The sequence below is a fragment of the Paramormyrops kingsleyae genome, chromosome 2, assembly GCF_048594095.1.
Source record: "Paramormyrops kingsleyae isolate MSU_618 chromosome 2, PKINGS_0.4, whole genome shotgun sequence".
NCBI lineage: Eukaryota > Metazoa > Chordata > Actinopteri > Osteoglossiformes > Mormyridae > Paramormyrops > Paramormyrops kingsleyae.
The window spans coordinates 20,345,719-20,486,335 of record NC_132798.1 but is presented as its reverse complement, the minus strand read 5'-3'; the positions used below and the strand labels follow the sequence as shown (position 1 = coordinate 20,486,335).

General features: G+C 47.5%; 7 protein-coding genes across 17 annotated transcripts; 4 read left to right on the top strand and 3 right to left on the bottom strand.

Annotated features, from left to right (window-relative positions):
* Positions 1–8,219: 8,219 nt before the first annotated feature.
* LOC111858751 (alpha-(1,3)-fucosyltransferase 7-like) lies at positions 8,220–11,861 on the bottom strand. Of its 2 annotated transcripts, none has more exons than XM_023840777.2 (2): positions 11,777–11,861; positions 8,220–9,947 (listed from the first exon to the last, which is right to left on the bottom strand). In XM_023840777.2, the coding sequence occupies exon 2, from the start codon at positions 9,868–9,870 to the stop codon at positions 8,836–8,838; it is 1,035 nt and encodes a 344-aa protein (XP_023696545.2). In that variant the 5' UTR covers positions 9,871–9,947; positions 11,777–11,861; the 3' UTR covers positions 8,220–8,835. The 2 variants fall into 2 exon arrangements, with proteins under 2 accessions (XP_023696545.2, XP_023696546.2); XM_023840778.2 differs by having other exon boundaries at positions 10,316–11,848.
* Positions 11,862–34,368: 22,507 nt separating this feature from the next.
* Positions 34,369–99,729, top strand: abca2 (ATP-binding cassette, sub-family A (ABC1), member 2). Of its 2 annotated transcripts, none has more exons than XM_072707828.1 (49): positions 34,369–34,869; positions 61,352–61,445; positions 64,744–64,855; positions 65,766–65,929; positions 67,465–67,586; positions 68,000–68,104; positions 70,169–70,345; positions 70,428–70,649; positions 71,162–71,508; positions 71,789–71,948; positions 72,357–72,485; positions 72,840–73,007; positions 73,442–73,538; positions 73,696–73,869; positions 75,965–76,067; positions 76,336–76,450; positions 78,279–78,469; positions 79,188–79,338; positions 80,048–80,252; positions 80,433–80,591; positions 80,730–80,910; positions 82,365–82,577; positions 83,627–83,823; positions 84,741–84,920; positions 85,039–85,250; positions 85,560–85,680; positions 86,956–87,231; positions 87,413–87,631; positions 87,749–87,851; positions 88,127–88,452; positions 88,624–88,837; positions 88,960–89,065; positions 89,151–89,262; positions 89,660–89,720; positions 90,293–90,467; positions 90,780–90,895; positions 91,097–91,244; positions 92,054–92,177; positions 92,260–92,392; positions 92,992–93,112; positions 93,372–93,550; positions 94,286–94,427; positions 94,921–95,055; positions 95,793–95,896; positions 95,988–96,080; positions 96,214–96,316; positions 96,493–96,630; positions 96,981–97,193; positions 97,322–99,729. In XM_072707828.1, the coding sequence occupies exons 1-49, from the start codon at positions 34,804–34,806 to the stop codon at positions 97,355–97,357; spliced, it is 7,542 nt and encodes a 2,513-aa protein (XP_072563929.1). In that variant the 5' UTR covers positions 34,369–34,803; the 3' UTR covers positions 97,358–99,729. The 2 variants fall into 2 exon arrangements, with proteins under 2 accessions (XP_072563929.1, XP_023696475.2); XM_023840707.2 differs by having other exon boundaries at positions 85,036–85,250.
* Positions 99,730–100,643: 914 nt separating this feature from the next.
* clic3 (chloride intracellular channel 3) lies at positions 100,644–104,320 on the top strand. Its single transcript, XM_023840712.2, has 6 exons — positions 100,644–100,778; positions 101,768–101,877; positions 101,992–102,117; positions 102,412–102,518; positions 102,625–102,800; positions 103,694–104,320. Exons 1-6 carry the CDS (start codon positions 100,743–100,745, stop codon positions 103,856–103,858), a joined length of 720 nt encoding a protein of 239 aa, XP_023696480.1. The 5' UTR covers positions 100,644–100,742; the 3' UTR covers positions 103,859–104,320.
* A 165-nt stretch (positions 104,321–104,485) lies between these two features.
* On the bottom strand, positions 104,486–107,674 carry paxx (PAXX non-homologous end joining factor). The gene is made up of 8 exons (XM_072707833.1): positions 107,541–107,674; positions 106,508–106,568; positions 106,253–106,302; positions 105,753–105,928; positions 105,632–105,673; positions 105,324–105,414; positions 104,732–104,793; positions 104,486–104,665 (listed from the first exon to the last, which is right to left on the bottom strand). The coding sequence occupies exons 1-7, from the start codon at positions 107,642–107,644 to the stop codon at positions 104,757–104,759; spliced, it is 561 nt and encodes a 186-aa protein (XP_072563934.1). The 5' UTR covers positions 107,645–107,674; the 3' UTR covers positions 104,486–104,665; positions 104,732–104,756.
* A 204-nt stretch (positions 107,675–107,878) lies between these two features.
* dph7 (diphthamide biosynthesis 7) lies at positions 107,879–112,336 on the top strand. 3 transcript variants are annotated; one of them, XM_072707832.1, is made up of 10 exons: positions 107,879–108,015; positions 108,369–108,536; positions 108,614–108,747; positions 108,866–108,953; positions 109,083–109,177; positions 109,379–109,536; positions 110,030–110,102; positions 110,435–110,500; positions 110,940–111,112; positions 111,263–112,336. In XM_072707832.1, the coding sequence occupies exons 2-10, from the start codon at positions 108,396–108,398 to the stop codon at positions 111,724–111,726; spliced, it is 1,392 nt and encodes a 463-aa protein (XP_072563933.1). In that variant the 5' UTR covers positions 107,879–108,015; positions 108,369–108,395; the 3' UTR covers positions 111,727–112,336. The 3 variants fall into 3 exon arrangements, with proteins under 3 accessions (XP_072563933.1, XP_072563931.1, XP_072563932.1); XM_072707830.1 differs by having other exon boundaries at positions 109,349–109,536; XM_072707831.1 differs by having other exon boundaries at positions 107,955–108,019; positions 109,349–109,536.
* Positions 112,337–112,525: 189 nt separating this feature from the next.
* Positions 112,526–113,685, bottom strand: mrpl41 (mitochondrial ribosomal protein L41). Its single transcript, XM_023840713.2, has 2 exons — positions 113,600–113,685; positions 112,526–113,171 (listed from the first exon to the last, which is right to left on the bottom strand). The coding sequence occupies exon 2, from the start codon at positions 113,146–113,148 to the stop codon at positions 112,741–112,743; it is 408 nt and encodes a 135-aa protein (XP_023696481.1). The 5' UTR covers positions 113,149–113,171; positions 113,600–113,685; the 3' UTR covers positions 112,526–112,740.
* A 67-nt stretch (positions 113,686–113,752) lies between these two features.
* Positions 113,753–137,262, top strand: pnpla7b (patatin-like phospholipase domain containing 7b). Of its 7 annotated transcripts, none has more exons than XM_072707819.1 (35): positions 113,753–113,823; positions 115,719–115,783; positions 115,912–115,986; positions 116,271–116,358; positions 116,765–116,844; positions 116,983–117,074; positions 117,195–117,335; positions 117,423–117,582; positions 117,668–117,748; positions 118,183–118,311; positions 118,970–119,050; positions 119,498–119,579; positions 119,779–119,861; positions 120,019–120,177; positions 120,283–120,360; positions 121,069–121,274; positions 121,534–121,665; positions 121,745–121,868; positions 122,870–122,983; positions 123,078–123,153; positions 123,571–123,720; positions 124,791–124,854; positions 125,071–125,239; positions 126,105–126,287; positions 127,123–127,241; positions 127,870–128,026; positions 128,141–128,257; positions 129,405–129,474; positions 129,565–129,681; positions 130,063–130,211; positions 130,289–130,441; positions 132,568–132,681; positions 132,982–133,066; positions 134,324–134,436; positions 135,736–137,262. In XM_072707819.1, the coding sequence occupies exons 2-35, from the start codon at positions 115,742–115,744 to the stop codon at positions 135,757–135,759; spliced, it is 3,807 nt and encodes a 1,268-aa protein (XP_072563920.1). In that variant the 5' UTR covers positions 113,753–113,823; positions 115,719–115,741; the 3' UTR covers positions 135,760–137,262. The 7 variants fall into 7 exon arrangements, with proteins under 7 accessions (XP_072563920.1, XP_072563909.1, XP_072563901.1 ...); XM_072707808.1 differs by having other exon boundaries at positions 116,762–116,844; XM_072707794.1 differs by adding an exon at positions 114,516–114,605 and having other exon boundaries at positions 113,785–113,823; positions 116,762–116,844; positions 129,405–129,681.
* Positions 137,263–140,617: the final 3,355 nt, after the last annotated feature.

The window sequence follows — 140,617 nt, the reverse complement described above, 5'->3', positions numbered from 1 at the left end:
GCAGGAGAACGCTGGGCTGCTGGCGGGCACTGGCATTGCAGGAGAACGCTGGCCTGCTGGCGGGCGCTGGCATTGCAGGAGAACGCTGGCCTGCTGGCGGGCGCTGGCATTGCAGGAGAACGCTGGGTTGCTGGCGGGCGCTGGCATTGCAGGAGAACGCTGGGCTGCTGGCGGGCGCTGGCATTGCAGGAGAACGCTGGGCTGCTGGCGGGCGCTGGCATTGCAGGAGAACGCTGGCCTGCTGGCGGGCCCTGGCATTGCAGGAGAACGCTGGGCTGCTGGCGGGCGCTGGCATTGCAGGAGAACGCTGGGCTGCTGGCGGGCACTGGCATTGCAGGAGAACGCTGGGTTGCTGGCGGGCGCTGGCATTGCAGGAGAACGCTGGCCTGCTGGCGGGCGCTGGCATTGCAGGAGAACGCTGGGTTGCTGGCGGGCGCTGGCATTGCAGGAGAACGCTGGGCTGCTGGCGGGCGCTGGCATTGCAGGAGAACGCTGGGCTGCTGGCGGGCGCTGGCATTGCAGGAGAACGCTGGCCTGCTGGCGGGCCCTGGCATTGCAGGAGAACGCTGGGCTGCTGGCGGGCACTGGCATTGCAGGAGAACGCTGGGCTGCTGGCGGGCACTGGCATTGCAGGAGAACGCTGGGTTGCTGGCGGGTGCTGGCATTGCAGGTCCCCCCCCAGGGGCTTTATGCAGCCTAGAGGGAATCTGCTGCCCCTCCTTCTCCCCAGATTGGGTGGCCATAAATGGCCACTCCAGGTCCCAATGGAACTGGCCACGCTGCTCTTCCAGCTTGCGGTGCTCCTCAGCCAGCTGGACCTCCAGAACATGCCATGCTCCCATGTGGCTGAGCAGCGCAGCTTTTGCGGCCTCAGCTCCTGCTCCAGGAGGCCATGCTATAGTCACGTAGCTTCTCCAGGGTATGCTGCTACTTCTCTATGTCCTCCCACAGTTGCCCCTCCTCCAGCTTGTGGTGCTCCTGGGTCAGCTAGGCCTCTAAACTGCAACATGTGAGTGAATGATTCGCCCTGCCACCTCTGTCTGTCGCATTCTTGCTCCCAACTGGCCAACTTGCAATGCAGCTCCTTCAACTAGTGCCACTCCCACACCACAGACTCACGCAGCTGCTCCCGGTCCTGCTCCTACTGCTCCTCCAGCTTGTGGCTTGTGGCCTCCCAACTGCAGTATGCCTTCTCAAGGCCGTGCAGAACAGCCTCAGCCTGCTGCCTCTGAAGATTGCAGCTGGGGTCGTGCTGCAGCTCCTCGCAGCTGACAAGCACGGAACCTTCAATGGCTGGTGAGCGGTCGGACACCCGCCTTCTACAGTATGATCACTGACGTCTTCCTGAACGGGGGTGGCTTGAGGACCCACTGCATGTTTCTAGGGCACTTCGAAGGGACTCTGTGGCACCTCTCACTCTGCTGCTCCCTGCTGGTGGCTTTGGGACAGACACTGTACCCAGTGTTCCCTCTTGCCACAGCTAGGGAAATGTCTTTTCCTGAAGCTTGTGGTGCTGGGCCGTCTTAGCTGCAAAACCACCACCTCTCCCCATTCACCGCTCCATAGCAGCCTGCAGGTCTGCCAGGCTGGAGTGGGCTTGCCAAACGATGGTGTGAAGAGCTTGCTCCAGCAGTGCCAGTAGGACCGCTTCTGGCATCCTACTTCTGACAGCAATGTAGCGCTTGACAGACCGAGGCAATGCAGCAGCAGAAAGGAAACGAGGCGAGACGGCTTCAAACAGGGTGGCTCTTAATGGGGGCCTTAAAGGGACAGTGCACACAACAATAACCACTCTGAACACACAACAGGGAAACGCAGAGAAGTCTGACACCAGACAGCAAGAGACACCTGGTGGGTAGTTCCGAAAAAAACAAAAGTCTCTGTTGAACACATTTTTGGTTCTTGACAAAACAAAGGAGAGAATGTGTGCAAAAGTGTCAGTGTACCGCTAAAGGTCGCATAGTGAACATCTCCCCCGAATTGTGCTGTGAATATTATTGTCCTGCCCGCTCGTCCGCTCCTTCCGTGTGCCACGCCCCCTCATTAACCCCGTGTGGATTGTTCACCAGCCATTTCTGATTGTTGTCATTAGTCCACATGTATTTAAGTCAGTGTTAGGTATGTTTTCCCCAGTCTGGTCATTGAAGTCTTGTGAAGCAATTTGGTTTTTAATGATTTATAGACTTCATTTCATTTATTAAATTTCTATTACTTTATTCTTCTGTTGGTCCTGTATTTTATAATGTGAAGCACTTGCTGGCTGGCTTCAAAAAGACTATACAAATAAAGATGTTATTATTATTATTATTATTAAGGGTCCATAGTAAGTAGAGTTATGGACCATACATTAATACACAATTTTTTCTTACTTCCTCCTTCACCCCTTCTGGGGTTTGCTCCCTGGAGCACAATGTCATTGAAGAATTTATGCCTCTGCTGCCTACAAGACAATTACCTCCACCACCTGCCATCGTGCATCAAGCACCACGTGCCTGCACCGGTCGGCCGCTGCATTGAAACATATATTTCAACCCCTGTATTAGCTTAGTCATTTCATCTTGTTTGTTTGACTCATCTGCCGGCCCCTGGAGGATGGGCTCCCCCTTTGGGTCTGGTTCCTCCCAAGGTTTCTTCCTCTTAGGGAGTTTTTCCTTGCCACCGTTGCCTTTGGCTTACTCAATGGGGGGTCCTTACGAGGCAGAAATGTAAAGCGCATTGAGACAATGTAATGTTGTGATAATGCGCTATATAAATAAAATTGAATTGAATTGAATTACTGTTGTTTTAAGGATTTTGCTCATTATTTCTCACCTAAAACCAAGTGTGCAGTGTAGTACCGCTCTCACCCGAAGATCGCTATTCACATTCTAAATAGCCACATTAGCGTATATTCAAATCGCATTTGCATGGTAATTCGATGGACAGCGCAACGGTGAAACGCGAAATCCAGATACATCCCCATCAGCGCCATAAAAGGCGGGGGGGGGGGGGGGGGGGGGGGCGTGGCCAGGTGTCAATGACTCACACATACACATAAAAGTTGTTACATATTCAATGAAAGATGAAAGGAGCCAGAAATAGTGATGTGAGTTCGGTTTTTCTTATTTATTTATCCAACTGAATGTTGCAACTACACCATTTATTCATCTTCATGTAGCCAAGACTTTGGTGATCAGATATCTGGGATCAAAACAAACTGCCAGCATTGCTTACTATGTACTTTTATAATGTTTCTGCAAATGCTCCAAACTGCATTTTGCATTGTCTATACTTTTATGTCAAATTACAAACTTCACATATATCTGACATATTTACAAAGTACACTAAGATTAAGATGAGTTTTATGCCAAAACAAATATATATGAAATAATTTTATGAATTAAGTTTATGATATTGAATGAAATGTGTGACCATGCCCCAGTCAGGGAAAGCGTCTTCCCTACCCCTAGACTCCAGAGGGTTAACAATCACCAATCCAAACCAAAACTGAATGATTCATTTCTCCACAGACCCTCAGCCCACCCTGTTAAGGGCATCCCAGTCTACTACAGTGACAACTTTTGAATTTCAGCCTATTTCTCCTGGACTTTCAAGCATATACTTGAAATCTGTTGCCAGGCCAATTCAATATGGTATGCGAAATCCAACAACCTATACAACTTGATTCTGTTTCTTTCAATTTTTTGCCAATTTCGTACAAGTCTGAAAACAGGTTTTTTTCTAACTCGTCCTAGGATTCTCACCCAGCCTATATAAATCTGGTATCATTCCAATCAGCAGATAGTCCTTATAAATATTTCTTTAAAAAATCCTAAACTTTCTGTAACTCATGGCCACTAGCCACACCCAGACCATATCTGCACCACGCCCATTTTTATCAAAAGCTATATCAGAATCACAATCAGAATCAGCCTTTATTCGCCAAGTGTGCTGGGGCACACAAGGAATTTGTTCTGGCAGCTTGAGACTCTCTCGTACATAGAGACACTATACAAGCTATACAACAATAAATGACACTATACAACAATAAATGACACTATACAAACAAACAATAAATTACACTGTACAAAAAATTACAAGTGTGAAACATATAAATATTACATACAAGCCCACATGGGTAACATTGTACATTATTAAGGTACGACGTAGAGTGTAGACAGGGAGCAGGTGACAGCTTAGCTGTTTATGAGGGTGATGGCCTGAGGGAAGAAGCTGCTCCTATGTCTGGTGGTTTTTGTGTACCGAGTTCTATAGCACCTGCCAGTGGGGAGGAGCAGGAAGAGATTATGTCCTGGGTGTGACGAATCTGAAATGTTTTTAACTGCTCGTTTCCTAGTCCTTGAGCAGTACAAGTCCTGGATGGAGTGCAGGGGGGCACCGATGATCTTTTCTGCTGTTCGTACAGCCCGCTGCAGTCTGTTCCTATCCTGCTTAGTGGCTGCTCCATACCAGACTGTGATGGAGGAGCAGAGGACAGACTCAATGACTGCAGTGCAGAATTGGATCAGCAGCTCCTGTGGAAGACTGTACTTCCTCAGTTGTCTCAGGAAGTACATCCTCTGCTGGGCCTTTTTGAGGATGGAGGATCTTGTGCATGCTTTGGCCAATCATCACCAATACACAAAATATGTACTGTAGGACTGTACTGGGGAAGGACCCTCCAAATTTGACACCAATCAGTCAATAGGGGGTGCTACAGCAATGTAACATGTGTCTCTAAACCTGCCAAACCAGTGCAACTGACATTTTCCTCATTTCTCTTTGAAAAAAGTTTAATTACTTTACGTTCCATGAGTCATGCCAAATCAAAAAATATGTCGCCACCAGACCTAGCCTATTCTGGAAGCACGTGAATCAGCACACTACCCTCATAAAAAATCTTTGACCTGCATGTACAGTACGGCCACCAACCACACCCAACGCCCATTTCAATCAGACAGCTATATCTCAGGCATACTTCAGCCAGTCCTCACCAAATTTAAGCCTATGCTGTAGCACCTTCAATACCCTCTTGCCTGTGCCTCGATTTTATGGATGTGGAAAAATGTGTGTGTGTTTTCAGTGGTGCACAGGTGAAGTACCTGTACTTTACTGTACTGTCACTATGATAATGCCAAGTCTGGCCAGATGGTCCAAACTGCAGCTGTCTTATTTTTATTTTATAGGCTCCTCATTTCAAGACCTTGGACACGGGGAGCCGGGGTTCTCTGCTCCAGCCAGAGCTGCGGGCCGCTGCAGGTCCGCCCCATTGCTGTTCAAGAGGTTTACATGCACCTCTGGGTCTCATGACCGACTAAGCCCCAATCATAAAAAATCAGTGACATTCTTCCTGCAGTGTTTGCCCTTCATGTTTGAATATGAAATTGTAGCATCTTAAGGACCTGGACATTACACAGTAAGTTGGCTCAGAGGTGAGATGCAGTCTGAAAGTGCTCTTTTTATTAATAGTCCAAAAAGAACTCAGTAGCACGCATGCACAAATTGAACTCACTCACACAAGTCACACCTCCGTGTGGTTTTAGCACTCAACAGGGAAACGGAGGGGGGGTCACTGTAAAAGCAGGGGGAACCGCACATGCTGGGAAATTTAGAACAAATGAAAATGCAGGGATCGAAAACTAAATTAAACAGGATACAAGTACAGGCACAAGCGACAGACAGCACAAGGCACATTATTAGTATAAATGACAAAGACAGGGGCTATTTACACATGCCTTGCCTGGAAACATGCAAATTACAACCACTCAGTGTTTGAATCACTAATGCAAAAAAGCAGGGTTGGCAACTTTGGTCAACTGGCTGGAGTGAGATTTTCAATTTGAGACGAGTCTGCACACACATTTACATGTATGTAAGAGTTTTATTACCTTGTAAATAGCCTGTAGGGCTTTCAAACTGCCCCAATGCTTCTGATGTAGCTAATTTTAGGTTTATAATGGAATAATATAATTTGCATGAGTTAGTCTGCTGCCTTTGTCATATTATTTGTGATTGTTTTATTTCTTTCATCTTTGATTTGTAATTATTAGTTTTTCTTTATTTCCTCCGTGAAGCACCCTTGTGTTGTTGAAAGGTGCTATATAAATTAAAACTTGTTTGTTGTTGTTGTAAGCATCTAGGACAGGGGTGTCAAACTCCAGTCCTGGGGGGCCGGAGCCCTGCACAGTTTTTGGTTCACCTTTATTTAACATGCCTGATTCAACTCCTTGTGCTAATTACCACACAGCTCATAAGCTAAATCATTTGTGGTGGAACAGGAAAAGAGCTAAGCTACACAGGGCTGCAGCCCCCCAGGACTGGAGTTTGACACCCCTGATCTAGGATAAGGGAGTGTGTGCTGAGAAGATTATTGCAGATCCCTTTCATGCTAGCCATTTATGTGACTGTTTTTTCTTGGTTGATTATATGGTTGTGTATACACGTATGTCATCACCTCAAATTTTATGACTTTGACTGTGTGACTTGGCACTTAGCCATCTCTCTGATCTGACTTTTCTTGCCGGCCCCTGGAGGATGGGCTCCCCCTTTGAGTCTGGTCCCTCCCAAGGTTTCTTCCTCCTAGGGAGTTTTTCCTTGCCAGTGTCGCCTCTGACTTACTCACTGGGGGCTTTGGGCAGGGATGGTGTAAAGTGCTTTGAGACCATGTAATGTGAAAATGCGCTATATAAAAATAAATTTGTTGTTGTTGTATATCTGATACAGTTCCTTGATTTTCCTCCCTGTTCTCTGGTTGTAACATTGTCCAGTTACCCTTGTTATCTAGTCTCTCCTGGTGTTTGATTCTTTATGTCACATGTGCTTGCTCCTAGTAATTGTATAGGCCTAACCAGTCCCTTGTCTTACCCTCATTATCTGTGTATATATGTGCCTGCCGTTACCTTTGTTCTTCTTTGTTGCCTTTTGTTTGCTCCCAGTTTGCTGTGTGTATTTGTTACCTGACTGAGTAGTTTGTTCCTGTGTTGCTCCCTGCTTTCATTCATTGTTTTCTACCCACCTGCCTCGTTTTTGACCCCCTTGTGGTCCTTTTGTTTCTTATGTTATTTTTTTGAGTTTAATAAAGTCCCTTTTTGTGAGCCACCAAGCCTGTCCATGACACGTACATTGCATATGTGTAGCAAAAATAAAACTGTGACCAAGTGATGAGTCTGTATAAAATCAAACTTGTAGTAGACGTCTGCTAGTAGACGTGAGTGTGTATCTGGCTAGACCTCAAGTCACCATGCACATGATGCATGTGTTAATTTTTGTGCAGTTGCAGCTCCAGAAATGGGTGGAGAGAGTAACACATTATCACAAAAGTACTGAGTATCTGCAAACCTGTAAGAAGAGATGCATACAACAAACAGCCGCCTGGCCCGGAAAGACTCCTGCTTGCAAAGTCAGTCCTGTGCAATTACTGGATGCTGCACTGGTAAACTAACAAATTAATGAGTCCAATGACTTCTACAGGTATTAATGTGTGGCTCTATGGGTTGGGATTGTGTTGATATCTTGAAGATTGTGGTTAGAATCTTGTGGATGACAGAGTAATCATATCATTGATGGGCCTGTAACCCTGAACACTGCTTTGGAGGTGTCAGATTAATGGCTGAACCTCTGTTCAGACAGCAAGCTTTCCTACATTTTCACTGTATACGTGTTCCCTCTAAGGACAGCAAGATGGCATGTGTGAAACCAGAAGAATTTCTATACACCTGCACTTAAAGAAATGTGTAATCACCACATAAGCATGCAGAAGAGCTGAATAAACATGACAAACAATATGACGCATTTTACTTAAGGCCATAACTGGAGAACTATTTTTACAGTCAACAAAAAAGTGTATGTTTGACTTTCTGTGTATGAATATATGTGTGTGTCTGTATGTAGAACTACAAATGCCACATAACCAGAAAAATTATCGACTGCAGTTTTTTTCTTATTGGATATTCAAAACTAGGATGCTTGCAATCAATAAATTAGGAAAAATCATCATATTAACTTATAACAGGGTGTTCGACCAATTTCCAGATGCTTTGGCTTATGCATTGTGATCACACATGCATTGGGTATGACGTTAAACTGCATCCAGCCCTGCAAGCGGTCCTCCAATTCGCAGGAAAAAAATGTATTTGTGCTAAATACAGTACAGTTCGTATCTGCGCTGGATATCACCGGCAGGCCACGAGCCTTGTAGGCGGAGCCTGCATGTCCGTTATAGCCGAACAAAACTACAGCTAAAAGCGGCCTTGGGGACCAAATTGTTTGTCCATTATAAGCGAGTCCACTATAACGGGATTATACTGTATAGTGAGTGTATATAATATATACTGTACAATATAATGGATAAGGAGAAGGCAAAACAGCAAACTGCTTTTCTTCAAAATTATTTTGATATATAACCTCATGTGTTGGTATAATTACTTATGTTGCTGTAAAACTATTATTATATAAAGTATAATAGCACAATTAAGCATTTCAACACATTCCTGAACAGTCACTCCAGTATTTGCAGCAACCATCAAATATACCCATGTACTTGTTAACTAAGCGACTAGCATGCCTTGTCTGGCTAATCAGTACCTCATCAGGCTATTTAACTAATTAAGTAAATTAAGCTAGCTGGTGGGGGGATTTAACAAAAACATGGAGAGGTTTTGGAAGTGAAGCAATCTTCTTCTAGTCATTCAACAAGGTATCAGTAACTTTTTGGAGAACATAAGAAATAATGTCATTAATGTTCACTAGCATATATACTAATGTTAAAATCTTTTTTTTGCGAGAAAATATATATTTGCTACTCTGATAAATAGTGCTAAACAGCCCAGGTCTCCATCTGGCTATCCTGCGTTAAGGTCACAGTTCATTCCTGGACCAGGAATCTAGGTCATAGTAGATCTTTCTGCCCGGCAGGTGTTCATGTATCTTACATATTCTGCATAGCCTCTCCTGCCAATTGGTGTACATTTTAACATCATAGTCATGGTGCCAACGGAAATATGACCCATATCGCTCTTTGTCTGAGGCCAGCTGGTTCAGGAAATCAGCCAGTTCTTTAATGGAGTTGAAGTCGTCCACATGGATGAAGGAGTCTTTGGGAATGAAGGCCTCGTAGTTAGCTCGGGGTGGGCCCAGCACAACTGGCACACTGCCAGCTTGGAAAGAGTTTCTCCACAGCTTCTCTGTTATGTAGTCTCTATGCACCGAGTTCTCAAAGGCCAGGTAGAAGTAGCACCGAGAAATAGTGGGTAACAGCTGGTCAGAGTCTAGTGGCTTCTTAGCCCAGTGTCCATAAACCTCCACAGGGATCAGCTTCTTCAGACTCAGGTACACTTCAGTTCTCTTGTGGGTCGGCTGGTAGTTGCTGACCACCCAGCAGGCCAGCGTATGCTTAGCGGGGATAATATAATCACCTTCAGTGGTCCTGGGAACCAGCTCCCCATAGGGTGTGAAGATATCTGCATCACGCCGGTATGTCATGGTCCAGTTGAAGAAGCCCCCATAAGGTCTCAGGTCCCCATTATGGGATGGAGACTCCAAGGAGAGCCACACCCACTTTTGGGCTGCTGGACGAGGTTGGTCAAGGGGCAGCCTGGAGAAGCCTGTTTGTAGCTCCTTTTGGTGGAAGACCACCACGTCAGCCTGGTGATACAGACTGTGAATGTCCACCAGGTGGCAGCCAGGGACACCGTAATTCTTCCTACACACGTCCCCCTGCAGTTTGTAGGTGTGCCCAAAGGGCCAGTGCCACAGCAGAATGGTGATGTTGCTACGTCCAGCATCCTGCCTTCTGCTACTGCCCAAGCAGTGGTATATCACACTGGTACTGATGGCAAAGATCAGGAGGAGGACCAAGAAGACAGATGTTGTGTTCCTTCTCATAGGAACCATTGGTCACACCAGGGAACTGCAAGACACAGGAGAAGAACTGCAGCTTGGTCTTTGTAGTCGGCTTCAAAGAACTTATGCTGTAGGCAAGAGCAGTTCACGTTAAAATTGTTGGTCTTTCCTACAAAAAAAGTTAAGATATACAGAAGCTAGCTTCATTTATTAACAGTTTTACAATCATGTGGGTAATTGTAAAAAACAGGACATAAGACTCATCCCTGATAAGTAAACTTCTGGCACATTACTCACTCATATTAAGGGAGTATCTATACAATAAGGAAACAGAATACAATACAACCAGGACAAGTTCTGGTAAAATCCCATGACTGTGAGAGTAACTCTATTGATTGAATTAATAATGTATGCCTTTTCCCCATGACTTTCACTGAATTTTACTTGCATCAGTCCTCTTATCATATACTGTAGGTGGGGTTACTTTCTCGCTCACCTATAGTAGTGTTGCAATAGTATTGCACAAACGCCTCGCACTGCCATCTTGGTGCATGGTCAGTCATGGTACTCCGAGAATTTGAATGCAAGCAAGTGAAGACAAGTAGGGCTTTATTCTCACACCAATCATTTCAGTACACTGCTTACGGTGATGCAAAAATAATGTTATAGAAATGTAAAATAAATTAAACAAAATAAAAGCAAATGATGTAAAGAGAAAATGGATATTACTGGATTATCTCTTTTTTTCAAGCCTTGTGCAAATGAAAAGTGCCTAAAGTCTGCAAGTACAATTTATTTATTTATGGGTGGGTACATGAAATGCAGGGAAAAGTTTGGATGAATTATTTCAGTATATTCACTGGTCACTTGTGCTGATCTGGTTTGATCGCACATTAGTCTTAAATGTGGATTGAATATAGTTGCAATGGAATCCAATCGGGCACTTCTGGATCAAATTCTGAGGTCAGGACCGATTCCCAGCTAAACAAAAGCAGGAACAACCTGTATGCTCCTCAAATAAAATATTCAAATGTACATGTGAGATTTAGACTTGCCAGTTTTTATTTTCAGGTATTCTTTTCAGTCAGAAGTCGTTTTTTTTCTGTTAGAGACAGGTTGGTTTGGTTTTTAAGGAACTATATTATGTTATAATAAGTCCAATAAAAAGATTTTGGTATTCAGGCCTTTGACCTTTTCTTTAGTGATTTTCACAGTTTGTTTCAAGTGACTGCATTTGTAAATTTGTGTTTCATTTAGAGCTTTTTGAACATTTGGAAACATGGAAAGATACTATATATTATTTCATATGTCATTCATGTCGGTTTGATATTGAATGGGATTGAATTGTATTGCTAGCTTGTGAATTGGAATCGAATGGAATCGGGGCATCTGTTCCAATACCGAGCCTTATCAATAAGCATAAATGTAAAGTAAAATAGTGAAATTTTTTTAGGTTAAAATGCAAGCCTTGGTGAAACTATGTTGAAGGTTTTTCTCTGACGGAAAGGCAGCAACAGAATATATTCTTCTTTGTGCTTTTTAACATGTGTGACATGAACTGAATGACAGTGAGTGAAATTCAGTGAGTATCACTGTGCATACATTCTGTGACATTGATAAACCTGTGCTCTTACACTGCTTTCAATTTTGAATATGAGAAAACTTGATCAAAAAGCAGGTATGTCACTTTGCATGCTGTCTGTTTACCTATATTCATTTTTTAAGCAATGATGCCTACATTAAATTAGTTTTTCCAATAATATTTCAACACCAAGTAAGAGGAACACATTTACAAGGTGAAGTATACAGTTACATATACCACTTAAAATGAAGTTATTTGCAAACGTTTAGCAGCAGATTAAATGGTTAAAATTTCAAACAAATGAGTCAAAAGGGGAAAGCAGAGCGAAGGTGACTTGTGACTGACTGACTGCACAATGTGGCGATTCTTACTTGCCTGTGATATCTGTGCTTTCCTGGGTTTAGGGGTGCAAGCAAGCGAGGATGTCTCATCACAGTCCTGTTTCAGTTCGGGGTTCAAGTGTTTTCTGTCAGTGACTTTTCTGTCTCTTTCTCTGTCTCTCTGCTACCCATTTTTTCTCTCTCTCTTACTCTCTCTGCCCTCCCCCTCTCCCCTCAGCCCTCTTTCACACTGTCACACTATACTCATTTGACTATTCTGCCTGCCACCAGGGAAATTAACTTAAACATCATGACTCTATTCTACCGCACATATAGCCTGAACGTTCCCTGATGCAGGTACTGTTGGGCCGCTGTAGGTTAAACTGCAAAATCCGTATCATTCATGGAGAGCAAACGTCTGAATATGACATTGCCATATCTCTCGATGGAGCACAAATCCAGACTAGAAAATTCACAATCCCACTTGAGCTTCTCATAGCCCCTCTCCTCCACCTCTCCATGTGATGGTGGACTTTCCACCCATATTGGCACTTTATTATGCTATTGCACCGTAGCATAGAACCCTGTCAATCTTCGTCACATCCTGTTTTTCCTGTGCCTCAGTCGGTAAGCTCTCCCAGCAAGGAGGTTTATTGTGTCTCCACTTTTCCCACAAACTTACCATTAACATTTGCATAGATTTAATAAGTAAAAGATGTGTTTGATAGCTCAGTGGCCCTGAACTATTAAAGGACTGACACCTGTGGCTGTACCATCAGAACACCAGCCAACCCTCCATGTTGTTGACAATCTGATTCTCCTTCTTTTGACTTGAAAGACATCTTGAGCTTTTTTTGTCGGGCTGGGTCCAGTCATGTGACTGCGGGGGCCCTGGTTCCTCCACAAGCTACCTCAGCTCAGCGGTGGCTAAGATTACTTCCTTCACCGCTGTTCCTGTTTGTCGCATCTGTCGACAAACCAATGTCATGTGGACGGAGCTGATATAGTTGAGCGCTGTGCCCCCACCGGAACACAAAGGAGCCTGCAACTCCCACACAAACACCTGGCACTAACGGGGCCCACAGTGCAGATGATGCAAGGCAGCTTAGGTTGGATCAGCCTTTATCCCCTCATCAGCCAGCCAACCATACTGTTTATACTGCTTCCTCACAATTGGGCCTCTTTGAGGTATGTGAGATATTGCTGAGGCCTCACATAATTTAACTGGGAGGTCAGCAATGATGGCAAAGATGCATGTTGTGAGCTTCCGCTACCATGACGAACATATGGCACCGCTGTCATTTTAGTCTAAGACCACGACAGAATAAACGTGTAACATTTCATACTGAAGTTTGGTCCCAGTGAAATTTGTAAACTCGTAGTGAGTTGTGATTCACTGCCCTTCAGGGTGTTCAATAGGTGAGTGTTCTTGTGTCATCACAGGGAAATATGCTGCTTAGTAAACTATTTAAGGTCTTTCCCAACTGTTCTCTATCCTACTGGGTGGTTCTGGCATGTTGGGCACAGAATATTACAGCTGATCGTGATTCAAAACCAGATTCATAGGATGTGAGACCTCATGTGGTATGGAGAACAAATCCAGTTGGCTATTTTCATCATCGCCAGGTCAATGACATTTACCACTGCCACTCTTTTTTTCACTGCCCCCCCCCCATCCCAGTCAACAGGTTAAAGGTGCCCCACCCCCTTTTTCAAAAGCTTTCCGTTTTCACAAAAACATAGTTTCCCCTATGATTGATTTCACCGCAACTAGGTTTGCAAATATAGAAAAGTATCTCACAATAAACAAGAAACAAACTCCACCCAGAATGAAGCATAAATCTGGCAGACAAGGTTTAACTAACCACATCCAGCAGGGAAGGGTGAGGTCTGCAGGGGGATCACTGGTATATATTTTCTACAGCGGAGGAAGTTTGTGTTTACAGTTTCATGTGGCCTGTCGGGCAGGTCAGGAAACTGTAAGTAAAACTAAAAGTGTTGCTTTTAATTTGATTTGGATTAAACTGAACAGCCTCCATCAGTGTTGAGCTTATTTCAGGCATTTTAATGCATACACTCATTCATTCAGCATGAATCCAGCATAAGGGTGGTTTCTCTGACCCTAAGGTTGCTGTTACACCGTGGAAAACAACCCCATTTTACTTACCATAGGTGAAAAGGACTTACCCAAATGAAAAGATTTTGCAACGCTGAATAAAAATCCATCACCCATATGCTAACTGCTTATCTCAGTTAGGGTACAATTAAAATGTACAACAAAAAGTATTTAAAAAGGTCAATTTATTACAGCATCTGCAATTTATAACTAAGTGAAGGCTTGAAGTATGTACTTTACAGCAACATTTGTCTGCTAATGTAAAAGAAGTCAAGTAAAACAAGCATTTTAAAAACTGTGTGAAATACTAGAAGAAGGAGCTCAAAAAATGAAAGACTATAAATGATGTGACTAAAATAATGTGCAGCCTGCTGAGTTCTGAAATCCTGTGCTTTCTGTACAGGTAAGAAAGACTTCAATGCAGAATGAAGCCAAAGGGCATCCATCATCTGCACACTTCCTGTTAGGCACTTCCTCTGCTGAGCAGCTGCGAAAGCAGCTGTTTCTCTTCACTCGTTCTGCAGTCTGAAGTTCTGCTGATAGCAGTTATTGATTTGTTATTCATTAATTTCTGAGAAAGGGCACAGCCAGAACCCCGGCCAGGAAATTGAGAGAGGAACTGTACACACTATACAGACAAAAGTATAGGGACACCTGGCCTTTGCACCTACAGGAACCTTTATGACATGCCATTCTAAATCCATAGGTATCAAAATGCAGTTTTGATACCACCCTTTCCACAAGATTTTAGAGTGTGTCTGTAGGAATTTTTGCCCATTCATCCATTTGTGAGGTCAGGCACTGATGTTGGGCGTGTAAGCCTGGCTCACAGTCTCTGTTCTAGTTCATCCCAAAGGTGTTTGAGGGGGTTGAGGTCAAGGCTCTCTGAGGGCCAGTTAAGTTCCTCCACACGAAACTCACCCAATGATGTCTTTATGGAGCTTGCTTTGTTCACTAGGGCACAGTCATGCTGGAACAGAAAAGGGCATTCCCCAAACAGCTGGAAGCATAGAATTATCTGAAATGTCTTGGTATGCTAAAGCATTAAGAGTTCCCTTCACTGGAACTAAAGGGCCTAGCGCAACCCCTGAAAATCAACCCCATATCTAATCTTTCTGTCTATTAGACTCATCCAATAGACTGTCAAATAGAGAAGCATTATTAGTCACTCCACAGAACACATTTCCACTGCACCAGGGTCCAGTGTTACGAGCTCCAGTCTAGGTTTGGAGCCCGACAGAAAAGAAAGGGAAAGGGTAAGGGTAGGACAAGACAACCAGGGAGCGAAAAAAGGGAACACAAGTAAACAAACGGGTTATTTTTCTAAATATTTTTAACATTTTATTCACACCACACGGACACTTAACAAATCATCCGGTGCAACAAGACTTTGGGAGTGACTATGGCCAAAATAACAAACAAAAATGCAAGTGGAAACAAAAAAACAATCCCTGCACCTGACTCAGTCACTGGCAGTCACTCACTACACACCAATCCACTTATACACGCAAACATACACAATGTCCGAAATCACAGTGTCCGAGGGGGTGAGCAAAAGAGTAAACCAGTACGACGAAAGATCGAAATGAAGAAAGCAATTAAACCAAAGCAAAAGTACAGAGAGGGGCAAGGCGAAAAATCAGAAATCCAATAACCAAAACTGTCATACACAATAAAGCAAACCAATTAAACCAAATCAAATGAGCAGAGCTGCAAGCGGCCTTTTCAATCCAGGATCCGCTAGTCCGGGGTCTGGGTCATGGGGGTAGCAACTTCAGGAAAGATACCCAGACCTCCCTCTCCAGAGCCACCTCTACCAGCTCTTCGGTGGGGATGCCGAGGCGTTCCCAGGCCAACCGACAGATATAATCCCTCCAGTGTGTCCTGGGTCTGCCCCGGGTCTTCCTCCCTGTAGGACATGCACGGAAAACCTCTCCAGGTAGCCGCCTAGAAGGCATCTGTGCCAGGTGTCCAAATCATCCTCAACTGGCTCCTTTCGACATGGAGAAGCAGCGGTTCTACTCTGAGACTCTCCCAGATATCCGAACTTCTCATCTTATCTCTAAGGGATAGCCCAGACACCCTGCAGAGAAACCTCATTTCTGCCGCTTGTATCTCATTCTTTTGGTCACTACCCACAGCTCATGACCATAGGTGAGGGTAGGGACGAAGCTGGACCAATAGATCGAGAGCTTTGCTTTCTGGCTCAGTTCTTTCTTGGCCACGATGAACCAGTTAAGCACCTGGAGAACTGCAAATGCCGCTCCACTCCGTCTGTCCAGCTCTTGATCTTGTCTACCCTCACTCGTGAACAAGACCCTGACATAGTTAAACTCCTCCATTGGGGCAGTACCTCCTCCCTGACCTGAAGAGGGCAATCCACTCGTTTCCAGCTGAGAACCATGGTCTCTGACTTGGAGGTGTTAATCCTCATCCCTGCTGCTTCGCACTCAGCTGCGAACCGCCCCAGGGCACACTGGAGGTCCCCAGCAGATGAAGCCAACAGGACCAGATCATCTGCAAAAAGCAGCGACACAATCCTTAGGTCACCAAACTGGACATCCTCAACACCCTGGCTGCGCCTAGAAATCCTGTCCATAAATATTATAAACAGGACCAATGACAAAGGGCAGCTCGGGTAGAGCCCAACATGCACTGGGAACACGTCCAACTTATTACCGGCAATGTGGACCAAGCTTCTGCTCTGTTCATACAGGGACCGAATCGCCTGCAGCAGTGGGCCCCGAACCCCATACCCCCAAAGCACCCCCCACAGAGCACCTCGGGGAACCCGGTCGTAAGCCTTGTCCAAGTGCACAAACACATGTAGACTGGATGGACAAACTCCCAGGGTCCCTCCAGTACCCTTGCATGGGAATAAAGCTGGTCCAGTGTTCCACTGCTAGGATGAAAACCGCATTGTTCCTCCTGAATCCGAGATTCGACTATCGATCTCACCCTCATCTCCAGTACCCTGGAATAGACTTTCCCTGGAAGGCTGTTAAGAAGGTCTATTAGCTATGACAGCCCCACAACATCCAAAGCCTTTAGGTACTCCGGTCAAATCTCATCCACCCACAGGGCCCGGCCACCACAGAGCTCTTTAACCATTCTGGTCACCTCAGCCCCAGTGATGGGCAGGTCCGCCCCAGTCCTCTCTGGCCCCATGCCCTCTGATGCCTCGTAGGCGGTGCGCGTAGATATATATGAGGCAGGGTTGAAGACGTCCTCAAAGTAATCCTTCCACTTCTGGATGATGTCCCCAGGTGAGGTCAACAGCACCCCTTCCCACTCTAAACAGTTTTTGCTTCCGCAACCACCCGAGCCGCGTTCCGTCTGGCTTGCCGGTACCTGTCAACTGCCTCTGGAGACCCCTAGGCTAATATTTCCCAGTAGGCCTCCTTCTTCAGCCTGACAGCCCCCTCACCTCTGATGTCCAGCATCGGGTACAGGGGTTTCTGCCAAGACTTGCACCGACCACCCTGCAGCCACAGCTCCGTACGGCCACTTCCACAATGGAGGGTCGGAACAGTGTCCATTCAGACTCAATGTCCCCAACCTCCCCTAGTATGCAGTTGGAGTTCTGCCGGAGGTGTGAGTTGAAGGTCCGGCAAACAGGAGCCTCTGCCAGAAGTTCTCAGCAGATCCTCACTATGCGCTTGGGCATCAGGTGGTGATCAGTTGACAGCTCTGCCCCTCTCTTCACCTGAGTGTCCAAAATGGAAGGCCACAGATCAGATCATATGATTATAAAATCGATCATTGACCTGTAACCCCGGGCATGTTCGTACCATATCCACTTATGGACACCCTTTTGCTGTTTGTTATGGACAAACCATGCCTTGCACAGAAGTCCAACACCAAAACACTTGGGTTCTGATCAGGGAGTCCGTTCCTTCCAATCACCCCCTTCCAGGCCACACTGTCATTGCTCACGTGAGCATTGAAATCCCCCAGCAACACGATGGAATCCACTCGTGGTGCGCTAACCAGCACACCACTCAGGGAGTCCAAGAAGGCTGGGTACTCTGAACTGTCGAAGGCGCAGGGATACAACCCTCTCATTCATCATGGTAAACTCTGATGTTAATACACTGAGCTGTGGGGCCACGAGTACCCCCACCCCAGCCCGGCGTCGCTCACCCACTGCAACTCCAAGGGAGTGTGGTCCTACCCTTTCCATCCATCCATCCATTAGCTTCTGCTTATCCGAGGTCGGGTCGCGGGGGCAGCAGTCTCAGTAGGGAAACCCAGACTTCCCTCTCCCCAGCCACTTCTTCCAGCTCCTCTGGGGGAATCCCGAGGCGTTCCCAGGCCAGCCGAGAGACATAGCCCCTCCAGCGTGTCCTGGGTCTTCCCCGGGGCCTCCTCCCAGTGGGACATGCCCGGAACACCTCACCAGGGAGGCGTCCAGGAGGCATCCTAAGCAGATGCCTGAGCCACCTCATCTGGCTCCTCTCAATGCGGAGGAGCAGCGGCTCTACTCCGAGTCCCACCCGAATGACCGAGCTCCTCACCCTATCTCTAAGGGAGAGCCCAGCCACCCTGCGGAGAAAACTCATTTTGGCCGCTTGCACTCGCAATCTCGTTCTTTCGGTCACTACCCACAGCTCGTGACCATAGGTGAGGGTAGGAACGTAGATCGACTGGTAAATCGAGAGCTTTGCCTTTTGGCTCAGCTCCTTCTTCACCACGACAGACCGATGCAGCGCCCGCATCACTGCTGACGCCGCACCGATCCGCCTGTCGATCTCCCGTTTCCCTACCCTTTCCGTTTTCTGAAATGTCGTTGTGTTTTCTGTAATGTCGTTGTGTTTTTTTAAATGTGTTTTCTGTAATGTCATTGTGTTTTTTGAAATGTCGTGTTTTCTGAAATGTTGTGTTTTCTGTAATGTCGTTGTGTTTTTTGAAATGTTGTTGTGTTTTCTGTAATGTCGTGTTTTTTGAAATGTGTTTTCTGAAATGTTGTTGTGTTTTCTGTAATGTCGTTGTGTTTTCTGAAATGTTGTGTTTTGACCTTCAGGGCCACCGTAAGTTCCTCATGTTTCCACCGCATCCAAATCTTCCGCATACCTGGAAAATTCGGTCCATCACCGATATACACTATATTGCCAAAGGTATTGGAACACCCCTCCAAATCATTGAATTCAGGTGGTCCATTCACTTCCATAGCCACAGGTGTATAAAATCAAGCACCTAGGCATGCAGACTGCAAACATTTGCGAAAGAATGGGTCGCTCTCAGGAGCTCAGTGAATTCAAGCATGGTAACGTCATAGGATGCCATTCGTGAAATTTCTTCGCTACTAAATACAGTGGTCCCTTGTTAATCGCGGGAGTTACGTTCTAAAATCCGCGAAGTCAGATTTGTTATTTATAAATCGAATATTTTCGTACTTAGAGCATTGGAAACTTGTTTACGACCTTCTAAATACGGTTTTTAACATTATTAGAGCCCTCTAGACATGAAATAACACCCTTTAGTCATCATTACTTTATGACTGCTGGACACGGAAGCAGGAACGGGGAGACAAGGAATCAGGACTGAAGGGTTTATTTGGAATCACTCCAAATGCAGGACACAGGAACATGTAACATCAAAACGTCAATGACACCTGGGGTTATAGACACTGACGTGGACTTCAAACTGAATCAAATTGACAAAACAGCTGGTCACAATCGGGGTTGCATATGTGTTTAATAAGGGGGCGTGATACACATGTACAAGAGGATCGGACAGGCAAGTCATGACAATTACACTCGTATTACCCAAAATATTAGAAAAAATAATAGAAAATAAGAAATATTAGACGTTATAAATATCATATTGTTATTATTGTACATTTAATTACGAAGAGCAAAGATGCTTCCGATGCATAGCGATGTATCATTTTCATTGTCTCCATCAACCTTTTAATCAATAGACAAAAAACCGCGATAGACTGAAACCGTGAAAGTCGAAGCGCGAAGTGGCGAGGGACGACTGAATTTCACAGTCAACTGTTAGTTGTATTATAACAAAGTGGAAGAAATTGGGAACAACAGCGACTCAGCCACAAAGTGGTAGGCCACGTAAAATCACAGAGCGGGGATAACGCATGCTGAGGTGAGTGTGCAGAATTCACCAATTGTCTGCAGAGTCAATAGCTACAGACCTTCATGTGGCCTTCAGATTAACTCAAGAAAAGTGCTTAGAGATCTTCATGGAATGGGTTTCCAAGGCCGAGCAGCTGCATCCAAGCCTTACATCACCAACTGCAATGCAAAGCATCGGATGTAGGGGTGTAAAGCACGCCGCCACTGGACTCTAGAGCAGTGGAGATGTGTGGAGATTCATCTGGAGTGATGAATCATGCTTCTCTGTCTGTCTGGCAATCCAATGGATGGGTCTCAGTTTGGCAGTCACCAGGAGAATGGTACTTACCTGACTGCATTGTGCCAAGTGTAAAGTTTGGTGGAGGGGGGATTATGGTGTGGGGTTGTTTTTCAGAGGTTGGGCTTGGCCCCTTAGTTCCAGTGAAAGGAATTCTTAATACTGCAGAATGCAAAGCCATTTTGGACAATTTCATGCTCCCAACTTTGTGGGAACAGTTTGGGGATGGCAACAGATCTGCCCTTGTGCCTATCATGTCTCCCATTCCAACTGGGTCTTCTTCTGTTAGACCTGCCACTTGTCCAAGCAACTCTATTGTGGAAATGAGGGGGTATGGTCAACTAATTCTTAATACTGCATGGTAATAAGCAGTATATGTCAGAGATGGGGACAAGTCGCATATGATCAAGTCCAAGCAAGTTTCAAGTGTTAACCATCAAGTCTCGAGTCAAGTCTCAAGTCACAGTTAAGACAAATCAAGCAAGTCAAGTCAAGTCAAGGGTTCACCCTAAGCAAGTCAAGTCGAGTCCTTATAAGTTTCAAGCCAAGTCAAGTCAAGTTGCAGTACTAAAACAAACAGAGGTTAAATTTTCGATACATGTTTATTTTTGCACAGAAAATTTTTTACAGAAAAGATGAACTTATATACATATATTATGTATCTTATTTAGTGATGAATCTCGTTAATTAAAATGAACGGATCTTTTTCATTTCAGCAGAATATAAATATAATGTATGTTAATATAGCCCAGTGATGAAGTTATGAAGCTTAATCGTCATCTCTGCGGTGGACGGTGAATATACACGTTTCATACATAATATATAATCTGATATATTTGTTTTCTATTTGAACTGGTTTCATTGTTATACAGCACACAACATTTTGTTGTTATTGTGAGTGTACACAAAAAAATTATAGACACTTAACGTAACCGATTCGAACGATGAAATTATTCTTGTCTGTATGACCAAAAAGTTTTAACGAGTTATTTAAGGAGAAGTGATTGCACCGACGCTTTCATCTTAGATTTTCATGCAGTATAACGTTACACGAGCTGCCATTCAACTAACCACACGCAGTCAGTCCATACAAACGCTTGAAAATGCGCACATTTAATATAGACATTATAGTTTACATGTAATATCGAGAAGCCCTTTCATTTCAAGTTGCACTCAACATTAAAATGTGGCTACGCCACTGGTAACGTTATAGCGTTTTATTTATGAGATGATCATCACATTTCTGATAAAAAAAACATGCAACCAAGGCCAAATTATGACAAACAGAAAAGATTAATTTAATTAATTAGTAATCGTTTTATTAAATTGACTATAAAGAATTCGACTTTCTTACCTTTCCTTGTGGTTTTTGAAGTGCCGGATGAAATTTGATGTTGTGGTTGTCGTGTCTGATACTCTCGCGTTGCATTCTCTGCATCTGGCAAATCTTTTTTTGTTAGTACGGTCTAGTTCAAAGTCCTTATAGCCAAACGTGACTATATGAGGAGCTCGACTATTGTCTGCCATGTTTGGCGCGGTTTGAGTTGTGCAGTGTTCTTCTTCTTCTTGGTAACGTTAAGAGTTGTGCAGCGTTAAGGGCGCAGGCGCCAATTATGGTGCTGCTGAGTCATAATTATTTTATTAAATTATTTTATTTTATTAAACGAATTATATTTAAAAGTTCAAGTCATTGTCGAGTCTTCCACTTTAAGTCAAGTCAAGTCTCAAGTCACTTACTCTCAAGTCAAAGTCAAGTTATTTTCTTACTTCAATCAAGCAAGTCTCAAGTCCTGAAAATTGTGACTCGAGTCTGACTCGAGTCAGGTCATGTGACTCGAGTCCCCCATCTCTGGTATATGTATATATCTTAGAGGTGCAACAGCACACAAAATGCACGGTTTGATACAAACCTCTGTTTTGGCTTCATGGTTCAGTGCAATTTCAAAACCAAATTTGTTTTTAAATAATTTATTAATAAAACTGCAAACAAACTCAATTAGTAACAGTAACCCAAAGGCAATGTGTCTGTCAATGTGTCTGAATAACAAAACCTAAGAGATGCTTATTTGCATATTGCAAAAACACTTATGTAAAGTACATAAAAAAAAAAACCCAGAAACTCGTATGAAAACAGTATCCCAGACAAAAGCTCACAAATATGATGATACAAAATCAACCACATTCTTCTAGTAGCACCCACCTGTAGGGCAAAATAAGGCTTTAATCCACTGCTTGACAATTATTTTTACCACGTTTGTTTATCCAAAATGCTAGATAGTGAATTGGATTCACTAACTGACGAGGAGACAAGCCTGTATTGTGCTTCTACAGAATCTCACCTGAGAAGGAAAGCCCAGAAAGACGGAGATTGTGGATTTGTGCTATTAGACGTGCCTCGATCCCTGGGAAGGGCTGATAGCAGCCATCAGAGGGCGCTTTCATAGCAGCTCAGGAACCTAGTTCTTCATTTAAAAAGACATTGTACGAACAAAATAGATGAAAAACATTCGTCTGCACATTTATACAAAGATTTTCAAATTTATAAAGACACAACATAAACAAAACAAACCCTGAAAATCTGAACGTTTAAAAATGGTCTGAAGCCATATGAAACAGAAAAGAACAGCATTTAGGGGTTAGATGGAAATGTACATCTAAGTTGCATTGGTAGTTAGGTTTAGCACTTGGTGAAATGCACATTAATAAATACAGAAACATTTTTATTATATCTGATATGAAACTAGCATTTAGCATTTGTTTCACTTAATGAATGAATTTATACCCACATGTACAGTACTCTATTTCACCAACCATGTAGAGAAGAGAACAGATTTTAAATCTGGTCATTTTTAATTTCTGCATGTCTTCGTCTGGCTGGTTGAACTGACCGCATTAACAGCTGCAGTCACATGCTGCCATTCTGCTTTTTTGTCACACCGGCAGATGCGCTACCAGACACACAGGTTTGGCGTTCCTCTGCTATGGACACTATAAAGTCTGCACTTCACATTCTGAGAAATTCCCTTTTTCCTCTCGTTTGTGGCTCCATTGCCTCTGAAATGGCGTTGTATGTGCATGTTTATATACACACCGTCACGTCCGTAGGTGAGCGAAGGCATATTCACCCCAGTAAGCAGCCATGGCTGGAGAAACCCCGCCAAGGGACTTCATTTATAATATAGGAAGTTGGAGCAACGACAGGGAACAATTACAGAACTGGGGAACACAGGACTGGGAACCGTGCATATACAAGACTAACGAGGGACTGAGGACTGATATGATCCAGGTGTTTGATTCAGCTGTTCTTTGAAGGAAGGGAAGTGTGTGGCTCAGTGGGTCAAGCCTATGTGTCTGTGACCTGAAGGTCACTGGTTCATGCCTGGCCTCAACACATCTACAGGTCCTTGAGTAAGACCCTTAACACCCAGTTCCCTGGGTGTCACAGAGAGTAAGTTGGGTGAGACATAAAGAGAATTTCTGTGGGGTAGTATCAATTATTATTATTTACCATAGCTGGAAAGAAACAGGAGGGTTCCAGAGCACCAGCAGCATCCCCTACTGGCCATAAGGGGGCAAACCAGACAGGTTGTGATACACGTGGCTAATTTGATTGCCATTGTAGAGTAATTAGTGGATGGGAATGGCGCAATTTCTTATGCGTGCACACATGCAAACGGATTTTTAACCTTTACTCAAGGTTTTGTGAACCTGACTTTTACTTTTTGAGTTTTCATACAAACATTTCCACTACCACAAGAATTTAGAAACATTCTTTATAAAGGCTCCTAGCTCCTGGTTGGAGTTTTGTAGCTCCTGGTTCCTAGTTCCTGGGTGGTCTCAAACAGGGAGTTTTGTAGCTCCTGGCCACTTTCTTGTGTTGAGTTCCCACTGCACAACAGGAACTGGGACTTTAATACTAATCAGGGCTGGGTAAGTTACTTTAAAAATATAATCTGGTGCAGTTATTAGCTACCTGTTGAAAAATGTAATCAGTAATATAATCTAGGTATCTCAAAATAAAAGTAATGGTAAATGGACTGCATTTATATAGCGCTTTTTTTACTACTCTTACGAGTACCAAAGCGCTTTACAGTTATGCCTCACTTTCACCCATTCACACACCGGTTGCGGAAGCTGCCATGCAAGGCACCAACCAGCTCACCGGGAGCAATTTGGGGTTTAGTGTCTTGCTCAAGGACACTTCGATGGAGTCAAGAGGACCCGGGGCTTGAACCTGCAACCCTCCGGTTGCCGAACGGTAGCACTACCTCCTGCACCACCATCGCTGTAACGTTTTGGATGACATCAATGCCAACTAAAGACAGGAGTAATGAAATGTCAAAAGGATAGCATTTGATTACGTAACAGAACATGTGTGGTTAAAATTATATATACATACAGATATACACTCACCTAATGGATTATTAGGAACACCATACTAATACGGTGTTTGACCCCCTTTCGCCTTCAGAACTGCCTTAATTCTACGTGGCATTGATTCAACAAGGTGCTGAAAGCATTCTTTAGAAATGTTGGCCCATATTGGTAGGATAGCATCTTGCAGTTGATGGAGATTTGTGGGATGCACATCCAGGGCATTAAGCTCCCATTCCACCACATCCCAAAGATGCTCTACTGCGTTGAGATCTAGTGACTGTGGGGGCCATTTTAGTACAGTGAACTCATTGTCATGTTCAAGAAACCAATTTGAAATGATTCGAGCTTTGTGACATGGTGCATTATCCTGCTGGAAGTAGCCATCAGAGGATGGGTACATGGTGGTCATAAAGGGATGGACATGGTCAGAAACAATGCTCAGGTAGGCCGTGGCATTTAAACGATGCCCAATTGGCACTAAGGGGCCTAAAGTGTGCCAAGAAAACATCCCCCACACCATTACACCACCACCGCCAGCCTGCACAGTGGTAACAAGGCATGATGGATCCATGTTCTCATTCTGTTTACGCCAAATTCTGACTCTACCATTTGAATGTCTCAACAGAAATCGAGACTCATCAGACCAGGATAACATTTTTCCAGTCTTCAACTGTCCAATTTTGGTGAGCTCGTGCAAATTGTAGCCTCTTTTTCCTATTTGTAGTGGAGATGAGTGGTATCTGGTGGGGTCTTCTGCTGTTGTAGCCCATCCGCCTCAAGGTTGTGCGTGTTGTGGCTTCACAAATGCTTTGCTGCATACCTCGGTTGTAACAAGTGGTTATTTCAGTCAAAGTTGCTCTTCTATCAGCTTGAATCAGTCGGCCCATTCTCCTCTGACCTCTAGCATCAATAAGGCATTTTCGCCCACAGGACTGCCGCATACTGGATGTTTTTCCCTTTGCACACCATTCTTTGTAAACCCTAGAAATGGTTGTGCGTGAAAATCCCAGTAACTGAGCAGATTGTGAAATACTCAGACCGGCCCGTCTGGCACCAACAACCATGCCACGCTCAAAATTGCTTAAATCACCTTTCTTTCCCATTCTGACATTCAGTTTGGAGTTCAGGAGATTGTCTTGACCAGGACCACACCCCTAAATGCATTGAAGCAACTGCCATGTGATTGGTCGATTAGATAATTGCATTAATGAGAAATTGAACAGGTGTTCCTAATAATCCTTTAGGTGAGTGTATGTCTACATTACTACGTAATTGCCGGGGTAAGAACTACGAGGCAGAATATGTCTCCACATGCTTCGGTCCCCAGGTTGGGTGTAGGGCCTTTCTCTTTGCTCTTCCCGTATTTGCATGGATTTCTGCCGGGGGCTTTGGTTTCCTTTCACAGTCCAAGAGTAAATGTTAGTTAGTGTGTTGGTTCCTGGGTGTTCCTAAGTTGGTGTGTTGGTCCCTGCCTGTGCCTATTGTTCCTGGGATAGGCTCTGGTCATCACTTCCCTCCCCCCTGCTTTGTATCTCAAATGTTAAGAAAATGTGAATCGGGATTTCTCTCCCTCTGAGTCTGGTTAGGGCTTCCTCTGCTGCCCCCTGTAGGATGGGCTCCCACTTTGGGTCTGTTTAGGGTTAGGGCTTCCTCTGCTGCCCCCTGGAGGATGGGCCCCCCATTTGAGTCTGGTCCCTCCCAAGTTTTCCTTGCCACTGTCGCCCTTGCTTGCTCACTGGGGGATTTGGGCGGGGATTCTGTAAAGCACTTTGAAACAATGTAATGTTGTGCTATACAAATAAAGTTGAATAGAATAAACTTGAATTGTATGGCATTCTTCTTTTTGTAACCCATGATTGAACGGATGCCTTGGTTGGTTTATCCTTCTTAACAACGGCTTTGTGCACTGGGACAAGAAACAGAGTAAAATCATCAGACTGTCCAGGGTGGGGGTGTGGTATGACCTTGTAAGCATCTTTTATGTTTGTATAAACATGATCCAACATGATCCCCTCTGGTTTTGCAGTTCACATGATGGTAAAATCTGGGAAGTACATTCTTACAATTCACTTCATAGAAATATCTACATTAATAATGTTTGGGGCACCAATATTCCAGTTTTTGTAAATCCCCCAAGATACATTTTCACCGAAAGAAAATACTGCGGTATGCTGTGGTGCTGTTATACCGCTCAAACCTAAATAGTAGTTCTATTAATAAATGTATTTTTTATTTGTAAACATGAAAATAATTTCATGTTGTTGTGTATTAACCCTTACAAAGTTGATAAAAAATGTGTGTGTGGGAATCAATATGTGGAACCATCATTCAAATGTCAAATTGATCAAATTCCCAGTTCTTAAAAATCTAGAACCATTTCTAATTTGTACCCAGTTTCCAATACCTGACCATACAAAGTAATCTTCGCTTCCTCCTGGTGTTTAATGTGATGTATGTTAATGGTTTAAAAATAATAATAAAGACAAGTCCCATTGGTGCACCTAATTATAAAATTTAATCGGTCTCCAAAAATGGTCGCAAAATGCAACTAAATGGTTGCAGTCTGGAGCCCTTGTAGAGATGTGGATGATCTCAGACTAGGAAGAATGACCATCAGATTAAATATTTTTACCTCAACTACAGTTTTTTAAATCAAAAAGATGTTGCTGTGACAGAGGTAAGGGTTCTGGCAGCTAAACATAAAGCCTCATAAAACAAAATTACCGACAATGGCTCAGGCCAGCGTCTTCCGTTTTACAGGAAATCAGTTCAGACTCATGCAGGATGGGGGATGACATCATTGTTTATCTGCCCAGGCAGCAGTCATTACATATCACCCTCCCCCCTTCAAATCCAGGGCTGTCCCTGGGCCTCATTAAACATGGGAGGGTATGCAAACACTTTGGCTGAATCCACAAAGGGCTACAATGAAAATTTTAAAAATGCCATAACACCCATTCCAAGCGAGTGTCCTTAAGTCCAACACTCTGTAAATATACAAGCAGCTGTAGGTTTTTCTTTTTTTTTTACAAACATCAAGAACCTAAAGGCCCATAGTCAACTGAGTTAGTGCGTGACGGGACGTTGTGAGGGTGTGTCAGGGAGGCACCCAGCCCACGTTCCCCCAGTTCCATTGCTGCTGATGTTTTACCAAGGCCTGTGGAATGCTCCAGCACTTTCAATGGCTCCACATTTGCCTTGTCCGGGGAGCTAACGCCGAAAAAAGTCAAATCCACCTTCTTCCGCATTCTCACGCAGCAATTCACCAAGATCTGATTCTGCAAGTGTTGGAAGATCCTGTGAAAAATGAGCAACCCCTCCAGAAGTGAAGAAGGGTAGGAGGTTGGATACATGATGAACTCCAGCTTCAGAATTGTTGGAGATGTCAGGCAACTTGTAATTTAAATCCAACATTACTTGAACCACTCTGAAGGAACCCTTGTACAAATGGGCCTCACAAAGTTGACTCGAGTGTACTCCTAAGGGAAAGAGGCTACCACCGATTGCAGAAACCCGTCAGGCTTACGGTTAGTTGGCTAACTGAGCTAACACGTTGTACAAGACAGTACATATCTGTTAACATCACCTCTCGTGCCAGACCAGTACACTCTCTTCTGGAGATGACCCTGCGTCTTAGCGATGGCCAGATGACCTTCCATCAGGTGGTCATGAAAGTATTCCAGCAGGGTGCTACAAAGCATAGTCGGTACATATAGATGGAGATCTTTATAAGGATGTAGGTGACACGAGGATCTTTTATTCCTGAAATAGATAATGTCATCATGAAGACAAATTTTGGTAGAGTCAATTCAGGAGTCACTCGAGATCTTGGTACTGATCTAATGATCTAGTGAACTAATGGTTGAACCAGCATCCTATAGTGCTTCTCATCTGACAGTGTGTCTGGGATAGAGTTTGATGCTTATAGACGATTTCAAATTCAAAGTCTTGGTGCTGAAGGCACCATTAGCCTAGCTCCCCTGACGGGGTCGCCCATGACATCAACCACCAGAGGCTGTTGTAGTCTGTTACTATCACATGGGTTCTCTCAGTGGAGGGCTGGAATAGTTCCAGGGCCCAGATCACACTGAGGCACTCCTGCTGAAGTGTAATACAGCCGTTCCGACTTTGATAGGGTGCAGCTCATGTGCTACTGCTCTCTCATGGCCCCATTCATCAGTCTGGATCAATGCAGGTCAAACCAACATCACATACATCCATTTAAATTGTAAATGATTTCTTAACCTTTTGGAGAACCTTGACTCCGGTGATACACAGCTTGGACATGAGGTCATCCAGGGTCAGTTGGCAATCCTTGGTCCATGTCAATAGGGTCCCCTCCCTTGTCAGCGCAATCAGTGGTTCCACAATCTTTGTACATCCCTGGATGAATCTACGATAATAGCCTAACGTGCCAAGGAACTGTGTGACCTGCTTTAACTCTACGGGGTCTCAGGAAGTCTTTCATGGCTTTGACCTTGTTCTCGTCTGGGCTCAGGCCTTGTTGTGCGAAAATGTAACTCGTGTACCTGAAGGAGGTTTTGCAAAAATTACTTTTGAGAGCTTCAAGGTCAGCCCGACGTCTGCCACCCTGGCCAATACTTTGTTGAGGCCAAATGGCATCACCCTGAATTTGCATAAGCTCGTGTGACAAATGATGGCAGCCTCAGGGCAGGATTCAGGGGCCCTGAATACTTCCCAGTACCACTGAGCAAGGTCCAGGGTTGAGCTATATCTTTCCTGAGCTAAAATGTCCTGTGACTCGTCCACCCTAGGAAGAGGGTATGAATCCTTTACTGTGGCCTAGCTCACTTTTCTGTAGTCCACACAAAAGCGTGGCTCAGTGCTTTCTAGCTTCGACCTGTGGAAAGCAATGTACATGGTCCATTAGCAGGCTCAGTTAGAAACCTGTTCTTCAATTATCCTCCTTTTCTCTGAAGAAGTGTGGTAAGGTGGCAGGCACACTGGTTTAGCTAGGCTCGTGTCCACTGAGCGTTCAGCTAGTGAGGAGCAGTAGTAGTGGAGTATTTGGAACAGTAACTCTCATTCTGTGCAGATACAGGTGATGAAGCTTTCAGACATCTGAACTGCCCCCACCAGGTGTCTAGAACTCTCTACTAATACACAGACAATTCAGTCTTATTTAAAATTTTTACCAAGAATGAGTCTCAAGAACATTTTAATGAAAACCAAGACAACCTAAATATCCATAAAAATTAGCAGTATAATCAGATTCTCGTGCACTTGTTGCCATGTGTTGTGTCAATATCGTTTCTTCGGAATACAAAGTATTTCCATACAGTGACAGACGAATGTCTCCTGACGATCAGTTCTTGTACCCTTGTTCGATTCACTCGTTTTTTTATCTTTCTCACAAACGCACCACACTGTGAGTTGACGAGGCAGAAAATGATCATGATTGGCTCTGAGAGCGCATATAGAACAAAAACAGCGGAGGTAAACTTCTGAAGGAACAAACAGCAAGCTTATTAGACAACGGATAAATCACAACTGAATATATTGCTGTGGATAACATTTTAAAAACTTTTATAAAGCTGTAGCAGCCCAAAGAGAGTCTCGACAGATGCTTAAGTTTTCCTTTTATTTTATAGCAGCATCAACTTTATCTCATCTGTCTCGTCCGTGAAAACTATATCAGGATATACAAACAAACATTTAACAATCCAGTTCCCGCGGATACAGACTTCATTTGTGAATAGATAATAAAACACAAACATTCATATAAATAACCATACGTCTCATACATACATAGATACGAATTACAAATGATGACTAAACAAACGTACCTCGCTGCGCTCACCAAGGAACGCAAAATGTATGATAGGATAATCCTTTCTTCTGTCATTAAAACAGACGTCAAAGTTTACTTTAGTTATGTAAATGAAGTACAAGAAATTGAAGATAAAACTCATGCGGTTTAGGCACAAACAAAGCAACTTCCCTCATTTACACCTGCAGGCTACCTTTTAAAAAGACCTCCCCCTTGTGCAAACTACGGTGTCACCCACAGGACAAAATTCAATAGCACAGGTACACTCAAAATTCATTCACAAATTCACACACAAACCACACTAAAGTACGGAGCCCCTAAGGTGACTACGGAGCCCCTAAGGTGACAAAGGAGCAGAAAAAAAAACGGCAGGAAAAAAAATGTCATGTTTTGCGATATAGCCCAAAACTTTTGCGATATAACCCAAAACCTTTGCGTTATAACCCAAAACCTTTGCGTTATAACCCAAAACTTTTGCGATATAACTCAAAACTTTTCTGTAGTAATGCAACAATAAAATCAGGTGACTAGCGTACTTTTGGTCATTCAAGTGCAACTTCCAAAGCCGCTGTTCGCATTATGTGGTTGATCCCCGCTTCGCTTATTAATCTAATTTAACGGTTATAAAACTTTAGAGTTCAGTGTGGTTAGATTTGATTGTTTAATTCATAATTAGTAATTTGTACAGCAAGCCTTGGTAAAGTTTCAGTAACATTGCTAATTAATGCTTATCTGTTGAGGTTGATTTAAGCCTAAAGAATTGTTCGTTTTTTGTTGTTGTTTCATGTTAATAATAAATTAATATAATTAATATAAATCAAACGCACATCCTCTTTTCTCACATCAAGTCCATTTATTCTGCATTTTGCATACATCCATCGATAACCATGAAGCTGCCCAGAGTGAAAAAGCTGCTCGCGAATAAAGTTAATTACATCACCGAAGTCGGAGTAGTTTTCCCGTTGGAATAATCCCCTTTCACATAAAATTCTCTTAATCTGCATCAGACTTATGTGAACATCATGCCTAGATCCGAGAACAAACTGAATGTTCATATACAGTGGTATGAAAAAGTTTGGGCACCCATGATAATTTTGTGTTCCAATAATTGCTAAAGGTATTCAAATCAATGAAATGACAAGGGTGCCCAAATTTATGCACCTGCCTAATTTTGTTTAAATTATTATTGCACACTTTCTGTAAATCCTATAAACTTCATTTCACTTCTCAAATATCACTGTGTTTGTCTGCTATATGATATTTTTAACTGAAATTGCTGATCCAAACAACCAGTGATTCATAAAGGAAAAGCATGAAGATGATCAGGGGTGCCCAAACTTTTTCATACCACTGTATTGTAGACCAAGATCAAAGTAAAATTCGATTAAACGCTATATGTTTTCCTATCCATTATGTTCTTTACACTGCATGACTACTCATATTTCCAGTTCCAAGTCACAACATTTTTGTCTTATGTCGCAAAAGTTTTGAGTTATAATGCAAAAGTTTTGGGTTATAACGCAAAGGTTTTGGGTTATAACGCAACGGTTTTGGGTTATAACGTAAAACATGACTTCTTTTTTCTCTCTTCTGCCGTTTTTTTTCCTGCTCCTTTGTCACCTTAGGGGCTCCGTACTAAAGCACATACAAAAATAAAAAATATTTGTGAATAAATTAGAAAATAAATTAGACATATTTATATATTGCTTTACCAAAACAAAATGACAAAACATTCAAGGACAATTGCGGTCCTTTACAAAAGCATTTATTATTTAAAATTTTATACACATTCAAAAATATTCGAATACTCAACAATGCTGACTCGCTAAAGATAAAAGCGTCAGATTAATACATTTATATTATAGTGCACTGGAGGCGGCACAGTAATGCAATGGTTCGCACCGTCGCCCCACCCCTCTGGGTTCTGGGTGCAAGTCTCCGCCAGGTTTCCATGTGTGTGGAGTTTGCATGTTCTCCTCGTATCATCGGGGTTTTTTCTCCTGGCACTCCAGTTTTCCCCCACCCAAAAGTCCAAAAACTTGCTAAGGCTAATTGGAGTTACCAAACTGCCCGTAGGTGTGCGTGTGTGAGTGAATGGTTGGTGAGTGGGCCCTGCGATGGGTTGGCGCCCCATCCAGGTACAGGTTGTTCCGTGCCTTGCGCCCTTAACCTCCAGGATAGGCTCCAGACCCCTCACGACCCTTAATAAGTTAAGCGGTTTCAGAAAATGGATGGATGGATTTAGTTCACTGTTACGCTTTTAAAATAAACCTGGGTGTGAGGCAATGTTTTACCACTAGGGGGAGATGATGGAACAGTTATTCAACCCAATGGTTTGCATTTATATGATGTCGTTCTTCAAACCATTACTTGTGTTTTTATTCATTGGCCACTCAAGTGCTTAAAGAATAAGGTGTAACCTCAAAGTATCCAGATCAAACACAGGGAGATACTCTATGATGTTTAAACTTATTGCAAGAAGGGACCTGTATTTAGAATCACTATTAGTTAATTAGTTGTTAATATCTTGATCTTATTACTTGTGTGATGTGAAGTTCAAGGACCATTATTAATGGCAATTCATGTATAGCTCAAAAAAAAAAAAACAGCAAAAAAAGTTCATGGTTGGAGACTCAACAAAGGAAGCTGAAAAAATGAACGGCTTAGGACTGACAGGCTAGGTGACACAGAGTCTTCCAGGATGACAGCTCTCCTGTCTGTGACAGACTAACATAGTGCCTGGTACAAATGTCACATAACCATTGTTATTCTTTAAAAATCACACACGTTTCAGCACAGTTATGGGTTAAAGCTGTTCAACCAAAAGCCAGATCGGCCCGGAACAATGACAGGGTGAGGCGGTGCCTTTCTTTTTTTCCTGACAGTTATCTAATTTTTTTTTCTAAGACTGTAAAATTGAAGAGTGGCCCATCTCTGCAGGGAATGTGCTCAGATGCTGCTTCTGAAGGGGTCCTAATCCAACGAGGTGTGAGACTCAGCGAGTTCGGGTGCTGTGCCTTTGATCTGAAAGTTGCTGGTTCCAATCCCAGACTCGGCAGAGTGATGTCACCATTGGGCCTTTGAGTAAGGACCCTAACCCACAATCACCCCCCAGAGACTGGCTGATGTTCTCAAAAGAAAGTGCTTGAAACATTCCTCAGAGACTTCGGTCCATGTTACCATGATAGCATTATGCGGTTGCTGCAGATCCGTCAGCTGCAATTCACTGCAAGGCTGAAATGAGATATACTTGTTTGCTGTTGCTGCTGCTACATGGAAAGGTTTTTAATTCCAACTGCTCCAGAGACACCGGGCAAATGTTTCACCTGTACTGCATATGTATTTGATGTCTTCACAATGCCAATGGTCTCGCGAGGCAGCTACCTACTGAAATGCATTGCTCAAGGGTTAACTTTAAAAGACCAAGAACAAAAAACGGATTTAACACACACCTACACATTTTCATTGTGCATTATGGATTACTTAAACGTTTTATAAATAAAACCATACGGATGTATGTGAAGATATATCAATGTATCAATGGGACGAATTTGTTTTAATAAAGAAAGGAAGGATACATTATTTGCGCTATAGTCATCTGGATGTTTCCGTTTGTTGTATAAACATTGATTTATCTTGTAGAGGAAGTGCAACTGATGAAAACAAAGTGCAAGACAAAACAATTTAACAGGTTATCGTCCTTCTTAGGGCACTATAATGAAAGTACTAAGAAAAACAGGACTGCTGAAAACTGTGCGTTTCTGGAAGAATAAACATTTACAGTATAGTATAATTCAATTTGTTGATAGCAGCGTCAGCACAGAGTTATTGCACCTACAGCCTGGCTCTATATTTAGCGATGTATGATCGATACATTTATTGGCAGTGACTTAAAAGAAACGTTTTTGGAAGGGGTATTTTGCATATCCCCGCAAATATTCTTAGTTACTACGTTAAAAATACCGTCGGGGGCGGAATTAGATCCAAACAGGCAGTTTGCAACTATGTCTCCGCCCTCTAAGTGCGCTACATCTTCCTGGTCGCTGTCTTGTTGGTGATTTTTTTTTGTTTGTAATATGTAGCCATTTAACTGTAACTCACATACAATCTGTATCTTACCGCTACTCGTAGCAAACCGTAGCCCGGTTTCTAATGGACACCACGGTCCGCCTTATACGTATGCAGCAAAAGGCTGTTGCGTGATGTGGGGCTGGGAGACTTTAGGGATCCGCTTTCTGTTTTTCCGATGGTCGCTGTGTGTGTGCCGGCTCTAGACGTACATTTAGGGACATTGCGCCGTGGCACCATGGATTCGTGCTGCATTAACACCGGACCTTGCAATCACCGTAATGAGTAAAATCCTCATCTGAGCGGAATTGGGGGCAGGAATAAAAACGGACGTAAGCGGACGAAAACAAAAACAAAAATGGGATTCCTCCACCAGCTCCATCTCCTGCTGTGGAAGAATGTGTCCCTGAAGCGAAGAGGGCCGGTAAGCAAACGTTTGGTGTCCCTGTTGGAAAACGGTTTTATCCGCTCGCAGAGATCCGGTTCTCGGCGGTGCCGGGCCTTCGCACGCCGAGCGATTCGGAGGGGATGAGCGACGGCCGGCGGAGCTGAAGGAGAAGGGCGTCGGTGGGGGGCTCCAACAGCTGCATTACATTTTCTCCCAGTGCAGCTGTGTTTATAGATCCCACAACATGATTTCCGTTTTTCTGTGTTTACAACGATTCCCGAAGAGGCAACTTCGACCTATTTATTATAATGTGTGGTGTATACTGTTTGCTCTCCCCGCTCCCACCTTGCCGGCAAAATAACAACACTTTCCGTGAATTAAAATACAGATGGTGACAGCGGTGGCCTAACAGCTGTCAATTTTATATGGAAAAACGCGTGTTTATTATGAACTGTACAACGAACGACTTGTTTAAACACGTAGCGCTCCTTCCGCTGTCAGTTGTGGGTCCGCTGCACTTATTCTCAGTATTATGAAAGGCAAGCGAAAGTGACATTACTGGAAGTGTCAAAATACTAATCCGCATGACTTGGCTTCTGTGGTTGTGTAGCGAGGAAAGTGCCGAAATAGCGAAGTATTTCTTTGATACATCTACAGCACAGATTAGCAGAGATGTCAGGGATCATATATTAACTGAGGTTTCTAAAACAAAATAATAGAAATTATTTACTGTAAAGCCAAATAATGCTCTTGGGTTAACTTTGCAGCGTAATTTAATACGCCGTGAATGCACACGCCGTGAAGGGACACATTTAAATGTGTCCCTTAATTGTCAGTTCCTGCCGTTTTGGACTGAGGTCTTTGGGGACAAGCTGAAGACATTCGTGTGGGGAGTCTGGGTATCTGTAGTTCTGCTCTGATACTCTGTAGGATGGAGGTTTGAGCAACTGCGCGGGGGCTTATTTTTCCTGGTGATTTTCCCTTCATGTTTACATGTCGTTGAGGTTTTTACTTTTAGTATTTAATCCAGATTGTAGTACCACAGTCTCCTGTCCTGCAGGGCTGGGGGTTCGATTCCCGTCACCTGGCCAGTGTGTTTGGGCCTTGCGTGTTTCCTTCCACAGTTAAACTGGTGTCTCCAAAATTGCCGAAAGTATGCGTATACCTATGGTGGCCTGTCAGGCCAGCCATGCCATGCTGTGCTTCCTGGGATGGGCCCTGGGCTCTGGGCTCTGCGTGTCACAGTCCTGGAGAAGCTGTCTGCCAGATGGATGGATGAGTTAAAGAAGCCATGGTATTAATACCCGAGACAGCTCTGTAAAATGCAGCCGGGTTACCCTCTTTCAGCTGGCGTCACTTTTTAAACGAGTTTTTCCTAACTACTAGCTGCTGGTTGGGAAGTGTAGTGGTTAGTGTTCAGGGAGCTGAATGAAGCCCTACTTCACTGCAGGTGGATTGTGACCCTTATGATTTCAGGCCTGCATCATGTGGCTGTAGGTCCTGTCCTGGTGAATAACAGTAGCAATTTTTGCTAGTTTTCAGGTGAAATTTGCTGATGTTCTTATGGAAGACATTTTTTTTTTCTTTTACAATCTCTTTTTTTTTTTTTTTTACATTTCTCTTGTATTGTCTTACTCATTGGAGAATCTCCCAAGCCCCCCACCCACGGTGGGCCCCCTGCACACCGAATATAACACGTCATCTTCCAATGGTGACACGGGGTCCTGTTTCTTATAGTCTAAATATGTCCTTCATTCATAAAGAATAGATCACAGCTCAGCTTTCATTGCAAAGCCAAACTGAGTCTCTGCTTTGAAGGGGGGGGGGGGGGTGTTTATCTCTGGTTGTTTGTCTCGAGTGGTAATGAGTGACGTGGTGTCTGCTGTACAGTCCTGCTTGTCTTGCCTTGGCGAAATGAGCCAGGGTATCAGCCTCTAAACATTTAAAGTGACGTCCGCTTCTTATAACCCGGAGGGGGGGGGACTCACTTTGGCCCTTATTTGCCACAATTGTCTTCTGCCTCCCCTGTTATATTCGGCTCCCTGCCTCCACGCTTGTTTTCCAGTTCCTTCCACGTGCTATTTTTATCAACGCCGACCTCGTAAATCACCCGCACTGTGTTCACTGGGGACCCTGGAGGAGAGGATTGCCGCTCTAAAAATAGTCGCGGCGATCGACCGCGTCATCCATCGGCTCCGTACTGGGGGGCCGATGATTTGTGCGAAGTGAGCGGTCAGCAGATTGCGGCCAGACCCTGCCCCCCACGCGGCTGTGGCGATAAAGCCGGTTAACCTGCCGCTCGAACGCTCCCAGCCTGCGTGCCAGATGTTTGTCTAAGAAACGGGAATAAGCGCAGAGGAAAATGGGACCGGCGTCCTCTCGCTCTGTCCAGGTGAAATGGCAGCACTGCACTGGCAGCAGAAAGCAGCTAATAAAAGTCTGGTTAAAAGCAGTGATGGGCAGCGTGGATAATTTATAAATGTGTGCTGTGGGTATTACGTCAGTGTGAACAGTGAGGCCTTCCCATACACACACGTGCAGCCACAGGAACAGCATCTTAAAGCATAAGCCCTCATCCGGGCGCTGAGCTCATGCAGACGCCCGCCTGGCGCGCTCTGCTGAGTGGGAGGGAGGCCGTGGCACCTCCTGGTGCAATGTGGGGCAGTCTGGGCCTCCACAGTGGGGGCCGTGTTCCTCTCTATCCTCGTCCGCTGAGTGGGAGACTCAAAGGGCATCGCCTGCATGCCCCCAGCCATGGAAAACATCTTCTTTTTTTCCCCCACAGGGACAGGGCCACACGTGTACAGTTGCCGACAGTTGTCATGACAACCTGCGGCTCTCTCTTTTGGTGTAACAGGTCCGCATGTATCGGTGTAGCTCCTTGACCAGTGCCGGGCCACCTGACCGCCTGGGGTGATTTGCTGCGGCTGACCTGGTTCTCCTGGGGCTGCAGGATCTCTGCACGATGGACTCTTGGGCTTAACCATCTGGTTATTGCAGGAAGCATTCTGGGTATTATCTGTCCAGTCATCTGATGGGAAGGAGGGAAGCTGTTGGGTGGGACATCAGGCTTCAGTCACATGGTATGTCCATGCTAGCTGGGCCGACTGTGGCGGGGTCGCTTCTGATCCCCCTCTCTGCTGATCTGGACGTGATGGGAGATTAAGAGGCTTTATAATATCTGATGTCTGCCTGTGGGGAAAGTGGGGAGATGGAACATCCCGTTTGGGAATGGGGTCAACAAAACCCACGGACAATAGGAGCTGTACTGGGGAGCTGAGACCCAGGGTCAGCGTCTGGTCAGCTTTACTGAGATGAGGCTGGGGCCAAAAGAGAGCATGAACCTGAATACAAGACGGACTGGACTCCCTACACTGGATAACCTGTGATGGGAGGATGGGTGGAAATTTAATAGGATTTGCTATTTACACCTTATCACATTAGATAGACAAGATAAACTTAATTCATCCCAGGGGCTAATTTCTGAACGTCTGTAAATGCCTTTCATTTCTAGTGTGATTGCTTGGTTTTAATATCAGTGTTTTTAATCAGTTTAATCATTATATTTTGTCTTGAACCAAGTTAACAAGGAGCTAAACAATGATGAGTATTGTAAGCTGTTCCGTCGGTGCTGCAAAGAGAAGCCTCTGAGGCAAACAGTGCTGATATATCAACCTCCTTCTCATGTGGGAAGCGTGTCTCTTTTACTTAAGAATATATACTCCAGACACGTTGGTATGATTCAAAGTCAGTTTATCAAATGAAGTACACAAGTAACAATTTAATAGGTCATTAAAAATTTTGAATCGAATTGCTACAAATAGAACTATATTGCTCTGTCTATTGCACTGTGTGCAGAATGGTCCTCCAGAAAGAATGTTACTGTTTCTGACTGTTTTTGCTGCCCCCCTGCCCGCTGCCCCCAGCCCGCTGCCCCTGGCTCATGTCACCGCACCTTTATAAACAGACTTCATTCCCGCTTAGGCAATAATGAATATTCACATTAAACATTCCAAACATTTCATACAGTCCATGCAATCCATACTAAACTCCACTATAAATTCAACTTAATTGTAGAATAATAATAATAATAAAAAAAACATCATAATTCTTTTAGGGTTTAAATTTAAGCCAAAATGAATTAATGGCCCCTACTGAAATGATAGAACTTTTTTTAATGAAATGTTTAGATTATAATTATAATTTACTAGGTAAATTCTATTCCGGGAAGGACGTGTGAAGCACGTCAAGTCCAGAAAAAACTGCTTCCAAATTTTGCAAAAGAAGCATTGAGACCAGAAATTGGGGGCAGCGTGTATTCTGGGGAGCAGCGTGTATTCTGGGGAGCAGTGTGTATTCCTGGGGGGCAGCGTGTATTCTGGGGAGCAGTGTGTATTCCTGGGGGGCAGCGTGTATTCCTGGGGGGCAGCGTGTATTCTGGGGAGCAGTGTGTATTCTGGGGAGCAGTGTATATTCTGGGGGGCAGCGTGTATTCCTGGGGGGCAGCGTGTATTCTGGGGAGCAGTGTGTATTCCTGGGGGGCAGCGTGTATTCCTGGGGAGCAGCGTGTATTCCTGGGGGGCAGTGTATATTCCTGGGGAGCAGCGTGTATTCCTGGGGAGCAGCGTGTATTCCTGGGGGGCAGCGTGTATTCCTGGGGAGCAGCGTGTATTCCTGGGGGGCAGCGTGTATTCCTGGGGAGCAGCGTGTATTCCTGGGGGGCAGCGTGTATTCTGGGGAGCAGCGTGTATTCTGGGGAGCAGTGTATATTCTGGGGGGCAGTGTGTATTCCTGGGGGGCAGCGTGTATTCCTGGGGAGCAGCGTGTATTCCTGGGGGGCAGTGTATATTCCTGGGGAGCAGCGTGTATTCCTGGGGGGCAGCGTGTATTCCTGGGGAGCAGCGTGTATTCCTGGGGGGCAGCGTGTATTCCTGGGGGGCAGCGTGTATTCCTGGGGAGCAGCGTGTATTCCTGGGGGGCAGCGTGTATTCCTGGGGAGCAGCGTGTATTCCTGGGGAGCAGCGTGTATTCCTGGGGGGCAGCGTGTATTCCTGGGGAGCAGCGTGTATTCCTGGGGGGCAGCGTGTATTCCTGGGGAGCAGCGTGTATTCCTGGGGGGCAGCGTGTATTCCTGGGGGGCAGTGTGTATTCCTGGGGGGCAGCGTGTATTCTGCATGACATCCGCTGCCTGTGATCAGAAGGTCACTGTTAATGTTCAGATCCTAGAGTTAGCAGATCTCAACATCTCCCTGTTTTGCACCCCCCCCCCCCCCCCCCACCCCCCATTGCTTGTTGTTTGACCCCGTTTTATCAATTGTACGTCACTTTGGATAAAAGTGCTTGATGAATAAAATGTAATATGTAACATTGTGAGAAAAATTAGCTTGTATTAAAACGTATGGAGAGACCTGTTCAGCAGTTAGGTGGCTAATTATCAGGGAGGACACAAGCAATTAGCGGCCTTCTGCCCTTTGGCTCTCTCGCCATTTTTGATAGCGAGGCGTGTTCATCCGGCCGCTGTGATTGCGAGAGGCCGCCATTAGGACAACATGAGAATACGGTACGCATACAGAGGCCGGCTCCTGCTGAGCCAATACGCACCGTTTAGGCCAGACAAGCAATTTGGGGGCTTTATGGGTCATGGGAAATACTGTCAGAAAGAAACTATAATTACAGTAGTTAATTTCCTTATGTGAAGGAGTGAATTAGACAGAAGTACAGGAGTGGGGGGTGTTGTGGCGCGAGCAGGGGTGGGTCTGACTCGCTGGAAATCTCACATTGCACATATTTTTTGCATTTCTTGTGGTTTCGGTAACGGGAATAAGACAAGGAGAAAGAACCCCGCCCCCACCCCTTTGGAGAAAGCCTAGGGAATTTGTTTTGGTCAGCTGGATATAATAAAATTGCATACCATGCAGAGTACAGTGCGTACAGTGCAGTACATTATAATGGAAGGCGATGTACAGAAAGTCCACATGTACAGTAATAACAGTCATTAGTGTCCAGGAGAGTGCAGATCGATAGCAGTTACACATTTGGGCAGAAGCTGTTTGAGTGGCCTGAGTCCTTAAGCTCCAACCCTAACCCTGTCCAGAGAGGAGTTGGAACAGGTGGTGTCCGTGAAGGAAGGTGAGCTGTACGTTTCCCCGCATGCCTCTTGACCCTGGATTCATACAGGTCCCAGACTGAGGCGCTTCTGCAGCTCGCTGGTGATGTTTTCACCCTGCTTCAGCTTCCTGTGCAGCGCGTGGAACCTGCAGAGGTGGCTGTCTCTGTCCATAATCACCTCCTTTGTCTTTGTGCAGTCGAGGTCCCATGACTACACAGGATGACTCTGGCCATGCCACCTGTCGCCTGTGTACGGACTGTTGGGGTGATGTCATCGACAGTTTCTCAGCTTGGTCTCCAGATATGTTGTCATTAGTGCAATAATTACACATTTGTATATTTTCACAACAGTACTGTACCTGTTTTCATGCTCACCCACTTATTTATTACCATCCTCATACGTTTACTTATTTTTGTATAGAAATTGTTGCAGCATTGTGTATTGTATATTTTTGTATTTTATGTAGCGTTGTGCTGTCGTCTGTTAATTATACAAATAATTAATTCCTGGATAATAAAAGTATTCTGATTATGATTCTTTAGAATGATGATGTTAAAGGTGGAGCTTAAGTCCCCAGAGAGGATCTCTGTGTGTCTTGCTGCTGGTACCGCAGATCCACGCCAACTACACCATCCACTGAACAGTCAGCCCCCAGTCGAATCTGCAGGAGCTCGAGAAGAACTTAGGGATCTCCCTTAAGGCTTGATGCAGTGAGGGGCTGACATGTTTTCCTTCACTCTTTTGTAAGTTATCACTCTTCTCTGACCCCGATTAATCGCCTGCAGCTCCAGCAGACACACCTTACTATGTAGGGACCTATTCGGCTCTAAACTTTAATTAAGGACACCGACCGACGCACCAAGTGAGACTTTTCGTTATTTGTTTTTACTTTTTGAAGCCTTGATGGACATTGCTAAATAAGGTCCAAAATAGCTTAACCGAGTTTGCGTCCAAAATATTTTCGTCCCTCCGGCGGATGCCGTGCCGCGGTGTAATTATATACCTCGAGAGGAAGATGGTGAACAGTGCAGAGACCGCGGGGAATATGCAGCGTCCAGCCCGGCGTCCGCCGGCACGCACAGCTTATATGTATATATCCAAAAAAGCTATTTTATTTTCTGCTGCCGAGGTTCCATTATGGAGCGGCCGCTCTTTGGGCGCTATGATCTCCGCGTGTCCCCAGCGCGTCCTCCACACGGTACCGGCGCTGCCCTTGCCGCGATTGCCGCCGTCTGCGCCCTTTCCTAATTTAATTTCAGGTGGACAGCGTGCTAATTTACAAGTTGTCCATGGGTAGTTAACCACCTGGCTCCGTTGGCCTATTTGACTGAATCTTACGCCAGCTTACATAATTCGGTCCGTGTCTCGTTTAGCAACCAAATTATGGAGATTAAAAGTCTTTTTTTAATTAAAAAGAAAATGTTAATAATTAAATGGATACGTCCATCCCTCTTCCGTACCACTGGCAGCATAACCCACCTCAAAAGGTCACGGTGATTAAAATGAATGATTAGTTTGAACAGTCCCAGAGGTGGTGTAATAGCTGAATAGAGACTAAGTTGGAGTCATGTAACTGCACAGGGCTGTTTTATCTGACCCTGCCTACAGGAAAATGGAAATTTCAGCCAGCTGAAGTCCAGCGAGGACAGCATGCTCCTGCGGGGACCAGCCGGCAGCAAAGCAGTCATGTTCCATTTTGTATAAAGTTTACATTTCATTTCCTAGCAGCGACCCCCTGTACTTGGCCATGTGAGACTGCTGATCTGCCGTTTGGGGCATTTCGGAGCACATTTCACACCCTGAGCAGTGACAGTAGGGAATGTTCAGCTGTGTTGCTGTCCGTCGGTGTTGTTGAGACACCCCTCAGGAGGTCTGTGTTTTCACATTCACCCACATCGTCCCCTGGCCTGCTGGTCGGTCCAGGGCGGTTTTTATTTCTTGTCTAAAGTGTGAATTTATAACATTGAATCACTTACAACATAGATGTGATGTAACATAAGGCCTGGGTTTATTTCAATGTGCAGTATATGAAAAATATGGAGATATCATATGTGCTTCAAATGTTTTGAATCTGATGCTGTAGAATAGTCACCTGTAGCTATTTATTTACACAAACCATGCCTTCAGCTGCATGTACTGGCCATTTTACCTGATAAATATTGATATTGTAAAGCATAAAACCTTCTGCTTTGTATGACTCAGTGTTTCTTCCTTCCCTCTGTTACATTTTGGGTAGAGAACCAGCAGGGAGTCGCCCTGTAATAACATGGGTGTCTTACTTGGGTATTTGTTAGTGCCTGTAGAATATTCAAATATTCTCTCCAGCGGATCCTGAATGAGGCCTGTCCTGTTATGTGCCTGCGGGTCCTGAATGAGCAGGCCTGTCCTGTTATGTGCCTGCGGGTCCTGAATGAGCTGGCCTGTCCTGTCGTGTGCCTGCGGGTCCTGGCCTCTCACTAGGACCAAACGAGTTTGAGCTTGTCAGTTACGGACACTTTGATCTTGTGATTCTCCCTGTGACACCGGATCGTTACGCAAGGCGAGCTGGATCTTCTAGGAGGAAAAGATGGCTTGTAAACCCAAGATGTGACAGACCCCGGATGTTCCACGGATAGGCCGGCAGGCTCCCTGGGGCTAACAGCTGGGCTGCCGGGCCATTCCTGTGTGGGGGTGGGCTGTCCCTGAAATGTGCACGCGAGGAGGGGGCTTCTGACTTTGAGGAGTTACAACACTTGAGGAAGGCCAGATGATATTTGCATGAACAATGGGGGGGGGGGGGGTAGACAGGAGCAGAACCAGGGGAATTAATAAAGCAGGTGGGACATGAATGCAAGGGGCTGACCCCCCCCCCCCCCCATGAGTTGTCTGGAGGTGAAGTCAGAAGATGGGGGAGACTAATGGGGGTGTGGATAGGAGTGAGGGGGAAATAACAGAGATGGTGAGAGCGGGAGGAGGTTAGAGGGAGGCAGAGTAGCCCCTGGTGCTGTAATTAGGCTTCGCCACTGGGGGGGAGGGGGGGGGGGTCCATCCAGCCTGCTGGCGTATCTGACTGACGGGCCCCCACATGGCCCCCACATAGCCATCACTCTTAAACAATAATCACTGCGATAGAATGGATCTCATGAAGCCATCCAGTAACCAGGGGGTGGCCACCAGTCTGCCAGGGTTTGGGGGTGGGTTTACGGCATCGCTCCGTGTCCATAATCGCCTCTCACCACCCGCCTCCAAGATCCGGCCTCCATGCTGCCCAGTAATCCCAGTGCAGATTCCGGCCTTGCTGCTTAATGCGGGCGCCTGGTGAACCTTGCCGTAGGGGAACTGGCACATTCAGACCCAGGTGCCTGTGATGAGACTTCCGGACTTTGCGTGGGTGAGATTAATGCACACTGTCAGCCAATGCAGTGCTGGGCTACATCTCATTGGTCACTTTATACTGAGTGACACAGTAACTGGTAGCTTGTGTTACTGCTGCACGTACACCAAGGGTTTAGGAATCCAATTTCACTGATTACCATTAAAAAGGAAAAAAAAATACACAAGGCTTCAATGACTCATGGCTTGAACCGTAGGATAATTTATTGCTGATGTGCACCTCCTACAGGAGAGGCTGTGAACTGCCAGGCGTGTCGCTATTGCTGTGAGTGTGAAGGAAGTGCTTGCAGAGCCCTGGTGTTTGGGACCTGGAGGTCATAGGAGGTGTGTTAAACCAGCGGGATGCCATCTCAGCTCCCAGAATCCTCTGCTGGTTGCCTTTAGTGACAAATGTGTAAAAGTGTGAGCAAATAAATAAATAAAAATGTGACACCTCCTTCAGATCGAAATGCCACTTTTTGGAGTTGTCTGTGTGTGTAGACCAAATGTCCCCCACAATGTGATAAAAACCTGTTATTTTTACTTTACAGGGAGCATTTTTCAGGTCCCAACAAAGATCTGTGAACGCAATCAAAAAATTAAAAAAGACTCGAATTTTGTTTGGATACATATGGTTAATGGTTAAGGTTGGGGCTGGGTAGGGGTTAAGGTTGCATGTTGGGATTAGAGTTTTTCCCATAGAAATGAATGGAGAGTCCCCACAAAGCTATAATTACAAACCTGTGTGTGTGTGTGTCTTTGCGTGCATGTGTGTCTGTGTTTGTGTGTGAGAGAGCACGCAGATGCAGCTGCTGCCTTTCAGTCAATTCTAGGTCCCCCCCCCTCCGCCATGGATGGCACCAGCGTCAGTCCCGCCCCCACTGCGAGAACCACCTGTTAGTCTTGTCAGATCGGCAGCCAGAGCCGCCACCTGCCTGCCATCGCACCCCTGCGCCTATCGTGTGTGTTTTAGTGTGTGTGTGTGCGTGTGTGTGTGAGAGAGCAGGTATACCTATCTTTGTGGGGACACAATGTCCCCATAACATGATAAATATTCATTTTTTTTTCATTATGGGGACCAGTTTCCTGGTCCCCATATGGGAAAGCTCTGTTTTATAAAAATTGGTGACTTATGAAAAAACTAAAAATGCAAAAACTCTTGTATTTTGTTTGGTTACTTATGGTTGTGGTTAGGGCAGGGTGAGGGTTAAAGTTGTCATAGTTAGGGTTAGCATTTTTCCCATAAAAGTGAATGAGTGGTCCCCATAAGGTTAGGTATACCTGACATCCGTGCGTGTGTGTGTGCGCGCGTGACTCAGCGTGCCTGAGCTTTAAGCTCCATGATGAGGCACTGTGTCCCCCTGAGTGTGACAGTGTGTGTGTGTGTGTGTGTGTGCGCCCCTTCACCTCATTTGAAACAACCCAGCTGGCTGAATCTTTTTTTTTCTTTTCTTGTTTATCTCACAGTGTTTCTACTGGTTGAAAGCTGCACCCCCCCCCAGTCCAGCACAGTCATCACATGGCAGTGGCCCTTAAGACCGTCTTCTCGGAAATGTAGAACATAAATGTCACCCACATCTAATTTCCGTAAAAACAACTTGAAATGGAAAAATGTCTTCTTAGTCTTTTTAGCAAATGTACTCATTTATGAAAGGGTCGTTACTTCTTCTATCACTGATGGTTAATATTTCAGAAATTCAAACATGATTTTTTTTAAACAATAATTCAGTTTTTCATTTTTGCCTTTACTTAAGTCTGGCTGTTTTCCAGCATGTGTTCTGTTTGTGTTTTCTCACCTCTCTTGTCATTATTGCCCATGCAGTTTTGTAAATCATTAGCACTATTTACAAATTTTTTATCCTGGTTTTTATCTCAGAACAATTCTGGCTGAGTTCTGTGATACTGAATTTAGTCCTTGTCTTTGGCGGTTACCTTTGCCACACCTGTTCAATATTTGTCTTGCTGTACATAACTTAGTTGTACAGCAGATGTTTCATATCGAAATAAAACTATTTGGATTGTGCAATATCCTGTCTATATACAACTGTAAGCATTAAGATTCCTAAACTGCATAGTTTCCCCCCCAGACTTTAACCATTGCCGGTTGTGATAATGATGCTAATTGGTTGTTGCTAATCGTCACAAATTGTTGGAAAAAATGTCCAAGCCTGAGTATTTCAGACCTCGGCTCCACCTAGAAGGCATGCTGGAGACTCGCTGGGATGACAAATTATTATCCAACCAGTAAATTAGCCAGTAAGAGAAAGCAAGGTGGTGTGAAGCATCATGGGAGAAAACGTCGAAGGAAAGACAAACAAGCCTTTGAGTTGCATCAGTGTTGAGACCAACATCCCAAATGTATTGGTTCAAGCAACATGCGTCCTATTGTGTGGCTGTGGGTTTGCTTGATTATTCATCTGAGGCGAGGAACCTCCCAGTCAGGTGGGTTGGGTCCCCCATGGTGTTCCATAGCGACCCCCACTGGCATTCTGAGGGGACTTTGGATGGAATTTAGTCAGGATCACTGCTCCCCAAAGGATGCGCCACCCAAGGACAAACTGGTAAATATTCTAGATTAAGAGGAAATTGTAGAGAAAATTAATAGTACTGATATTTGGCTGTCGCTGCTACTCAAGAGCTGCTGAATGAAATTGAAGGTTTACCCACAACTCTGCATCAGTGTTTGCATGTCGCAGGCACCTGACTCTTGAGTTTATTTCTAAAGTGTGTTTGCATAGTCATCAAAGCAGTGCCCGCGTTCATTTGCGATTGTTCAGTGAGACTGTCGTGCGTAATTCACATCCTGCAAGCAGAGTGCCTGTTGGGAAACTGTCTTCTATGATTTGTGTGGCACTTAGTCCACAAGAGTTCTTTGGTGGAGAATTGCCAGTGAGATTTTGGGCATTAAAATGAATTCTGGTTCCCAAGTAACATCAAGCTGAGAAGTCTAAATATAGACTGTTTCACGTCAGTGCTATTGATGAAGTACCTTAATTACATGATTTATTTAATAATTTATACATTTACTCAGGAGACACTTTAGATGGGATTTCGACAGCTCATACAGCGGTTTATTAATTTTGAGAAATAGATGTTCTTATTGATGCTGAACAGACTGTTTGTCACTCATAGGTACAGCAGCGGGGTTTTGGGCTGTGACTTGCTGTGTATTTGGAGGATTTGCATAGTCTGTTGCTTTAGCCGTTGGCTGCTCGATGAGCCTGGAAGCCCTGCTCAGCAAGAATCTTATGCAGTCAAACACAGTTGTTCAAATGTTGGTGTTAAGCTATGCTTTTGTCTATCAAGGTGTATCAGTTTTTCCATTTTCAGACCCACTCTTGCAGTCTCCCCAGCCTTTGCACAGATCACGCTGCACAGCCATGTATTTCTTGCCCTTAGCATATAATGCTTCGCTAACCAATACCTCCTCGAGATATTATTAAGTTCATTAAGTAAGGCGGTGGTGAAATGTAACGAATCCATGGAATGGCTGAGGTGCCCCTGAGGAGAGGTTTGTTCATCTAGCCAACCAACAAGGCATCAGTAGCTTTTTGGAGGACAGTGTTGTTGTTTTATTGTGTTATTACTCATTTGCATATATTCCAAACTTAAATTTGGAGTTTGCATGTTCTCCGCATGGAGCTTCCTCTGGGTTCTCTGGTTCAAACCATGCTGAGCTTAACTGCAGTTACTAAATTGCCCATAGGTGTGCATGTGAGTGCAAGGTGAGTGAGTGTGCCCTGTGATGGGTTGGTGCCCCATCCTGGGCACTACCAATACCCCCACCCCCCACCACCACCACGACACTTCTTCCTGGGAACTGGAGCTGGCTGGTTCCATCTTCCCACACAGTCGTGTTGCAGTGATGTTTGTTTTCTTCGGTCCATGGAGTCGCGCTGACTGCGTTTGTCTCTTTCCAAAGGAGAAAAAACCAAGCTTTATGTTTGCATTTTCCAAGGTTATTGGTCAATTTAATTTCTCCTCAGACATGGATGTTTACATCTTTCACAGTTTGCACAGATGAAACCGCCGCATATTGGCTCGGTAAATCTGTACGAATCGTTATTTTTCCTCGTGTGATGAAGCACAGGTCATGAGGTACAGTCATTAATCGTTAGTGTGCCTGCTAACTGACGATAGCGCGTCACCCGATGATGAAACTGCTTTGAAATGTGTTGATACAGTAAAGGTTAAATATAGCTTACAAAAATTAAAGATATGCTGTGACAATGGATTCAGTGTAGTCAGCAGAGGGGGAAGAGTCACTGGTTGAGAAATTAATGCTGCTGAAATTTATGTGCTGGAAACTATGGCAAATATAGGGTGAAACAACGACAATTAAAATTGGTTTAATTTATATGAGCTATACAAGTATCTCTGTATGAGAGTGTACTAATGCTATGATCATCCATCTCTGGGGGGGTGGAGCCTATGCCAGGTGCACCCTGATTGGATGCCAGTCCATCGCAGGCCACAAAGCAGGGTTGGCAACTTTGGTCAGCTGGTTGAAATGAAACTTTCAGTTCTAGACAAGTCTGCACACGCATGCACACTCATTTACATGCATGTAGCAGTTGTATTACCATGTAGGGTTTGCAAACTACCCCGACGCTTTTGATGTAGCTAATTTTAGGTTCATAATGGAATAATATAGATTTGCCATAAGACTTCTTGCGTGAGAGTCTGAGGGCCTGAGTGTCACACCAGATGCGGGACAGTTGGCGAACCCTAAAACATGCAGACATGCTTTCGGTGAATTCGAGACGCCCATTAACCTGAGCACACGCCTGGACCGTGGGAGGAAACCCACATGGCACAAGGTGAACTCGCCAGCTCCAGAAGCGCATGGCGGAGGCAGGTTTAGAGGCGGGAGGTAACGTGCCGCACGCCCAGCTAGCTAAGTGTGCCATCCTCCCGCATTGGACTGATGAGCTCTCCGCTTTTCCCTTGTTAATCCATACAGCTCACAAGGCAGTGCTATGGAACGTTATGTCGCAATAGCTAGCTAGTGGAATGGAGGTTGTAAATCAACTTTAAGTCTGTCGACTGTATCACTGCGTCAAAGAGGTTTTACTATAACAAGTCAGTGTGTGGTCTCACATTGCCTATTTGTGTTGTCTGCAAATAATTCTATGTTCTTTTTTTTTTTTTTTTACTTTTTCCTGGATTTTATGTTCTGTTTTGAAATCCCCAATGACCTACTGGCAAAGCTGCTAATGTTAAGTGGATTTTTAGGATTCAGAAATCAGTCAAATGGACACAGAAGGCACATAACTCAGGCTTTCTAACTGATCTGTGAGCCTGTGGTTTCCCCCCCAACCCACTCCAGCATTTATGGTAAAATCGATTCAGCCTCTGGCCAAATGACTCTGGGAATGTTTAGCTTTAAAAGCTCACTGCATTCCGTATTCTGCCATTGAACTGCAGTGCTTCAGCTGGGAATGTTTAGCTTTAAAAGCTTACTGCATTCCGTATTCTGCCATTGAACTGCAGTGCTTCAGCTGGGAAGGTTTTCGTGAGAGATGGGGCACAGCTGGGGGGCTGGGCACCTCCCCGGCCCCAGGACCCCCGCCAACTCTGGCCCGTTACACCGTTGCCATTTCTTGGGGCCACAATCATTTTATATTCAGTACATTCACTGAAAGCGATGTCCAAAATCGTCTTTGCGGAGTGTTTTTTAGAGATGTAGGTACTGTAGGATAAATCCTTGCTGAGATCTTTACCTCCTTCTTGCAATCTACCAATGACTGTCACATCAGCCTGTGGTGACTGTATGTTGGATATTTCTTGTATTTAAGCCGTTTGCAAACGGTGTGCTGGTTTGTTAAACCTCACATATCGATGTGTTTCTTAGCATGTGATGGAGTGTGACCCCGGGGATCAGTTGTTGAGCTCGGCGGTGCCCCCTGTAGGCCAGCTGTCATCATCAAAGCCGCATGTGGTTTTCCGGTGTCACACAGAGGGAGGGTCTTGAAATTCTCGAAAACAACTCTTTGTGGGTGTTTCTTCTGCTGGGGTTTCAGAGACATACAGTTGTTTCAAATGGTAAGATTTGAGGTTTCACATTGCATAAGTTGCATCAGTGGTGGTTCATGAGCGTATTCGTCTTTGTTGTTTATAGAACAGTGGAGGAGTTAAGTGTTTTCATGTCCTGAGGCTCATGCTTCAGCCAGTGCCACAACCCCCCCCCGCACACACATACATACTGAAGGGCTAGAAAGGAGGTCCGGGGAGGTGCCAGATTTGGTTCCAGGTGTGATGGGCGGCTTTGCATTCAGAGCTGTTTGCTGGGAAGCTGATACTGCCGATGGAGTCCGGTCCCTCGGTCCCACACCCCCAGCGAACATGTGACCATGGGGATTAGGCAGGAAATTGCATCAACCACCACCTGCCCGCTTGAGTCCGTGTGACCACAGTGTCCCCCTGCCCCCCGGTTGTTCTGGTGAAGCTCGCAGGCCGGGGTAGATTTTATATAATTTATTCCTTTTCCATTAGCTGTGTCCCCTCCCTGCCTGGCACTGGTAGTGACCCCTCCCTCTTCCATTAATGTTAGTGCCGCAATGGGTCCTCTGATCACACATATCTTCTCTCTTACTTACGGTCATAGCGTCTAGGACTGTGGCATAGTGTTGTGGAACATGTGCCGGAGGCTGTCACCGTGGGGACCGTCACGGTCGCGGTTTGTAAATGGCCACTCAGCAGCGTCGCCCGTCGTCGTGACTGAGACACCGTGGTGCCTTTGGCAGCTAGAGATCCCGGCTTGGCTCGCCGCCACCGCCGGAGATCCAGGCCGCGACAGAAGGGCCGTGCTACCGCCGGCTTGCTGGGCATCAGCCAGTCGGTGCGCGGCCTGCCTGCTCGTCCCCGCCGGCGCGGGGTGAGGGGCGTGGCTGTCTTTCCCCCACCCGTGCTGCTCTGTGGGGTAATGACCCACTCTCTGTTTGTTACCCTGCTTCCCTCTCTGTCTGTCTCTAGTTACCGTGTCCAGAATTTGCTCAGACAATATGCTGAGTAATACTAGATGGTCTCCACAGAAGGATGTTGTCTAAGTTCTGTCAGATCTTCTCTAACGTCATGTATGATCTTTCCTGATGTATCGCATTTCTTTTAATTTGGTTTTCTCTTTCTCTCTTACCCTTACTTAGCAAATCCCGTTTTCTGCTTTTCTTACTATTGAAGCACCCCCCCCCCCAGCTACCTCAGGACATCTGCTGACATGGGAGTGTGTGTCACGCTTCTCCATGTATGTGTGTGTTCATTTGCCCAAAAGATGCTTATAAACAAAGTGTGTAACAGTCAGCATGTGCAGCAAACGCAACACAGACGGAGGCCATCTATGCAAACTCAGTATCTGTATCCATACAGAACTGCAGCTCTGGAAAAAATCACTCTGTATTATTTTTTTTTAGAAAATCTGCATTTTTAAATCCTGGTTTCATCCTGGTTCTACTGCCTGAAGGAATACACGGCAGGTTCTTTCCAAGCTTAAAATATCTAACACAGCAATACACAAGAACAAGGTGAAGCAGGAGACACTGGGAATGACCAGGAACCAGTCAGGTAGAGGGCGGAAGCAACTTTCTAATGCCAGAGATGACCGTTAACTTATCCGACAGTTTCTTATGAGTCGTAGGATGACATCAAGTGACTGGGAAAAGGAATGGGAAACATTAAGTGCAGGTGTGAATTGTACTGTTCATATCAGGCTCCTAGAAGCAGGACTGAAGTCCCATAAAGCCAGGAAGAAGCCCTTCAGTAATGAGAAACAGAGAAGGGCCAGGCTGGAGTTTACAAAAAAATGTATATTATTCACAGACACACCCATAAATTGTGAAATGAATGAAACTAAAAATTGTGCTGTGGTCTCTTAATTTTTTCTAGAACTGTATGTATGATCACAAAGTAACTTCAAAAGAGACACACAGATATGCAAAGTTTTGTAAGATCTGTAAAATACAGGAAGATGTTCTGATTATTGAAGAATCTCCTCCCAAATGAGATGAGATCTTCTGGAGCCACATATTCTCCTCCACTGTAGACATTTCAGAGTTACAGCCGCTTCTTTTCTTCATTTTGACAGTTGGCAAGGTGACATTATTTTTTTCCAGAACACCACTGTCGTTGCATATGTCTGAAGTATAACAGAGATTTAATCCCTGGATATTTCAGGAGTCTGCAGACAGGTTCTTCCGTGGGATAAAGACTGGGGGGGGGGATTTTGTTAGGTGTGTGTGTTGGTGTGGATTATGTTTGTATTACATTGTGGGGACCAAATGTCCCCTACAGCATAGTAAATTCCTCTTATTTTGACATTGTGGGGACCATTTTTTTGGGGGGGGGGGAGTCCCAGACGAGAAAGGGTGTGCATGCGTCAGTTTGGTTTCAGTTGAATTTTAAGCTTTAAAAATCACCTCCCCCGCTTGCTGCCATCGTGGTAGCGTGACCCCCCCCCCCGCGTTCCACCTACCACCCTGCTGCCTGTGGCTCAGGCCTGGCCTTCCGCATCCCAGCCTCCGAGCCGGCCGTGGCCAGGTGGGCACTCTGCCGTGTGGGCCGGCTAATCGGCTCAGCAGCACTGTTAGCCGTCCCCCGGCACTCATACAGTGACACTCGGCCGGTGATTTAGCAATTGGTGCCAGCAGATATGGTCTGTGCCGGCAGATAACCTGCAGACGTCTCCCGTGAGCAGCTGCTTCGCTCTTTGGCTCTTCAGCGCTGGCGCTGTGGTTACGCTGCTTACAGTTTCGACCAGCAGGTACATAAAAACTGGCCCAGAAGCAGCTCAGATGGTGGCATCAGACAGGCTATAGTGTCATGTCCTCCACGGAGGGCTGACATCACTGAAGCACAGGGGTGTGTGTATTATGTATATATTATGTTGTGGGGACATTTATGTAATAAAAACCTGTTATTTGACTTTGTGGGCAACAATTTCCCTACAAGGGGGAAACTCAGTTTTGTAAAAATCAAAAAACTAAAAAAGTAAAAGTCTTGTATTTTGTTTGGTTACTTATAGTTAAGGTTAGGGCTGGGTAGGGGTTAAGGTCCTCATTTTGGCATTAGAGTTTTTACCATAGCATTGAATGGAGAGTCCCCACAATGTGTGTGTGTGTATGCTTGGATAACAATATACCCCAGAAGCATGTACACACACACACACACACACACACACAGTGTGACGTGGACACCTGACACACTTGCCAGCACGCTCCCTTTCTGACAGTGTATTTTTATAAACCAGCTGCAAGGAGGCCTTTCTGTTCCAGAACATACCAGACTTGCATCACTATCAGCATTTATGGGTTCCGCTTTAACATCGCAAATGCGGCTGGCTAAATCATCTGCTGAGTTGCAGTAACATTATAAAAATAAATCAGAGGGTCACAGCACTCCACTCCGCCTCTATCGCTTGGTGTCTTTGCTCCCAGGCTGTGATGTAATGCATGATCCTCTTTGGAGTCATATAAATTATAAATGGTCCTTTTGGACACCTATAGTATGGAGCCATAGTGTTCGTGAGGCAGAGAAGCAGATGTTGTAGCGGCATGAATGTAAAACACCGCTAGTGCAGCTGTGTAATGAAAGGATGGTGCTGTTTTTTCTGCCATTCCTACAAGTGTGAGGTACATTGGAATACCACCGTGCTGTCCCCCTCAACCCTAACCTAGATCCCCCCATGATCCATTACCGTGGCTCTTTTACACCCCCCCCCTCCCCCCCACCTCAATAATTCAGTTACTGGTAAGTGATCCGACAGACTGTATTGCGGGTAGGGGGCGGCATGCAGGGGGCAGGAGGCGGCTGGCAGGGGGCAGCTGGCAGGGGGCAAGGGGCGGCATGCAAGAGGCAGCGCGCAGGGGGCGGCACGCAGAGGGCAGGAGGCGGCTGGCAGGGGGCAGGGAACAGCGTGCAGGGGGCAGGGGGTGGCATGCAGGGGGCAAGGAACGGAATGCAGGGGGCGGCACGCAAGAGGGCAGGGGGTGGCGTGCAGGGGGCAGGGGGTGGCGTGCAGGGGGCAGCACGCTCGCTAATCGCATGAATTATTCAGCCCCCTTAATTAAGCTCGTTTTCATAGCTCCCCTGTCAATGCAGTCGCCCCATGGGGCTTAGTGATGCTATCGCCATGAAACCTGGTTGACAGCAGTTACTGTGGGGGGGGGGGGGTGGCAGAGGAGAGGAGAGGAGACTCCTGTGTTCAATTTGGAGATGTGGGGGTGGGGGGGTCGTCATTGGAAAGTTAGTGACGGAGACGCTATATGCATTGCTGCTGGTGGGGGGGGGGGGGGGGGGTTACATGGTGCCTCAGCCAACCAACTCCTGGAACATTTATTCTGCCAATAGCAAGCCTATTTCTTTATGTATGTACACAGACTTTATTAAGCCCTAAGGGGGAATCAGCCTGCAACAGCAGCAACATTAAACTTCGGAGTGCAATTACCGGACGGGACGGACGGTCAAAGCGCAAGACCCCAGATGGGGAAGGAGGACCGTGAGCTGCAAGTGACAGATGACAGGTGACAGGTGACAGCACGTCATCTCCCGGCGGCGCAGGACCCTGGATGGGGAAGGAGGGCCATGAGCTGCAGGCAGCAGGTGACAGGTGACAGGTGACAGTTTGCAGCCCCCCTCCCAGTGAGACTCATGGGATTCGTTGCTGTGGTTCTTTTACTTTGGAAGGTCAGCAACCCTTAAAGTCCCCCCCCCCCAGGTACAAGCACATGCTCAGGCTCATATTTTCATAAATACCTGCTATGCTTGAGTAATGGCGGGGGGGGGGGGGGGGGGGGGGGGGGCATTACTCTGGGAAATAACTGGCCTCTGTTGGCGCCTGAGGCGGCCTGCTCTTTCTGACTGGGGGAGGGAAATGCAAAATTGGGGGGAGGTGTGTCCGACTAAGCGGGTCAGGTCTCAGTGCCTGTGTCACTGGTTTTAACCCCAGCCTCAGCAAAATAGTCACACATTCCTTTGGCTTATTGTATTTTGTACAATATATGTACTTTGACATGCAATACAAAGTGCGTAAGTGCATGTAAAGAGCCCAAGTGCACTGGGATTACTTGAGACCACTGAGAAGAGGTAAATAAGTGAGGCACTCCAGCTGTTCTGTCATGGGGAGGGCTGTCAGGGGCTCTCCTGCACTGTAGCCTAGGATATGTAAACATTCGTTATGCAGCTTTGTGTACTTAAGCTGAAACTTCTCCAGGGGCATGTCAGGCTCTGATAAGCCAGCAGACTCCCTCATGTTCCACGTAAACATAGTTGTCACTGATGCAGTGCATTGTGGTCTAAATACTTAGCCAAAAACCGCTTACATGTGATATCTGCCAATGTGTGGATGAAGTGCACATCAAGCATAATGCACTTGGCTTATTTGAGGAACGGGACACCCCTGAATACTTGTGCTAAGCATGTGAACACGCACGGCAATTGTGGTAGTGTGTAAGTGTGGACCAAGTGGTAGGAATGGGACAAAACCCTATATGTCTGTCTCAGTGGAGAGCATCATGGGATACAACCCATTCCTGCATAGTGTGGCTGACTGTTTACTGTGCATATGACAATAAACTTTGAATCTGTGACGTCACTGTGCCTGGCCTTGTCCCCTGCCTTGTGAGGCTGGCTCTCTGGCTCAGTGTGACCCTAGCAGTGGGTACAAGCAGATTTTAAGAACATGGAAACCTCTCTGCACTGCACGTTGACAGTGAAGGGCTTTGTCACGCTGCACGTTTAAGCTCTGACAGATTCCCCGACATGCCATTAAGCAGCAAAGGTCACCCTCCAGCACAACAGACTGAGGAAGCTTCATCAAAAAGGAACATTGTTTAAGGAGTCTGCATCCACAGTGAGCTCCGTTTAGGCCTGCATGCCCTTCATGGGGTTTGTGTGGAAGAGCGCCGTGTTTGTTTGGGTCCTGGTGATAACTTCAGTGTGTATGTCTTTTTTTTGGGGGGGGGGGGGGGGGGGTGCTGTTTATGCTGTTGGGGCTGTAATCGTGGCTTTGTCTACATCAGTGAGGGTTTTGTGCATTGTGAGAGCCGCATGAAAAAGCTGTTTATGTGTCGTGACCTTCAGCATTAGCCCACCAATACGGGACTGTGTGTGTTTGTGTGTGGGGGGGTGGGTGCGGAGAGGGGGAGGTCAGATATACATTACCTTGTAGAGAGCAAATGTCCCCACAATGTGATCAAAAACCTCTTTTTGGTCACCACAAGGGAAATTCAATTTTATAAAAGTCTGTCACTGCAGTCGAAAAACTAAAAATGCCAAAAATCTTGTATTTTGTTTGGTTACTTATGGTTAAGGTTAGGGCTGGGTTGGGGTTAAGGTCCTCATTTTAGGATTAGAGTTTTTCCTGTAGAAATGAATGGGTTGTCCCCACAATGAATGTGTGTGTGTGTGTGTACACACTTCTGTAACCTTGGCGTTGTCTTTTTAGAGCTAGCCTTAAAAAACACACATAAAATGTGCCAACTGTTTGTTTGTTTGTTAACTTGCATATGTATGCGTGAAGTCACCGTGGCAACAGCCATGTTCGTGTATCCCTGTGTCTATGATCCTTCGTTGCTTGGCAGTACCTCGGCACTAGGGGACGGGATGGTGCCTGAAGACGTTTGGAAGGCGTTTCCGCGTAACCCTCACTCATGTTTCGATGATGATCAACCCCAGCACTTCCTCCCTAGCCTGGGTGGGGGGAATTGACTAGCTAGTGATGGGGGTGTTGTGTTAGACCTGGGGAGGGATTCTCTGTATGCCAAGGCCTGAATGCATAGTATGTAAGGCTGCTGTAATTATGATGGGCTTATTTCACAGGAACCCTCATCCTGAGGGATTTACGCAGCCTGCAGCACAGTGCAAAACCGTATTTAACCATCCAATGTGAAATATTAAATACTTAATATAAACTTGGAAAACACCTACAGAAGAGATGGTTGAGACCCCCAGACAATCAGCAGTAAAAATAACTATTGTAACCATGCCCTGCATATGCTAGTAAGATGTGTGGGTCCTGTTTGACTCAAGGACCGCAGGACTCACAGGTGCGTATGTTTGAGGCTGGACTCCGTCGCAGCCCCTTCCCAGATCCGTCAGCTGCTCTGTTTTCTCGTGTGTTTCTCTTGCGTTCACGCAGAGACACCGTCAGGGAGCCAGTAGCCTGGATGTCGTGCCGGAGGCCTTTCTGCCTTTGCCGGGTAATGCGGTCATGATTGCAGAAGAGTGTGAGGCCGGGGCAGCCTGGCGTTTCTGTGTGGATGCCGCCCGCTTTCACTCTGCTCTGGGACTCTCTTCTCGCTTCTGTCTGAAGGGTGGCAGGGGAGCCCTTCTTCATTAAGGGGAGAGCGAGTGTTAATGGTGTTTCCTGGAGGTGGAGGCACTTTGGAGAGGCTGCTGTGCATTATGGGTAGTGTTATGGGCAGGGTGGCAGGGGAGCGCATTACTGTCTCTGCCAGGGGAGGATATTAGCGGCGTCGTCATGTAACATCTGCTACTCTGCTACAGAGAGTCAGGGCTTTGTGTTTGATCCCTGTGACTGTGTGTGTCTGTGTATGTGTGTGTGTTTGTGTGTGTGTTTGTGTATGTCTGTGTTTGTCTGTGTGTGTGTGTGTGTGTGTGTGTATGTCTGTGTTTGTCTGTCTGTGTGTGTGTGTGTGTATGTCTCTCTGTGTGTATGTCTGTGTTTGATCCCTGTGACTGTGTATGTCTCTCTGTGTGTATGTCTGTGTTTGTCTGTGTGTGTGTGTGTGTGTGTGTGTATGTCTGTGTTTGTGTATGTCTCTCTGTGTGTATGTCTGTGTTTGTCTGTCTGTGTGTGTGTGTATGTCTGTGTGTGTATGTCTATGTTTGATCCCTGTGACTGTGTATGTCTCTCTGTGTGTATGTCTGTGTTTGTCTGTGTGTGTGTGTGTGTGTGTGTATGTCTGTGTTTGTGTCTGTATGTGTGGGTGACGGCATTGGGGGTCACTCCTTACGCCACCTCGCCCTGCCTGGGACGCTGAGCACAATCCTGGCTTTGTCAACACCCCCCCCCCCTTATTACTCATGGGCAGCAAAACAGAAGTTCTGAGGTGGATGGGGAGGGGGACCAGGGTGCAAAATGGCAGTGAGGCTGGGGGGAGGGCAGTGAGCAGAGCGGGACTCGGGCGGGGAGGCGTGCCCTCTGTCTGGGTGGTGAAACCCTACCCCGGTTCAGGGCAGCTGAGGTGCCCCAGGTGGGTATAACCAGCCCCCCTTCCCCCACCATGCAGTGTGGTACTTAACATTCAGTCACCCTTTCGAGAATAAAGGAGAGCATAAAGGAGGGACCAGTAATGGGAGTGCAGAGGCCTTGGTTTGGTTCCTTCACTCCTCCGAATGTAAAGTGATATCTAACAAATAATAAGCAGTGAATAACAGCATTATTCTGCCTGTGTGCCCCAGGGCCAGTGGCTCTGAGCGGACATATCTATGTTCATAAAGTCAGATGGCAATGTGACTTCAAACAGCAAAAAGCCGTTAGCACCATTAGCAGCTATCATTACTCAGTTACTCAGTGATGCTTTAAGCGGCTGATTTGAGCTCCCTCTCTCCCCCCCCCCCCCCCCCCCCCCGTGTAAGACATGAGCGCCGATGACAGGTTGATCTGCAGCTTCCAGCAGTGTTTTCTCTGCACTTTACTTTCAATGTATAAAGAAAGTGATGGTGACACCTTACTTAAAGATATAATGTACTATAATGCACTATAGATACCTTCGTAATGCATTATAATGGTAGGTATAAGAATTAAAGATTGTCTGTACTGCATTATGAAGGTTTCTATAGTGCATTATGGAAGAGAGCTTCATAAAGCGTCTGTAATGTATAATAGACATGGTTATAATGTGTTATGCCTTTTTATAAATATGTATAGCCATATTTATAATGATTTCTGAATGCATTATGATGTGTCATAAATATGTTCATAAAAACTTATAGACTCATTCATTCATAGACTCTTATAGACATTGCATTCATAGAATATGACATCAAAGCAAACAGCTTTAGCCATAGATGTAAAGGGATGTCAGGCCTGAGGAGGAAACAGCCAGTGTGAGGAGCAGTTGGGGGGGGGGGGGGCTGAGGAGGAAACAGCCAGGATGAGGAGCAGGTAGGGGGGGGCTGAGGAGGAAACAGCCAGGATGAGGAGCAGTTGGGGGGGGGGGCTGAGGAGGAAACAGTCAGGGTGAGGAGCCGGTGGGCGGGGGGGGGGGGGGAGGTGCTGAGGAGGAAACAGCCAGGATGAGGAGCAGGTGGGGGGGGGGCTTCTTCAGGGTTGTGGTTGGCCTGAAATATGGCAATTGCTGTGCATTTTAAGATCTTTCTCAACCTGGAAGGTGTGACAGTGCTACTGCGTGATTCTCACCACAGATCAAGCTGCGAAGTTTTTCCCTAAAACCATAAACCCAGTTCCCAAAAGATACAGGACATGCATACACGTGATAGAGTTGTGGACAAATTGTAATATTAATAATCATCAATCCATCTTTTTTGTGAAGTACACGGTTACCATGACTCTGCAGCCTATTGCTGGTGTGCGGGACCCAGTGCATCACTGGTATGCATGTTTGAAAACAGAAAAACAGCCTTCACTCCAAGACAAATGTAAATGTTTTCCCAATAGGGCACTTTTACATTAAAGAACATATCAACCATCACAATGGATAATTGGACAGTTTAATTCAGGCAGAGAGAGACAAGGAACGAAGCAGGAAAACCCTGACAGCAGGTGACATCATACGGGATCAGTTCTCCCTGACAGCGGGTGACATCATACGGGATCAGTTCTCCCTGACAGCGGGTGACATCATACAGGATCAGTTCTCCCTGACAGCGGGTGACATCATACGGGATCAGTTCTCCCTGACAGCGGGTGACATCATACGGGATCAGTTCTCCCTGACAGCGGGTGACATCATACGGGATCAGTTCTCCCTGACAGCGGGTGACATCATACGGGATCAGTTCTCCCTGACAGCGGGTGACATCATACGGGATCAGTTCTCCCTGACAGCGGGTGAAATATTATGGGATCAGCATCCCTGACAGCAGATGAGATCTTATGGATTAGGTTTTCCTGAAAATGGGTGAGATCTTACGGGTTCTGCTCATCCTAACAGTGTTTGAGTTCCTAGGGAATCAGCTTTCCCAGGCAGTTGGTGGGATCATACAGGATCAACTTTCTCTGACAGCAGCTGAGATATTAGGGGATTAGGGATCATATGGAATTCGTTTTCTATGAAAGCAGATGAGATCTTATGGGTTCAGTTCAACCTGCGTAAGTTGAAGTCTTACAGAATTGAATTTTCCTGACAGCGAGTGGAATCTTATAGGTTCAGCTTTCCCTGACAGTGGATGAGATCTTTTGGGATCAGGTTTCCATGAAAGCGGGTGAGATCTCACAGGATCAGCTTTCCCTGACAGTGGATGAGATCTTACAGGATGTGGTTTCCTTGAAAGTGGGTTAGATCTTGTGGGATCAGTTCTCCCTGACAGCGAGTGAGATCTTATGGGATCAGGTTTCCTTGGCAGTGGATGCGATCTTATGGGATTAGGTTTCCCTTACAGCAGGTGAGGTCTTATGGGATGAGGTTTATCAGAGTTTGCCAGACTTTTCAGTGTGACTGGGTCAAGCCACATCTACAGTAGCTTGGGGTCATGATGTATTTGTGTGCAGATGCCTGCACCCTCATTAAGGAGAGGCGATAGTGGCCCTTCCTCCCACATTAAAGATGTTCGAGAGGTGAGGTACTGAGCCTGAGTCACCTTCAGGTCAGACATTCATATGAGAGGGTGTCCAACGTAGAAGGAAGCCTAAGATCCATGCATTCCACCATAAAACGTGACTCCAACAATAAAATGGGGCTATTTCAAATGCAGGGAGAATAATAAAAGTTGTACAAACCTCTGATGTTGTTTGTCTGTGTGTGTTATTTCTGAATGTGTTCATTTTTCTGCTTCATAAGATGTTTCATGTGAATATCTTATGTGTGTGTGTATGTTTATTTTTCTTTTTTCCTCAGTCCAGTCTGCTTTTCTTCTCCACAGTGGGTGTTGGCCTTCGAGATCTTCATACCCCTGGTCCTCTTCTTCATTCTGTTGGGCCTGAGGCAGAAGAAGCCAGCCATCCCTGTGAAGGAAGGTAAGACAGGAAGGGTAGGGCAATGGGATCAGACCTGAGAGGAGGAGCAGGGCTGTGGAGGGGTCGGCTGTTTGCAAGTTTGCGGGAGAGACAGCATCTGAAGGAAGGGCTAAGAGGGACTGGAGCCTGCGGAGGCTCCATGGCTTGATGCAATAAGCCTATCAGCTTCGGTATCCCAGGTCCTCTCTAGTGCCACCTAGTGGCTAACAGTGAGCAGTGCATCCACATGATCAAGATGATCTGTCCATATCTGTCTATGGGGCCCTTGAAGAAACAACAAGGACACAAGCACTCTCTCACTTGGGGACAGGGAGTATGATGGCTCCGTGTCTGCTGCCTCGTGTTTCACCGCCATTCCCCTCACGGCAACACTTTGAATGAGAAATGGAATTTGGGAGTTGTGCGCTTTCATGGGTGTCCTGGCAGCTGTCATTACACAGAGCTGTGCGGCTCATAACGCAAAAGCTGCAGCGCAGTCTGTAGGGCTGTCTGCACTTTATATGTCAATCAAATGTTGTTTCTTGTTCTCTTGATAGTTTCCATGGCTGCAATTGTCATTTCCTGTTTGTATGTCATTTGTCATTTAAAAAAAATTTGTTCTTTTTTTGAATGTGCAAATGAATCACCCCATTTGTTTTGTTCTCTCTGTCTCTCTCACTCCCACTCTCTTTCACTCCCACTCTCTTTCACTCTCTCTCTCTCTCGCTCTCTCTCTCTCGCTCTCTCTCTCTCGCTCTCTCTCGCCGCCTCTTTCTCTCTACACTCTGCTGCCACTGCATGCCGGTCCAGTCTGTAAGTTCGCCGAAAGCCTCTCGTCTTTTCGTTCTTTCTTTCCTCCCCATTGTCAGTCTCTCACACAGTTTTCCATCCACCCACTCGGCCGCCCCTCTTGTAGCTGCATTCCCGCACCTCCACTGTGCCCTGTCCCGTGACACCCCGTTGTTGCCCAAACACTCCCAGCCCAAAACACATACCCGACTTCTGAAGGAAACAAGTCCGGCTCATGGCTCAAACCCAAACTGTGTGCTTCTTGGGCCATGGTTAAAAAAAAAACCATAACAAGCACTGAGGCTTTGGAACACAGTGTGACTCAGAGGCTTAGGACACTGTGTCTGTGGTCAGAAGGTTACTAGGTTACTAAGGGTCAGCAGGGTGATGTCACAATCAGGAACTTGAGCAAAGCCCTCATCCCCAATTGCTCATGGGATTGGCTGGCTCTGCTATCAGTTGTACATTGCTTTGGATACCAGTGTCTTATAAAAAAATATGCAGGTTGGGCCCCCTGGTCTGTGCCTCCCCACACTTGAAATGCATTATGGGCTCAGCAAGCAGGATGCTTTCAATAACCCACCAAGCATGGGAGGTTCAGGCAGCCCCACAACCTCCTCTGCCGACGGGAGGCAACTGCCTCTGCAGGTAGGAGGCCACCCCGTAACCGGAGGCACTCTGTAACCTCCTCTGTGGGCAGGAGGCACTCTGTAACCTCCTCTGTGTGCAGGAGGCACTCTGTAACCTCCTCTGTGGGCAGGAGGCACTCTGTAACCGCCTCTTTGGGCAGGAGGCACTCTGAAACCTCCTCTGTGGGCAGGAGGCACTCTGAAACCTCCTCTGTGGGCAGGAGGCACTCTGTAACCGCCTCTTTGGGCAGGAGGCACTCTGAAACCTCCTCTGTGGGCAGGAGGCACTCTGTAACCTCCTCTTTGGGCAGGAGGCACTCTGAAACCTCCTCTGTGGGCAGGAGGCACTCTGTAACCGCCTCTTTGGGCAGGAGGCACTCTGAAACCTCCTCTGTGGGCAGGAGGCACTCTGTAACCTCCTCTTTGGGCAGGAGGCACTCTGAAACCTCCTCTGTGGGCAGGAGGCACTCTGTAACCTACTCTTTGGGCAGGAGGCACTCTGTAACCTCCTCTGTGGGCAGGAGGCACTCTGTAACCTCCTCTGTGGGCAGGAGGCACTCTGTAACCGCCTCTTTGGGCAGGAGGCACTCTGAAGCCTCCTCTGTGGGCAGGAGGCACTCTGTAACCTCCTCTTTGGGCAGGAGGCACTCTGTAACCGCCTCTTCAGGCAGGAGGCACCCTGTAACTGCCTCTGAGGGTGGGAGGCCACCCTGTAACCTCCTCTGCCAACGGGAGGCACCCTGTACACGCCTCTGAGGGTGAGAGGCGACCTATAACTGCCGCTACAGGAGGGAGGCATCATGTAACCGCCACTGGGGGCGGGAGGCTTTCAAAAACAAGGACGCCACTTCCATTTCCTGACTCCTGTTTGCAGGCAACTAACCGTGTGCTGCTCTTGACCCTGACATCTCAACACCCCACCCCACCCCCTCCATCACACAGGTGTGATACTGACAGGATTAACGTTCTGATTTGCCGTCCTCCGGTCAGTTGACCCACTTATCCGTCGTCGGCTCATCCCCTGACCCCTAATGCCGCTTCCACTTCCGGGACTGTGGGTTAACAGATGTCAGACACGGCCACCATGGGACACTCCCATCTGCGTGAAAAGAGCCAACGTCATTCGCAAATTTAGGCTATACCTGCCAGCTGGCACTGAATAATTTATTGTGTTTATTTAGTGTTTGTTTGGTTATTGTAAGGTACAGCAGCACAGAATCCTGGTCCTGCTGTTAGCATTGACACCTGTGCTCAGCTCTGACACATTATAACAAATGATTTCTGTCATATCCAAATCTTTTGAGGTTCTTTTTTTCCCTATCCTGGAATAAAATCACACTTTGGCTGCTCTGGTGACTCATCAAGGATTGGGTAGAAGAAAATGTCAAAATGCAAACGTAATTTCAATAAACACATCTGTTTTTTCTTAAAAAAAAAAAAAACAAAACAGAGACATTCACTGCAGTTACCCGTTTTAATTACTAGCACAAACTCAGGGCCAGTTGGTGACTGGTGCGTCGTTTTGCATTTTTGGAGTGATTCCTTGTTTCCTTTTTTCCCCTGTAACTGCCAAAAAAAGCAGCAGAGAGCTTTTCTGGAGTCTTTCGGCAGCAGAGCAGTCAGCTTATCACTCTCGTGACAGGACAGGAAGTCTCGGCCGCTCTCGCGATCGATTGCCCCTAAATCTCAGTGTCATGATCCGGTTGGAAAATGCTGACATCTGTGACCTTCTCTGCCTCCTTTCTGATTTCTGATGGTTTTCCTTCTTCCTCTTCCTCTTCTCTATCTTTTTTCCCCTTTATCATCTTCTGTTGTCCGTCCTGCCCTGTTTCTCCTTCTCTGTCCTTTCCCTTTTACCTGTATCCCCTCCTCCCACCCGGCCCACCCCTCTTTCTCCCCAGCATTCTATAGTGCTGCCCCACTGACCTCAGCTGGGATCATCCCCATCATGCAGTCACTGTGTCCTGATGGCCAGCGGGACGAGTTCGGCTTTCTGCAGTACAAGAACTCCACGTAAGACATCCTAAACCATGCCCCCCCCCCACCCCAAACCGTCCTGTCCAGTTCACTTTGAAAAGCGTCGCATTGAATCGTCAAATCGAATCACTTTGTCACATCACTTTGTAGAGCACAAGCAAGTGATAGACTTGTATGAAAAGTAACAGCAGTGACTAATAAAAATAATGGTGCAAACAGGAAGTACAGTCATCCGTCGACTTATGTGCTATGGAGTAATATCTGTCTCATAAGACCCGTGATAAATTTACAGAGGAGCTTCAGAAGCAGATGTGCTGGACATCAGTGGATTTATCTCACCACATGTGCGGCATGCAGCAAGAACCAAAACAAACCAATTGCACTGTCAATGTACAGGTTTAGTTAAATGTGTGTTACTGTATATTGTACCTTACAGTATTTGTCCTCTTCCCTGTAATGATTGAGATCCGTCCAGATCGAATTACATCCTCACTTGTTGGATGGAGCCCATATATAAGTCGTCGGATACCTGCATACAAAAACAGTAAATATGCAACATAGCAATAATAGATATTGTGCGATTTAGAAGAACCTAATCTCTGCTCTGGGGGGCACTGTGAGGCTCAGTAGGATTGGACATAGTGTCTGTGATCAGAAGGTCACCAGTTCAGGTCAATAAGCAGAATGACAGTTACACATACACTGTGACCCATGTATTGTGGTAACACTCATGAGTGTGACTGTGGTGTGCAATGGCGGTGTGAATGGGCTTGGAGTTAAGCAGCCCGATGATGGTCTGATGGAAGGACCTGTTCCAGCTTATTTAACTCACCAGTAGCGCTATGAGAATGTGCGGTGATGGTGTCAGTGGTCCACGCCCACAGACCAGGGGGCCCCATTCACCTCCCCAGTCCTCCCTCTCTCTCTCTCTCTCTCTAATCATCAGGGTGACACAGTTGCTAGAGCGGATCAGTGAGGTGGTGGAGCAGAACCACCTGTTTGCAGCCGACCGGCCCGGTCTGGGGGAGGAGCTGGAGTCGCTGCAGCACCACCTGGAGGGTCTGAGCACAGAGCCAGGGCCCCTGGAGACCCACTTCAACAGCAGCCATGGTGTGTCTGTGTGTGTCTGTGTCTGTATGTCCATCTGTGTGTGTCTGTGTGTGTCTGTGTCTGTATGTCCATCTGGGTGTGTGTGTGTCTGTATGTCCATCTGTGTGTGTCTGTGTCTGTATGTCCATCTGGGTGTGTGTGTGTGTGTGTGTGTCTGTGTGTCCATCTGTGTGTGTCTGTCTGTGTGTCCATCTGTGTGTCTGTGTGTGTGAGGTTTGCTCATTTTTGAAAATGTACCCACATGGATAGTAATATGTGATTTTGTAGGAAAAGTGACACATCGGCTGTACAGAACTCATGGCCGGCTGTGTGATATGATATGTATGATAACCTTGCAAATAAGCATAACATCAGAACGGTTTGAATGTTACTCCTTACAACAATTTATCATTCCAGATTTTACCAAAAACAGGAAAATACAGTTGCTGCCAAGTCCTGCACAATATCAGCTTCTTAAAAGTTCAACACACAAAGTACCAGACCTTTAACTTTGTGTTTTAATTGTGAACCTTTGTTTGATTTATGATTGGGCTGGGAGAGAATGGATTAAATGTAGAGAGAAACCAGGCTGAAGGTGAGGTGTGGGGGAGGTGCTGTGAGGGGCCCCACTGCGAGGGGGAGGTGCTGTGAGGGGCCCCGCTGCGAGGGGGAGGTGCTGTGAGGGGCCCTGCTGCGAGGGGGAGGTGCTGTGAGGGGCCCTGCTGCGAGGGGGAGGTGCTGTGAGGGGCCCCGCTGTGAGGGGGAGGTGCTGTGAGGGGCCCTGCTGCGAGGGGGAGCTGCTGTGAGGGGCCCTGCTGCGAGGGGGAGGTGCTGTGAGGGGCCCCGCTGTGAGGGGGAGGTGCTGTGAGGGGCCCCGCTGTGAGGGGGAGGTGCTGTGAGGGGCCCTGCTGTGAGGGGGAGGTGCTGTGAGGGGCCCCGCTGTGAGGGGGAGGTGCTGTGAGGGGCCCCGCTGTGAGGGGCCCGTGGTAGCTTGCTCCCGCTGCGCCAGGGAGGGGCCCCAGGAGATATACAGAGTGTTACATCCTGCCATCCTCCCCAATTGGGGCAGCCAAGGACAGAGGGTACAGGGGTGCCCCCCCCCCCCCAGAGCAAAACATGCTCAGCACGACAGTTTGATGCCTCCCAGCTGTCTTCACCCTGCAGATTCTCGGGGGGGGTGGTTATTTTTAGCTGCCTCCAAATGGGGGTGTCCATCCATACCTTACAGCGCTCGACAGCGCCTCCTGTCAGACGCAGCCTGCATCAGCACTTTCCCTTGTGTACGTTCCGTCTCCCAGCTCAGGTTGCTTTAGGATGAGGGACCGGGGCTGACAGTTTGTGCTAAAGTAAACGATTTGGACTTTTGACCGATCAGATGGTTCAAAGCAGAACCGCTGCCAGCGACGAGGTCGCTTGGTGTGAAGCGCTGTGCCTAATGAATTCTGCAAAGTCATAACATAATAGAACACTTCATATTGCCCTTGAGGTGAACCAGAATCTGACAGACAAACTGTATATCACTCTTTTATCCCCCCTGTGACCCCCTGACCCGGAAGGATTCACCCTGGGTAGCGTGCTGAGGAACCAGTCTGCGTTCCAGCAGTTCCTGGTGGGAAACCTGTCCCTGCCCAACGACACAGCCGGCCTGCTGCTCACCTCCCACGTCAATCTCAAGGAGGTCAGTCGCCCCACCAACCTCCATCCTGCCCCTCCTCCTCAGCCCCCCATGGTTCCTTTCTCTCCTTCAGTAGTTTTATTTTTATGGTGTCACATCTGCCGTTAGCCGTTAGCGTCCATGTTTTGCTTTCCCACATCCTTCCTCGTGCCCCCGCCTGTGTCTGTTGCTCTCTTTCCACAGATCGAGAAATACCCAGGGGTGTGTACAGGGGTGGGGCCACAGCTGATTGGCCCCTGAGTGTCCCCTCCCATGTCAATCAACAATTCAAAGCATATCATTGGCTAATCATAATGTTGGCCCCTCTGTATGAATTATGCCGCCCACCTTAAAGAACCCTAAAATCGCCCCTGGGAACAGCAGCTGCATTCTCTTCCTCTGCCTGATCCTTTTACTCCTCTCTCCATCTCGCCCAGGTCTATAACCTCCTGTTCGGCTCGTACCCTGGGCCAGGACCCCATAGCGGGGGCTGGCTGCAGGGGGTGGGTGCTGGTCCGGGGGAGAAAGTGCTCCAACTGGAGGTGAGGAGGGCACGGTGGGACCTGAGTGTCAGCGGGCGGTATAAAAAGACAGATGGGGGGGGGGGGGCATCAGAGCAGCTGTGTTTTGGGTGGGGTGGGGGGGGGGCAGGGAGGACTGCAATCATATATACTGTATATATAGATGAAGCAAGGGTCTATCTGGTAGCTACAGGGAAACGGCATTCATGGTGTAGCTCAGTGAGTTAGTACAGTGTGTCTGTAATCTGAAGGTTGCTGGTTCAGATCCCGGAGTTGGCAGAGTGGTTTTGCCATTTAGCATCTGAGCAAGACCCTTAACCCCCAGTTGCTCCAGGGAGTGACCCCGCTTTCTCAATAAATGCATGTTGCATAAAGCATCTACTAAACAAAACGCAGATGATTACTCACACACACCGTACCATGAAAAAGCGCCGAGGCTCTTTTCCTTCATCTCACTGAAACAGACCCGTGCAGGAATTTCTCTTCCACTGATTTCATCTGACATTTGCACCGTTTACCGAAACTGTAATAACACAAATGAGTGCTTTTGGGAATCACTCATACCCCTAGTACCCCCAAGCTTATCATTCCCCCGTTGCAGTACACAACTTCAAGAGCCACACAGTTTCTTGATTTATTTCCCCGTAGTAAGAAGGTTCACCTGTTGTTTCTTCTGTACATATAAGTACTGCTTGGTCTGCATAGCATGGTTCTCCAATAAACAGACTGAAAATGGAGATGGACGAGCATCTGAGTAATAGTAGCAGGGATAATAGAGAGTCTGGGGAAGCTAGCAAGAGCAGCACCAAGATAGGGAGGTCTGTAGCTGGACCTGAAACTCGCAGTCCTGTTGCCACTCACCAGTGTTCCAGCCTTACTGTGGCTGGTGGTCTGCGGCTAGACCTCAAACTCGCAGTCCTGTTGCGGTGGCAGGGGGTGTCCTGCCGCCACTCATCAGTTAACTGTCCTGGTATGAGTAATTCTGTCAGGTGAAATGCAAGAAAATCGCTTAGTCAACTTGCTGCCGGGTGGGGGGGGGAAGGGGTTGAATGAGGGATGAATACTTGATGATAAATGATGATTTTTTTTTTATCTAACATGTAGCTTATCATTTTTATTTTTTGTGGCTACTCTGGTAAGATGCATGTGTGGCTCACAAATAAAACTTCCAATTTAAAATAAAATCCAGGCTGCGACCCTTTTAAATGTGGAAAAATAGTGGTGAGCTGAGTACTTTTTCAAGGCACCTGTAATGTGTGTTAGTGACTAATGATACACAGTAGGTATATACACACTGGCAGTTTAAACTGGACCTCATTGTTACTGCTTCAGTGATAATTAACACAGTGCCTCTTCATTAGTGCTTCAGCGATAATTCGCACATTGACTGTTCATTAATGATTCAGCGGTAATTCACACAGTGCCTCTTCATTAGTGCTTCGGCGATAATTCACACAGTGAATTCATTAATGATTCAGCGGTAATTCACACAGTGCCTCTTCATTAGTGCTTCGTCGGTAATTCACACTGCCTCTTCATTAGTGCTTCAGCGATAATTCACACAGTGACTTCATTAATGATTCAGTGGTCATTCACACAGTGACTCGTCATTAATGCTTCAGTGGTCATTCACACAGTGACTCGTCATTATTGCTTTAGCAGTAATTCACACAGTGACTCGTCATTATTGCTTCAGCAGTAATTCACACAGTGCTTTTTCATTTCTGCTTCAGCAGTAATTCACACAGTGACTCTTCCTTAGTGCTTCAGCAGTAATTCACACAGTGACTCTTCATTAGTGCTTCAGTGGTAATTCACACTGCCTTTTCATTTCTGCTTCAGCGGTAATTCACACAGTGCCTTTTCATTTCTGCTTCAGCAGTAATTCACACAGTGCCTTTTCATTTCTGCTTCAGCGGTAATTCACACAGTGTCTCTTCATTACTGCTATATTGTGTATTCCGGCGAGCCACATTGCACCTCTGTGTTACAGCCCCATCTATGTGTGCACTGGTGATCGCACTGCATTTCTCTGTATTAGCTACGCCTGTGTGTGCATGCACATTATGTCATTCACCCTCGCAGGAGCAGCTGATTGAAGGCTGGAGAAGCCTGGAGGGGGGGCTGATTCACAAGGCCCTGCAGGAGCCCAGTAAAGCGGCCCATCGGCAGGCCCTGCTCAGGCTGATGTCCCAGGCACTGGGCCTCGGTGGAGGGACAGAGGGCAAGAGCTATGACCTCCAGGACCTCCAGGAGATGGAGGTAAGCTGGCCCACGTTCCTTGGTTCTGTGACTTTGCTGACTGTGTCATGGTGATGCTGCAGTGACACCTATCTCCCTTCAGGGCGTTCTTCTCACTGCCACCATGCTGGAAGTGCTGACCTGCGGGAGGGGTGGGAGCAGCGAGTTGACCAAGATCCTATTGGTCCCTGAGGAGCGACAGGCAGCTCTGCAGGCATATCGCAGCGCAGTGTGCAGTGGAGGGGAGGGCCTGCGGGCGCGTCGCTTCAGCCAGATCAGCCAGGAGCTGAGGGAGCAGATCGACACTCGGGCGGTCATGGAGAAGGTACCGTTAGCGGAGGTGTTTGGGACAGAGCTCAGCAGGGAGAGGAGGACAGAGCATGACTGATCAATACTCCCAAATGTATCTTAAGTTAGCCTTGTGTGGCTAAATCCATGTTGATGTCCTAGCTGTTTTTATCGATGCCATTATTGACATTGTTGATCCTGCTGCTCCTGTGGATCCTGTTGAAGCCTGTTGATGCTACTTCCATTATAGCTCCCGTTTGGGTGCACTTGTTGCTGTTCCTGTCATTGATGTTGACATTGCTCTGGTAGTTGTTGCCAGAACTGTTGCTTCCGCTTTTTGATGAGGAAATACAGGGGTGGGGCCACTGGGCCCAGCTGAAAGCTGATTGGCCAGCAGAGTGCTCACTCCCTTGTCACTCACCTATTTAAAACATGTCATTGGCTAATGATAAGGTTGGCCCTTCTGTATGAATTTTGGCCCCTCTTATGCCCCAGATGTTGCTGTTGTGTTAGCTTTACCATTGTCCCCCTCACCATCGCCCCCTACAGTTGCGCCTGGAACAGGTGAACACGTCCGGGGTGCCCTCCCACCTGGGCGCACTGCTGAAGGACCTGGCTGATGTGGAGCGGCTGCTGCGGGATGTGGACCTGCTGTCAGGCCTGGCTCGTCTGCTGCCCAAAGGGGCCTGCGCCGGCCACCAGGCCCCGCTGCCAGCCAACACCACCACCTGGAGCCCCAATGCGACCTCCTGGGGCCCGAATGCCACCGACGTACCCAACGAGGATGCCAGCGGGCCTGCAGGTGGCGACACGGAGGGGGAGAACCCACGCTCTCAGTTCTCTGCATTTGTACAGCTGTGGGCGGGACTACAGCCCATATTGTGTGGGAATAACAGGTACGCGGGGTGGCAGGAGGGTGTGTTCAGGGGCGTGGCACAAGGGCACTGGTCCAAGCTGAAAACTGATTGGCCCCTGGAGTGGTCCCTCTCCTGTCACTCACTGATTTAAAGCACATTGGCTAATGATATAGTTGGCCCCTCTGTATGAATTGTGGTTCCTCTTATGTCCCCCACCTTTAAAAAATTCTATAATCGCGCTTGTGGGATTATATGGCAAAGGTGGGCTTTTGCTCCCTATATTAGGTGTTAATCCTGAACAAACTGTCTCTTTTGTCAGAATTATCAAACCTGAAGCTTTGAAACGGGGTAACATGAGCTCGCTGGGCTTCACCAGCAAGGAGCAGCGGAACCTAGGCCTTCTGGTGCACCTGATGACTACAAATCCCAAGATCCTCTACTCCCCGATTGGCTCACAGGTTGACAAGGTCATCCAGAAGGTGAGTGCTGCCCTGTACTCCCTGCCATGCATGAGGAAGAAGCAGGTTCATTAAATAACTCACGTTGAGATTCTGTGCTGACTGTACCAATTTTTAACTGACAAACCCCTCTCTGTCAGCCACACCCATGCTGTTGCATGCTGGGAGCTGGTCACAGAATACCATTCAGATCATGCAGTGGGTCTATATGTCGATAGGGACAGGGTGTGTGGGGAACACACCAGCCTGGCAGGCATTTTTGATGGCCTGCTTAGGTGACAACTGTTTCCAAAAGCTGTAAGGGTCTCTGGGGTTGACTGGCAGGTAATGAGGGCTGGGGGGTCAGAAACAGGGAAAAAATAATAATAAGGGGAGCAGCATAGTGTCACTGTGTAGCAGGCTACCTAACGTGCTGTCGCCGCCCTGCAGGCCAACGAGACGTTTGCTTTCGTGGGCAATGTGACACACTATGCCCGTGTGTGGCTCAACATCTCAGCAGATCTACGCACCTTTCTGCAGGAGGGGAAGCTGCACAACCACATGGCCTGGCTGCAGCAGGTACGCAACTGCGCAGGCACTCATGCAGCCAATGAAACTGGAACCATCAAACATGATTGGTTGACTGTGGAGAATCCATCAGTCTGCTCTCTGTTGGTTCATTGCTTTCAGGAATTGGACTGAGAGCCGAGTGGAAACTAAATTGAATTTGCATAGTCTAGTGGGTTTGACATACGGAGCGTAATCGTGGACGGTGTGGGGTCACACCTCCGCAACTGGTGTCCGCAGCGTACCCAGCTAATTGTAATGCAGCCTTCAGTTGCCAACACCCAATTATTCTAAGCAAACGAGTGGTAAATTTGCATCTGTGGGCTGTGTATGCCCTGCAACCCCTCTCTTTCTGTGCGGCTGCAGTTCATCACCGACCTGCGGCGACACCCTGAGCTGCTCAACGCCACTGACAATGAGTTTGTGACGCGTCTTCTGGAGGGCAACTTCACCCTTCCCAACAGCAGCAGCCTGCTGGAGCAGCTGGACACCATCGACAACGCCGCCTGCGGCTGGACGCGCTTCATGTCTAAGGTCAGCCTCCTCCTGCACCATCTGGACAGGCCAAGCTCCCACGATGCACCGGTGCATGTATTTAAGTCATCAAGCATCCGTCACTGGGCCTGAATCCCCCGGCTCGCTGGCTCCTCCAGCCCATCATGCCCAAAAACAGGATGTCACTCAGCTTGGTAACTTTCACTTCATATTTGTGGGTCAGCAGCTTTACCCTTGCCCACAAGTAATTAGGGTTCAAGACCCGTAACCAGAGTGCATTTCTAATCCCTGGGCGGTCCTGCCATTGTACCCTTAATGTCATTAATTTGCTTTAATAAATATTCATCTTTATAAATGGATGAATTTTTATGACTTTGAATCAAAAGAAAACTTCTACAAAATGAATAAATATCAGAAGCACTAATGCTGTAGGACATCTGAACACGTTATCATCTACTGTTCCTTGGTAACAGGTTAGTGTGGACATCTTCAAAGGCTTCCCAGATGAGGAGAGCATTGTGAACTATACACTGAACCAAGCCTACCAGGACAACGTGTCTGTTTTCGCCAGTGAGTATCCACCCGTCCTCGTTCTGGGACGGGGGGTGGGGGGGGGGGGGTGCACTGGCGCCACTGTTGATGGCAGGTGGAATTTCTGCTGAAACAATTCAAGCACCACAGAGCGGAAGATCCGTAACAGAGTTAAATGCCTGTCGCCCCCCTCCAGGCGTGATATTTCAGACAAACAAGGACGGCACCTTGCCCCCCCATGTGCTCTACAAGGTCCGGCAGAACTCCAGCCTCACCGAAAAGACCAATGAGATCCGCCGGGCCTACTGGCGGCCTGGACCCAACACTGGGGGGAAGTTCTACTTCCTGTACGGCTTCGTGTGGATTCAGGGTACGCAGCTGATCTCATCGCACAGTTGGCCTGCGTAACGGTGGCACGAACACTCGGCTCAGCAGTGTGCAGCTTAGCTTTCTCCATCTATGCTCTTGTATGGAAGTTCATGGGTTCAACTCCCCATGGCTGGCAGATTAATCGTAGCACTATTGGTTCCCTGAGCAACAACTGCTCCAGGGGCACTGGGCACTGGATGTCCCTGTGCTGTGACCCCCATAAACTCTCACCTGTGTATATGTGTGCCTGTGTTTCTCATGGACAGCATGATGAGCTGTCAGGGCGGTGTGAGACTCAGTGGTTTACGATTCAAAATCAGAAGGTCACCAGTTCAAATCCCCAATTGCTTGGTGGAAAGGGAAGCGCTCCTTTTAGCAGATACTCTGGGCTCCTGATATGAAAAGCGCTGCCCTCCCACGCGCAGTCACCATGCTCTACCTCGGTAGCTAGCAATGGAGTTATTTATGTATTTGGCTCACGTGTCCGTTCTGATCTGCAGCCTGGAAGCTAATGCTTTATTCTGCGTTTTATATGATGTTCTGTGAAGCAGATCCAGTTCTGGCATGCGACTCTTTCCCCAGCATGATTTGGATCCACTGTATGTGGTTCAGGGTCCGTGACAATGCTGTATTGATTTTGGTGTATTTTGTTTTTATTTTGGGGAGGACACTTTTACTGTGATTCCTCCCTTAATCTGAATGGAGGCAGTCAGGACTCTTAGCTGCAGAAGAGAGCTGTTTCTCTCCAATAATATTTGAAAAGATGAATGGGACAAAGACCGCAAATTGATTTAACAGTTCAGATTTATCCTGAGGTACAGTAAAGCGCAGCATCCATGTACGAACCGTACCTGGATGTAAGCCAAATCCTCTTTTCTACCCAAATAAGCACAGAAATCACAGCCTTCTGTAAATTCTGTGAGGATTTTTCTTAATTAATTAGTTAGATTTTCTTGCCCTTAATTTTTGTGTCAGATAGTCATCAGGCTTCTGTTGAGGTGTTTAAACATTTAATTAGGAAACCCCTTTTCCAATGACTACACCATTCCTCAGGAACCCACTTTGTAATTTGTTCCAGAAATCGCTCTCCTAGATTACTCTGCTATTGCCAAATGAGAGATTTTCCCAGAAATGGAGGACAAAAATGAATGATTCATCTTGTTTATCAGAGTTGATTTCAATCATTACACTCCATCCATCCACCCACCAATCTTCTCTAACCGCTTATGGTGTTCAGGGTCACAGGAGCCTATCCTGGAGGCTTCAGGCACAAGGCAGGGAACAGTCCAGGATGGGGTGCTAACCCTTCTCAGGGCACACTCACACACACCATACACTCACACACACCATGCACTCACACACACCATGCACTCACACACACCATACACTCACACACACCATACACTCACACACACCATACACTCACACACACCATGCACTCACACACACCATGCACTCACACACACCATACACTCACACACACCATGCACTCACACACACCATACACTCACACACCTATGGGCAATTTGGTAACTCCAATTCGCCTCAGCATATTTTTGGACTGTGGGGGGAAACCAGAGTACCCAGAGGAAACCCCCCCCATGATGACACAGGGAGAACATGCAGACGCCCACATGGAGCCATGGCAGAGACTCAAACCCTGGTCTCAGAGGTGTGTCGTGACAGCACTAACCACTGCAGTAGCCTTATTTTTACATTGCATATGTACTTATTGCAATTCATGCGTGTTTATAGTCCCAGAAAGCTGTGTGAGATCTCCACTGTGTGAAGCTGATGCAGAATCATTCTTGATTTATCAATCTGTGGCTCTTGCAAGAACATCACCTGCCTACGTAAATTTAAATAGATTCCTCTGTCAGACTTTATTGGTTATTCCATGGAAGGAAGGCCTCTGACTCACGTGATGATGTTTCTGGACCAGCATCTATTTTGAGTCCAGATTGCTTGGTTTACTCTGCCCTGGGCAGCTGGCTAACATGTATTTTAATGCTGGAACCTTCAAGCCTCTGACCGGGGGAGCTGGAGGCAGCGCCTTAGCTTCTGCTCTAATGCGATTACTTTGCTCTGCTCCCCAGACATGATTGAACGAGCCATCATCAACACCTTTGTGGGCCACGACGTGGTGGAACCGGGGAACTATGTGCAGATGTTCCCGTATCCCTGCTACACGCGGGACGAGTAAGGCGGACCTCTCAGCTTCTGCATTCTGGAGGCTTTCTTTCTGCTGGCACTTTCATGATCTCTCCATTGCCTCATGTCACATTGGTTTCTTCTCTCCTTCTGTTGCTGTGTCAGCTGTGCTCGGTGCCTGAACCCTGTGCACAGCTGGCCTGTATCTCAGTGCCTCCATGCTTTTCGCTCTCTGAGGTTGCTCTGGCCTTTTTCTGCTGTCGAGGCCTCAGTGGCAACTCCCACTAACATGCCCCCCTCCCCTCATGGTCTCCAGCTTCCTGTTTGTGATAGAGCACATGATGCCGCTCTGCATGGTCATCTCTTGGGTCTACTCAGTGGCCATGATGATCCAGCACATTGTGGCGGAGAAGGAGCACCGACTCAAAGAGGTGAGTCTGTGTGTGTCTGCATGTGTCTGTGTCTCTGTCTGTCTGGTATGTGTGTGTGCGTGTCTATCTGTTTCTGTTATTGTATGCGTGCATGTGTGTGTTTCTGTCTGTCTGTCTGTCTGTATCGTGTGTTTGTCTGTCAGGATGTGTGTCTGTGTGTATGGGTCTGTCGTGTGTGTTTCTGTGTGTGTCTGTCTGTTATGTGTCTGCCAGGGTGTGTGTCTGTTGTTGTGTGTGTGTGTTTGTGTATGTGTGTGCGCGCACATGTGTGTGCGTCTTCCAGTTGTTACCTGTACTATCATGCATGTCTGTGTCATGTGTTTGTAGGTGTGTGTGTGTTGTTGTGTGTGTGTCATGCAGGTTTTGTGGGGACGTCCCCAAGAACCACGATATTGACACTGACTGACAGTTTTGTTCTTGTCAGGTTTGTTGAGTTCAGATCGCACTGCATTAAAGCACAGAGACCTCCTTTGTAGGTGTGTGTGTGTTGTTGTGTGTGTGTCATGCAGGTTTTGTGGGGACGTCCCCAAGAACCACGATATTGACACTGACTGACAGTTTTGTTCTTGTCAGGTTTGTTGAGTTCAGATCACACTGCATTAAAGCACAGAGACCTCCTTTGTAGGTGTGTGTGTGTTGTTGTGTGTGTGTCATGCAGGTTTTGTGGGGACGTCCCCAAGAACCACGATATTGACACTGACTGACAGTTTTGTTCTTGTCAGGTTTGTTGAGTTCAGATCGCACTGCATTAAAGCACAGAGACCTCCTTTGTAGGTGTGTGTGTGTTGTTGTGTGTGTGTCATGCAGGTTTTGTGGGGACGTCCCCAAGAACCACGATATTGACACTGACTGACAGTTTTGTTCTTGTCAGGTTTGTTGAGTTCAGATCGCACTGCATTAAAGCACAGAGACCTCCTTTGTAGGTGTGTGTGTGTTGTTGTGTGTGTGTCATGCAGGTTTTGTGGGGACGTCCCCAAGAACCACGATATTGACACTGACTGACAGTTTTGTTCTTGTCAGGTTTGTTGAGTTCAGATCGCACTGCATTAAAGCACAGAGACCTCCTTTGTAGGTGTGTGTGTGTTGTTGTGTGTGTGTCATGCAGGTTTTGTGGGGACGTCCCCAAGAACCACGATATTGACACTGACTGACAGTTTTGTTCTTGTCAGGTTTGTTGAGTTCAGATCGCACTGCATTAAAGCACAGAGACCTCCTTTGTAGGTGTGTGTGTGTTGTTGTGTGTGTGTCATGCAGGTTTTGTGGGGACGTCCCCAAGAACCACGATAGTGACACTGCCTGACAGTTTTGTTCTTGTCAGGTTTGTTGAGTTCAGATCGCACTGCATTAAAGCACAGAGACCTCCTTTGTAGATGTGTGTGTTTGCTGAAGCCATCTGTGTGTGGGCATGTAGGCGTGTTACTGAAGTGTTACTGAAGCCCTCGGCCATCTCTTTCTAAAGCTCTCTCTCTCTCTCTCTTGTTCTCGCTCTCTCTCTCGCTCTCTCTGTCTCTCAGTATGTCACTCTCTTTATTTCTTTTTTCCCCTTATGAGAACGCTGCCCGCTGTTGTTACCAACTGGCCTCTTACTTATAATGTTTTTTTTTTTTTGCTATGATTTTTTTTTCTGGTATTATTTCCCATTCACGGTTTAAAATAAATGTGCTAATAATGCACCGTCACACACTCTTGTCAAGCACCTTGTGGCGACTGTGTTGTGAAAGGCGCTATATAAAATAAAGTAAAATGAACTTGCAAGTGTTTGCCAGCTGTTGGTATCCACGACCTCTCACCCACCACTGGTCCATAACCCTCGCCTTCACCCCCCCAGGTGATGAAGATGATGGGGCTGAACAACGCTGTGCACTGGGTGGCCTGGTTCATCACCGGCTTTGTGCAGCTCTCCATCTCCGTGACGGCACTGACCGCCATCCTCAAGTACGGCAGGGTGCTCATGCACAGCGACCCCTTCATCATCTGGCTCTTCCTCACTGTCTATGCCGTTGCCACCATCATGTTCTGGTGAGAGGAAAAGAGCAGCCTGTTTGGGTAGCCGGCTGGGGGGGGGGGGGAGGGTTACCAGAAAATCTCAGAAGTGGTCTTTTCTGCTCTTTATATTCTAATGCTTTGTTGGGAAGAACCCTGTATAGATACAGTACGTGTGACAGACAGATGTGTGCTCTTGCCACTTGCTGCTAGGGCTGTTGTAAATCTGCAGTCTGCTGCTTCTCCCTGTGTTTGCCAAAGTTTTCCCCACAGTCCGAAAACATGTAGTTTGGGGAATCGGTGTCTCTCAATCAGTGCTTCTCAACATGGTGTTCGGGGACCCCAGACAGGCCACGTTTTTGCTCCCTCCCAGCTTCCATCACACCTGCACCAGGTATTTGGTGTTTATGATTGGCTGGGAGCTGAGAAGGAGCAAAAATGTGGCCTGTCTGTGGTCCTCTGAGGACTGGGCTGAGAAACACTGCACTAAATTGCCCATTCTGTGTGTCTGTTTGGCCTCTCATTCCGGGTGCCTCTTTCCTGTGATTCTTCAGATAGGCCCCGGGCTCCTGCAGCCCTCTGTTAGACAGGCTACATGGAAGATGGATGGTTTTATTTCTGAATATGGTTCTTTACTTTCAGTTCACTGCAAGCTAGCAAGCCAGCTACCCTTGTGAAATGACTCTGTAACACTGTTTCTAAATGCATCGCTGTGAAAGCTGCTTCATAATCTCTATGCCCCCCCCCCCCCCAGCTTCCTGGTGTCTGTGATTTACTCCAAGGCCAAGTTGGCCTCTGCTTGTGGGGGCATCATCTACTTCCTGAGCTACGTGCCCTACATGTACGTGGCCATACGGGAGGAGGTGGCCCATGACCGGATCACCGCCTTCGAGAAGTGCATCGCGGTATGCTGGGGACGCGCCTGGAGGGTCAGGGGGAGGAAGGCAGGGAGGAACACTAGGAGTAACGGGAGAAGGAACAGAAGGAGGAATGCGGGGAGGCAGGGAGTGCATTTGACATTTTAGTATTGGGGATGGGCAATATCAGCATGGTGGTTGTGTTGTGTGTGTGAAGACTGATGTCCTATCCAGGGTGTCCATTGTGATGGACTGACATCTCATCCAGGGTGTTCCCTGTGATGAAGTAAAATCCTGTTCTGAGTCTGCACTATGATAGTGCAGACTCAGTCTGACGTCCCATTCAGGGTGTCCTCTGTGATGGACCGATGTCCCATTTAGGGTCTGCGCTGCGATGGACTGTCGTCCCTTTCAGGTTGTCCCCTGAGAATGGATGAAACTGGATGAAAAATGGGTATTGCGGAAGGTGGATGGACATTCTGTATTTGCAGCTTATATTTCAATGTGATTGTAGCTTGAATGTTATTCTTCCAGCATCCGTAAATGTGCTTTTGGCCTTCCGTTACCATCCTGGCCGCCTGATCTGTGTGGGAGTCTCGAATGCTCACACAATCTGGAGGTCAGATCTGGGGCTCAGCGCTGAGGAGGAAGAGCTTCTGTCACGCTGGTGGGGGGGGCTCCCCCGCTGGCTTAAGTTGTCTTTCCTCTCCTTGTCTCCTTTCTAACTCCTCTCATCCTGCCTACATTCTTTCTACAGTCTCTGATGTCGACCACCGCCTTTGGCCTGGGCTCCAAGTACTTCGCCCTCTATGAGGTGGCTGGGGTGGGAATCCAGTGGCGCACTATCAACCAGTCGCCAGTAGAGGGTGATGACTTCAACCTGCTGCTCTCCATGGTGATGCTGATCATTGACGCCACAGTGTACGGAGTGCTCACTTGGTACATCGAGGCTGTGCATCCAGGTGAGGTCCTGCATGCCAGCTGCATCTCCTCACCACTAGGAGGTGCAGCTTGGAGCAGGAATGACAACAACATTGATTCAGATGTAAACCACATATTCCTTTATATTTACACTCTACTGGAATTCCATGTTTCTTAAAGCATTAAAACAGGACATTCATGCCCCCCCTCTCACCCCGCAGGAATGTATGGGCTGCCCCGGCCCTGGTATTTCCCACTCCAGAAATCCTATTGGCTGGGCAGTGGCCGTGTCGAGACATGGGAGTGGCCCTGGGGGACCGGAACCAGGCTCAGCGTGATGGAGGAGGACCAAGCCTGTGCTATGGAGCACCGGCGGAGTGGTGCGTCCCCCTTGCTCCCCCCATACCTCTTTTCACTTTGATGGTGAAGCTGAATCCACTGGCTTTGAGCTGGGGGGGGGGGGGTAGGGGATGAGGGTCACAAAGCAGAGTGTGAAGGCCTCTGTATCCTTCCTCCAGAAGAGACGCGGGGCATCGAGGAGGAGCCCAGCCACCTCCCCCTGGTGGTGTGCATCGACAAGCTGACCAAGGTCTACAAGACGGGCAGCAAGCTGGCTCTCAACAAGCTAAGCCTGAACCTCCACGAGAATCAGGTGGTCTCCTTCCTGGGCCACAATGGCGCCGGCAAGACCACCACCATGTGAGGCTTACGTGTCTGTGTGTGTGTTGGTGTCTGTCTGTATGTCTGTGTATGTCAGGAACCATGTATATGATTTTGTTCATGTGTCTTTTGCCTTTTTACTGCATTTATTGGTATCCTACCCGAAGCCTGGACAGTTATTTTTTGGGCAAATCCATAATTATCAAAGAAATTTCTGGGCAAAAATTTGTTTGTCTTCATAAAGTCAAACATAAAAGTTTTTTACCCCTGAGGCCAGCTCCTCCCCCACATCTCTCCCCTCTCCTCTGGCACTGACCGCTCACATCCCCATAGGTCTGCTCCTCCCCCACATCTCTCCCCTCTCCTCTGGCACTGACCGCTCACATCCCCATAGGTCTGCTCCTCCCCCACATCTCTCCCCTCTCCTCTGGCACTGACCGCTCACATCCCCATAGGTCTGCTCCTCCCCCACATCTCTCCCCTCTCCTCTGGCACTGACCGCTCACATCCCCATAGGTCTGCTCCTCCCCCACATCTCTCCCCTCTCCTCTGGCACTGACCGCTCACATCCCCATAGGTCTGCTCCTCCCCCACATCTCTCCCCTCTCCTCTGGCACTGACCGCTCACATCCCCATAGGTCTGCTCCTCCCCCACATCTCTCCCCTCTCCTCTGGCACTGACCGCTCACATCCCCATAGGTCTGCTCCTCCCCCACATCTCTCCCCTCTCCTCTGGCACTGACCGCTCACATCCCCATAGGTCTGCTCCTCCCCCACATCTCTCCCCTCTCCTCTGGCACTGACCGCTCACATCCCCATAGGTCTGCTCCTCCCCCACATCTCTCCCCTCTCCTCTGGCACTGACCGCTCACATCCCCATAGGTCTGCTCCTCCCCCACATCTCTCCCCTCTCCTCTGGCACTGACCGCTCACATCCCCATAGGTCTGCTCCTCCCCCACATCTCTCCCCTCTCCTCTGGCACTGACCGCTCACATCCCCATAGGTCTGCTCCTCCCCCACATCTCTCCCCTCTCCTCTGGCACTGACCGCTCACATCCCCATAGGTCTGCTCCTCCCCCACATCTCTCCCCTCTCCTCTGGCACTGACCGCTCACATCCCCATAGGTCTGCTCCTCCCCCACATCTCTCCCCTCTCCTCTGGCACTGACAGCTCACATCCCCATAGGTCTGCTCCTCCCCCACATCTCTCCCCTCTCCTCTGGCACTGACCGCTCACATCCCCATAGGTCTGCTCCTCCCCAACGCCTTTCTCCTCAACTCCGGTGCTGACCGCTCGTGTCCCCTCAGGTCTGCTCCTCCCCCACGCCCCTCCCCTCTCTTCTGGTGCTGACCTCTCACATCTCCCTGGGTCTGCTCCTCCCCCATGCCCCTCTCCTTACCACCAGCATTGACTGCTCATGTCTCCCCCGGGTCTGCTCCTCACCCGCGCCTCTCCTTTCTTCTCCAGTATTGACTGCTCACTTTCTCACAGGTCCATCCTGACGGGGCTCTTCCCCCCCACATCAGGCTCTGCCACCATCTACGGCCACGACATCCGCACAGAGATGGAACGCATCCGGCAGAACCTGGGCATGTGCCCGCAGCACAACGTGCTCTTCGACAAGCTCACCGTAGAGGAACACCTGTGGTTCTACTCGCGCCTCAAGGGCATGGCCGAGGAGGACATCCGCAAGGAGATGGACAAGTGCGTCACCCCCCCACCTACATTATCAGTATTTTCCTTTTTATTCTCTGTATTTTTAAAAGTGCTCTACCCCACAGCACACACCTCTGAAAACACACTTATACTTTACAAGCAGAAAAGTCTGGAAGGCAGCAAAGGAGATGAACAAAGGGCTTTTAGGCCAGACTTTTAGGATAGGAGCACCTCTGGGGGTCCAAGGTCACCTGGCTGCCCCCCCACCCCCAGGCATGCCAGCCATATAAATTTAGATACTCAAATGTACAGCTCAGTGGCTTATAAATCTGTGCCTGTTTCCTGAAGGTTGTGGGTTTGAATCTCGTGGTTGGCAGAATAATCATGCCGCTGTTGGGCCCCTGTGCGAGAGCCTTAACCTCAGCTGTTTTGGGAGCTCTGTGTGCTTAGCTGATGCTGCTCTCTGAGCCCAGGCTGCCCTCACCTGTACCCTGATTTGGGCAGAAGTATCTGATAAACAAATAAATGTAACTATTGGCATTTAGGCCGACCGGCGGTATTCTGCTGTATTCTGATTTCCTGTCTGCCTCTCTGAGTAAGGCTTCATGGGTATGGCATTCTGGGTTAGGTTTCTTGGATTAGGCTTCCTGGGTTAGGTTTCTTGGATTAGGATTAGAGTTAGGCTTCCTGGGTTAGGTTTCTTGGATTAGGCTTCCTGGGTTAGGCTTCCTGGGTTAGGTTTCTTGGATTAGGGTTAGGGTTAGGCTTCCTGGGTTAGGCTTCCAGGGTTAGGTTTCTTGGATTAGGCTTCCTGGGTTAGGTTTCTTGGATTAGGGTTAGGGTTAGACTTCCTGGGTTAGGTTTCTTGGCTTAGGGTTAGGGTTTGGCTTCCTGGGTTAGGTTTCTTGGATTAGGCTTCCTGGGTTAGGCTTCCTGGGTTAAATTTCTTGGATTAGGGTTAGGGTTAGGCTTCCTGGGTTAGACTTACTGGGTAAGCCTTGCCTTGTAGATTCACTTGCATTACAGGAAGTGAAACGAACAGTAGTTAGCTTGTGTGATGTACCAATGTCCATGTGGCTTCTTGCTCCCGGTGTCAGGATGATCGAGGACCTGGAGCTGTCCAACAAGCGGCACAGCCTGGTGCAGACGCTCTCGGGTGGCATGAAGAGGAAGCTGTCAGTGGCAATTGCCTTCGTGGGTGGCTCTCGCGCGGTCATCCTGGACGAGCCCACAGCTGGCGTGGACCCGTACGCACGCCGCGCCATCTGGGACCTCATCCTCAAGTACAAGCAGGGTGAGGCCTGTTTTACACACACGCACATGTGATATACATGCACACACATGTGAGTGATATACACACACGCACAAATGATGCACACATGCACATGATACACACATGCACAAGTGATGCACACGTAATACACACACGTGATATACACGTGATAGACACATGCATTACGCACATATGTGATACACGCATGTGCAATTTACACATATGCATATGTGATACACACATGTGATATAAATACATGAGATGCACACCCACATATGTGATATACACAAACATGTGATGCACACACATGCAATGCACATACATGTGATAGACACATGCACATGTTTTACACAGACATGCACATGTGATACACACACAGACATGTTTCAAGGTGGTCGCAGAAGCAGGTGGTGACCACTGAGGCTGATCTGTAATAGTGCCAGGCCGTGGTGATGATGCAGTAAGACACATCGAGCTCAGCATGTCTGATTCTGACATCCTGTCTTCGTTTACCTCAGTCTTCTATGGTTATATGTTCCACTTCCACAGTAATTCGGCACACTGGAACAGGATTACTAATAATTATTGATACTTTAATGATCCCCGTGGGGAAATTGTTTTTACGCCTCCCTCAACTTGCTCTTTGTAGAAGGACAGCCACCTGTTGGGGCGCCCAGGGAGCTGGGGGTTAAGGGCCTTGTTCAAGGACCCACAGACGTTCTGAGGCTGGGTTTGAACCAGCAACCTTGTGATTACAGGCACACAGGCTTAGCCCACTGAGCCACACGCTGCCCCTTAATAAGCTTTGCTATGGCTAATTGAAACCAACAGTTGTGGGAGAATGACAAAGAGACACTGCGCCCTGACTGGATTCACTGTGAGCCTCTGTGCTCGTGAGTGTGGGGCTATGATGTGAGCCTCCTGTCCCCCCCGCACAGGCCGCACCATCCTGCTCTCCACCCACCACATGGACGAGGCCGATCTGCTGGGCGACCGCATCGCCATCATCTCCCACGGGAAGCTCAAGTGCTGCGGCTCTCCACTCTTCCTCAAGAGCACCTACGGCGACGGCTACAAGCTCACTTTAGTAAAGAAGCAGAGTGACTCGCCTTCCACTGGTGCGTGGGCTGCTGCAGCTGCCTCGGCGCTTTTCCTCATCCCTTCATAATTTTATCTCCTCATAATTACTTCCCATGTGCTCGCTTGCCTCCCTTGTTGCTGTGTGCGGCGCAGAAGACCCCAGCAGCCAGCCTGCTGCCCAGCCCTGCTCCCTGTCGCCATCCTCTGCACCGCCTTCCTCTCTGTCTCCGTGCTCTGAGGCCCGGGTCACCCACTTCATCCGCCAGTTCGTGGCCTCCTGCCTGTTGGTGTCCGACTCAAACACAGAGCTGTCCTATGTGTTGCCCTCGGAGGCCATCAAGAAGGGGTGCTTCGAAAGGCTCTTTCAGGTACAGAGGGAAATGATGGGTTGGCCCAGGGGGCGGGGTTTGATGTTTTGGGGGAATATGTAAGGATGGCCTATGAAGGTGGTCAGGGGGCGGTGATGACGGTCTTCTAGGTTTGTGCTGAAGGGAGATGATGGAGGCAGGATGTAGGCAAGAAGAGGGGGGGGGGGGGTAGGCATGTGGACAGGGGGGCAGAGGTCATGGTAGAGTGGGTGAGATGATTCTGCTCAAAGTCTGCAGTGTCTCCTAACAGACGTCTTCCAAATATAAAATGAACCCACAAGTTGTCTCAAGACTGTGGTCTCACCTCAGGCTCTGGAGGAGAATCTGGACAGCCTGGCTCTAACCAGCTTTGGGGTGATGGACACCACGCTGGAAGAAGTGTTCCTCAAGGTGTCTGAGGAGGACCAGTCGCTGGAGAACAGCGATGCCGGTGAGCAGTAGGGCGGGAGGGGGGCGCGGGGGCATTAGTGCAGTTAGAAACAATAAATAAGTTATAATTATAAATCTACTGTCTGTCTCACATGACCATATAATAAACAAACACGTTTGATAAAGGTGAGCTGTGGCCGCCGTTTGATTTGGCGAGGAGAGTCAGGTGACTGCATTTCTTCTCCCACTCCTGCTTTCCTGTATCACTGAATATCTGGAGGTGTTCATGACTCTGAGCTGGACTGCAGCCTTGCTCTGGTTCCCTACGGAATTATACCACCATTAAATGCATATTCTTCTTTAAATCCCTGCTGAAATGGCAGGTTTGTGCAGATATATCCATGAAAGGTAGACGTTAAAATAAAGCTCTGGTCTGCTGGAGACTCTGTGCAGTGAAGCGGCCCAGCTCTGCTGAGTGTGGGAGTGTGTGTCTGTGTCTGTCTGTGTGTCTGTCTGTCTGTCTATTTGTGTCTGTCTGTCTATGTCTGTCTGTCTGTCTGTCTGTCTGTGGCTGTCTGTCTGTGTGTGTGTGTGTGTGTGTGTCTGTCTGTCTGTCTGTGTGTGTGTGTCTATATGTTTGTGTGTGTCTGTGTGTGTGTGTGTGTGTGTATCTGTCTGTCTGTCTGTGTGTGTGTGTGTGTGTCTGTCTGTCTACTCCTCATTCAGCAGCTGTGGGAGCAAAGGAATATCTCGGTCTCGGCCGAAGGGACTTATTATTATTATTTTATTATTTGTAAAAAATAAAATAAATATTGGGTGTAACAAATGTGCTTTACAGATTAAATATCTTATTATTGTCATTACTACAATCTGCGATCAGATTAGCAGAACAGTGACATGATCACAAAATGCCAACACTGAGGCAGTGGGACAGAGGAGATGGATCACAGTAAACACTGAAATAGCAATAAGATCAAACAGGCAGTAAAACACGACAAAAAAGTCAGTGAAGGAATAAATAGCAGCAAGAGGCTATTAAGGGTGGAAGTGAAATTAAGGGTCAGAAAAACAACTGATAATAAACAAAGAAAATGAAACTCTAGGTTTAATGATCAGCATATAGTTGTTAATGGGCAAAGGGATATAAAATTTGTGGGGTGTTTTTTAGCCACTGGTAACGTAACATTTCACACTGATTATTAACATAGAGGCCACTAGAGGGCTCCCTGTGCTTAACCTGTCCATGGGCACGTGCCGTCTGGGCCTGCCAGGCTGCCCAGCACTGGCCCAGGGATGTTTATGCTTTTTCACTGAGCAGTTTGTCCCCCCCCCGCAGATCTGAAGGACTCCCCCGGAAGCTCTGCGGGAAAGAACTCCTGTTTGCCCGGGCCGCAGTGTGAGGTGCAGCCAGCAGGGGGCACCGTTCGGCCCGAGGTGGAGCTCAGCAACCTGGTGATGTGCTCCCAGCTGAGCCAGAGCCTGAGCTCGCTGCGCTCGGCCTCCTCGCTGGGCTCCGTGCGGGGCGACGAGGGCGGCCTCTACTCAGAGTTCTACGGGGATTACTGCCCTCTCTTCAATAACAGCCAGGACCCCGACAGCGCCAGCACTCAGGGTGAGGTGGCCGGGGGCCACTGCAGGAGGACTGGGGGGTGGGGGGACAGAGAGTAACTGAGGGGGGTTTGGGGCGTGCAGTATCTCTGGGGGGTACAGTCAGACCAGGCTGTAGAGCAAGACACACACCGCATGCAGAAGTGTGAAGCTGCCTGCCGTCTTCTCCCCACCCCTTCACGCAGATGTGCCGCCCCCCCTGGCAGATGTGCCGCTTCTGCTGGAGGGGCAGGGCAGCTTCAAGCTGGAGGGCTGGTGGCTGCGTCTGCGGCAGTTCCACGGCCTCATCGTCAAGCGCTTCCACTGCGCCAAGCGGAACACCAAGGGGCTCTTCTCACAGATCATGCTGCCTGCCTTCTTCGTCTGCGTGGCCATGACCGTCGCCCTGTCCGTGCCCGAGATAGGTGGGGGGGGGCACTCCGGGCTGCTGTTTACTGCCCTTTATTCTCATTTCTGTCCTTCATGTGCTGCTCACTCTGCTGACACGTGCTCCTCTGATCTGGATCATCTTTGTTCTGCAGGTGACCTGCCCCCCCTCATTCTATCTCCCTCCCAGTACCACAACTACACCCAGCCGAGGGGTAACTTTATTCCCTATGCCAACGAGGACCGCGCCCAGTACAGGTCAGTCGGCAGCATCCAGCCTGTCCTTCGCATGACCAAAAACCTCATCATTGTGTTTCCTGAAGACTATGGGCTCCTCCTGTGGCACAGAAACATTCATTTTGGCAAACTGTTGTCTCTGAACTGCCCAGGTTAGTGTTGATAGTGTGAGCCCTGTGATGTACTGGCCTGTGTTCCCAGTGCATCCTGGGATGGGCTCCAGCATCACAGTGACCCTGTACTAGGTGAGTGGTTAGTTATGGGAGATGGATGCATGACCGTATTTTGACTCTCAGGAGCAAGCTCTCCGCAGACGCCAACCCACAGAAGATCATCAACACACTGCGCTTGCCCTCGGGTGTGGGGGCTACTTGCGTGCTCAAGACCCCCTTCAACAGCACGCTGGACCAACTGGCACAGACCCTCAACCCCAGCGCCAACAACGCCAAAACGCTGGCAGCACGCTACTTTGACTCAATGTGCCTGGACTCCTTCACTCAGGGCGTGCCCCTGTCCAACTTCGTGCCCCCTCCCCCATCCCCAGCGCCCTCCGATGACCCCGAGCCAGGCTACGAGGATGGGACCTGGAACTACACTGCCGCCCCCCCCACCACCGTTCACGGTATGCCTTACTACCGACAGCCTCCCTGCTCTCCATAGGCTAGTAGCTAGTAGTATTGTGAAGAAATAGATATCAGCCTGCGTCTCCATAAAAAGATTCCTGCAGATGCTCCAACCGGCCTCTGCATTGTCCCTAACGTGAGAGACTAACCACTGTGTCCTGCGTCCCCAGAGACGGTGACGTCGGCACCGTCCCTGCCGCAGAGTATCCACGAGCCAGTGCGCTGCATCTGCTCCATGCAGGGCACGGGCTTCTCGTGCCCCAGCGGTGTCGGGGGCAGGCCGCCACTCACCAAGGTGGTCACGGGGGACATCTTGGTGGACATAACCGGCCGCAACGTGTCTGAGTACCTGCTGTACACGTCAGACCGCCTCCGTCTGCACAGGTGATGCCCCCGCACTGATGGGGAGGGGTGAGGCAGGCCAATGGGCAGGGCTCGAATGGGGGAGGGGCGGGGCTTAAATCAGAGAGGCGGGGCATGAAGGTGATGCACCATCTCTGTTGCAGGTATGGGGGGATCACAGTGGGGAATATCCAGAAGTCCATCCCAGCTTCCTTTGGGAAGAATATCCCACCCATGGTGCGCAAAATCGCAGTGCGGCGTTCGGCCCAGGTTCGTGGTGCCAGTTGCTCTCATGCTCACCCATCAAACTGACACAACCAATCATTTGGTAACTGGGCTGTTCCTCCCTTTGCAGGTGCTGTACAACAACAAGGGATATCACAGCATGCCCACCTATCTCAACGTGCTGAACAACGCCATCCTGCGGGCCAACCTACCCCCGAGCAAGGGAAACCCTGCAGCTTACGGTCAGGGAGGGTACCAGGGAGTGTCGGGTGGCATCACTTTAGGGGGGTGGTATGGGGGGTGTGTTGCTCAGCAAGTTAGGACACTGGGTCTATGATTGGAGGTCAGCAGACTGGTGTCATCATTGGGCCCTTGAGCGAGACCTTTACCCCACCCCAAAATACCCCAAGGGGATAAATGGCTGACCCTCTGCTCAGGCCCCCAGCTTCGCTCTCACCTCTATAAGTCTATGCATGTCTTAAAAGAAAGCATGATGGGAGATATGAAAACTGAAGCGTTCCACTGTACCTCTACCCGTACTCATACTTTACAAATGGCCTCGTTTCAGTTCGACGGCAATGGTTCATTCCGGAGCTGTAGCTTCAGTGTCTGACCTGTGACCTGCTCGTGTTTTTTCAGGCATAACAGTGACCAACCACCCCATGAACCGGACGAGCGCCAGTCTCTCCCTGGACTACCTGTACGCTCTCCGCCTTCCTGCCCTCTCTGTGCCCGTCACCCTGACCCTCGTTAACATGCAGACCCCAAGAGTCTTTTCTGTCCTTTTTACTTGGGAGTTTTTGGTTCCTCTCCTCCATTGTCTTCTGACATTCCTTCTTTCTCGTTTTTTTCTGTTTCATGCACCATTTTGTACAGACTATGTAGTAATGGATTGTCACAGACTCGTACCTTGGGGAGACTCTGTTGTAAAAAGCGCTGCATAAAAATAAATTGCATTGAAATGGAATTGAACTGGGATTCCCCTACAGGCAGCAGGAGCATGTCTAAAGCTGGGGTATTCTGCTGTTTAAGAATCTGTGTCCTTCTTGTCACAAGGTTGTGATGGGTGAGATGTGGGTCAGGGAACATTCAGAGGACTCGGGAGAATGTGTGCTGTGTCACTGAACTATGGAGAATTGATGTACATGATCATTTGAAGCACACTTGAATGAACTTGTCTCTCAAGCCCTGTTGATGAACTAACTTTATCCCTTTGTTCGTCTAAATGGGAGCCAATGCCCTCATGCTTATCAGGCATTGTTACCCCCCCAGACTGCAGGGCACCGATGTGGTCATCGCCATCTTCATCATCGTGGCCATGTCCTTTGTGCCAGCCAGCTTCGTCGTCTTCCTTGTTGCCGAGAAGTCCACTAAGGCTAAGCACCTGCAGTTTGTCAGCGGCTGCGACCCGGTCATTTACTGGCTGGCTAACTACATCTGGGACATGGTGAGGGAGCAGACTGAGGGGTGTGTGTGTGTGTGTTGGGGGTAGTGACACACGCAGCAAGCTTGAGCTTTTTGAAACACTTGTCAGCTTTAAATTAATACCATCAAAGTGACAGAATCGTTTTTTGTTTGCGATTGATTTTCCTCTGTCTGGGTTTCGGTGGCTTGGCGACAGATCCTTAAGTACAGTGAGACTGTATCGCAAACACAGCGGTGCAGGAACTGCGACGTGCGTGTGCATGTGCATGCCTGCGCCGCATCAGCACCCCGCTTCTGTCCGCCGTTTGACCTCACTGGTGCCTTCCCCTGCCAGCTGAACTACCTGGTCCCTGCCACCTGCTGCGTCCTCATTCTCTTCGTGTTCGACCTTCCTGCGTACACCTCCCCCACCAACTTCCCAGCTGTCCTGTCACTCTTCCTACTGTACGGGTGAGTCCCCTTAAATCACCGATTAGACACTCACCTTAAATCTCAACAGAACTGGAAAGCTGATTAAGAAAATGAACAATAAAAGTAGTAGAAATCCTTCTGATTTCTAAAGGAGTTTATGTATGTTAGAATTTGGAGTGTTCCGATTGGCCCTACTGTTACCGTGACGACAGTCTGATGGCCACATCCCGCTCTCTGCAGTTGGTCCATCACTCCGATCATGTACCCAGCGTCCTTCTGGTTTGAGGTGCCCAGCACAGCCTACGTCTTCCTCATCGTCATCAACCTCTTTATCGGCATCACAGCCACGGTGGCCACCTTCCTGCTGCAGCTGTTCGAGCATGACAAGGTGAAGCCCCACCCCCTTGTGACCTCAGGCGCCTGCGTCATGCCTCCACACAGCTGGCATGCTCTCAGAATCCCGATTCCCTGTGATGCTCCGGCAAGGCCTCCAATAACAAACCACAAAAGATAATATATGCTTCTCGTCTTGTTTGTTTTCTGGGAATGTTTCCCATAAATCTCTTTATCAGAAACATTCCCTAAATCACTAACCACAAAACACAGAATCTGAAAAGTAATGTATGAAAAACACAGAACTGGACACAGAATCACTCAAGCATACACAACAGAAGCAAATGCACCAGCATGGTGGCAGAGAGTGTGTAAGTACACTCCTCACCTCTCCGTGTCCAGTTAGCACAGGGTGTGCGGGTACACTCCTCACCTCTCCGTGTCCAGGCTGCACGGGGTGTGCGGGTACACTCCTCACCTCTCCGTGTCCAGGCTGCACGGGGTGTGCGGGTACACTCCTCACCTCTCCGTGTCCAGGAAGCACAGGGTGTGCGGGTACACTCCTCACCTCTCCGTGTCCAGGAAGCACAGGGTGTGCGGGTACACTCCTCACCTCTCCGTGTCCAGGCTGCACGGGGTGTGCGGGTACACTCCTCACCTCTCCGTGTCCAGTTAGCACAGGGTGTGCGGGTACACTCCTCACCTCTCCGTGTCCAGGCTGCACGGGGTGTGCGGGAGCACTCCTTATGCTTATGGAATTCTTGTTGCAAACATAAGTTCTGGATGCTGCAGCATACACACATTCCTCTTTTGGGCTTTTTGGCATTAGGCAATACCTTATATGTGTAATTTACTTCTTTTCAGGACCTGAAGGTGGTGAACAGCTACCTAAAGTCCTGTTTCCTCATCTTCCCCAACTACAACCTGGGTCATGGACTGATGGAGATGGCCTACAATGAATACATCAATGAGTACTACGCCAAGATAGGTAATGTGGGCCTCAGGCGCAGGTGCAGGGAAACCTGTTGCTGTGTTGCCCCCTCCGCTAAACCTCAGGGCTTCTGCTTTAGGTCAGTTTGATAAGATGAAGTCACCATTCGAGTGGGACATCGTGGCCAGGGGGCTGGTGGCCATGACCATCGAAGGCTTTGTGGGGTTCTTCATCACCATCATGTGCCAATACAACTTCTTCAGGAAACCCCAGTGAGTCTGTCTGTCTTTCTGTCTGTAATCTGGACGTCTTTATGACTGTGACTGTCTGTCTGTCATCTGTATGTCAGTCAGTCAGTCATCCGGACATCATATCACTGCCTCTGTCTGTCTTTCTGTATGTCTGTCTGTCATCGGGACATCTGAATGACTGTATCTGTCTATCTGTCTGTCTTATGGATGCCTGTATGACTGTCTGTCTGTCTGTCTGTATGACTGTGTCTGTCTATCAGTGTGTCTCTTCTCTCTGAGGTCAGAGTGTTTGATTATTAATAATCTGGGGCCTCTTTGAAACAAAACAAGATGTCAGACAAATTTTTACTTTTCAGAGTATTTTGTTCATGATCAAAGAGTTACGAATAATTTCCCAGGAGGAGTGTAAGAACATAAACTCAGCAGGAGAAAAAAGGGGGAAAATGCTGGAATTAAACCTCCACAGAAGAATGAGTCAGCATCAGGGAGCAGATCATTACATAATGATCATTTCCTAAGGAAAATTAATGAGGAGCCATGGCTTCAAAGACAACAAATAGAGGATCCATGGACTCATAAAAACCCAGTGTGTTCAAAGCAGTGGTGTTAAATCATCCCAGGAGGATCCCTGTGAACAGCCAACCAGCGGAGGATGACGATGTCGATGTGGCGTGCGAGAGGCGGAGGGTGCTGAGAGGGGATGCTGATAACGACATGCTGAAGATAGAGAACCTCACTAAGGTGGGTGCCTGAGAGAGTGAGAGACAGACTCGTCAAGGTCTGCACTTGACTTTACCAGGGTTTTAGAAAGCGAACCTGTCCAAGATCTGCGCTGGAGTTAGCAGGTGGTTCCCGAGTGATACAGGCAGCTTCAGCAAGGTTTGTTTTGCAGTTAACTGGGGTTTTCAGGGAGTAGTACCTTCAAGCTTGAATATGACAAGAACTTTTGAGATGTTTTTGTAGGTTTGTTCTGTGATTTCAACACTGTGTTTGCTGCTAGGTGTACAAGTCCAGGAGGATGGGCCGTATTCTGGCGGTGGACCAACTCTGCCTGGGGGTCCGTCCAGGAGAGTGCTTTGGCCTGCTAGGGGTGAATGGTGCCGGGAAGACCACCACCTTCAAGATGCTGACAGGAGATGAGAGCACCACGGGAGGAGAGGCCTTCATCGGAGGTCACAGGTGGGAGGGCTGTGGGTCCGTGTTGTCTCTCTACCATCATCACATCACCTCCGATGTGGCTCTCGTAGACCAGGGCGTCATAACCAAAGAGCTCAGACAAAAATGCCTTTCAGCTTGTTTGGTGACAGGTCAAATTTTATATTCCTCAGAAACTGCAGGTTGGTGGACAAGCTGAATTACTTGAATGATTGGTTAGCCGTTTCGGTGACACGACCCATACACTTTAATATATCACTTAGCCTGACTCCGGGGGCTGTGAATCCCGCTGGCTGTGTGTGTCGGCACGCGCTGGATGTTGGGAAGAGTCTCTGCGCGAGAACTAAGCTTTGCACACAAGATGACTGAAACCTCGTCTGTGTGATGAAGGTGGCGTCCATCGGCTGATGCTGGTTTCAAACACAACCATCTTTGCTGGCATGCGCCCAAAGCATTACAAGGATGTATAAAAGCTTTCAAAATAACTATTAAATCAGGCCTATATTTTGGCTACAAGCCCCTGTTATCGGTGTCCGTTCTCTATCAGCATATGCATATTGGGTCTGCAGTGTGTCTTTCTTACAGAGGGCTGGTCAGTTGCTGTCTTGTCTGCCGGGAAAAGTGCATGTTTATATATCTGTATAATTTTTAATAATCTTTTTTCACAGCAGCCACAAAAAAATTCTGGGGGCCACACACACTTCTCACTTTGTTCTTCTTTTGGTCCATCTCCCTTTCTGTCTGTCTGTCTCTGTCCAGCATCTTGCGGGATCTGCTGAAGGTCCAGCAGAGCATTGGTTACTGTCCCCAGTTTGATGCTCTCTTCGAGGACCTCACCGCCAGAGAGCACCTCGAGCTCTACACTCGCCTCAGGGGCATTCCCTGGAAGGATGAGGAGAGGGTGAGCAGGACCACTGCACAGCCTGTAACTGCACATTTGTGCGGGACCCCCTGTTGGCCACAAACAGTCACTACACTATGTATTAAATAAATGCATTCTTTGTTTCGGAGATTCTGAAGCAGCATGTTCTGCTAACCAGCTAGTTAGCTACGATCATCTCCTGCTAATCGCTAGCTATTTATTTAGTTTGTGAAAAATCTGAGGGGAACGCGGGGGTTATAAAGTGACTCCTTGTGCAAAGCGCCAAAAACAGCAATGCTGCCCATGCCTGTACCCCGCATGGGGGCAATAAAATAAGAGACGGCAGGGTGTGACAGCAGAGAATTCAAATGTACATGTTCTTTTTATCATGGTGAACTTTCCAGTATGAAAAAAAATCTATTCTGGTCTTTTAGCTTAAAGGTTTAAAGGTTAACTGCTTCTTGTTATGCAACACAGCATATATATGATTTTCTGTAAAGTATCATGTTTCTGTGATGCTCCCTCATGTCAGGTGGTCCAGTGGGCCTTAGAGAAGCTGGACCTGTCCAAGTATGCAGACAAGCCAGCAGGCACCTACAGTGCAGGCAACAAGCGCAAGCTGTCCACTGCCATCGCCCTCATCGGCTTCCCCTCCCTCATATTCCTGGTAAGGGCAGCCGCTCACAGGCGGAACACTGCATGTGAAGCCATGGCAATGCCTCACACAAGCTCAGCTACATGTGACAGCAGGGCAGTGTAGCCAGAGCGTGAGTTACCTTTAAATGCCGCACACTGGTGTTATAAGCTCAAATTCCCTCAGATCATGTTCAAAGGATTCAAGGATTCAAAAGCTTTATTGTCATTTGTAGAAGTAGAAATACAATGACATACTTGCTCGCTTAACTCACTGCAGTCTTAAGCAACATATTATGAAGAACAATACATAGCAAACTTCAGAATAGTGAACAATAACAGACAATATACATACAATGTATACAATGTACAAGCAGTGCATAATATGCATACAATATACAATAACTTACAAGTATGACAGGGTGGCGAGGCTTTAAGTGGAAGTGATTAATAATTAATGATAATGAATAATAATAGTAATATGTAAAACTAATGTTGAGAGTGTACCGTGAATAAGGCTTAAAAACCTTAAACATTGTACTTTGCACTAAATATCTGTCTGCAGCTTTCTCGGGTCCCCTCAGTGCAGTGTCGCCCACTGCCTGATGGGCAGGAGCCCCTCTCCCCAGCTGCGTCTCCCCGGACGTGTCCGTCGGCCTTTGCCGCTGCCTTTCTGCCTTAGTTCCTCATGGCTGTGGCCCAGGTCGCTGAACTGGAATTGCTTCATGGTTGCTGTTCGCCTGAACCTTCATTCCCCGCCCTGTTGCCCAGGACGAGCCCACCACAGGCATGGACCCCAAGGCACGCCGCTTCTTGTGGAACCTCATCCTGGACATCATCAAGACAGGCCGCTCAGTGGTGCTGACCTCTCACAGGTGAGGCGCCCCCCCCCCCCCCCCAGGTGAGTGTCCGAGCCCATGTGCTGTCGGGGTGGGGGGTCCTGACGGTGCACCCTTTCCTCCCCAGCATGGAGGAGTGCGAGGCTCTGTGCACCAGGCTGGGCATCATGGTCAACGGCAGGTTCAAGTGCTTGGGCAGCATCCAGCATCTTAAAAACAGGTCAGATGTGCGTCGCAGCTGGTGCACCGGCCCTCAGCATCACACCTGAAAGCACTCTCTCTCACATCCATCCTTCTCCCTTGTCCTTCCTACTCCTCCTCCCTTTACTCTTTTACATCCATTTCTGCTGAAGGTTTGGGGACGGCTACATGATAACAGTGCGCACGCGGTCCACCGTCAGCGTCAAGGAAGTGGTGAGGTTCTTCAACAGGAACTTTCCAGAAGCTATATTAAAGGTACCCTCACTTCTCCTCAGGGTCTTTACAAAGATAGCAGATACTTCACCCTCCAAAAATTAGAGACAAGCTGTTCTCATTTTCTGTATTTCTATGAATACTGGGTATTAAATAAGCCTTAAAGGTCAGATGAACGCTTGTCTTTCTCATGCTCTGTCTTTTCTCCCCCCTCCCAGGAGCGACACCACACAAAAGTGCAGTACCAGCTGAAGTCCGACAACATCTCCCTAGCCCAGGTGTTCAGTAAGATGGAGCAGGTGGTGGAAGTGCTTGGTATGGAGGACTACTCCGTTAGCCAGACCACTCTGGACAATGTGAGTGTTCACTGCTTTTAGCATCAGAGCTAAAGGAGGTGTCAAAATGGAGCAGACACGTCCTCCTTGGGCCAAGGGGGTGACTGTTTTTTAACTCCATGGTACTTTTGTAGTTAGTTTTAAGTCCATGGCACTGCCATACCGCAGTCTTTCTGACAGTCTAGATATATTTGCTAAGAGGGAAGGAGTTTTATTATCAGTTATTTTTAGTATGTGTATTAAGAAAGAAATATTACTTTGCTGCATTTCTGAGGCCATGTATGGCTGTACGTAATGCCGGCAGTTAACAATCCAATGAAGATAATGCTTTTAGACCCGACCAGAACCGAGTTTGTCATTGCTGCCCGTAGGTGTTCGTGAACTTTGCCAAGAAACAGAGTGACAACCTGGAGCAGCAAGAGAGCACGCCCTCTGGTGGCGGCGGCCAGTCGCCTCTGCAGCGCATACTCAGTCTGATCCGACCCCGGCCCGCCAACACGGAGCTGAACGCGCTGGTCAGCGAGGAGCCCGAAGAGCTGGAGAGCGATGATGACGAGGGTCTGATCAGCTTTGAGGAAGAGAGGGTGAGGGGGAAGGAACAGGGGGGCAAAAAGCAGGAGCCGACTTACAGAATAACACCAGGTTTAGCCTGAGTGACTTGCACTTCAAACAGAGGTTAGTTTTGTAACTTGTTTTCTTCTTTATTTTTCAGGTACAGCTTTCATTTAACACAGATACGCTCTGTTGAACTTCAGAGACTGGCCGACCGGACAGAAGTGGAGTCCGACACCTTTAAAAAACGCTTTTGACTCCCGATCGTAATGAGAATGCGGAAGAGCAAACCTAAATTAAAGCAAGCCCAGAACGACAGCTCTTTTCTTTAATTTGCCTGGAGAGCAGCCAGGCTGGGGGCGTGCCGTCTCCTCCACGTGCGGAGAAACGAGGAGACGCGGCGGGAACCGGGAAGTGAGAGCCCCGGAGAGAAGGGAAGGAGACATGGATGCTGGGTGTGCCGTCTGCCTGCCACCCCCTCCTGCCCCCTCGCCCTCGGCCGGGACCGCGGCGGCTGCAGCTTCGGGGGGCCGGAGAACCGCGGCTGATTTGCAGCTCACCTACAGCTTTTAGCGAGAATGTCAGTTTGTGCTTTAACAGGAATGTTTCCCTGCGACGTGTCTCGGTATCAGCTTGTGAGACAAGCACTTGTAGTCGAAGCTGGAGTGAACCAAAAAAACAGCGTTAAGGGACTGTGTTCAGGGCCCAGTTATTGCTCGCGTCGCGTTCTGGCTGCGCGGTTGCAAATGCAGCCCAGTAACATATCAATCTCCTTACGGGTCCAGCCCGCTCGCCCCAGCATATCCTCTTATGAATGTAATTTTAGGGCTAGTCTTATTTCTCTTCCCAGCCAAAGTCAACACCAGTATATAGACATATTCTTTCTCCCCCTTGTACACGGACCCCTCCTGCATTTTAAGGTTTAACATCCTTTTGACTGTGTTTGCCTTTTCAGCATGCTGTAGGGTTTATGAGACTCAGAGAGTCATGTCAAATGGTGTATTGTCATGTGTACTTCTTCTATGGAGAGAAAACAGTGATTTGTTTTACATGATGAGATGTCAGATTTCTGTGGTTTTTAATTTAATAACCGATTGACGATAATTAGCAATGTGCGTCTTGTACTGAGACTCTTCTGGACGCATGTTGCGCCTGATCACAGGGGTGACTTCCGGCTCCTGCCTTTCTCTTTATTTTGCTCGTGTGTAGTGTGCAGGAAATCAGCTGTACGGTTCCCCCTGTAGGAAGCTCATGTGAGATGTGTCACTGCAGGGGGGTCATGGTGCGCAGCCGGCAGAGCGCCCCCGGCTGGTGAGTTTGGCAGGACAGCAGAGTAGGAGGCAGGAGGATTTTCATCCTTGTGCTAACGCCACAAAGAGAGATTTCTTACTTGCTAATACTACCTTCAAAACTATCTTCACAATACAGCAGAAACATATTTGGTAGTTTCACAATTAAACTCACTGACCAATACAAATGTCCTGAGTATGGCAGTCCCTTATACATGTGAAATGATCAGTCTGGAAGTAGGATGGACCATCTCACAGCCAGTGAGACGCGATGGGCTCCCGCTAAGCTTCACCTTAGGGATGCAACTTGATTTGGGGTCATTTCCGAACACTTTAGGACCAATTAAAGGTCATTTTGTTTATATCATTTGTAAAATAATTACAATATGATATAGTATTTTTTTTCTTCAAGAGAACAAAATAGAATAGAGGGCATGGAAAGGAAAAAAATTAGGCATTTTTTTTGTTTTTAATATACGACCCAATGTTAATAACCAAAGGCAAAGTCAGTGATGACTGATAATCCTACACTGAGGGATGATTGAGACACTAACTTTTTTTCCTCCTTTAATAAGATCAGATGTGTCTGTGAAAGCAGAGATTTTCCTTTTGTAATTTTGTGCAGTTGTTTAGTTGTTGTCTTTCTTGGCCTGAACTTAATACCTCTTTCTGTGTCCTATTACTGCGGTTTAATTCATGATGATTTTGCTCACTTTCCATCTGGCCTCAGTGGACCAGCACCTCTTCGTCGGCGATTGACCTTTAACCTTTTGAACGTCCGGTCACCCCGTCCTTTGATCCCCTCACACCCTACCTTGGAGTGCTAATTCCAAAGGCCTTTGCTCTCAAACGCTGTAGGGCGCTTTGATCAAGTTACACAAACTTTAAAAGAAAAAGAACTTTCATAAATATTTGCTTCACAGCAGACTGTTTTGTCATGATCCGTGCATCAGATAAATGTTTTTAAAGAACAGAGACTTCAAATGAAGGCAGCAGGTTGCTTGGGTGCGATCATGTGTGATTAGGGGGAGTGTAACTCGCATATCAGCCAAACGCTCCAGTTAATTTTGTGAATATGTAGTTTTCCTCTGGAGCGGAAGGCTCTAGAATGTATCCTATGTATGTACATGAATATAAATATATATATATTTATATTTATATTTTACAAACATGTATGTCTGTTTAGATCTTTTTTGCTGTAAACGACTGTTGTTTGGATGTAACATTTTGACTTGAATTTGCCAGCTTGTTTCTGATTAAATCATTTGTGGTTGCCATGCTCCTGTGTTTCCGTTGAAGTTACCTTATCATTATATTTTGTTCCACACCTTGCGCGTTTCTGCGTGGCTGAACGGCTCCCTCCCACTCAGACAGTATCACATGCCGGCGCGTTGACGTTGTGGAGCGGCCTCTGCTTGCCGGGGCCCGCTGATGCCATTGTTACACTCGATGGCGGTGCGACCAGGTGCCTCCCCGCTACTTTCACACCCTCTGTTTTTGAAGCACTTCTTCACCAGGCCAAGAAATCCGGTCGTACTCGTTTCCTGAACAGCGGCACCACGCACCAAGTTTTGGAGGCGAATGAGGAAGGAGGGCAGAGGCACAGAAACACTTCTGCTTTCAGTCTGCTGGGACGCGCAAAATGCTGCGTCGCTGCCTTGTCGCAGGGCGCAGTGCAGCGCATTTGCCACCAGGGGTGCACAGGCCATGGCGGTCATGGCAGCCGGGCATGGTTGTTCCTCCTGTATGGAAGAACATTCTGAAAGTCACAGAGAGGGGAATGGAAATTTGGAGAAGCTTCCAAAAAACATGACCTACATAACTGCCCAGCTGTGTGACAGACTACTGTTGCCCTGCTGGCTCTACCTTTCAATGTTTACAGGCTTAAATTGCCTCCGCATTACAGTGGCGGGGTAATATACTCTTTGGGATGCCGTACAAAAAGGACCACACCCTGCCTAAAACCCCCTCACATGCAAACACACACACACACCGATGACTTTGACTCTTGTGTTTTAATGAAAAATGAGGAAAAGACCCAGAGCACAATGTGAAGGCTGTTATACACACACACACACACATACACTGAGAGAATGAAAGAAACCTAATCAAGAGCGACACACTTGTAAACACAGCCTCACCCGGACATACAGGTATAACCGGTGAGATGTACGGGTGGGTGTGTGTGAGGAATGTGATGGGAGTGGTGAAAGGGACAGACTGAGACACTGAAAATAAGAGAAGTGCCATAACATAGCAGCCGGAGAGCCTGGGAGGGAGAGTGACGGAGAAATGGCTGAAGCCCCAAAGATCGAGCTCTTCATCAAGGTAAGGGGCTCTGCACTCTCACACACACTCTCACGGAGCCATTCTGTCTCTTGGTGTTCCACCACAGTAAGAAGACCGCAACTGGTGTCTTGTTTGATGAGTGAGGATCTCTGAGTCTGGGGAGAATCAGCAGAATAGAAATTCGATTTGTTAAATGCGCCAATCATATCTCATATCAGCCGCATTCTGACTGATGTGCATCAATACAGTTCATAGAATCCAGTATTACCCTGATTATTCTGACATTCTGCAAATAAAGTTAATTCAAGTCATTTGTTGATACAGTAATTTTCATATTCACTGACCTGCCAGTAATAATTACAATATAAACCGTCTACTTACTGAATCTGAGATCTCAGTAATCGCTATCATAGGCTGTCGATGACACGTTTGGAATAAAGTATATGTTGTCTTGCATGGAGACGTCACACTTTTTGCTTAATGGAAAGTGGCTTGAAACTTCTAGATGACTAGATCCTTCTGGCTAGGTGGCTTTGTGCACTCCTCCACGTGCCTTATCTGCATTTCAAGAAACAGGCAAAACAATCCTACATATGTTCATAGCAGGTGTCAGGTCATTCTGCAAGAGTCCTTATTGCACAACCTCTGGGCTCCAGCCTTTGAGGAAAGAGCTTGGATTGCACCCAAGTGGCTCTGGGAACATGAAACCTTTCTGAACATGGCTGTGTGACACCCATGTGTCAACACACCCTGGCCAAATCTCTGGGATCAAGGCAAAAAGCTCATTGAGCTAGAATCTTCCCTCTGTCTTTTGTTCTCAGCCAGATAGTCTTATCCTCCTAACTTATAGGTTACGAAGAAGACAGTGATGAGAATGTAAGAGAAAGTAAGCAAGGGAGAGGGGAAAAACGGCCCACAAAAGCAATTTTTTGATTATTGACCACACCATTTAGAAAAGGGATAATTTCTGGATGTTTAACAAATGCTGTCATTGTAGCCCTCGGTGTAACAGTCTGTTCTGTTTGCAGGCGAGTAACGATGGTGAGAGTGTGGGTAACTGTCCCTTCTGCCAGCGCCTCTTCATGATCCTCTGGCTGAAAGGTGTGAATTTCACCCTCACTACTGTCGACATGAAGAGGTGAGTGCCAGGAGGTCCAGCGGAGGACTACTCCCCTCTGTGCCTGGGGGGGCACCCTCGCTCACACGTGCTGGTGCATTCTGGGGCCACATTCCCCTCATTCCTCCATTCCAGGGCCCCGGAGGTTCTGAAAGACCTGGCCCCCGGCTCACAGCCCCCATTTCTGCTTTACAACAACGATGTACGCACAGACACTAACAAGATCGAGGAGTTCCTGGAGGAGACGCTGGCCCCCCCTCAGTGAGTAACCTCAGTCTAGAGTCAACGATTGCACCTTATGTTCACCATTTTATATCATATTTTGAACCTTCGTAATATGTTTTTTTCAGCTAAGTACAGAATAATCAGCTTTGCACAACCAAGGCACAGGCCAATAAGAAACACCTACTCTTAACTTGTATGGATTCATTTAGGCATCTGACTGGATGATGGTTGTTACGCTACACTGACGATGGGAATCCCTATGAGAGCGCAAGCACACTACACAGTGACCCAATATCTGCTGTGTATGTCAGCGTGTTTTTAACATTGCAGGTACCCTAAGCTCTGCTGTCGCTATAAGGAATCCAACGGTGCTGGAGATGATATCTTCCACAAGTTCTCCGCCTATGTCAAGAATCCCAACCCTGGCCTGAATGACAGTGAGTTTGCGGCCTCTACCCATGCAGCCCATCACTGCACCTCACTGCACCTAAGTCTGTCTGTTTCCCCAGGTTGACTTTAGCAATGGTGTGTTTGATGTTGCAGTGCTGGAAAAGAAGTTTCTGAAGAGCTTAATGAAGCTGGACCAGTACCTGCTAACCCCGCTTCCAAACGAACTGGACAAGAACCCCAACATAACAGAATCTTCCAGGCTCTTCCTGGATGGGAACACACTGACACTGGCAGACTGCAACCTGCTGCCCAAGCTCAACATCGTGAAGGTACCAACGGGCCTCTCAACACGTGTGCACACACACACACACACACACACACACACACCTTAAAACGGACATTGCTGCCTTGGAAAGGGTGCAATGTAGGGCTACAAGAATGATTCCTGGTCTTAGAGGAATGTCTTATGAGGAGAGGTTAGCTGAGCTGAATCTGTTCAGCTTCGAGCAAAGGAGACTAAGGGGGGACATGATCCAGGTATATAAGATTCTAGCAGGTATAGATGCTGTTCAGCCAAATGGATATTTCAATGTTAGTTTAAATACTAGAACAACCAAAAGTGGAAATTAGCGGGAGAACATTTTAAAATTAATTTGAGAAATCACTTCTTTACACAGCATATACTTCGAGTATGGAATAGTCTTCTTGCTAGTGTAGCGCAAGCTAAAACCCTGGGTTCCTCTAAATCAGAGCTGGATAAGATTTTAACAACTCTGAGCTATTAGTTAAGTTCTCCCCAAACGAGCTTGAGGGGCCGAATGGCCTCCTCTCGTTTATAAATTTCTTATGTTCCTATGCTCAAACACACACACACACACACACACACACACACACACCTGTACTAATATCTTTGTGGGGACTGTCTATTCATTTCTACGGACATAACCCTAATCCCAACAATGACAACCTTAACTATAAGTAACCAAACAAAAAACAAAATTCAAGACATGTGACATTCTTAGTTTTTTTATTGCAGTCACAGATTTTTATAAAACTGAGCTGAAAAAATGGAATCTATACATGGCCCATACTCTATCTCTCTCTCACACGCACACACACAAACACACACAGACAGACACAGACAGACACACAGTTCCCTCTTACTCTCATATGCTCAGTGAGAAATTAAAAAAATTGCCACCCTCCTGTTCCTCGTCTGTAGGTTGTGTGCAGAAAGTACCGGGATTTCGAGATTCCTGCCGCCCTGAAGGGCCTGACACGGTATCTGGAAAATACTTACAAGCGGGACGAGTTCCGCTTCACCTGCCCCAACGACGCCGAGATCCTGCTGGCCTACCACGCAGTGGCCAAGTACCTCACCAGATAGAGAGCAACTGAAGCCAAGTCTATGGAGAGAGAGGGAGAGAGAGGGAGAAGAGGGGAGGAGAGGAGATGAAGGAAGAAACGCTTATGTATCATTTTCCCTCCGGAGTATCTGCCGTCACTGATACAGTCCCAGCCCCCTGTATGACTGCATTTCATTCTGCCACTTCTGGATAAATGTCACTTCTACGCAGCTCTAGCAGCACTGTATAAATAAATGAACATCGCATTCCTCGTAGACCTATCAGCTTAGACCATTTGTTTCTGGAAGGCTTCCATTATGGTGGCGCTGGATTTTCTTAAGGGACAAATATGCTTACAGCTTTTAATTAGTTTTATTTCACCTAAGAAAGATTTTTGTTCATTTTCATATCATGGAGGCACATGAAAGCCGCCCATCTAGCTGTGTTTAGTAATATTGGTTTGTATTAATTCCTCTCTTTTAATAAAGTATTTAAATGATGAATGAAGTGTGTAAATGCTGTCTGCTTCTTCATTATTCAGCAAAGCAGATTTTCAAACAAGCTGAGGAGCTGTTCAGTTGCACTGATTAAGTCTTCACTATTCCTGAATGAGTTTTGTGGTTGTAAATGGGCTTGCAAATGTAAGTTAAATAAGGCATCAACAAAAATTAGTTTATTACAAATACATTTATTTATTTTTTAAAACAATGGGAGTTCATCGACATATCACCACATTAAAAATTATGTGTCAAGTCCACAGCTTAAAAAGGAGGGCATTATTAAAAACAGCATCATGTTCTGAATGGAAATTCATACTTGAGAGGATTAAAAGGATATATAATCACAGATTACGACATTTCATACTGAATACTGAGTGGTTTATGGTACATGCATCAGTGTTGGGGACCAGAAGACTTTAATGTCCATATTCAGAGATCCTCACTCATCAAACAAGACACCAGTTGCGGTCTTCTTACTGTGGTGGAACACCAAGAGACAGAATGGCTCCGTGAGAGTGTGTGTGAGAGAGAAAGAGAGTGTGTGAGACAGAATGGTGCTCTGTGAGTGTACGCATTAGTGTGTGTGACAGAGAGAGAAATAGAGAGACTGAATGGTGCTTCATGAGAGTGGGAGAGAGAGAGAGAGAGAGAGAGAGAGTGTATGTATGCATGTGAGAGTCACAGAGAGCGTGTGTATGTGTGAGTTTGTGGGTTTTTATTTAACACATTTAACACAACCTGGTAGTTTTTAGCTTGGTGGACATTTTTCAGGTCCCTACAATATAAACCTCAGTTTTATAGAAATCTGCGAATGTGATGAAAATAATTAAAATTCTTAAAGTCTTGAGTTTTGTTTGGTTACTTACGGTCAACCTAATCATAGCTGGGAATAGGGTCATGCCCATAGAAATGAATGGAGAGTCCCCACAAAGATATGAATACGGGGACTACACGTGTGTGTGCGTGTGCACGTGTGTGTGTGCGTTCGGCTTTTCGTGAACGTCACCTTTTGCTTCCCGGATTGATGAGGGAGTCTCCAGGAATGCGCTTCCTTACTGCCAGAATAGGCCCAGTTTGGTGCCTCCTAGGCTCAAATTCTGGAATGAGAGCCCAGGTAACAGTTACATCCTCTTTAAATGCCCAAGAAACCCAAGAAGTCCCAAGACTTGATTGTCCAAAATATGACATAAATAGCCATAATGATAATTGTACTAGTATATAAGGGTGACAGTTTCTATACTTGAACCAGTGTTACTGATGGCATTCCTGTGTAACTGCAAAGGAATGCACGAGTAGCACACAGCGTGAACATACCTGCACGCCCTCCCCGCACGTTCTTCATGGGACTGACAGGAGCTGTAAGAGAATGACGTCAGGGAGGCTTGCCGTATGGACCACACATACCTCCACATCCCACGGGGGGGTGGTGCCTCACCCGGGCTGCCCGTGCAGCTCAGGCTCTCAGCCATCCTGAAGAGCAGCTCCCGCAGCTCCCCATGGGACTGCGGGCTGCCCAGCCGGGACAGGGACACGCTAAGGCCATCCCCCAAGTGCAGGAGGGCCGAGTCCCCCTCCAGGCTCACCGACGCCATGCCTGTCTGACAGGCATCCCTGAACACACAGAGGAGAAAAAGCAAAGCCATGCAAAAGACTCCCACAGACGGGCCATTTAACCGAGATCTACAAACTACCACAGTCACACCTCTGGACTAAATTGCTACTCAGTGACAAAGTATGCCAGCTCACTCATTCTTCAATCCACAAAATATCAGTCACACCTCTGGCCTACATTGTTGCTCAATGACAAAATGTGCCATAACTTACCCTGCAGTTTATTTATAAATGTAATGCATACTATAATACTGATTACCATCTCAAACTAGACCAACAAACCCAAAAAGGATTAAAGTCTCATTGCATCCCACAGAGCCATACCTAATTTTTGGGACGTAACTTTCAGGTGACTTCAAGGCAAATCTCTTCATCTGAAATTTAAGACACGACAGGGTGTCAGCCAATTCCTACAGGCAGTGCGCGTCAGAGCCCAAACGGAGCTCCCAAGCTCTGCTGCTGGGAGCACCTAATGGTTTGACTGGCACTGTCTATGGGGAATATCTTCACCCCAATAAATATAGCCATCAAACGTGGGCATTCAGCCTGTGATGCTGTGTGTCGGGCTGAACGGCTTACATGCTGGGTCAAGGTGTCCTCTGTGAAATCCGTGCTCCAAACATCTGAAGCGTTGGTCATTCTGCCAGGGCGAAAGCATCCAAATATTATCCTTAACCATTTTTGCACCCCATCTTCTAAGGTGGGTGGGGTTAGAAACAGGGACAGCAGAAACACAGAATGGCAGAAGCACAGAATGGCAGCAGCACAAAGGAAGTTCGGAAGTGTTAAGCTGTGCATCTCAAGGGCATGAGCCAGTGGCTGGGGGACTCCTCAACTGCACCTGCTTTCTGGTGAAAGGAGGACATTTACGACACCACCCTGCCCTCCTCCCCGGCTTCCACCGAGTCCAGCCTTAGTCCCGTGGCAGGGTTAGCCGTCCTTCAACGTTTGCTCAGCTTTCACCTCAATATCTCTCCTTTAGCAAATAACACCAATTAATACACTACTTACGGCAGACCGGCAAAACGTGCAGCAGTTTATCGCCCCCCTCAACAAAATGCCTACGCACCTCTTTGTAAAAAAATAGCATCAAACATAAATGCAATCTCTCTCTCTCTGCACAATTTTAATGATTCAGTTAATAAACGTGAAAGATCGAGTTTGTACTTTGGTGATTAAATAGGTAATGCTACACGTCTCATAGCCATGATTCACAGTTCCCAGCCATCCAACCGCTTGGGGAGGTGCGGCGTGGTGTTCCCGGTAGATCTGCTTCGCACATGTTTATGGCAGCCATTAAATCTTGCTTACTAGCATCCCTCTAGGCCAGGGTTCTTCAAATCTGGACCTCAATTCCAAATCCTGGCCTTGTTTTCAGTTCTCCCAGGTAGTTAGTTTAATAATTACTGATTCTGAGGCTACACACCTGACTGACAAGTAAAGGAAGGCTGGAAAACCAGCAGTGCTCGGACCTCGAGGACCGTGATTTGAATAACCCTGCTCTAAGGCTGTAGTGCAAACATGTGACTCGGCTCTGATACTAAATACGGCTGACTGAGTTTAGCCACCGATCATCTGACGAAGTAAAACTTGAGCTACTTACTGTACTTACCCAATGTTAAACGCCCCGGCTTTCTCGTGGAAATAGCACAAATACTTAGCGTCGTCGCATTTATTGACAACCGTGCAGAATGTCGATCTCATTTGATGATCCATTGTTAGATGAAGAAATGCGATCGTTATCTCATTGACGTTTGCACTGGATGTATTTAAGTTATAAAGTAGCTCATACAGAATAGTGAAAAGACGGAGTACGCTAATAAACACCGAGCAAACTCAATGTGCAAATTCAGTTTTATGTTTTTTTCTGCTAATTTAGCGAAACTCAAGTAGAGAGGTGAAGATAATACGCGCTGCGATGCAATCTTAACCGGAATAAAAGCGATCACCCTGGCGACAAAAGATAACAGAAAAAAAACGAGCCCTTTTCTGGCTTTGTTGTTGTGTGACGTCACCGACGTTTAACCCGGAAGTGAGTGGGTGGTGCGCGCTTCTCCGCGCGTCCCCGTCGCCAGCAGCCACGAGGTGTAAGTATGTCCAATAACTTTTTTATACATACGGAAAACAAGTTTCGATGCTGGTAAATGTGTAGTGTTGTAATGCTTAGCAGAGCGCGGCGGTTTTAGTCGCCCTTCATCCGCTCAGATTATAGTCGTCGCTGATTTCAGCTTGACTGCACATAGGTCGCCAGCGGCTGCGCATCTGCCTAAAAGCTGTAAACGTCATATACTTTATGTTAATATAAATACAAACAAAATAGTCATACAGATAACAGCCTGATAACGTAGAAAGTGCAGCAGTGCCAGGATAACCCCGATAATGCAGGCGACGCCAGCTTAATGGTATGAACTGACTGTATTGCGGCGCTTTTCCTGAGCAGAGTTGGACTTGCGGGGTGCAGGATGCCATGGCCTGCAGATCGCGCACCCGGAGCCTGCAGCTGCTGGACACGGAGCTGAGTGCAGACGCGGTGGAGTGGTGCCCCGTGCCCCCTTGGCACGATGTTCTGGCGTGCGGAACGTACCAGCTGCTGAAGCCGCCGGAAGGGGTCAGGGCAGCGTCAGGCGCACCTCGTTTTACTTACAAGAGGGGCTGGATATAATTTGTGCTGTTTTGTTTTTTAAGGTGGATGTTGAGTCCGCCGTTCCCAGCCGCATTGGACGACTGTACCTGTTCCAGTTTCATGAGGATGGTCTGCATTGTCCGCCGCTCACTGAGATTCAGCGCATTGATACATCTGCCATACTTGATATTAAGTGGTAAGGCCATTAATTGTATTATAAAATGTTAATAATAGACTGAAGTGTGTTTTGTTTTTTAAGAGTAGTACACAATGTTATGATCTGTTTGGTCCTAGTTGTACATTTCTATCCTCAGGTGCCATGTGCCTGTGTTGGAGCGCCCCCTACTGGGCATGGCCACTGCTAGTGGGGAATTACAACTATGGAAACTGACTGACACTCAGGTGAGGGGCTGATCCACCCCTAGGGCGTACAGGGCCTGTAACACACTGACTGGGCAATGAGGTTGTAGAAAACTCATGGGGAGAAAAGACTACGCCTGTCACCTTGTCATGGGCATCTCTCTCCAGTAGGATGGCCCCAGTGGGCTGGAGATGACATCGTGTATGGAGCTGGGCCCTGATAGGCTGGCTCTGTCTTTGGACTGGTCCACTGGTAGGGGGGACAGGTGAGCAAAAGCAGGATTATTCTGGTTGTCAGCAAGACGTGTCAATTCAGGGACACAACTAGTGGAAAAGTGGATCAGGGAAGCATTACGTTGCCCTGCAATGCATTTGCAATGCATTAAGATCCCCAAACTGTAGGCCTTCACAGAGAGATCTGTCACTTTCTTAATGAGGCTTGCCGCTGTGCTGCCGCCTTCTTGCAGCAGTGACGTGCGAGTGGTGTCCAGTGACTCCACAGGGGGCATCAGCGTGCTGGCGCTGGGGGAGGGCAGCCTTGCCAAGCTCTCTCAGTGGAAGGCTCACGACTTTGAGGCCTGGATCTCTGCCTTCAGCTACTGGGACACTCAGCTGCTCTACTCAGGTATGGGGGGGAGGTGCTCCATTCTGTGTCTCTTACTGCCCCCTGCTGTTGAATATATGTATCTTTAAAAGAGAAATGCATGAGTGTGCGCATCGTCAATTTGGGTCATTACTCTTTCTATGATCGCAGTTATTCAAGTGATTCTACTCTCATTTCATACACATTATGAAATTGTGGTTCTGCGGAGCATCAAACAGCTAGGACAGGAGCAGATGAGCAGTAAATACGGGCGGGGGGGGGGGGGGGGGGGCGGTTAATAAAATAAAAAAACAATACGCTGCAACACAACATAACAATGACAGTTCAAGTAATAAAAGCAAACCTTCTGAGGGACAAAACTGTGGCAGAACCTGGTGGTGGACAGAATGCTCCAGAACCTTTTCCAGATGGAAGGGGGATCAACAGGCTGTTTGATGGGTGCTGCTGTGCTGCTTTTTAGCTGCCAGATGTTACTGGTGCTGTTTGTTCACTCTGGCACTGGTCCCTGTCCCAGGTGGGGATGACTGCAAGCTGAAGGGCTGGGACCTCCGCATAGGGCCATCCTGCCCCACCTTCACCAGTCAGGGGTGAGCAGGTCACTCCCTGTCCCAGACACGGGCAGCAGCATGGGTACCTCTGTGATTAACCAGAGGGCTGTGCTGCTCGTTTACCTTCACGGTGACTGCTTCTGTGTGAGCGCGGTGTGGTTGGCATTTTGTGATGTGATTTAGGGGGGATGACAGCACCAGTGATGTCAGACAAATAGCATGTTTCGACATATTCTATCCCACTTTTTGTGTTTTGCTGTCTGCGTATCTGTGTGTTTGAAACGTCAGCGCCCCACTGTGTTTCTGCCCTGTCATTGGCTGACTGTGTCACATGGTGACTCCTGCATCACATTCTCCATTTTCTCACACAGGCATTCCATGGGGGTCTGCAGCATCCACAGCAACCCGCACCGGGAGCACATCCTGGCCACTGGCAGGTAAAAACAGTGTGTGTGTGTGTGTGTGTGTGTGTGTGTGTGTGGGGGGGGGGGGGGGTTTAAACGCTCTGCATCCACAGCAACCCACACCGGGAGCACGTCCTGGCCACTGGCATTTTCAGATGCAAAAGTGCCAAAATTAATACATTTCCTATAAAATAAACCGTAGCTGAATGTCACGGTGGCTGTTTAACAGAGCTGGTTTCTGGTTTTCCCTTGGCTTGCACTGGCCCCCTGTTTCAGTGCCATTTTTACTGTTTTAAGCACGTCAAGCCCATTATATGATGTGCTGAGGGGAGTTCAGTTATACGTTATATAATGGATAATAGGTATTATGCAGTCTTTTTTTTTTGTAAACTTGTATGTAATGATTCTTCCCTCAAACGTGGCACTGGGAGGGAGGATGGTTGACCTAACAAAGTGCCCTCCCACCCTCCAGCTATGACGAGCAGATGCTGCTGTGGGACGGGCGCAACATGAAGCGGCCCTTGGCCGAGACGCTGCTGGGTGGTGGCGTGTGGCGGCTTAAATGGCACCCGACTCAGGAGCATCTCCTGCTGGCTGCCTGCATGCATAACGACTTCCACATCCTACACTGCCAGCAGGCTCTGGGTGAGGCTGAATGGCTGTCAGGGGTCATGGGTGTGCCTCCTCTGTTTGGTTTACTTCCGTCATTAATTAGGCTATGTGGTGCAATTCTGGACGTAGAGTGTATTGTCCCCCTTAAATGAAATCCAGTGCTGTTCTTCTCCATGTCTCTAGAGGGCAGTGGTGAGCCATGCTCAGTCCTGGCCTCCTACATCTTGCACAACTCCCTCGCCTACGGAGCAGATTGGTCGCGCCTCCCACTTACAGGAGCCCCTGCCTGTGACTCTCAGGAGACAGTAGAGGCAGAAAGAGCTACGCTGGAAATGGGAGTTCACCTGAGGATCCAGTACGAATCGCCCACAGCCAGCTTCGACACATCGCTGGAGGATGACATGGGCCGGTACATCCCTGAGGGAACGCAGCCCAGTCCTGTGTGTGCTGTGGAGGCCACGCCCCCTGTCCCTGCTGGCCACGCCCCCACTCTGTCCTGCCTGATGGCCACCTGTTCCTTCTATGACCACATGTTACACGTGTGGCGCTGGGACTGGAGCCTCGAAGAGAGTGGAGAGGCTACTAGTGCTGAGGGCCAAGGGGGCGTGGATGGCGGCCATGGAGGAGCTGCAGAGGGAGGAGATTAGCTACGCATGCTAACTGGTGCCACCCGCAGCATTTATACTCAGGTGTGGGGAGGAGATGGCTGTGAGGCCTGGGACAGCAAGCAATTATGACCATGATCATGGGGAGGGCGGCGATTGACAGCATATGGCTGGAGGTTCCAGCATTTCACCTGCCCCCCCTGCGCTGAACAGAACAAGGTCTCAACGTGGAAAATCTAGATGGCAGTTGTATCTGCACCTAGATAACCAGATATAACCAGAACCTTGACTATTTTGTAACTGTTATTTTTGGTTATGAATGGTTTAACCTCCCACCCCCCATGTAGAGTCAGAGGAGATGTCTATAATCATAAGAAAGACTAGTTAGTGTCCTGCTGGTGTTTCATCACAGCAGTATAGCTCTTGTCAACCAAAAACTTAAACCAAATGAACTTTCGTTTAAATCAGTTATATGAAAACTTGATATGACAGGGTTGATTGTTATCTGTATCTTATTTTTAATTACTGTGTGGTGATACTGGCTGTTTTTAAGCTTTGTACTTAAATACATTGTTGCAGGATACTGTGTCACGTTTTACAAAGAAATGCCAATTACTACAGCAGTACATCAATAAAACTAATTTGTACACGGGTGTTTTTCACATTTATGTATTTCTGCTTAATATGAAATATTAGTTTTAATATAGCAAGTTTGCTGGCACCAAAGCATAACATTGGATTGATAGACTACTTTTTTTTGGTTAATTACTTTTAGTTTTGATTTTTTTAAAAATGCATTCGATTGCCATTGGTGAATTAACACTTCACTGTCACTTTACCATAGATTGACTTTTTTTTATTCAGTAATTTCCTTACATACCAGTCTAGAAAAAAATGACTGAAGGGGAAGTTCACACAAAATGGATTTCTTGCGTAGGGGGAAACCCCGTATTCTTCGAGCAGAGGACGGAGCCCCGAAATAAACTTTGCTGGTCCGGTTCGCCAACAGTCCTTACCGTCCTTGTAGGTTTCTATGGCGCCTTGTCAGCCTAGTCGCTAACGCACGAAGTTTTTGGGAAACAGCTTAAACAGCCTGCCCTCCTGCATGGGCTGGAAGCCGTACTTCTCCAAATCGTCTGGGCTAAAGGTACCCTCCTCCATGTCCTTCCGGATCTGCGGGGCCACCGCCTGGTTAAAGAGCTCCTCGGCGGTGAGGGGCGGCTCCGTGCCGTCCGGGGAGCGGTATGACACGTACGCCTGGAGCTTGAAGCCCTGCAGGTTGGGCACCACGAACTCCGGGACCATCTCCTGTATCCGCACGAACTTGCGGCTGGCCGTCACCTTGCCCGTCGGCCTGGCGCCCCGGCCCTTGTAGAAGGTGTTTGGCCCACGCTTGCTAGTGAACTCCGCCATGCGGTCCGCCCCCCGGGCCAGGCCCCTGCACAGCGCCGACAGCACCCCCATGCTACCGTCTGTGAGCTACGCTCCTATTGGGGAACATGGGGCGCACACAGACAGTGTTTAAGTCGGCATGTATAATTTCGGATCGACATCTGTGTTCCTCACATGTGATAAATAGTGTTGCTTCAAAATGTTCAGGTTTTACCGGGATCGCAATTTAAAACAGCAATCCAGACCAAACCTGCAAATCCGATAATCTCTCCATCAGGGTTAAAGTATTTAAAATTACACTGTATGCAAAAACACATTAATGGGAAAGAGGGAATATTATAGTCTTACATAGTTTAACACACAAACCATCAATATCTTTAGCAACAAACAAGAATTATTAGCATCATACCGAGTAGATGTATAGTCAGCAAGAAAACTTATTTATTATATAATATTTGTATACAGAGAGGGCGCGTTTACGTTCTATTATTCGTAGTAACATTTAAAAGATAAAGACACTCACCTTTGCGGCTCCACATAAGCTGCAGCAATGTATCCGTGAACGGTGAAATAAAGATGGTGCTGATTGGGCGAGAGGAGCTGGAGGCAGCCAATTGGTATGCCGCGTACTATCGAGTGGGTTGTACTTCTTGGCAGCCCGCATGACGTCATATGGGGGCGGTGCAGCAGCAGGGCCACTGATTGCATGTTTCGTGCAGCCCAGTGACAGTGACCACAGGGGTGTCAGTAAGTAACTTTTAAATGTCATCTTGTTTTTCAGCAGTGAAATTAATTGGCCTGTCCGGGTCAGCTGAGTATGTTTTCTTTGGTATTGTAGGTTCAGTGTAAAAATTCAGTGCGCACAACTTTAACCGAAGAGTGTATAAAACAGTTAACTCAGTACATTTTAGTATACGTGCTGTTTGCGCTCGTGATTCCTTGTCAAGTTTTTTGTTACCGCTAAAGTTTGTGCGCTATTATTTCTGCGCTTGGTGATTTAACTGCTTTTTTTTTTTTTTTACTTGATTAAAGTTTGTGTGTGTGTGTGTGCGCGCGCATGGGGGCAGCAAGTAGCTTCATCAGATTGCGAAACCTGCCCATATTGGATTTCAGCTTTAGGGCAAGGATGTTTTCGGGGGTGGTGGGGGTTGGTCATGTTATGGTTGATGAATAAACATCAATACTCTGGCAGTGTTCTGGACCCAAGTGTACAAGAGGTCAGACGGAGAGCCACTTCTCTAAAAACTGTGGGCTGCGGCAGGTGTCTGCTTACAGCTCCGCCAGAGGTGACCTCCTGGCTTGGGGTCTCCTTTTCCCCACTGGTGCTGTAGGTCAGCCAGTGGTGCATATCACTCTCCATGTCACTCATTCCTTGTTCTTGGGTGTACCAGCTTTTCCCAGTGTGTCATGTGTTTCTTTTGTGTTTATCCATTTGACAGTAGCTGCTTGATGTATTTAATCAGTCCCTGATAGAGACACAGGGAGCTGGACACACTAAGGCACAGTGTCGATCTGGACTTCACCCCTGAGTGAGCTCAGCATGTCTGCAGGACGAGGCAGAGAGTGTCAATGTCGATAATTATGTGTTTACAAGCCAGGCGTAGCGACAGTGTGACTTCAACAGCAGTAACGCTGTAGTAACCTATTCTCTGTCGTGTGTACATTACTGACCAGATAACTGGAAACACTGCGGCTCAGGACACGTACATAAGTTCACCGAAGGGACTGTGCGTGTGCATTTTTCTTAACATTCCATGTTTCCTTTCTGTTATTCTTCAGTTAAGAAGTTGGTTTGTAATTAATAACTTCTTTAGCCTGGCTATGAGTACAGGTCTGCGTGGCTGCTGCTGCTGCTGCACTTATCCTTATTAATTTGCTGGTGTTATTAATTGCTAAATAATGTATGTATCCTGGGCTGTGTGGCTTCCTTCCATGGGGCTGGCAATCTTGTTTGCGTTGACATTCAGGCTGTGAAAGTTGCACTTGCATTTATCTGTAGTGTTACACGCTTGGTTACACTTATCCGTAGGGTTACACGTTTGGTTACACTTATCCGTAGGGTTACACGCTTGGTTACACTTATCCGTAGGGTTACACGCTTGGTTACACTTATCCGTAGGGTTACACGCTTGGTTACACTTATCCGTAGTGTTACAGGCTTGGTTACACTTATCCGTAGTGTTACACGCTTGGTTACACTTATCCGTAGGGTTACACGCTTGGTTACACTTATCCGTAGGGTTACACGCTTGGTTACACTTATCCGTAGGGTTACAGGCTTGGTTACACTTATCCGTAGTGTTACAGGCTTGGTTACACTTATCCATAGTGTTACACGCTTGGTTACACTTATCCATATGCTTACACGCTTGGTTACACTTATCCGTAGGGTTACACATATTGTTACACTTATCCGTAATGTTACATGTATGGTTGCACTTATACTGTTCATAGTTTTACATGTATGGTTAAACTTATCCATGGTGCTACACGTATGGTTACACTTATCTATGGTGTTTCACATATAGTTACACTTATCCGTAGTGTTACAAACTTGGTTACACTTATCCATAGTGCTATTAAATGGGCAACACAGCTTTTAAATGCTAAGTTCTGGCTAATTCATCCTTTACCTGTCGCAGTCTAGCTCTGGGTCTACGGCGGAATGATGGAGGACCAGGAGGATGAGACCTGCAGCATTTACCCAGTGAGAAATCCTTACCCCGCCCATACAGCCCCCAGGCAGGGACGTATCCCAGCGGGCATCTGCTGGTTTTTCCGTGGTTTTAACTGCGTGAAAGCTGGACTCCTCAGGTGCCTGGTTTTGCTTTGCAGGCCATGCTGCCCATCGGCAGTGAGATCCAGGCTCGGCTTCAGCGGTTTGTGGAGGAGGGACTACACACCTCTGTGGTGAGGAAGAGATCAGTGCGCTGAGTGACTGTTCGCCTGAGGCTGTCGTTGCTGGTCCTGCCAAGCCCCTTCCTTCCAGGCCTTCAGCTGGACACTCGCCTTTATGGTGACCTGGTCACCTTTGCTGCTGTTAGCAGCCGATGCAATGAGCTTTCAAGCATTTCCCCCTGACATCCACTAAGTTCACCTTCCCTTTGTCTGCCCACGTTTTCAGTTTGCCATGACCCAGAGAAGCGTGCCTGTTATGGCAGTGGTAAACCTGTGCCCTTGTTTCATTTCGGTAGCTGACGGGTGTTTTGATTGGCGTGGCGGTGGGCCTATCCGTCATCGGCTTTGTTCTGCTCATCATCTACAGGAGACACAAGCTGGCCAGTGAGCTCTCTCCTCTTCTTCCTCTTCAGTTATATATAGTGATTGTTTGGATGAAGACCAGTTAAACAGAGTAGTCACACAGATATATTGTTTAAACATGATTAGTGTATCTGTACTAATGGGATTAAACACAGATTAATTTGCTGGCAGGCGGGGCAGCCACTTCAGATGGCAGTTAGGAACAAGAATGTAAATGCTAATGAGAGGAGGCCATTTGGCCCATCAAGCTCATTTGGGGAGAACTCAGCTAATAGCTTAAAGTTATTAATATCTTATCTAGCTCTGATTTAAAGGAACCCAATGTCTTAGCTTTCATTAATTAGAACATAACATATTCTGTATAAGTTGAAAGTGCAGCCTTAACCTTGTATACCTCTATGTTTTATGTGTGATTTGTGCTCAGAAGATCAGCAGCCAAACGTTCCCCATTATCGCTTCCGGAAAAGAGACAAGATGCTCTTCTATGGCAGGAAGATAATGAGAAAGGTGACTGGCAAAATCTACATTTTTGTCTGATTGCACTTGCAAGACTGGCTCCCCTAGAGGGCAGCAGAGAGCTGATGGGCCCCATCTGCAATATCCGCTCATGCTGCTGCATGCTCTCTCTCTTTCTCACCCCTGCAGGTACAGACCTTATCTTCTGCCTCTCCTAACTTGAGCTCAGCATCGCGGCAGAGGCTCCGAAAGAGAGCAAAAGTCATGTCTATAGCCCACCAGTGAGTTTCACACTTCACGTACATATACACAGCGAGAGCTGAACGCTGGCACATCCACACGCCGGTGTCTTGGCTGCGGCTATTAGTCTTGCCATTGAATGTGAGGCCCTTCTGCCATAGGATCTTGCGGATACGGAGAGAGCCCCCCAGCCTGGAGCCCAAGGAGCCCCCCTCCTCGCTGTTGGAGGCCGACCTGACAGAGTTTGATGTCCAGAACTCCCGCTTGCCCTTGGAGGTGCTCTACATGCTGAAGAACGTGAGGTGAGCGCCACCTGCTGGAAGACACTATATAGCATCCTGCTCCTGCCAATGTGGTTGACTGCCGAGGCTCTCTCCAATGGTGGCCAGGGTGCTGGGCCACTTCGAGAAGCCAGTCTTCCTGGAGTTGTGCCGCCACATGGTGTTTGTGGAGCTACAGGAGAGCGAGAACCTCTTCCAACCCGGCGAGACGGACGACAGCATCTACGTGGTTCAAGATGGCCGCCTGGAGCTCTGCATCCGTGAGAATGTGAGCGCGGCGTGGTTCTGTGGCACCTTATGCTAACTAGCGATAATGCTGGATTGAGGGAGATGTTTTCTCCTGCTCCTGGCAGGACGGCACAGACGTGGTGGTGAAGGAGGTGCTCCCTGGAGACAGCGTCCATAGCCTGCTCAGCGTTCTGGACGTCATCACCGTGAGTCGGCGGCCTCATCTCTCCTCCACCATGCTCTACGCTCATGGTCATCTGCCACACATCCGGCACGTTGCGTGTCAATGTAGTCCATGACAGGTGGAGCTGTGTTTTCCATGCTGTGATGGCTTCTGTCGTATATTCTGTTCAGTTCAATGTGTTTTTATATAGCGCCTTTCATTACAACCAGCCCAAGGCACTTTACGCAGGTGTGTTGTGGTACAATACAACATTATTAAGATAGAATAGATCAACTGACAGCAAGACAGAATAAACCAATGAACACTCTTCACTGTACTACACCATTAGCATTAGGTAGCGTGTAGTGTACAATAATCACTGATGAACGATGTCTGCTGTCTAGCAAGCGGGAGCTTTGCTCTTCTTCTGTGCTTCTTGTTGGCTGTCATGGCTGCCCTGTCATCCTCTCACCCCAGGGCTACGTTGCCCCGTATAAGACGGTGTCGGCCCGGGCTGCATCACGCTGCACGGTGCTCCGCCTGCCAGTGACCGCCTTCCAGGCTGTCTTTGAGAAGTACCCGGACACCCTTATACGCGTAATTCAGGTGCGCTCGCAGTGCCGCTCGCAGTGCCGCTCGCAGTGCCGCATCTCACTCAGCACGTGTTGGGGCAGTTAGATCGTAATTAGCCAGCCAGTGGCTCCATTCACACCTTCACTTTACCTCCATGTGGATGTTGCACCTAAACTAAACAGGGCCACGGAATTAGTTTATTTTCTCTCAAAAACAGAAGATTTCACACTGTCGCTGTAATATGCTGCATCCTGCCTCTGTTACTTACTGAACATGAGGGCAGCCCGCTCTGCCCCACAGAGCGCCTTACTGCCCCGTCATGCCCCAGCCTTCTGTAAAGAGGAAAAGCCTTCCAGAAGGTTCCTCATGGCTCCAGTTTCCATCGGGGGGGGGGGGGGGGGTGAGCTGCACCAGCAGGGGGCGCCATCCCACACTTGGTTTTGACTGTTGCACCAGCAGGGGGCGCCATCCCACTCTTGGTTTTGACTGTTGCACCAGCAGGGGGCGCCATCCCACTCTTGGTTTTGACTGTTGCACCAGCAGGGGGCGCCATCCCACACTTGGTTTTGACTGTTGCACCAGCAGGGGGCGCCATCCCACACTTGGTTTTGACTGTTGCACCAGCAGGGGGCGCCATCCCACTCTTGGTTTTGACTGTTGCTTGCTGTTGTTGTCGCTCTGCTGGGTTCAGATCATCATGGTGCGTCTCCAGAGGGTCACCTTCCTGGCTCTGCACAACTACCTGGGCCTGACCAGCGAGCTCTTCAACCCGGTGAGATGGCATAGCTCAGCATTTGGGTCCCGATCACAGGAGAAGGATACAGGCTTATGAGCATAATTTTAGGTGCCGGGGGGCTTGTTCTGAGGCTGGATGCCCACGGTGACCCTCCCCTGCTATTACAGCCATGATCTTCCCATTTTGTAGTCAATTTATGTGGCTAATGCCAATTAGCAATTGTTGGTCTTGTTAAAGTACAGTAGTTTGCTTGTTTATATTTTTTATTTATTTTTAAATTCTTTTAATTGTGTTTTTTTTTGTGTTTTTCTGTTTGTCTCAGCTGCATGTTTAATCGGACGCCACATTCTATCGCCTGCGCCAAATTGAATTCCCCGTACTTTTTGGTGTATTAGTGTATTCTGATTGTGAACAGGGTGTGGGAGGGGCCACGTGTTATGGTGCCTGTGTGGAGGGAGGCTCATGGCTCTCTGCCTCCTCCAGGAGAGCCAGGCCGTCCCACTGGTGTCAGTAGCCACCGTTATGGGGGAGGGCAGCCCTGCCAGGGCCTTCCGGAGACAGCCAGGTGAGTGGGAGCGCTGTGCCGTTTTAGCTGTAAGAAGGTACCCGCTAGAGCGCCTTCACGCTCCGAGTCTCTGTCAGCCCGTTCAGTCTGCTTACCCGTCCGTAGACACACACGCCTGTGCATGTCGCTGCGTAGCCTCACCCTGTGGCTCTGGTGACATGAGCGCGTTCAGTCCCGCCTGTCGTTCTGTGACCTGCAGCAGCTCCTGGCGCTGATGTCAGCATGGTGTGCGAGCGAGCCGATGCCCCTCTCGAGGATGTGCCCTCCAGCCCCATACACAGGGTAACTCTAAAAACTGACCCATAGGCTTGGCCTCCCTTGTGAGGCTTTTCATCATCTTCACAGAAACTTCCTGGTGAACACCCTCCCTCTCTCTCTGTCTCACTGTCTCTCCGTCTCGCTCTCTCCTTCTTCCTCTCCTCTTCCTCTGTCGTCTAAGTCCATCCTGAAAAAGAGCATAAACATGCAGCACACCCCTGCTTCCCTGTTCCACTACGCTGACACCAGGGGGCAGCGTGAGCACATCTTCCATCACAGCAGAATTAACGCCATCTTCCAGGCAGCGAAGAAGGACCTCCTTAACTTCTTACAGCTGAGAGTGAGAGCTTGTCTGTGTATATATACATATACATTGGCGTCAAGCCCTCTGTCTGCTCCTCTGATGTTATACCAGCCCATCTGTTTGTGTCTCTGCCTCAATCAGGATGCCAGTGTCCTGGAGGGCCGTGTGGACCTGCGTCACGTCAAGTCGGGCTCTGTGCTGGCAAAGCAGGGTGACCAGGTCAGAGGGATTTCAGGCTTATTTGATACACACCTGACTAGTACGGCTGCCTGCCTCAGAGTAACTCGCCTCACATGCTCATCTGACACCCGGCTGTATTTCCTGGGGCTGTCAGGCCTTTCACTGGCCCAGTAAGTGCCTGTGCCTGTGGTTGCTGGTTTGACTCTTTGATACTGGCTTGGTGAAATCCCTCATTCGGCAGAGTGATGTCACCACTGGGCCCCTGAGCGAGGCCCATAACCACCTGCCCTTGTTCATCGCTTTGGATACTGTAAATAATGAACTGCTTCTTTGGCTGTGTGTGTATCTGGATTATCTTTATACAGAAAATAAGCATTTTCTTTCTTTTTTCTTTCTTTGCATGTGTGTATTACTTGGATTGTTACCGACATCTGGTGTAAATTTCATGTCAGTAGCCCCAATAGAAATATATTTACTGAGAAAAATGTTGATACGGTCAATACTTATTTTCCTCACTGTATTACTTTGTGGGAACCGCAAACCCCCCACAATGTAATAAAAACCTATTACTTTGACATTGTGGGGGCCATATTTCAGGCCACCAGAAAGATGAATGCAATCAAAAAACGAAAAATGCCAAAAGTATCGTATTTTGTTTGTTTGGGATTAGAGTTTTCTCCATAGAAATGAATGGAGAGTCCCCACAAACATATAATTACAAACCTGTGTGTGTGTGTGTGTGTCCAGGACATGAGCGTGCAGTTCGTGATCTCGGGCCTGCTGCACGTCTACCAGCGCGTCATCGACCGCGACGAGGACACGTGCCTGTTTGTGGCGCACCCTGGCGAGATGGTGGGCCAGCTGGCGGTGCTGACGGGGGAGCCGCTTATCTTCAGCGTGAGGGCGCAACGGGACTGCAGCTTCCTGTCCATCACCAAGGCCAACTTCTACCAGTGCGTAGCCAGTGGGCCAGAGCCGCTGAAACTGGAGCTGCAGGGATTCTATTCAGGGTGGAGATGCTGTGTGTGAGTGTGTGTGTGTGTGTGTGTGTGTGTGTGTGTGTGTGTGTGTGTGTTCATAGTGCAGGTCTCAAAGTGCATGTTTGCGTTTTATCATCTGCTCCAGCATGTGTTCTGGGCTGTTTTCAGTTTCACCACACCATGTGTCTGCGTGTCTGCGTCTGCGTGTCTGCGTCTGCGTGTCCACTTCCAGCATCATGAGAGCCGAGCCTGGCGTGGTCCTGACCATGGCCCACTCCGTGGTGCAGAGGGTCTCCCCGTTCGTCCGGCAGATCGACTTTGCGCTGGATTGGATGGCGGTAGAGGCTGGACGCGCCCTCTACAGGTAAGCACCGGAAATGTTTGCTGGTGTCCCCGCGGTCGCCTGACTTCTTTAATTTTCGCACCCCCCCCCCCTTCTTCAGGCAGGATGATAAGTCCAATTGCACCTTCATTGTCCTGAGCGGCCGCCTGCGCTCTGTCATCATGAAGGAGAGCGGCAAGAAGGAGCTGATTGGGGAGTACGGGCGAGGAGACCTCATCGGCGTGGTGAGAGCCGGCACCCAAGGCATGGCTGCAAACACAGACAGGTGGCGTCCCAGGCAGGCTGCCCCCCCCTCCCCCCAACCACTCCTCGATTTTACTTTGCCACGATGGTGGGGGGTTTGCCCCAGTGGTTTGCTAATTCGTTGCCCCATGGGCAATTTCCTTTTATGCCCTTTCCAGCACATGCCCACGCGTACACTTCCAGGCCACCCCTGAGAGCGATGCCACACAGCACAGTGTGTGAGAAGCCGGTGTTGGTCGCTGTGTCAGGTGACGGGGTACTGGCAACTACCACTATTCCGCGTTTTCCTATTTCCACATGCTACCGTTATTGTCTATACACCCACTGAGTATAACTCTGTTGAGAGATTGTTCTGAAACATTTCCATTACTTTTAACAAAAACTGCTAAGGCTGGAAAGCACACAGCTTTGAGGCCAGATCAATGGCCCCCCTTTTGTGTATGTGCTACAGTCCATAGAGCATTTGCAGTTTTGGGCTTCCTCTGCTGCCCCCTGGAGGATGGGCTCCCCCTTTGGGTCTGGTTAGGGTTAGGGCTTCCTCTGCTGCCCCCTGGAGGATGGGCTCCCCCTTTGGGTCTGGTTAGGGTTAGGGCTTCCTCTGCTGCCCCCTGGAGGATGGGCTCCCCCTTTGAGTCGGATTCCTCCCAAGGTTTCTTCCTTCTAGGGAGTTCTTTCTTGCCAAAGTCACCACCTGGGGGCTTTGGGCAGGGACAATGTAAAGTGCTTTGAGGCAGTGTGATGTAAAAATGCACTATATAAAAATTATATTGAATTGAACTGAACTGAACTAGAATGATTTTAATTGAATTGAAATTGAATTTGAATTTGAATTTGAATTTGAATTTGAATGTGAATTGAAATTGAATTGAATTGAATTTGAATTGAAATTGAATTGAATTGAACTGATTTTGAAGACTGAGTCACACTGTTTGGCGGAGAGAGACATCCAAATCCCTACTGCATTCCTTCTGGTCTCACGCAGGTGGAGACGCTGACCCATCAGAACCGGGCCACCACGGTACACGCGGTGCGGGACTCTGAATTGGCCAAATTCCCAGAGGGGGCACTTAGCTCCATCAAGAGGCGTTACCCACAGGTACGACCCCCCTGACCTGTGATTGCATTCTGGCATCAATCTCCAAACCGATCTGTCCGATCCCGCTCTCACCTGCTCAGACTCCCTGTCACAGGTGGTGACGCGATTAATCCACCTGCTTGGCCAGAAGATCTTGGGAAACCTGCAGCGAGTCAGTGGACCTCTAGCAGGTCAGTGAATGTGCTTTCACAGGTTCTATATGTGCAGCTCTGCCACCACTGTTACATTGCCCCCTACAGGCAATATGGCTACTGACAAGAGAGCCTTTGGCAATCAAAAGCAGCCCCTCTGGGTGGTGCTACACAGCATAGGGTCATAGACAGCATGTCATAGTGTCTGTGTATCTCTGTGTGCCTGTTTGTGTCTGTGTATCTCTGTGTGCCTGTGTGTGTCTGTGTATCTCTGTGTGCCTGTGTATCTCTGTGTGTCTGTGTATCTCTGTGTGTCTGTGTATCTCTGTGTGTCTGTGTATCTCTGTGTGCCTGTGTGTGTCTGTGTATCTCTGTGTGCCTGTGTGTGTCTGTATGTGCCAATGTGTATCTGTGTCTGTCTCTCCCACGCCATCCTGACCCTGCTCTTTTCCCCAGCTCATGGCTTGGCCCTGCACCCCCCCCTCAGCCAGTGGGACACAGTGAACCCAGCCTCAAACCTGTGCACTGTGTCCGTCCTGCCTGTGTCAGAGGATGTGCCACTTGCCGCCTTCTCGCTGGAGCTGCAGCACGCCCTGGGGGCCATCGGTGCCGTCGCTCACTTGCTTTAATCCGTAGAACCTGACAAGCGTAAAATACGCTGATGTTCGGACCCCTTAATCTCAGTATCATAGCTTTGGATAGGGGTAACACACAGACACGAGTCACATATCGTTGGAATCGAGAGAACTTACTTGATCGTCCAAGTTGCAACATTGTGCTCTAAAGTATTCCAGAGTAATCCTGTGCACAATGAGGCATATATTTTAAACATTTTTGACTAAAACGCATCCCTATTAATTCATAATATATCATTATTATTCACCTTAGATGGAAAACAAAGCACATATTTGCTTCCACAATGATCCATGTATTACCCTTCTAGGGAAATTTTTTTTTTTTTCTAATTTATTTATAATAAGCCTATAAGTCAAGGGATAGAAAATCACTCAAAAATTGGCTGGAGTTCTGCTACGATTAGCAACAAAACACAGCATTCTCCTTATTAGGAAGACAATTATTTGATATTTTTGTAATATTTATTCACAACAGTTTGTATACTGTATGTATGTTTGATGTCGAGCTCCTTCAAATCAGTTGAAATAGAACGCGCCCATCGTGTAAGTTGAACACCTTTCACATGTAAACTCAATGTGCTACTGTCTTGGTTGGTTTGAGGCTAAAATGCCGACTGATTTGCTTCTCCAATTTCACTTTAGGCGGAAAAATGATAGCAATGAACATTATGCATTAGACTCTAGAGGAATGCCATAATTGCTGTCTATCAGATAACTTAAATCAGATAAGTTATGAATGGAAGTAGAATCTAAGATACCCATTTCCGCCTGGCACTAACCCTGTATTCCTTCACAGTACTAAGCCATAGAAAGGTCCCCAATGAAAACCCCTGCATTCCCGCATCAAAGAGACTCTCATCTCAACATTTATAGGATTATACTTGTAGTGCCTGCAAATTGCTCAAAATGCTCAAAAATGGATAGGGGTAAAAGGGTGAATTAGCACATTTTGGGCACTGTCACCACGGTGTGCTAATCACGCATGATGATGAGGGTGATGAAGGTGATGGTAGCTAACGGTCTAATTTCAAACCCCTCCAGGTCCCACCCTGCTGCTCACCAGTGACATCATAATGCAGCGCCTGGGGACCACTGCCCTCGACAGGTCAGTCTCCCAAACTGTACCCAGAAGCCTTTGCATTTCCCACAATCCCCCTGTTTACTCACCTGCTTTGGCAGGTGGGAGGGCAGATTTCAGATTGCCGGCCAGCCCTTGGAGCTTGGCTGAGGGTATGGGCCGTAGATGAGTACAGTGCTGCTGGATTGTGTGTGTTTGCCTAAGCCCCCCCCCCCCACCCCTCCCCCACACATTGTCGTGCAGTGCGCACGAGTATCGCCTCTCCAGCTGGCTGGGTCACCAGGAGGACATTCACCGCATCGTACTCTACCAGTCTGATGGCTCCCTTACCGCCTGGACCCAGCGCTGCATCCGACAAGCCGACTGCATCGTCATCGTGGGGCTGGGGGAACAGGAGCCCATGGTTGGGGAGGTGGGGGTCTACCTGGTGTGGGCGGGGAGGGGGAGGGTGGGGGGGCATGGGGGGGGGTACCTGGAGCAGGGAGAGGGGCATGTAGAGCCCCGAACACCCGCTGGAGCCCCGTGGGTTATTGCTGCTCATGTTCAGTGCCGCTGTGTTTCTCCAGATGTGACCATGGTCTAACCATGTTAACATTCAGCAGTCAAACCATGACAGAGAAAGTAAATCACACAGGCAGCAAGGCATCTGCTTCAATAATCACCCCTCACAGACACGCAAAACATGACTATTCAGTCACGCTCTGTTAGCAGCAGACTGTAATCTGTTTGAACCGAAATCAGAGTTACGGGAAATCAAAACCCGCTGGAATTATTCCAGGGGAATAATTATCATTCACCGCCCCGCGTCTCCATTCCTCACTCAACAGTAGCGTGAGCTGGGATCAGAGACGCCGCAAATCAGAATGCCGGTCAGACAGTCCCTAATTAGGGTAATTAGAATGAAAAGGATGGATGGGGCGAGATGGCATTAAACTACAAGAGGAGGGAGTACTTTGATGTGCTTTGAGTATTTTGGGGTGTCGACTTCAGTCATGTGGGTCTCGCTGTCACATTTTAATTGAACTGAATTCATAATGCTTTTATTAGCCTGAAAAACTGATATAGATATACTCACACAAGGGTATGCTGAGTTTTATTAAATTATGGAATATGGTGTAAAATTCCCCATAAAGCCTTGTTTGTAACCCAGAGAAGCTGAGTACCTTTATTGGTACACAGCCCTGGATCGTGACTATTACTGGTCAGATTCACTTTCAGAAGCTGTCCCTTTAAACGGAGAATCCCAGCCAAAAACCTCCCTGACCTGACCCCCCCAGCTGGAGCGCATGCTGGAGGGAAGCGCCGTCAGGGCCCAGAAACACTTGGTCCTGCTGCACCGTGAGGACGGGCCGCCCCCCCAGGGCACAGCAGACTGGCTGAACATGCGCAGCTGGATCTCCAGACACCTACACCTGTCCTGCCCTCGGAGGCTGTTCTCCAGGAGAAGTCTGCCCAAGCTGGTGAGCCAAGCACCGCTAGCTGATCAGTTACACAGCTGCTCTCTTATTGCGCCTCTCGTACAAAAAAACGGAAATAGTGCCGCACTGAGACACCATTTCCCACTAAATAAGCTCCTCACTCCCACTCCACAACACTAAAATGGAAAGGGCACAGAGCGCAGGAGAAGGCTGGTCAAGGCCGTGCTGCTTGGGATCGATTTCATGGGATCTCACAGAATCCCATGGGATCTCATGGGATGTCGCCCTCGGCTGCTTGCAGCTGCCCGCCTCCCCCCTTGCTGGAGGGGAGAACATTCCAGGTCATCCACCAAACATGAAGACATCTAAAATTAGGCTTAACACTCCCAAAGAAAATCCCATCCCCCAAATTTTGTTCAACTTTTGCTCCTCCATGTGCCCTTTTATAATCGCTGACATTTGCACACTCATGTTATGTTCAGTGACATTTACACTCATGATACACTCTATGACACTTACACTCCTGTTACACTCTATGACATTTACTCTCCCATTACTTTCTGTGATATGTATTCTCCCGTTACGTCTGTGACATTTATACTCCTTTTGCGCTCTGTGATTCGTACACTCCTGATATGCTCTGTGACGTTTACTATTTTGTTACGCTCTGTGACATTTACACTCCGGTTGCGCTCTGTGATGTTTACACTCCTTTTATTCATGTTGCGCTTTGTGACTCTTGCACTCCTGATATGCTCTGTGACGTTTACCGTTTTGTTGCGCTCTGTGACATTTACACTCCGGTTACGCTCTGTGACATTTACACTCCGGTTGCGCTCTGTGATGTTTACACTCCTGTTATGCTCCCCAACACCAGAGAGAGATGTATCAGCGGCTGTCCCAGAAGCCACCCGATCAACACTCCGACTTCTCTCGCCTTGCCCGAGTCCTCACTGGCAACGGCATCGCCCTGGTGTTTGGGGGCGGTGGAGCCAGGTAGGATTCCCCCTACTGGGTGGACAGGGCAGCGCTAAAACCCTGATGATCTGTCACCTTTATTCACCATGACAGACAGATGGCGCCTTTTCCCATATCACTGACTTACTCTGCGGTTGCTTTAGCAGATCTGTATTATCATCTGGAAAAGACTAGAAACCCACAGATAATGATACCAGCCTTTTACTGGTAATTAATTGGCCCAAAGAAAATCAGTTTGACCTAAAATAGGCTCCTGCTCCAGGCCAGGTAATGACACTCACCTGTGCCTCCTTGCAGGTAAGATAATTGGAGGATCTCGCCTAGCAGGTGCCTGCAAGAAAGGTCCTTCCTCACTTCCTCATTAATTTGCCTCCCCCTCCCCTGTCTCTCCCCTGTCCACTGCTGAATCCTGGGGGAGCTTGTTCTGATTATCTCCCGAATCTGACAGCAGCTCCTGCCTTTCACATTGTTTGTGTCTGTCAATTGGCACCTGACCTGCTCTTGCCGCTCCCTGATTGGTGCTTTTACCAGTTTCTAAAAATGGCAGCCTCCTGCTTGTGTTCCTTGGTATGGCTCTGGGCGATTGCGTCATGTCTGTGTCAGCTGTGAGTCGCCCCCACTCTGACACGCCCCTCTATCGGTCCAGGGGCTGCTCCCACGTGGGGGTGCTGCGGGCACTTACGGAAGCCGGCATCCCCGTGGACATGGTGGGCGGCACTTCTGTGGGTTCTCTCATGGGGGCGCTGTATGCAGAGGACAGGAGCAGCAACCGGATGAGGCTGCGGGCCCGTGAGTGGGCCATGGTGAGCAGGGCTGTGATTGGCAGAACACGTAATTACCTTTGAAAATTAGCATTGTCGGGGCAAGGAAAGCAGCAACGGTAATTAAAATGTCCCCCACCCCCACCGGCCCTTCAGGAGATGACATCGGTGTTTAAGAAGGTTCTGGACCTGACCTACCCTGTTACATCCATGTTCTCTGGGGCTGCCTTCAACTCCAGCATCAGCTCCGTCTTGAAGGACAAGCAGATTGAGGTGTGTGACGCTGCCTTCCCCTCTGCTTAGTGCCGCGTAGCCCTGCATCGCCTCGGCAGGTTGGACTCGGCTCCCTAGCAAATGCAGCAGTTATTGAGGGTGTGTTAGATACATACTACCCTCCCCCCCACAGTTTAAATATACACGGTATGGAAGCTTATAATGATACATTTGCCATTTTGTACAAACACATTGGAATTTTTCTGGTTTCCGCATAGCCCATCCTGCCATCCCAGGAGACACACACACACACACACGCACACACACACACACGCACACACACACAGACACACGCACACGCACACACACACACAGAGCTTACTCTGTCGGCCTTGGGATTTGAACCTGTGACTTTACAGACTCCATACCGACTGCTAACCCACTGTATGGGTGTCAGAGTCGATTCTGTTCTGTTATTTCAAAGATAGCTCAAAGATACTGCTCCCTGTTGCTCTGGCTAAACCATCTCTCTTTCTCTTTTTCTCTCTCTTTCTCTGCTTTGAATTTCTCTCAATATCCCTCCGTATTTGGAGAAGCTTTAGCTCTCAGACTCACAGTGCTAGTAAGTGGTCTGTTCTGATAGGAAGCTCGGCCTTAGGCCCATCTTCATCGTGTGACGAAAGCTCCCATCTCCTGCACGGCATCATGGGAATGTGGTCGGCTTTCTCCATACCTTCAGATAGGAAAATTAACACCTTATGTTGAAATAGCAAGTATTACAACAGCTGTAAAAAGAAAAGGGTGATCTAAAAAGGTATCTCTTTCGGTGTGTGTAAATCAAAGCATGAAAAGCTAGTGTTCAGACGCTTTGTCAGTAAGAGATTAGCTGTGGGTTTTTGGCTGTTTCAGCCTTGTAAGTAACAGGTGCAATCGTAATTGACACAGTTGAGATTCTCAGGTACGAAGGCATTTCACTTTCAGCCACCAGTGTGATTGGGGAAACGAGTCCACTTCCTTGTTATTGAGCTGCATTTAGCCCCGCCTCCTATCCGAGGGGCGGTCCCAGTGGGCTGGCTAAAGCATTAAACACTGGTGTTAGCTTTTTAGTAGGTGCCTGAATGAAACCCTCAATCCCTGGATGTATGTGGCTACAGCCCCTGTTGATGGGTCATTCTGCCGCTGATCAGCCCCTTCCTACCTCCCCCAGGACCTGTGGATCCCATATTTCAACATCACCACTGACATCACAGCCTCCTCCATGAGGGTGCACACAGATGGTGAGCCCCCATTTCCCAGCTGTCTCTGCTGCTGCCTGCTGCCCTCCTCCTGGCATGCACAGCTAACCCCCCAGGCCTGCCCCCTTGCAGGGTCTTTGTGGAGGTACATCCGTGCCAGCATGTCACTTTCGGGATACCTGCCCCCCCTCTGTGACCCTAAAGATGGACATCTGCTCATGGACGGGGGCTACATCAACAACCTGCCCGGTGGGCTGAGTTCATCTTTCCCTCATTGTGCTATTTTCTGGTTTGGCTGTGTGCAGGTTTAGTTGTATTCAAGATACAGTATGTTCCGGTTTACCTGTATTCAGAGTGTGTTTATGTTTACCTGCATTCATATTGTGTTCAGGTTATGTGTGTTCACAATTTGTTCGGATTTATATTTTGGATTTTGTTTATATTTTCGTGTGTGTTCAGGTTCAACTGTATTTAGAGTATCTTAAGGTTTCCCTGTATTCACTGTTTGACCAGGTTTACCTATGCTTAGAGTGTGTTCAGGGTTACTCGTATTCACGATGTGTTCTGGTTCCTTTCTGGGCCCTGTGTTATTGGGTAATGTATAGTATAACCACCCCCACTCCCTTTCAGCGGATGTGGCGCGCTCCATGGGATCCAAGGTGGTGATTGCCGTTGACGTGGGCAACCAGGACGAAACCCACCTGACCAATTATGGCGACTCCCTGTCAGGGTGGTGGTTACTGTGGAAACGGCTCAACCCCATGGCAGAGAAAGTGAAGGTGGGAGGCCTCACACGGCCTGGTTTCGGATAGTGGCTGCCGTGTTCAGTGGCGCTCATCTGACGGCTCTCGTGAAGGTGCTGGACATGGCGGAGATCCAGACGCGGCTGGCCTATGTGTGCTGCGTGCAGCATCTGGAGGCCATGAAGAGCAGCGAGTACTGCGAGTACATCCGGCCGCCCATTGACCGCTACGGCACGCTGGAGTTTGGCAAGTTCGACGAGATTGCTGTGAGTCTAACTGATTTTGACCTCGTCTCCATCTCCATCTCCATCTCCCTCTCTCTCTCTCTCATTGTTAAGCGTGTGCATTTTAACCTGATACGAAATGGAGGACTCATTTTACTACCAGCCAGATTGTCGCCTTCATGGAGGGTGCTGTATAAAAGTCCTATTCCCAAACGCTCTGGCGACCTTCAGTGGCATGTGCTGCATTGTGCCATGGCCACTAAGGTCTTTGTCGCGAAGTTCACAGCTTTCTCCTTTGTGCAATCTTTGTAATGTACCAGACACATTGTTTCACTGTTTTTGTGACTGTTTGAAATTGCTTTCTTTTTCAACTCATGGATAGAGTCTTTTGCAGACTTGGGTTCATTTTATCTAAGGAACTAGTTATTCTTGGGGTTGATTATTCACGACGTCAGAAGGAGCTGTCTACCTGCTTAAACTTTCTGATTGGCCAAGCAAAGCTGGCCATATGGAAGAGCAACAGATTAGAGGCGGAAGGGCAAAGTGTAGACATAGTCGACATGTTTCAGGCTTTAGTGGAATCCAGGGTTGGAGTGGAACATGCCTTCTTTCGAGTTACTGATAACATCGACCTTTTCTCACGCAAATGGTGCATAAACAAGGGTTTGGCTTCGGTGGTTGATGATAGTACCCTGGTGTTTCATTGGTGATGTGTATCATTCTTATATCGTGACGTTGGGATGTTTGGGGGGTTTGGGCTACGTGGCTCCTTTATTGTGACTTTGATCCGCTGGATGGTTCGATAAATGTGTTTTAAACCGTTAAACCATCTCTCTCTCACACACACACTCTCTTTCACTTTTCCCATCTCTGTCTCTATCTCTCTCTGTCTCTCTTTCTCCCTGTCCCTCACTCTCTCTCTCTCCATCCCTATCTCAGTCTCTCTGTGTTTTTGTCTCGCTCAGGCTGATTCAAGATACTTTGTGCAATTAAGGTATGTGTCTCTATTGGCAAAATGTAAACAAAGGTGCTTTAAAAATTAAGTCTTCTTTTCTCGACACCATCACCCTCCAACATCGAGCTTTATCATTCTAGATCTCCGTTTTAACTTCACTATGTATTTTACTAGAGTAGTAACATTTACATTTAATTATTCAGCAGATGCTTTGGTCCAAAGAAACAAGTAAGTGAGGAAAGCTTAGGGTCTGAGTACTGAGTACAGTGTTAAGGTTAGGGCTCAGGAGGGGGGTAATGTGATTACTCTGCCAACTACAGGAGTGAAACTCACTAAGCTGTACATTACCCACCTCAAGAATATTAGAACAGATTAGCTCCTGGGGCTTGAACTGACAAACATCAGGTAATAATACCTTTCAGCAGGTAAGGATCTTGTGCCTGTGATCCGAAGGGCGATGATTCAAAAACCCAGAACTGGCAGAGTGATGTCACCATTAGTCCCCTGAGCAAGGCCCTTAAACCCCAACTGGTCCGGGGACTTTGTAACCCTGCATGAAGGGAAACCATATCTCATTATATATAACACCAGTCAGACGTAATGTTTCTCAGTAAGACCCTGATTGCCTCCACTCAGGCTGATATCTGTTTCCTGAGCGCCCTTGCAGGATTCCACAAGCGACGTTTGGTGGTCTTACCCCACGTTGTGGTTTGTGTGGTTAGCTCTCGGCAGCAAACTTGCGGTTGGACATGCACAGAGCGTCCTGTTCCTTATTGCATTATGGACGGGTCACAGAGCCTCAGGTTAAGTACCTCACTCAGGAGCATGACAATAAATCCATGCAGGAAGGGCAGGTGGAGGAACATGGTATTGACCTGCCCACCCTGGAGAGCCCTGAAGCTGGACCATAATGCAGGGCCTGCTAGCTCAGAGTCTTCTGTACAGTATTACAGCCATATAAAGAGACAGAACACACTGTGTGGAAGAATGAGGACAGGCTCTGTGAGGTGGGAGGGGGCACCCAGCAGGCATGAAAAGAGAGGACATGGGGGAGATGGTTCAAAGTTGGGGAGATGGTGATTAGTGGGGGAGAGAGGCAGTTTTTCCATATGCCAAAAGGGCCTTACTCAAGGGCCCAACGGCGACATCACTCTGCTGACACTACAATTCAAGGCAGCCCCCTGCCCCCTCACTCCCCTGTGCCGCTTTTCAGGAGGTGGGCTACCAGCACGGGAAGACAGTGTTCGACGTGTGGCGGCGAAGCGGCGTGGTGGACAGCATGCTTAAAGACAGGCACCAGGAGTACCACAGGACCAAGAGCAACCATGTGAGCAGGGGCACCGTCCTTGTGTTTAAATTTCACTTAATCTTTACTGAAAGACATCTTTGAGCTGTGAGAATGACAGATCAGTATCTAACACACATCTTTGTGCAGACTGGTCACCAGTCTGGTTGAGACAGACCTGGCTTTGCAGTCTGACAAGCAGGCATGCTGATGTGTCGTTTTCCGGAACTTTCCGGGCCGACTCGTGGGCTGGCGGCAGGCGGCAGATGAGAAGCTGACATTTCCAGCTGGCTCATCACACTCTGACTCATCTGGTTTTTCTCTCTTTGCCTCCTCACTCAGGTGCTCACGTGCCCCAACGCATCCTTCACAGACCTTGCGGAAATCGTGTCCCGAATCGAGCCAGTCAGACATGCTTATGTGGAAGGTGAGACTGCCTCTGTTTGTGGGTTTGGATCATGGTATCAGCAGGGTTTAGAAAGACCAAGCAGGGGCGGTTCAAATGACCTTAGGAAACTGTGAGGATCTGTCCATGCTACTGATCACAGAAGAACAGTGAAGTGGGATTTGGTCATGGTGACTCTCATAGGAGAACAGTGAAGTGGGATTTGGTCATGGTGACTCTCATAGGAGAACAGTGAAGTAGGATTTGGTCATGGTGACTCTCATAGGAGAACAGTGAAGTGGGATTTGGTCATGTTGACTCTCATAGGAGAACAGTGAAGTAGGATCTGCTCATGGCGCTGATCACACAAGAACAGTGAAACAGGACCTGTCCATGACACAGATAACAGTAGAAGGGTGAAGCTGGATCTGTGTATGATGCTGATTACAGAAGAACAATGAAGCATGATTGCATGGTGCTGAGTACAGGACAAGAGTGAAGTAGGGTCTGCCCATTGTGACTATTGCAGTAGAAGAGTGAAGAAGGATCTGTCCACGGTCCTGGTCACAGTTGAACAGTGAAGCAGGATATTCCATGGAACTGATCACAGGAGAACAATGACTAAGACTAAGCAGGGCTGGTACAAATGACCTTAGGAAACTGTAAGGGTATGTCCACGGTGCTGATCCCAGGAGAATAGTGAAGTAGGATCTCCTCATGGTGACTATCACAGGAGAACAGTGAAGCAGGATCTGTCCATGGTGACTATCACAGGAGAACAGTGAAGCAGGATCTACCCATGGGTGACTGGCACAGCAGAACAGTGAAGCGGGATCTGTCCATGGTCCTGATCACAGGAACCATGACCCAGGATTGGTACATGGTACTGTACCAATCACAGGGAAGCAGTCAATCATGTTGAGTCCTATCCATGGTTCTGATAACAAATGTACAGCATCAGGATGAGGGTCTGCCTATGGTGCTGATCAGAATGTCAGTGATACCATGTGGCCCAGTTCCTTGTTACCAGCTCTCACATTCTCCATTAGTGTTTTGTACCCAAACTCAAACTGAGAAAATTGGAAGAAAATTATATGAACAACTTTGAGTTAATAAGGCAACACACACACACATACACACACACACACACACTGGTGACCACTGCAGTCCCCAGCATGAGAAAATTGCCTGTTAGTTACCCAGTGACATAAATGTCCTCCTCTTTCTCCTATGTGCTCCGTTCTCCCCCACACTCATAATCCCGCTCCCCCCCTGGGCCTTCCTCTTCCTCTCTTTCAGAGGAGTCGGACTACCAGACAGACTATGACGAGGAGGCCATGGAGAGTGCTCTCTCTGACATGGACACGTCCGCTCAGCTCGGAGAAATCACCGAGGAGGAGACGGCCAACACGGTACGTGACAAGGGGGTGGATTAACAGGTCAGGGCATTGTGCCTGTGCCCGGAAGGTCACCAGGTCAAATCCTAGGGTTTGCAGAGTGATTTTACCGTTGGGTCGCTGAGCGAGGCCCTTAACCCCCAAGTGTTCCAGGCGCTGTCTGATCCTGCTTTTTATAAAGATACCTCGCTGTGGGTAAAAGCCTCTGGTAATGTTAAAAAAGTAAAAGTAAAAGAAAAAAGAATGGGTCCCCTGTAAATTAATCAGAAAAGCCCACCGTGAGTCAGCAGGGATACAGAACGCTGAAACGCCGGTAATTGGTCTGAATCACTAAGTGCTATCACTCTTAAAATGTCGCCTCAACGCAGAGCACACTTTAGCTCCCCTATTACTCATGACGGCGTGTAGCATTAATAATATGTGCATGTCGTAGGTGTTCCTACTTAAAAAGGCCCGTGCCACTCGAAGACTTCAAAGCCCTTCTCTGTACTACAGATTTGAGGGACACTGTGGTGATCTGCAACCCTTGTCAGCAGATCGTTAATGATATTAAACAAGCCGAAATCCCTAATCTTTTATTTTATGTACAACACGCTTTTCATAATAAAAGTGCTTGGAAGACTATGTTCTCCTCACTTTAGTCTTTTATAGATTTCCTACATGACCATATTTTCTGTTTTTTAAATGCATGTATCAAAATATTCCAGAAAATTCTGATTCCCCCCTCCCCGGTTTATAATATTAAGACTATAATCTGCGATAGCGCCCGTAAATATGTTACCAAAAGCAAAACTTTTATGAAAATATGTAAATCAGGGTAGATAAAACCCGGCTGTTACATAATAATGTTTGTCGCACCACAGTTAAAAATCAGTTTAAGTGCTCTATAAAAAATGTTTTTACTTAGTCGTATTCATTTATGTACACTTGGTCTAGATGAAAGGAGTACGAGATGAAAAAAGCACCTTTTATACATTAAAAGAGTCAAGCAGCCATTGTGCAGAGCAATTGCTGGCTGATGGAGGTAGACGGCGCATGAGTGGTGAATTTAAAATCAGGTCTTTGTAGTTTATGGGGTGGGGGCAGGGAGTGTTACGGTACAGCAAACACAGGGAAGGCTCACGGGTTTAAGTTAAACATAGAAACACAGTGTTTCCTAGGTCATTCATTTATCTGCTGTGGGTGTGGATGTTACTTGACCGTCAGTGCAGCTTACAGGAAGTACAAACATGATCAAGTGAAATCTGTTGATTTAAGCTTTATTAAGCAGACGGGGGGCTGGGGATTATAACTGTCTCTCCTCTGCTGTTTCAGGATGAAGAAATGGAAATGAGATGAAGGGATCAGGGCCCCACACCTCGCTGAGGATCTCAGCTCTCGATCGGCCCTCACACCCTCCCCACAGGAGGCTGGGGGGTGTCGCTTATTTTTTAAAATATATTTTAGAATGAAAATAGATGCATCAGTGCACAACAACAAAGACGCATCAAAGGAATGTTACAGAAACAGTATATAAAGTAAAAATAACCATTATACTGTTGTACAATAAAAAAAAAACAATAACACTAAACAATAAATAATCCAACGCCAGGATTCATAATAAAAAATAAGTTGAGAGTTTGTGTGTAAATAAAGAGTCAAGTGTGAAACAACCCAAGGTAGCAGTAGGAACAGTTTTGGAGAAAAAGCTGTTTTTCAGCCTTGAGCTCCATGACTTCAGGGTTTGCCGGGTGGTAGGGAGGCTGACAGCTGGTGTCCGGGGTGTGGGATCCCGCCTGATGCCCTGGGCCCCCCAGGTCAGGTAGAGCTCTCCCAGGTCTGCAAGCTCTTCACCGATGAGCAGCCACTAAGAGCAGACGGACGCTTAATGATCTTGAGTCTGAAGTAAGAGGCTGATATTACAGGGATGTATTATGAGATTAGTAATGGATGGATTAAATACAATAGACATCAAAACAATGACTGGATTAAACTAATCTACCTGGTAATATACTGCATTGATTTGTCAACAGTTACTAATTGCTAAACTCAGCAGCAAAATGTATCAGAAAAGACCATTTTTTCCCAGATTTCAGCTTGAAATATGCACAGGCAGCTTCAAATATGGTACACTGGCCACACTCAGAGCTGGGGGCGAATTTCGGAGACACGGCAGTCATGCAGCTCTGAGACGGTACCTGGGATCAGAGTGGGTGGCTGATGGAGCTGCCCAAAGCTCAGTGAAAATGGTGCTAAGCACGAGTCTCATCTGGATTTGCTCTTTGAATAGCGTGAAAAGGCTTTTTTCCTTATGCATGTATATAACTTTTTAGAGTATCTGTTTCTATAGTTGCCGATGGTACCTCACTGTTCATACAGATTGGCCGCTTGCCGATTATTGGTGCTTCCGTTTTACTGCAGTCACACATTCACGTTTATTAATGCTCTGAGACAGAGCCGCATCCCATCTGGGGTGTTGCCCGGCCGCACCCTGCGCTCTCTGGGGTTGGTCCAAAGGCATCACCACAGCACTGACCAGGAGGTCATTTCAGATCATGTTCATTCTCGCCTTTCCAAAGGTAACTAAAAGAAACCATCTCTCTCCCTGGCATTTGAGGAAGCAGCCCTTTCTCCAGATAGTCAGCCTGTAGATCATCTGCCCCATTCTGCTGTGTGCCACCTTTTACGTCTGAAATATCAGAGGTGTCTAAGAAATGCAGCAGAGAGTGGAATATCCAGTACGGTTTACCATTTAAACCTTGGATTCCATTGGATTGTATTTGCATACCTTGGATTACTACAGACAAATGACGATGCCACAAAGCTACTGTATCATCGATAAATTAAAAAATATTTTGTGCAGATTTGTGTTTTTGCCCTCTGTGGATGTGTATAGGAGGATCATGTAGGAGAGCGTTTGACGTTAGGGTGAAGGGACACAGCTTAATAATTTAAAACCAGAGTGCTGCATGAAGCCAGATTAAATATTTAGTTTGTACACCTGTATATATAATTAATGTTTTTTAAGACAAACGCATTCAGGGAAGCTTGGGCCCTGAGTACTGGGTCAGCCATTCATCTAGCACTCCTGAGGCATGTCATGCTCAAGGCCCCGATGAGGATGTGACTATTCTGCCAAGGATGGAGTTTGAACCCGTGACCTTCTGGTTACAGGAGCAGAGGCCTGAGCCACACCATGTCCCCTCATTACTCCTGGGCTCCACACACATGCGTCATGTACGGCTGTGTCTCTGGCGCCTCCACATACTCTCCTGTCTCACTAACCTCAAAGTTTCCATGTCGTCGGGACGTTTCCTCCAGCCCCCTTGGCCATGTCCACACAGGCTCATGTGCTCCTCCTGCAGCCCGTTATGTGACTAAACCCTTCAGCTGATTATGCTTCCTAGCACAGCAGAACCGCACTCTTTCCCTCAGCGTCGTCAAAGATCTTTACCGTCTGAGAAATTAGCTCAGCTCTCTGCATTAATTGATATCTTCTGTAGACTCGGTCTCTAATTGTTTTCGACGTGCTTCTAATCACATCTATGCCCAATGATGATGTTAGAACTGCATCCAGAATGGTTTGCTTTCATTTGGCATAATTGGCCATTTGTAACACTGTAATGTATTCCTACACCAAAGGGCTTATTTAAAAACAGTTGTCTTATCTACTAAACAAAACTATCAGTGAAGTGAAAGATTAATCCATAAAACCTGTGACTTTTTTCACAGTCGTGGGCTTAGGGCACCTCATGTTCTTCAATCTTTATGCAGTTTCCATGGTTTCCCTGATGTCAGCTTTGAGTTGACTGATATCTTGTTATAACATTGATACCCACTCATCTGAGCTCTTCTTATGACATGCAAAAGCTGTACCAAATAAACAATATGAAGAACATTATTAGACAAACTGGGATATCTTGTTTTCAAAATCAATACATTGAGGAAACCTTTTAAGTAATATTGCAAGTTGTAGCGATCTGCTATTAAATGTAAGTCAGTAATTGTTCTTGTAGTACAGGTAATCCAAAACCAAGTTTTCTCACACCTGAGGTAAGTACATTTATGAAAAAATGTTTGAATCTGGACTTTTGCCATTCATTTGAAGGATAACAGTCGATGGCGTTAGTAGACTTTGACGTTTTCAGGAGATGCCTGAGCAAACATCACGATGCATGTGTGAGAACTGAGCAGCCTGTTCGGTATTCAGCACATCCATCAGCTGGAGAACAGCTTGGAGAAGATGGACCTCAATGTCCAGGAGGCTGGGAAGATCTGGAACACCTACCTGCGAACTGAGCACCACCTTATGAGTGTGTGAACCACCCACAGATTCCAGCTGCTGTGGATTTGCTGCAGTGCTGTAGCCTCACTGTGCAGTTTCCCCATTTCCATACGTGGATGGACTCACCTGCGGACTCACCTGCGAGTCACCCCCCCCCCCCCCCCACACACAAGGTGTGTTAATAAACTTTGCTCTATTTGCAGTTGAGGAACATCAATAGGAAAGATTGTCTCGATCAAAGAAGGTATGACATTCAAACTTTATTTGTTTTTGATAAACATTCACTGCTGATACATTCTAATAATCTAGTTATTTCCAATGTCACTTCTGGAATATGTGCATTCATAACTAAAACGATTCAATTCACCAAAAAGAAGGGAGCTCATTCAATAAATTGCTGAATTTGCTAAATCCAATTTTTGTAATAAAACCCACCATGTAATTGTAACATATAGTCACATTCCAGAAGGTGTAACATGTTTGTGTTGCACGCGCATATTTCTGTTGCCTTGTTCCATATGTGTCCAGAAGGTTTTGCTTTAGCACCATTTCTCATGTGATCATGTTTTTTGGCTTCTGCTACCTGACCTGTGAGCAAATCTCCCAGGACCAACCCCAGGCTTCTTCTGGAGAAGATGAATTCCCTGAAAGAAGCTTTGAGCTGTGCCGGCCTGCAGGGCTGCTCTGTGTAATATGCCTAGCAGTGTTTAATGGGAGGTTTTCATGTTGGGAACGGTGTTTACGCCACAGGGTTCCCCTGGTCCTGTGAAATGGCCCTAACCCCCTCGGCTGTTATACTGTACAATCGTTAGACCGGTAGAGCCCCACGAAATGACTGGCCACACATAGAGAGACGCTGCGGGCAGGAGGCATTCTGTGGCTGCTTCAAAGCATGAACCCTCCCAGACGCTGGAAGCAGAGGCCAGTCATGACTCATCAGACAATCTTAGTGTTTTCCATTGCCGAGGGGCCCAGCTTTTGTTCTCCTCACACCAGATTATGCCTGTTTGTGCCCTGGCCTTGGATATGAGTGCTTCATAAATACCAGCATTGTGAAGCTCACGCAGTCCTCATTAATGTCTGAGGCTGTACTTGTGTGGTATTACGACTCTCCTGGTTAGCGTCTCTCTGCATGGTGGACGGCATCGTCTTGGGCCCCTGTCCCTATGTACCGGTGTGGCTTGTTTGTGTTTGGTGTACGCTGTTTTCTGAGATATTTCAGAGACTTGTCACATGAAATAATTTTGCATTTGTTTGTGGCTGTTGCAGCTGCCGTTCGAGTGCCGGCTCTTAGTCTCATGTGGCCGTGAAAAGTCGTATATCACAGTGCCGATTGGCACGCCTGCCACACACACACTGCCAACTGGCATACAAACTAACATCACTCACCTTTGTAGCTGTTTGTAATTGTCATTCGGTTACTTCAAAGTTAAAGTCCTTTTTTATTTTTCCATCACTTTGTCTTTATATAATATATAATGTAGATATACTTTTTAATTCCCTGTAAAGCTGCTTGCAGTCATGTTTACTGGTGTCACTGGTGACACCCTAAGGAGTTTGACATTGGGGGGTCCGAATTTGCCCTGGTGGTGGGGGTCCGATGTATATGGTCACATTGCAAAGGGCACACATGGAATGAAAGGATAAGGACGTAATAAAGACTTTAAAATAATGTTTAAATTATCGGCATTTCATCATTTAAAACATAACATTGTTTAGAGACCAGTTTCAGAACTAAACATACCTTATAAAGATAACTGATCCATATGATAAACTGCGTCTGTCTGACACAGGACTACAGGCTTTGTTAGGTATATGTATCGTCCTCATGCCCTGCACACGCAGCAAATTGGTCTCAGTTGTCTTGCTCGGAGCAGGAATGGAGCAGGGAAGCAGGCAAAGGGAATCGTGGAATCGGGTAAACACGGGATT

Bases quoted from the DNA above. Each gene is read 5' to 3' on its own strand.
- clic3 (XM_023840712.2), top strand. From the start codon at position 100,743: ATGGCTGAAGCCCCAAAGATCGAGCTCTTCATCAAG. The intron at 100,779-101,767 runs GTAAGGGGCTCT...TTCTGTTTGCAG, and splicing joins AGATCGAGCTCTTCATCAAG to GCGAGTAACGATGGTGAGAG. The intron at 102,118-102,411 runs GTGAGTAACCTC...TTAACATTGCAG, and splicing joins GAGACGCTGGCCCCCCCTCA to GTACCCTAAGCTCTGCTGTC.
- abca2 (XM_023840707.2), top strand. From the start codon at position 34,804: ATGGGATTCCTCCACCAGCTCCATCTCCTGCTGTGGAAGAATGTGTCC. The intron at 61,446-64,743 runs GTAAGACAGGAA...CTTTCTCCCCAG, and splicing joins AGCCATCCCTGTGAAGGAAG to CATTCTATAGTGCTGCCCCA. The intron at 87,232-87,412 runs GTGAGGTGGCCG...CCCTTCACGCAG, and splicing joins CGACAGCGCCAGCACTCAGG to ATGTGCCGCCCCCCCTGGCA.
- pnpla7b (XM_072707789.1), top strand. From the start codon at position 115,742: ATGATGGAGGACCAGGAGGATGAGACCTGCAGCATTTACCCA. The intron at 116,359-116,761 runs GTGAGCTCTCTC...ATTTGTGCTCAG, and splicing joins CAGGAGACACAAGCTGGCCA to AAGATCAGCAGCCAAACGTT. The intron at 125,240-126,104 runs GTGGGGGTCTAC...TGACCCCCCCAG, and splicing joins AGGAGCCCATGGTTGGGGAG to CTGGAGCGCATGCTGGAGGG.
- mrpl41 (XM_023840713.2), bottom strand. From the start codon at position 113,148: ATGGGGGTGCTGTCGGCGCTGTGCAGGGGCCTGGCCCGGGGGGCGGAC.
- LOC111858751 (XM_023840777.2), bottom strand. From the start codon at position 9,870: ATGGTTCCTATGAGAAGGAACACAACATCTGTCTTCTTGGTCCTCCTC.
- dph7 (XM_072707830.1), top strand. From the start codon at position 108,396: ATGGCCTGCAGATCGCGCACCCGGAGCCTGCAGCTGCTGGACACGGAG. The intron at 108,537-108,613 runs GTCAGGGCAGCG...TTGTTTTTTAAG, and splicing joins TGCTGAAGCCGCCGGAAGGG to GTGGATGTTGAGTCCGCCGT. The intron at 109,178-109,348 runs GTGAGCAAAAGC...TTTCTTAATGAG, and splicing joins TCCACTGGTAGGGGGGACAG to GCTTGCCGCTGTGCTGCCGC.
- paxx (XM_072707833.1), bottom strand. From the start codon at position 107,644: ATGGATCATCAAATGAGATCGACATTCTGCACGGTTGTCAATAAATGC. The intron at 106,569-107,540 runs GTAAGTACAGTA...TCGCCCTGGCAG, and splicing joins GCCGGGGCGTTTAACATTGG to AATGACCAACGCTTCAGATG. The intron at 105,415-105,631 runs GTATGTTCACGC...CTCTCATTCCAG, and splicing joins CGTGCGGGGAGGGCGTGCAG to AATTTGAGCCTAGGAGGCAC.